Source organism: Peromyscus maniculatus, chromosome 20 (genome assembly GCF_049852395.1).
Source record: "Peromyscus maniculatus bairdii isolate BWxNUB_F1_BW_parent chromosome 20, HU_Pman_BW_mat_3.1, whole genome shotgun sequence".
Lineage (NCBI taxonomy): Eukaryota > Metazoa > Chordata > Mammalia > Rodentia > Cricetidae > Peromyscus > Peromyscus maniculatus.
The window spans coordinates 498,428-642,606 of record NC_134871.1 but is presented as its reverse complement, the minus strand read 5'-3'; the positions used below and the strand labels follow the sequence as shown (position 1 = coordinate 642,606).

Below are 144,179 nucleotides of genomic sequence, written 5' to 3'. Positions count from 1 at the left end.
TGAATAAATAGTGAAGTTAATTCTGAAGCATCAGGGATAAATTCTGCAGTCTCAATATGTAACACCACTCTTTCAGCATACTGAGAGTCAGTTACTATGTTGAGAGGTTCTGAAAAATCCATTAATACCAACAGAATAGCATACAATTCTGATTTTTGCACTGAATTATAAGGACTTTGTACCACTTTACTTAAATTTTCTGATTTGTAACCTGCCTTTCCTTGTTTGTTGGCATCTGTATAAAATGTACGAACTCCAGATATGGGTTTTTGCCGTACAATTCAAGGCAAGATCCAATCAGCTCTCTTTATAAAATCAATTCTGTTGCTTTTGGGATATTTGCTATTAATTTCTCCCAAAAAATTACTGCAAGCTCTTTGCCAAGGTTCACTTTCTGTCCATAATTTTTCAATGTCCTCCTTAGTTAAAGGTACGACAATTTCTGCTGGGTCTATTCCTGCTAATTGACGAAGTCTCAATTTTCCTTTCCAAATCAAGTCAGAGATTTTTTCCCCATAAGTTTTTAATTTTTTATTTGGTTTATTTGGTAAAAATATCCATTCCAATATAATATCTTCCCTCTGCATTAATATTCCAGTAGGGGAATGCCTAGAAGGTAAAATAACCAAAATGCAATCCAGCTTTGGATCAATACGATCCACGTGCCCTTCATGTACTTTCTTTTCTACCAAGGCCAATTCTTTCTCAGCTTCAGGTGATAATTCTCTTGGACTATTTAAGTCCTTGTCACCTTCTAAGGTTTTGAACAAATTAGTCAGTTCATCATTTTTTACCCCAACAATAGTTCGTAGATGAGAAATATCTCCAAATAATCTTTGAAAGTCATTAAGAGTCTGTAGTCTATCTCTCCTAATTTGCACCTTTTGGGGTCTAATTTTTTGTAGCTCTATTTTATATCCTAAATAATTAATAGAATCTCCTCTTTGTATTTTTTCAGGAGCAATTTGTAATCCCCAGCAAGGCAAAATTTTCTTTACTTCTTCAAACATTCTTTCTAAAGTATCTGCATTTGAGTCAGCTAGTAAAATATCATCCATATAATGATAAATTATAGATTTAGGAAATTTTTTACGTATCACTTCCAATGGCTGTTGTACAAAATATTGGCACAGAGTTGGGCTATTTAACATTCCCTGTGGGAGGACCCTCCATTGAAATCTTTTAACCGGTTGAGAATTATTGTAAGTAGGCACTGTGAAAGCAAATCTTTCTCTGTCTTTTTCTTGTAAGGGTATTGAAAAGAAACAGTCTTTTAAATCAATAACTATGAGAGGCCATCCTTTTGGTAACAGAGTAGGCAAAGGAATTCCAGATTGTAGAGAGCCCATCGGCTGAATTACTTTGTTAATTGCTCTAAGGTCTGTTACCATTCTCCATTTACCAGATTTCTTTTTAATAACAAATACAGGAGAATTCCAAGGGCTGGTTGACTGTTCAATATGCCGAGCATTTAACTGTTCTTCTACCAGCTCTTCTAAAGCCTGGAGTTTCTCTGTTGTTAAAGGCCATTGCTGAACCCATACAGGCTTGTCTGTTAACCATTTTAAAGGTAGAGCTGTTGGTATTTTTGGAAGATTATCAGTTGTTGTGCCCTGTTCCTGTATAATATGGATGGCTGGTGACCACTCAAAATAATGCCTTCTAATATTTCTCTCAGAAACATGTGCTAGTTTATGATTTGTTTCTGAGATTGGAGGGATTTTAATCTGAGTATTCCATTGTTGCAACAAGTCTCGACCCCACAGGTTCATAGCTATGTTAGCGACATATGGTTTTAATTTTCCTCTCTGTCCTTCTGGACCTATACATTCCAGCCATCTTGCACTCTGTTTCACTCCAGATAATGTCCCAATTCCTAACAGTTGAACGTTTACCTCCTGAAGAGGCCAAGCTGGATGCCAAAATTCTGGTGCAATTATGGTAATGTCCGCACCTGTGTCTACCAGACCAGACAACAAAACACCATTTATTTTTATCGTTAATTTTGGTCTCTGTTCATTAATAGAAGTTTGCCAAAAAATTTTCTTTATGTTTTCTCCTGAATTTTCTATTCTCTCTTTTTCATCATCCTGACCAGCATGATTTATTCCAATAGTCATTTGGTTATTTAATCGCTCAGAGCAGGGATTTCCTCTACAGCTGCAGGAAAGGTTTGAACTGGTTTTGCTATGGGGGCCTGCATGAGGCCCCTCCGGGAGTTTCCCGAAAACTGAGGCAAAGGATTACCCTGTCTGTCCTTTGTTGATCTACATTCGTTGGTCCAGTGTTTTCCCTTACCACACCTTCTGCATACTCCAGAAGGAAGGGGCATTCTGTTGCCATTGTTCCTTGAAGAAACATTGCTTCTAGGAATGACCTGTTTACAGTCCCTTTTAAAATGTCCTTGCTTTCCACACCCAAAACATCTAACACTCCTCAAACCTTTTGAAATTACTTCTCCTACCCACGTATCATGCTCATCAACCTCAACATTAATTGTTTCTCTAATCCAATCTTCCAAAGGTGCAGATCTTGCCCTTAATGGCCTGATTATTCTTTTGCATGCTGCATTCGCATTCTCAAATGCCAAAGCTTCAATTATTGCCTTACTAGCTTCTGATCCTAAGACCATTCTGTTTACTGCTGAAGCCAGTCTTTCTAAAAAATCTGTGAAAGATTCTTTAGGGCCTTGCATAACCTTTGTGAATGACTCATGTTTTTTTCCTGGTTCATCAACTCTGTCCCATGCATTCAAGGCTGCCATTCGACATAAAATTACAGTTTGAACATCATATAAACATTGTGTTTGTATTGAAGCATATTGGCCTTCTCCAATAAGCTGATCCTGACAAACTTGTATTCCTTTATCCCTCCATTGTGTTTCTACGTTTCTAGCTTCCTCCTTAAACCAAGTCAGAAATTGAATTCTCTGGCTGGGTTCCAGAACAGCTTGTGCAAGGTCCCGCCAGTCCTGTGGTATAATCCTATTATATGTTGACCAAGAGTTTAACATTTGCTTTACATATGGGGAATGCATGCCATAAGATACTATTGCCTCCTTAAACCTTTTAAAATCCATCAGTTCAATTGGAGCCCAGATATTTTGTGTAGCCATTTGATCAGGCATCTGCTGTACGGTTACAGGATAAATTAAGGATGATTGTGTGAAAACAGGCTTTCTTTCTGTAACCTTATGATCCAAACTTGAACCAACTTCACTGTTAAAATTAACAGGTTTTTCTAAAGCTGTTATCCTGGCACTTAAATCGACTATCTTTTTAAATAGTAAAATGAGAATAAGCATGGTGATTAACTGCATAATTCCCATAATACTAATCTTTTCATATAGTTGTTCCATTGTCAGACTGCCTAAAATTTCAAACAAAACCCAATTTTCTTCCAATGTACACAGGAAACCCATTTTTTTAAATGTGGAAAAAATTTGTCTTTTAAATAGTTTCCTTTATGACTTACCAAATCTGCGTAGAACAGTAGAAATCCGAGCGAATTTCAAAACAGCCACCTAGAGTCCTAGGTGTAAATCCAGAGAGAGAGAGAGAGAGAGAGAGAGAGAGAAACAGAGAGACAGAGAGAAAGCGAAAGCGAAAGCGAAAGTGAAAGTGAAAGTGAAAGCGAAGGGGTAGCCGGCTAAAGCTTAAAGCCAGCCACTTGTTCCCTTTTGCGCCGAGTCAAGGCTTGGCTTTACAGGCAGGGGCCCTGTTTAGCAGGGCAGGCCTGAGCTGTTTGTAGCACTGGCTTTAAGCAAGCAGCTCACAGTCCAGCCTGAGCCCAGACCTGGGCCGGGGCTAGGGAGCTGGCTGCTCCGGCTAGGGAGTCGGCCCCAAGCAGTTTTTAATGGATTCTTGTCACGTTGGGCGCCAGATGTAGATGTAACCAATCGTATTATTAAAATAAGAAACACAGAGCCAAGGTAAAAGAGAAAAGCCGAGAGGTCAGAGCTCAGAGATAAAATCTTACCTCCTGCAGTGCTCCTAGCTTCCCCGAGAGAGGGAGGTACTTCCTGTGTCCCTGTTTAAATATTCTTTCTGTTCTGCCTTCTCATTGGTTGTAAACCCAACCACATGACTGCCTCATCACTGCCTGTAAGTACCGCCCTCCAGGTCTTAAAGGCGTATGTCTCCAATACTGGCTGTATCCCTGAACACACAGAAATCTACCTAGCTCTTCTAACCACCACGCTCTTACTATGGCTCTAATAGCTCTGACCCCAGGGCAACTTTATTTATTAACATAAAATTAAAATAACATTTCAGTACAAATAAAATATCACCACAGACTATTTATCACTTAACATCTCAAAGCAATAGAATATTGATACACACAAGAGTTTACATAAAAATACTGTTCTAAGTAAAAGAATATAGTCAAAAAACCACCGTTTGCATGATCTTATCTATAGGACATGCACCAAAAAGGCAAATGCAGATAGAAGAAGGCAAGTGGTAGAAGGGGTGGAGGAAAGTAGAGATCGGAATGAAAAATGGTTACTTATGAGTATACAGCTTCCTCAAGGGTGATGAAAATATTCTAAAGCTATGGATGAATGGGATGAATAGTTGTACTACTCAGTAATTACACTAGAAAAGTGCTTATTTAAGTACACATGCATATAATATATAAATACATACACACATAGTTGGTAAGTTTATACTTATATGTCACTAGGCTAATAAAGTTGTTATAAAAATAACTCATGGTATAGTCATCATCATTGTTCCCATCAGGCTAAATGATACATGTGCATGAAGGGTTCAATAGTACAACAGTTTGTATTTTCACTGTGCATATGTGAGGGACCATAGCCTTTTCACAAAATCTGAAGCAAAATTCCCAGAACTATTGTGGAATGCTTGAGGGAAGACCTAAGGGCAAGAAACTTAGGTTCTGATTATGATGTCACTCATTCAAAACTATATAATTAACTTACAGATAATAGATTAACTTCCAAAAATTCCAAATGTGTAAGGGTAATGCTTCCTTGCATGAGAAGTTTGTGTGTGTGTGTGTGTGTGTGTGTATACATGCATCCACATGCACACACATATTCATGCACACATATTCATGTGTATGTGTATTATGAGAACAATGTGTGTGCATGTTCACGTGTGTCTGTGTCCCTGCATTGCAGCCTCATAGAGCCTAGACTAATCTGTGACCCAGCTGTTGGCAAATCTCTCAGCATTAGTGCATAGACACAGACAGATAAAGAAAGGGATTGGGGAATCCATGTTGAAGATGTAAATGAGCCATAGAGGCTTTGTGTATTTGAAGATAATTCAGAAAGGTAATATGATAGAGAATAAGTGTCAGATCTAATTTAAAGAGAGAGAGAAATATTAAGTATGGCTTCAGAGACTGATTCTTTCCTGAGAACACATGCAAAGACATATTTGGCAAGCAGGCCTTGGTGTTCCTTTTCCCTAGAGCTAGTTTCTTCCCTCTGCTTCCTGTCAGCAGAACTATCAGTACTAACCTAAGACTTGTCATTAGTTTTGCACAGTCCACCGCGGGTCCCAAGCTAGAGCTATCAATATGGAAAGGCAGTCAAGCATTCTCATACAGTGGAAGCAAGGTCTCGAGAAAATCTGACTGCAGAGGAGCCTTTGGAAATGCAGACAATCTTCCGCATCCAAAGAGATTAGCTTCTAGAACTCAGGCCATAAAAAATAAATAATTTCACAATGAGTAACAACATCACTTTATAGGGTACATTAATACACACAGCCAGCCTTATAGCCATTAACTAAATGCTCAATTTGAGGCAAACTGACTGCTGTCTCTAATGGTTTAATTTCATGGAATGACCACCATTTATTGATTGTCAAGAGTTTTGCCAGTTTCTTTACACAGCTTATTTGATTTAACTCTCACAAACTAAAAGATGTTAGAAACTTTTGTAGATAACGAGGAAATCACAGCTCTATAAGACTATGGAGACTGCATCAAGGCGCATAGTGGCAGAAAAGCCATCATTCAGCTCATGTCTATAATTCAAAACCCTACCCTTCCTTGAGACTCGGTTCTTAATGTCATTAGGAACCAAAACAAGTTTCATAATTCTACAAAATATTAGACGAAAACAGCTTCTATGTTCACCCTGCAACATAAAGGAGCATATCCTTAATAGTACTAGCTATAATGTTATGAATAAATGATAAATGATTGATAGATAGATGACAGATTAGATAGATGGTAGATAGATAGATAGATAGATGATAGATAGATAGATAGATAGATAGATAGATGAATTTTTTAATATTTTTATTTTATAATTAACTTAATTTAACATATCAGCCACGAATTCCCCCATCCACCATCCTCCCTCCTCCCACCCCCAGCCCTCCCCCCAAATCAACCCCCCATTCCCACTTCCTCCAAGGCAAGGTCTCCCCTGAGGAGTCAGCCCAGCCTTGTATATTCAGTCAAGGCAGGTCCAGTCCTCTCCTCCCTACACAAAAGCTGAGCAAAGTATCCCAGCATAGGCTCCAGGATCCGTAAAGCCAGCCCATGCACCAATCACAGATGCATATTACATTCTCTAGAGCAGTGGTTGTCAACCTTCTTAATACTGCAACTCTTTAATATAGTTCCTCATATTGTGGTGACCCCGGCCATAAAATTATTTCATTGTTACTTCAATAACTGTAATTTTGCTTCTCTTATGAATTGTAATGTAAATATTTGATATGCCAACTATCTGATGTGCAACCCCAAAGGGGTCATGACCTACAGGTTGAAAACTTCTGCTCTAAAGAAAGAATGGGGAACAACTACTACTTTGAAAGAGAAGAAGAAAAACAAACAGCTATCACCATATTATTAAGTACATCTTTCTCTGCCAAGGACATTTATCTTCACTTCTTCCTATAGAATCCATGGAGGAAATAGTATTGATAGACACCATGGATATTTTTAACACATCTCACCAAACCATGTTCTGTAAACTTTCCAACCACATGACCCTCATTGTTCCTAATCTAAGCATTTTGGTCACTGGGGAAAGTTAATATTGGATCTGATTTTCAGTTATTATTTCTTATTATTTAAGTATGTATACATTTTCCTTCTTGTATGTTTATTTCTCCTATTGGCTTGTAGGCATTCTCTACATTTGCAAATTTTATATTCCTGGTATATCCCTTTGCTATTTACTATCTTTTACAATGTAACATAAAATGCAGAAGCATTCTTTTCATCACTTACATTAGGATTCTTTTCTTTTACATTTACAATCAAATAGTAGAGAAATTGTTCTGTTATTACATATTTGCTTTATAGTACTGAGGCTCACATGCTGAGTGTTGTGAATTCTAGGCAAGCATTCTATAAATAAACTACACCCCCAGCTCTACCATGGTGTTAAGAATGCTTACCTTTAGAATTTGTTACTTTCACCATCTTCCTTATTTTGTCTTAAATATTTTATACTTCCTAGCATTAAGAAACATTTTTTGTCTCAGATATTTTTGTAAAATAAGGGGCATAATAAATAAATTATATTTAATATTTATACTTGTTATGATTTCTCCTATAAATAAAAGAAAAACTCCAGCAAAATTTGCCTTGGTTGCTGTTTCAGGAACTTCTTTTCTCTGTCAGTATGATATATATATATATATAAAATACATGAGTCTTCTTGGGAAACATAAATTTCAGGAAAATAATAAAATGTAAAAGAGCATTTTATGGTAAAGATGGCAATTGAAATATGAACCAAGACAAAAATAAGTACAGCTGCTCATGTAGAGAACAGTAATTTCTAGAGAATAAGAAGAATCAGGCAAGGTGGAGAAGGGGAGACAAGTGACTTTAGACAGATTATATGGTCAATGGCAGGACCCAACAGTAGTTGCAGAGAAACCAAACTGTAGCATATTTTTTTTTACCCAGTGTGGAAAATGAAATGAATTGAAGGTTATGTTATTCATAGATAGATAGATAGATAGATAGATAGATAGATATATAGATAGATAGATATAGAGATAGAGATAGAGATAAATATAGATAGATATAGATATATATATGTGTGTATGTATATATGTGTGTATATATGTATATATATAATCTTAATCAAGTTGTGGTAGAATTTAACTCTAAATTGGTCTACATTGTTATAAACTAAGGAATATGAAGAATAAACTTTGAACTTGGTATAACAACCTATATAATTCACAGCTGATTTTATTGCACATATATTCATAAATCCTTTCAGTTTTTTAATCAATAAACATTGCTTATTATTTTCATCAACTCTATTGTGAGTCTCCACCAGATGTTTCTAGCATTTTGCAAAGGTATGTTAAGATGAACAAGCCTGATCCCTGTCCTGGAGACTTGGTATCCCTGGAAAAACGAACAGTGGTGATGCTGAAAGGGCTGAGGAACAGACCCAGTTTCATGTAAGTGTAAGGCAAAAGGGTCCATGCCAGCTGGAACTCCCCACAAGAGCTGCATGAAATCAGTGGCATGGGCATTAAGCTGAGATCTGAAGCAGGAAGAGCACAGTATCAGTTTGAGAATAAGAGTGAACAATGTGCTGAATGTAAAGATAAGATGTTCCTGTAGAATCAGTGCCACCTCAAAGATTTGCATTTTGTGTTGATCACCAGGAAAGCCACGGTTTTAAAGCTATGTTCCTTTTGATCAGGATTTCCCGATATAGACACTACATCCACATCTATCCCTCTTTAATCAACATATGACTGGTGTTCCTAGTCAGATATGAGAATATTATCAGCTGCATATAGCCTAGGAGTATGTGTAGTAAGAAATAGTAACAACAGTTGACATTTACTGGACATTCAGTGTGTACTAGGCACTGTCCTGACAATTTTGACTTGTTTTATCAATAAAATTTTCCTTACAACACCTCTGTGTTTTCCAGCTGAGTAATTCGAGGTTCCGAGCTGGCAAGGAAGATATTCTAATGAGATAAAAAGATATTCTAATGGTTCAGAGCTACCCAGGAAGATATTATAATGAGGAAAGAAAATATTATATAATGATTCAAATAAATATCCAGACACAGGGTCTGTAACATCAAACACTTCATCCCTCAAGTCAGTGGGATTAGAAAGAGATCCATGATTCCAGACAAGAGTAATTTAACACAGACAGCTATTCTCCTAAAACATACTGATTAATACGGTAGATAAAAGAAAAGTGAAAATGACCTAAGTATGGTCCAGTGTTTGATTTTGTAATTTTTAAGACACATACAATATAGGAGATCAAATGAAATTGCTTTATTTTCATTTATTGGTTATATAGGCTATGCCTTTATAGTAGGTTGTGTTACTGGAGATGAATGTGAGAAGGATATTTGGTTTGTTACCACTTAACTAAGATGCAGAATAAAATTATTTGGTATTTAGAAAGGCTATAACAATTATTACTTAAGTAAAGTTGTAACTGTCTGATGAACTTCAAAGGTCATTTAAGGTGTCAGTCTCCTCATTGTGTGACCCTAACATCAAATAATATCTTGCATATACAGCAATTGAGAGAGATCAACCCTGGAGTTTTTATATCACAGATAAATAATACAGTCACTAAAGAATGAATATGGAGCAACTACTATTTTTTGCTGCTCCAAGGCACCAATAAGTCAATGAAGTATATCATCAATTTGTGGAATACAGGAACCAATACTCAGAAAATAGACTTGGTATAGAATCAGAAGCAGATTTATCCTGGACAGTCCTACTTTAGGATGGCCTACAATTGATCTCCCATGTGATATCAGTTCTTTAATCTCTACATTATTGGATGTCATAATTTACAGCTAAATTAATAAACTAATGATTAGTGAGGATAATCAACCCCCAGATGTATTTTATTTGGCTCTCAATATCTAAAATAAAAGATGGTAGTTTTTAACAGAGTACCAAAATATAAATATTTAGAGATTTCTACAAAATCTACTTTTCAAGAAACTCACATTATATAAGGATTCTACTAATGCCCAATGTTCTAGCTGCTACAGCTTGAGAATTGAGCTATTTATAAATTCATAGAACCCTCAGGATGAGAATCTCTCCATCTTACCCTCCATGGGACCCAAGAGACATTTCACCACACTAGCAACTGCATCTCATAATCCCTCATAGCAGCAATTCACTGTATCTGACTCAACATTAGGCAGAACAGATTTTTTTTAGCATAAACACAATCTATTTTGCTCAAGTTATCTGTCTAACCAATTAGGATTTATTTATTGCACAATTATTTAGTGCATTAAGAAGAATGACACCTTATCTTAACATATTTACATACTCTGTAAGACCTTCCTAATGGATATATACTAAATTATCACTAGGTCAAAACTAATGGTTAACTATTGATAATTCATGTAGCAAATGTTGAGCAACTAGTGTTTGTGTTTATTTTCTACTCATGATTCTGTTTAGTCTTTTAGTAATACCTAATATAAATCAATGCCTTCAGAAGAGTTTCTGTGTCATCAATATGATTAATGCAAGGAATTGTACATGAACTACCTGATTCCCTGGGGTGAGATTCAAGTACTCTTGCAATGAATGAAGAACGTTTGTGTTTCTTATTATTAATATTCAAGGAATAAGTCATTAGCTAGATGAATAACAAAGAGAGTAGTAGCTCTTTAAAAAAATCCTTTGTATATGTGCAAATGAGCAAAACTGAATTCAATAACTATAAGATGTAGATTGAGGGAATAACCAATGTAATTAAATATTATCCTGAGATATGAAAAAATAAAAAGTATAGCTTGTTAAATTGAGTTTGTATGGGTATCATTACATATTAAGCCAATGTCTTCTGTTAAATATAATGCATTTCCCAGGCAAAATTAGCATGACAATTGTTTCACATGTTTAGCCACCTGGCAAAAGCTTATCTTCATCTGTCAAAATCCACATCAAGGAGTTTCCCTGAAGCCTTTAAACAAAGCTCCAACTCTCTTTTGCAGCTCCCAGTAATGGACCCAGTCTTTGGCTCTTGTTTTCACTTCACTAAATTTGATTAGAAATCACCTGCCAATCTTTTCATTAAGATTATATGTGGTGTGATAGCACTCCATCTTCAGAGGGAGGATAGTTTCACACACCAGTGTAATGTCTGTCCTATGAGGTCAAGATGTTTCAAGGCACCACTGAAGGAACAGATAGATGAATAAAGAAGTGGATGAGTGCTAAATAATTAGATATCAAACAGGCTTCGGGAGCAAACACTACATCTGAAAAATAGCATTGGAGGACATTTTAAAAGGGCTGAATAGAGATTCAGTACATGTCTACTCCTCCAGAAGGAAATAAAAGTAAATAGATAGCTAAAATTTGAGAATAGTGACCATGAAAAGATGCTAGAACTTAGCAGGAAAGAGGCTGGAACCCAAATATTCAGATACAACGGGAGAGTAAATATAAAGAAGAAGAAGTTTCCTGGGAAACTGCTACCCAGCTCTCCAGCTGAGGAGAAAACTCCACCTTCGTAGGGAAAGGATGAACAGGAGAATCTCAGAAAATTCTACCAAAAATCTTAGCTACTGGAAAAATGCAAAGTTGCCAGTCCAGTTAGAAGAACAACCAGGAGTGCCTATAGCAGCTTTGTCTTAAGGAAGGTACTCATATCTTCGAGGAAGTCCACAAATCATCAGACCTTGGGCTCCTGTAACTGTTGTTATCATAAGAAGGGAGTTATTTCTGAAGTCATACCACTCTCTATGTCAGTTACCTCTGCATATCACAATCCTTAGGATCACACAGACATTCCTCCACATTGTGAAAGGAGATTGAATCTTCTTCGAACCTCCAAGATCATCTGAGAGTACAGTTTATGATCCTTGAACTTAAGGTTATGCAGTGCCCTGCACGAAAAGGAAATGAACCATTTAGCCCAAAAGATGACAAATGTATGACTCTGAAGAGATGAGAAATAAAAGGGCTTGTTCAGTGGCACATAGGATCCCTGAGAGACCAGGACAGGACAGGGGCTGGGGTCCTGCCCTTGTATTCCTGCTGGGCATCTGGTGTAAGGCATACCCTACCACTAGGAGTGGGATAGAGACCGGACAGGTGCTTTTTCACTGTCACTTTGTGCTGTAGTCACCCACAGACCTGAATTACCACTAAAAAAAATTACAGCAAGTGCTTTGGTTTCCACCATCCAATTCCTTTGACCTAACCACTTGTGAGCCAGGATCCAACCAGGACTAAAGGCACATACTGTATGTCCTTTATTGTTTATGGCACTGCCAATGTCAGAGATCCTTGTAAACAGCACAGTTAATTCAGAAATGGCTAAATAAATAACTGTTATGTCCCTGGTGCAACCATCTAATAGTCAGAGTAACCATAGAGAAGAACCCCCACCTCCAATGAGGTTTGCACCACTTCAGTATTGGCAATTGGAGTATTGCCACATCTGTGGGGCTCTGGAGATGATGTGCAGAAGGCCATTGATTGTAGTTGAAGAAGCCATAGGTATTCAGCAAGAATCAGAGCAAATCCAACCTGATACACCCACACCCAAAGATATTTTTATGAGAAAAATGCAGACCACAAAAGCTGTCTTATAAAATTTATAGCAAGAAACACTCATCAGTTGAATAAATCTCAAAATATAGTAAAAAAAATGTTTAAAAAAAACCAAGGCAACACAATACTTCCCCAAAGACATGGTAACTGATTGTCAGTAGCCCAGAGAAAATGATACCAAGGTAATAAATGGTAAAGAATTTAAAGGGATGATTGTAAGGAAGCACAAATAGATCTAAGATATTTGAAGGAAATTGAGAAAACAATAACTACCATAAATGCTCTATACATCATAGACTTATGAAAAAGATCCAAAGAAAAATCTTGAAAATGAAGAATACAATAAGTCAAATTAAAAAAAAAAAAAAACACAGTGGAAAGCTTTAACAACAGACTAGAAAAAAAAAACCAGAAGGGTACGAGACATTGTAGAGAAGACTTTTGAAATCCCACAAAATTTCAAAAAAGAAGAAAAATGAAAAAGAATGGATATTGATAGCCCAAAGAATCTCTAATTTGTGAATAAGTAAACAAATGCTCTCACATAGTTGGTACATGAAGAGGAGGAATAGATGAGAGGCACTGAAAATTGCTCATTGAGGTAATAGCTGGAGACAACTCCAATATTGAGAAATAATTGAACATACAGGCTCTAAATGACCACAGGACTCTAAACAGAAATTAACAAAAACTGTCCAAACCAAAGTATATCTTAGTCAATGTCTCAAATCTATAAAACAAAGAGAATTCTGAAAACTTTAAGAAAAATATCACCAAGTCACATATAAATCAACACACATTAGAATAGCAACAGATTTTAATCTGGACACTTATAAGTCAGAAGACCTTAAAATAACCATAATATTCCAAATTATGAATGAATGTAAGTGTTGACCCTGATTATTATGCCCAGGAATATTATCCCTCAGAACTGAAAGATAAATAAATTTTAAAACAAACAACAAAAAGAATAAATATATCACCAACACAATGTCTTTGTAACTAATGTGTAATGTAGTTCAACATCTAGAAACCAAAGAAAGGTAATTACCATCACAATAGCATAAAATGCATTAGAAGAGCAGACACTCAAAGCAGGACTATAAAAGAATCAAATATTATTAACCCAACAAAGCACAAAAGCATACACATAAATAAAGCATGAAAAATAAGCCAAGAATGTTAATACAAAAGGAATTATTTTAAATGACAAAATCAAATCCAAATTTATCAATAATAATGGAATATAAACAGATTATATCTCCCAATTAAAAGATGTAGCATGACTGAATGGATAAAAGTACAAAACTCAATGGTATACTGCCTACAAGAAACTCTCATCATAAGTGATGACATCTGCAGTCAAAAATAAAAGGGATATTAAAAGATATGTCACACAAATAAAAGTCAAGAGAAAGCAGGAGTCATTTATATCATCCATAACAGACTTAAATACAAAAACTAAACAGACAAAGAAGATTACAATATAATGAGCAAAGAATCAATTCAACAAGAAAACATAGTGTGTGTGTGAGTGTGTGTGTGTGTGTGTGTGTGTGTGTGTGTGTGTGTGTGTGTGTCAAAGCACTCAATCTGATTAAAAAAAAAACATTATTAGTGCCAAATGCAGAGACAGGACCAAATATGATGGTGATGATGATGATGATGATGATGATCATGAAGAGGAGGAGGATGTTGAGGATGATGATGATAATCAAGTAGCTTGAATTCAACACTTCACACTCATCAATGGAGAGATTACCCAAACAAAATAACATAAGAAAGGAATCAAGATATAGCTATACTATGGAAAAAATGAAAAAAAGGACAGAATATTTCAGGAAACATCTTCATATTACAAGTTAATTTCATTAACACATAGAACACTGTCCAAAATAGATCATATATTGGAACACAAGTCATACCCAATTAGATTCAAAGCAACCAAACCCATATCATGTACCTTTTCTGTCCACTAAAAGTAAATAATGAAAAAAATCATGGCTGGGGAATTCATGGACCCTACTGGGGAACTTATATCTGCTCTTTAGCTGAACTGTCATGAGGTCAGATTGCCTTCTAATAATCTACATTTACATCCAGAGACAAATGCTTCTCTCAACTCTAATTAGAGAAGTTTCACTTTGCAATGAATGGGAGTGAATACAAAGATCATTGACTGCTGAAGCTGATAAGAACAAAGAATTGTTTAGTGTTTAGCCCTAAATAGGATATTTATATATCCTCTCTAGGCTTAGAAAATACCATGCAATATCCTGAAACAAAGGATAGAAAAAAATCTCAGAGCCAGAAGTTAGGGAGAAGTACTGTGAAATCCTCTCTTCTGGGCATGCTACAGCCATTGCAATCATGAGTTCACAGCAGAGAGTGGTCATCTCCAATGGACACAAGGCTGGGTCTGTCAACAGCCAATCATAGATGGGGGAAGGGCTCGTGTGTTCTTACCTCTCTCTGTTGAATTACTGACTACTGATGGATTCTGGGGGTAGTCATTACCTTCATATTGCACCCACTGGTAAGTCCACCAGGCTTCACTGAATAGTCTATACCCATGGTCAGGAAAAAGGCCCTGGTTAAAATCAGTGGGTCTTAAAACAAAAGAAAAAGATTAGTACATGAGAAAGAAACTTGTGAGGATGAAGGAGAATTGACAAGGTAGGAGGGAGATGAGAGTAGTGATGACAATCAGAATGTATTATATGAATGTGTGAACTTGCCAAAGAACAAATTAATAAAAACAATAATTTAAAATATAAATATAAATAATATAAAATATAATATGAAAATAAAAATATAAAATAAAAATTTTAAATTATAGAGATTTGAGCACATCAATAGGGATGCTTTAAAACAGAAAAGCATGTCAAAGCTTCTGAGCTAGAACAAAGGCAGTGGTAGTGAGAGGAAAGTTTATTAAAAAGTAAGCAGAAAACATTTCCATGAAAAATGTAGAAATATTTCAAATAATAGTAATACTTTAAATAAATAATGTAATGATGTATCTTAAGGGACTAGGAAAGAAAAGGCATACCAAATCATATAGAGTATGAAGTTGTAAGTGACTAATATCATAGCAGAAAAAAAATGAATAGTATAAATAAATGATATACATACAAGCTTTTAGTTAGAAGAAAAGAGGAAGAGGGGCCATAAAAGTAAAGAAAGAATCAATCATTACAACAAGTGCTAAAAAAACAGAACATCATTAAAGACTATTATTATAAACAATGTACACAAAAAAAATTGGAAATCTTGATGATATAAGTAAATTTCTGGATACTTATTTCTTTATACAACTGACTCACATAAATCACAAAAATAAACCAATAAGAAAGTAAATCAGTAATAAAAATTTCCCCAATAAAGAAAGCCCAGGACTGGATAACTAAATAGTTGAATTATACCCAATTATTTTTATAAGTATCAGCGCAGAAGTGTACTGAGACTAATGTCAATGCATGGATAAATGACTACTTTCAAGGCTGGTATGATGCTTGTTTACATGCACACACATTTCCTACAACACTTAACATATCTCAATCAAACTTCGAACACAGGCCACAGACATGGTCTAGTCAGTAAGGTAATTGAAACAACTGAAGGAAGTCTTCAGTTACAAGGGACAGACAGTAAGCGCTAAGCAGTGCATCCTCTTCATAAGTGATATATCATTTTTACTTTGTGGTGATTTTGCTTTAGCCTGGGTTAAGTCTCAGCACAGACTTGGGAGAAAGGCTTAATTGACACAGGGGGGAAAGTCTGATGAAATTATTTAAATAACTTTTCTCCTTGCATATAATTCATTCCCCTGAAAAATTTAATGAGTATCCAAAGTATGTTGTAGGTATACTTCGGTAATAGAACATGTTGTTTTTAGCATACACAATTTTTTGGCTTGATAACCATCACCAAAGAAGAGAAAGAAAGAAACAAACAAAACTTGATTACAGTAATAAATTGGATAAAATGTGGCAAGAGGGGAGATATAATGATGGGTCTTTGAGGTTAAGAAATAGAGTTATCGGTGCTTTGGATATAAATCTGCATGTGTATCTAGAAAATCACTTTCTGTAATTTAGAAGAAAGTGAATGGAATATTACATTTTTTCTACCCTATATTTTGGTTTACCTATGGACTATGCTACCTTTTTGCACTTAAAATTTTCACCATACCATCCTGGAACAAAATTAGAAAAATGTGATACCAACTTTTCTCAATCTAGTAACAAAAAATAAAAGGGAAGAAAGTCTTCCAAATTTGTTCTATGAGGTCCAAAACTAGATAATGACACAATACTGAAGCCAGTGACAAAATTAAAAAGAAAACTATAGAGGAATTTATCTAATGAGCACACATACAAATTCATGAATAAAATAATAGCAAATTGAATACAATGGCATATTTAATAGGCAGCACAGTTATTTGTCCTGTAGAGGCAAGTATAATTCAACCTATGCAAATCAAAAATGATAACACATCACATCAATAAAATGAAGGCAGGAATCATGAGAAACTCAAAAGATTCAGGAAAATACATTTGAATAACTCAAAGTCCTTTCATAAAAATGAGCAAATAAGTTCTAGAAGGAATATATTTCAGCACAATAAAGATTATTATGTAACAAATCTACAGTCAACTCTTACAACATGGAAAATAATGAAATAGTTTTCTCTGAAATATAGAACAAGATAAAGATTGCTCTCTCATCACTTTTATTCAGCCCAGTACAGGAAGTATTAGTTAGCATGAGTAGGTCACTGGGGAAAAATGAGCATACAAATAAGAAAGAAGAACATCAAATTATCCATTTTCTGATGATATGATTCTATATATAGGAAAATCTTAAAATTCCATTAAAAGACAACCAGAACTACAAGATCCATAATACATAAAAATAACTAGCACTCTAAACGTCAATAATGAAATTTCTAAAAAGGAAATCATGAAAAATCCTACTTGCAATTATTTGGAAAATAAAATACTTAAGAGTAAATTTGAACTAGGAAGAGGAAGACATCTACAGTAAAAATTATAAAATGCAGATGAAAACAATTATTAAAGAGGACACAAAACAATGCATATAATTTGCATTTCCTAAATTGGAAAATGATTTTAAAATCATCCAAACTACCCAAAGTCATCTCTACATTAATATCAATGATATTTTAATTAGCTATTTTTAAAATGTAACATTTTATTTATCATCTGTGAATTGTATACATGTGTATTATGTATATGAATTTTATACATGTGTAGTAATCATATCTATTCCAATTCACCCTCACTACTCCTCAGCCCTTCCCACTCCATTCCCAATTTCATTTTATATATATAATAACATTGAGTCCAGTTAGTGTTGCCCACATGGGTATAAAGCCATCCACAGAAGCATAGACATCCTTCCAGAAGCCACACCCATGAAGAAAACTGCTTTTATTGTGCCTGCCCCTTCAGCAACTATCATCTGCCAATCACTCCTCAGGTAGAGACTGGGCTAGGAAAAAAGTTCCTAAAACTGACACAGAAGCAAAAAAAAAAAAAAGAGAAGAAGAAGAAGAAGAAGAAGAAGAAGAAGAAGAAGAAGAAGAAGAAGAAGAAGAAGAAGAAGAAGAAGAAGAAGAACAAACCTGAATAACTAAAGCAATCGTAAGGAATAACATATCTGACTGCATCACACTACCTGACTTCAGATTATCTTACAATGCTAGTAACCAAATAGCATGGAGTGGTCCAAAAATCAACACAAAAACTGATGGAAACCATGGAAGATCCAGAAATAGAACCATGAATCTATAATCAACTTATTCTCGACAGGGATACCCAACGTATATTAGCTACTTCAATAACTCCACTAAGAAAACTGTACATACACACATGCAGAAAAATGAAGCTTGAGCCTTATATTTCAACCTATAAAATAGACTTATTTTATACTTAAGTCTATATTTAAATCTTTGATATTTTTATATTAAAATTTAATTATAAATTATAAAATCAAAGATTTAAATATAAATGTATGAACTACTAGAAGAAAACAGAGTACAAATACTTTAAGACATTAGAATAGTTGATCACATTCTGGATAAGACCCCAAAAGACTGGAAACAAAACCAAATAGGTTTAAAATCAAACAGAAATATAATTATAAAATGCAACTAAAAAAATGGCAGGAAATATGAACAGACACTTTTCAATGCAGTCTCCAAAAATAAAGTAAGGATCATGTGTTCTTTCTTTTCCTGTTGTTGTGATAAGATAACTTTTAAAAAGCAACTTAAAGAGAAAAGGTTTATTCTGGCTTAAGGTTTGAGGTTATGGGGCACTATAGACAGAAAGAAAACCAAGCTAGCAAGAGTTTGAAGCAGCTAATTACATCACATATATATCAACAAGCAGGGAAGGATAAATGCATGCTGCTAGTGAGTTCATGTATTCCATTTAGATAGTCTATGAATCCAAACAGAGAATAGTGCTGCCCATAGTAGAGAGCTCATCCTATCTCAGTTAATGTAATCTCCAACACATTTGTCCAGAGGCCCATCTCCCAAGTTGACAATTAACACTAACCACGACAGACCAGAATGTGGAAACATTATTTGCCATGATTTGATCATGGCTTACTTTATAAATATTGAAATAATATACTGAACTTCATACTGAGTGTAGTAACATACTATCTGTTAATCAGAACGCTTTTGAAAACCATTGAAGAAAATAAAGATGGATGGAAGTGTGAAGGTGATTTGAAATATGAACTGTAGATCTGAAAGCAATGACTTTGAGACTGAGTTTAGAATTTGCACAAAGATGTGTATGCTTTCTAATCTATTGTGTTTGCAAAAACACATTTGCAAAAGTAACTTGAAGTTGTGCTCACAGAGTATTTAAGAGAAGAGTATCACTGTTTTCAGGAGTGTCAACAGTCCCTTCTGCTTTTCAACTGTTCTTTTGATTAAAACTTACAGATATGGCAAATACCTTTTTCATATTTTAAATTTGCATTTTCAGTCTTTCTGGAGTGATGCATGCTGTTGTGTCAATGCTATTTCTATGGTTTCCATTGTGAAAATAATGGTGTCACAAGTTCCCAGTCAGTTCCCCTGACAGCAGATTAATCATAGGACATGAGAGTGGAAACAAAACATATCCAAGATTATATGGAGAAACTGATTGATTCTAATGAGTAATTCAAAACAAATACAAGCAAAAGGTTTGCTGTTTATAATGAGAAAGATGGAAGTGTTGATGTTTTGGTGAGAATAATTGTGATAAAATCCTTGTATGCCCACAAGTGACCTGGAGCCTCCACATTCCCATGTGTAAATTGGGAATGATGATAAATAAGCTTTCAGGTGTAGAGGATTAAATGAAATAACCTATCTCCAACATCTGGTAGAGCATCTGGCACATTCTTTTTCAAGGAGAACACTCACTGTCCCCGTGTAAGCTGCAAACAGAGTGCTAAAGTGGCAGCCCTTGCCTAGCCCACAGGAAGATTTAATGTTGCTTCTCACATGAGACCCAGCCCAAGCAGTCTTCCAGTGAAGTTATTGCATCTGGCCTCAAAAGCAGGGCTGACATTTTTGACAGAGCCTTAAGTGCAATGCTCTCTGGGGTGCTGTAACTGAGACAAGACAGGGCAGGTGGCAGTAATTGGCATCACAAGCACTCAGGGATTGGGTATAACATGGATTACAATGGAATTCCTTTTAGCAAAGATACTTCTATGAATGTTGGCTGCTTCAAAATCCTTTGATAATTATTTCTATCATCAATTACACAGCTGAAGGTTGAAAGGAAAAACTATATGTTCTTGGGAAGAAGCAGATTTTGCCCCTTTGTTTCCATGTAGAGGAGTATGGTATTAATAACTTACCAGCATCATTATATTGCTCAGGCTTGCAAAACAGTGTTCATGTTCCCCAAAGTTCTGTCTACCTCCATTCCCAACACACTTTACCTCTGCAGCACTAGCTTTCTTGTACATGGTACCTACTCACATTTCATAATTTTGTACCTGAAGGCACTTTCATTTTAAAAGAAGAAATAAGAATCATATCCTCCTGTTTTCTATAAAATTATTAATATTTAGTAGGCAGAAACATTTATAACAATGATTGAGGTGTTTGATAAACAGACCACTGTGAATAGAATCCCAGAATGGGCACTGACACAAGCCTAAAACCCACAGCATTTTTTCACAATAGCTGATTCTCAGGTTGTTTATGTGTATAATAGGAGTGGTATCTATTATTTGAAATTAACAATGGGAGTTAAGAAAATATATGGGAATAGCAGCAGATTGTGGCTAATGTAAACAGAATTTGGTGAAAGATATATAGATGATAGATAGGTAGATGGATGGATGGATGGATGGATAGATGGGTGGATAGATATATGACAGAGATATTCACACATGAAAGCATGCATAGATATTCCAAAATTAGTGCTTGAAAGTGTGGTGTGCTGATAGTCTATGAGGAGATAGACATGGCTACATTGTTTAGTATCATTCACCTTCAATATGTCTTGATATTCTGCCCAGAAAAAGAGAGAGTGATACAAGATCTATAAAGGGAATAATATAAAGGATAACCATCCGTTTTGAAGGTTTAGAGCAACATTTATGAAGAACAACGCAGTAGGCTGAAACCTACCTACACATCTATTTATTGGGGTGAAGTCAACAGAATTTCTGAGTTGGGGGGATGTGAAAATCAGCTTGTTACCCCCTTTTCTTTCTCTCATGTCATTGTAAGAATGATTGCTGCAGCAAATCTTTATTAAGCAACTGCTCCGTGTTATAGATAATGAAAGCAGAGAAGATGGGAAAGAAGGAGACCTGTTTTGGGTAGTTTAGATTTTAAGATAGCAAAATATTACTCATACCCATTCAGGTGACTAGGGTATCATAACCATGAAAGAAACAAATTTCTGAAAATAATAAGAAAGCCTAGGTGAGATTGGGGAGGGAGCCTAGGACATGCCTTTGTTTCTCAGGTACAAAGATTTGATTTAAAGAAACAAGCATTAATTCTTTCCCTCTTACTTCCTGTCTCTCCACTCCCTCTCCCCTTTTACCTCTCCTTTACTCTTTAATTAAGAGAAACTTTTTATTTGAAAGGAATCCTAGATGACAATATCTCCCACACTAATTCCCATTGACAAAGGCCGGAAATAATTAAATACCAATTGCAGTAAAATTGAACTTGGCTCAAACATCCTTAACGTAGAAAATGAGTGTTCAGCTCTGGAAGCTATGGGGATTGAGATGTTGTCAGGAAGACAGAGAAGCAGAACAATACATATTTAATATAGTTCCTGGGTGTGTTGGGTTCTCTAGAGGAACAGAAATGATAGGATGAACACAGATTACAAAAGAGGCTTTAAAGCCGGTGGGATGATTCAGCAGCTGAAAGCTCTCTCTCCTACAAGGCTTGACCATCTGAATTCTGCCCCTAGAGTCCACGGTGAAGGAGAAAACTAAGTACAATGGGTTATCCTCTGACCTCTACACATAATCCTTGGCACTTACATGAAGACATTTATGCACTCCCTCCCCTCTCTCTTTCTTACACACACACACACACACACACACACACACACACACACACACACACACACAAATAATAAATATGCTTAAAAGGGTAGCTGATCAGACTCTGCTTTATTCATGTCCATAGTCAAAGGATTTTGGCCAGAGGGATAAAACTTTGGGTATAGGTTTCGATAGCAACTACTGTTAAATGAGAGGAGGCATAGAGATGATATCATGGCTCATGTCATCGTAAGAAAGTATAAAAAAGGAGAAGCTGGGGAAAAAAATCAAGATGCAAAATTCAGGAAAGATGAGAGAGAGTGATGTCAATTTCAGCACAGATACCCATTCACACTGTTCATCTCTCATTTAACAAAGAAGGTTTTGACATCAACCATATGTTAACAACTGTATATCAGTAACTAGAATACTCAGCTTCAGTGCTGTGAAATGACTGTTAGTATAGACAAGGATTCTGAAATGGAGAAAGCAAGTAAGTTATCTTCATGGGCTCAGATTGGAAAACAGAATCCCATGCATCAGGCATCTAACAGTCCTCCCTTTTCTGGAAAAAAAAATGAACTCTTAAAAGGAAGATTGACTTTCTCAAAATTCTATAATAGCCTAGGGCAATTATGCACTCAGGTCAAGTTGTAGGTGACTCCTGGGCTACTGGGACGAGCTTCTGTAGGGCAAAGGTGTTGGCAGTTGAGCCAGGTGCTGCTTCAAAATTCAAAGCTGAGCTCAGTCTCCACTGTTGTGAGCTCAAGAAAGAAATCCAGAAAATTCCATAGTGATATCACAAACCACCCGCAAGAGAATGTTTCTGATCCCATCTCCACACCAGAGTGGGACAAAAGTGAAAGACACCCACTTCACAAAAGAGAAGATAACTTTTCCCACAGTCTCAAAACTATCATTACTAAATGGCTTGCAAGCTTCTTCCCACAGCTTTTCTCTCTTACACACAGATTTCACATGAAGAAGCACCAGCCTACAAATGTCAACAAAGACTAAAAGCCATGTTGAGTTATTGTATCTCTATGATGCATGAGGTTAATGAAGGGTCTACTTCCTATCAATTTTAGGGCATTTTATAAGCCCAAGGGGATCAAATTGAGATGTCTTGGAATAACAACAACAACAAAAAAAAACTAACTAACTAACTGACGGACTGACTGACTAACTAACAAGATATCAGCTCACAGAGTACAGAAAACACTGCGAGGCATCTTGGTGGCTCGCAGTTTTATTCTGGTCTGTACATATCAAAAGAATTTGTCCCACTGGGCTTTGGTGTCTCCACCTATAAGAGTTCAAATACCTCTTGATTCTCTGTTTCCCCACAATTTTCAAATTAAGAATTTCACAAAATAGATAGGGTTATATTAAGGCTTAAAAACAACTGTGATTCCAGGACTTGAAACCCAGGGCTCACAGGAGGCTACACAGTTAAGGAATTGCAGAGGTCTTCATCTTCCAGCCAACTGCAACAGGCACATTGGCGAGAAGTTCCAACCACATTCCCAAGCCGTTTCCCTGTGGATCTTCATCCAAGTTAAGCATATAACATGGCAAATCCCAAATCAAACATTTTCTGCCAAAAGAGAACACATTTGTACCTCCATAAATATTTTCAGGGAGGTAGCTTAAAGCACATAGTGTGTCAATTAAAAGCCCATAGTACAACATGTATCATTTTAAAGAGAAAATATGAATGACCTAATGAAGAAATCATGAAGGAGAAACAGAATATGTTATTTGGCAACAAGAAGGTTGTTCCTACTGGAATTAATGTTAATGATGTTGTGTGTTAAAGTAATAAAGTGACTCTATGTAATCAAAAAGTTTAAAAGGACCCCCTTTAACAAGCTGCATTTCATTCACAAGCACATGTTAATTTTAGCTTTCAATTTATCATAGAGTAAAATTAACTTTTGTGCAAATATAGTTTTATGCATTTGAAAGTATTGCATAGATTCATAGAATCACTGCCACAATCAGCATCAAAAAGTGTTTCATCACTTCAAAAACTACTTTGGCTTTGCCTGCAGAAGCAGCCTTTGCTCAGCTCCTAATCCCTAGCAACCTGTTATTATGTTTTCTGTAACTAAAAGGTTTTTTTTAGAATACTTTGCACATCCAGTGTATATAACTTGTTGAAGCTGACTTCTTTTGCTCTACTGTAGAATCTGTTCACTATTTTTATTTGCTCTCTGGAAATTTTTCATTTTTTAAAAATTTCTGAATAGTTTTCCAGTCCATAGATATACCACCTTCATCTGTTCATCCCTGGAAGATGATTTGGCTGCTTATAATGGTTTGGGTAGATTAAGAACACAGCTGTTCCAAACATTCACATGTAGAGTTTGGTGGGAACATAAGTGTTTTTGTTTCTCAGCAAACACTAGGGTATAGGTCATGGTATAAACACGTTTAATTTTATAATAAGCATTGAGACATTTTTTGAGGAGTTATTCTATCCATGGGCATCTTTAAATGAATTTATGCATGGAACTGACATGTCTTTCACACCTGGTTCCCTCCTGGCTCTTTCCAACAGCTCCACCCTCTATCGTAATTTTCCCCAAGTGTTACCCAGCCAACTTAGGGAATTCCATATTCTGCCATGTTCTCTCTCACCTTTGGGTCCCTATTTATTGTGCCTGAATGGCCATCTTTCTTGGAAAAGTCAGTATATTAAAAACGGATTTCAGTCTAAACCTCAAGTCTTCTTAAACTTTCCATTCAAGCAAAAATAATTTGTTCCATAATGTTTCCTAATCATGAACTTCTTTGCAAATCCTGACTGTCAATAATGCAGGGGCAGAGAACTTTTGATGCTAGGTGCTGAACCTGGAGCTTACCCATGCTGGGCAAACTCTCTATCACTGAGCTATAGCCCCAGCTCTTAAAAGAATTATTTGACATTCTCTTTTTTCTGCATCCATTTATTCATTCATTCACTCATTCAATAAATTCATATTAGGTATCTACTATTTTCCAGGAATTATCCACTTTCTGAGGATGAAACCTATCCCAATATCTGTCACAAGATAATCAATCAGACTATGCAAAACCAAAAGGACAATGAGAGAATTGCTTATATTTTGAAATAAAACTTGTTTCCATCAGTCACTTCCTAAGCTATCTCTTAATTAATCCAAATCTTTGTCTAATCAGTTGTACGGGCAACTGCATTATTTCAAAACTCTCCTTAGAGAAAAGGGACTGCTTAACTCATGTGTGTGTGTGTGTGTGTGTGTGTGTGTGTGTGTGTGTGTGTGTGTGTGTAGTTGTGTGTGTTCTATATGAGTATATGGAAATATATGTAGGTACTCATGGTAACCAGAGGAAGATGTCATGGATCTTATCACTTTCCACATTTTTCCATTAAAACAGGGCCTTCACTGAACCTGAAACTAGACTAGTGTCCGGCAAGCTCCAGAATCCTTCTAGCCTCTGCCTCACACAGCAATGGAGTTATAGGTACATGTGGTGGCCATGCCCAGCTTTTTTATGTCTTTGTTGTGGATATAAACTTAGATCTCCATGCCTGTGCAGCAAATCTTACCCACTGGTCTCTGTCCCCAGCCCATGTTTCATAAATGTCTGTACAACATAAACTAGCTAATTCATGGAGGCTCAGTAAATCTTTCTGGCATATATGATTTAGTTAGTGAAAACTGCATTTTGTATGGTAGACTTTCCATTTGACACAAAACCAAGCTATTAAAAAAAGCATTTGATTAGACAATAAACTTTTTGTTTTATAGTAAAAGATTTAGTCCAAGAAAATTATGTCTCTTCAACTTGGTCAGAGGTTTCTTTTTTTTAATACAACCTTTTCATTTCATATTTCATACAATAAGCATATTTTCTCCTTAGCAGCTCACTTTCTTTGGCATCTGAAATTTCCTTAAACAATTGATTATAGTTTCTAACAGTCATTTTAATACCTTTGGTGGTGCATAGATCATAAAGCATTGTGGCAATTCAGGCATGGTGCTTATGAGCTGGTCATTTTAATAAATAACTATTAAGTCTGTTGATTTACTAATGTTCCACTTATTCATTAGACATTTACAAAGCACCCACAACAGTAGGTACCATGACTGCAGAGATGAATCACACTCTGTCCTGTACGTTCTGAGTAAGTACAGCACACTGTGGAATCTGCTCCAGAACAGAAAGGGATAAATTATTGCTAAAGACTACATCCCACAGAGTTGTGAAGATTTCCTCTTACCACTGTATCACTAGATGCTTATTCTTTTATTTCAAGGTCAACAAATGCAAATCTCTGAGGATTTCATGCAGAGTTATAATGAAAGTTCATGAATTTTGCCCAAATCTCCACAATTCTCAGATGCTATCTGAATCCAGAGTGAGACACACTCTTCAGAAGCAGCCCTAAAATCAAGGTGACATAACTGAGCATGCTTTAAAGCATTTCAATCTTTTATACTACAAGTGCTTTAGCCAGAAACTCAGAATATTATACATTCTCCCTGTCTTTTTGTTACAGCTAAGTAATTATATATGGTGTGTATAACAAACACCACCACCGCACACTGTAAAATTGCAATCTTGTTCCATGGGGACCTCATACACTAAAGTGGGAAATATCAAGGATATGATGAAAACACACTAAAAAAATGGAGGCATTCAGTTCATTTGGAGGAAGGAGGAAGGGGTAACTTCTTGAGGGCAAAAAACACTTAAAGGAGTCTTAGAGGCTATGAAATGTTTACCAGATACAAGGAAAGAACGTGTTTACAGGGAAAATCAAAGACGTAAAATAGTACAATGTTTTAAGGACACGACAGTATTCAATGATGATGGAATGTGCTGGTAGAATCTAAGAATATTTTTCTGCTGATAAATTTCACAGATACTTGATCAAAAGTAAGTGTTCAATGAGAGCAAGCGGGATTGACAAGAAGCAGGCAGACAATGACAACAAATGAATGGCCCCGGATACTAGAGGGGAAGAGTTTTTAAGAAAGATTTGTGTCAGGGGTCACCAGGACTTGACATCTGGGTTCAGGAAGATTTGGGATACATCCATTACACACAGCTTCAAATCTAGTGCCTAGTCTAATGCCTTACATGTGCTAAGAAATCATTAATAATTTGATGAATGCAAAACTAGAAGGTTTCCTCCCCCAATGTGATGGGCATTTCAGCTCAACTCAGTCTGAGGGGAAGGACAAAAGTAGAACAAAGAAACCTGTATTCAAGAAGAGAGAGTGTATGTGTGTAGCCTTGGCAACACTCTCTCCAGGATACATATCTAAACACTAGAAGGACCTGTGGGTCTGTTAGCCAGAACTATACTAACAAGTTATTAAATCTAGCCATCCTTGAAGTCAACCATATGACAGCATACAGTGGCAGAGTACTTGCCTAGAGCTCCTGAGCACCTGGATTTAATTATCACCATGAGAGAGAGAGAGAGAGAGAGAGAGAGAGAGAGAGAGAGAGAGAGAGAGAGAGAGAGAGAGAGAGAGAACAAAATGTGGCAATGCTTGGCTGCAATCCCAAAGCTCATGAGGACAAGGCAGAAGGATTGTGACTTCAAGGCCAATATATCATCAATAAATTAAATAAAGCAGGATGGCTTTTGTTTTATATTTAGATTTCTTGGTAGCTTACATTCTGTCAGTGAATGCAAACTGACTGGCAGTTGCATTTTGAAGACATACACCATTTTTCCATTGAGTATCCTTGGGAATGTGTGCAGCGAAGTGATGGCAAACATATATAGGAATGATCCGTGCATTTTATTTCTTCCCTCTACTGACAAGTTGAACCACCAAACACCAAATGGTAAAGACTGTTCTTCTCAAATCCCCCAGGGGTTGTGATAGGTTCCTCAAGTTTGCATGATTACATTTTAACACATAGAGAGTGATGTTACTGAGAAGGAGGTTTTCTAGAATCAATTGACCCATGCCTATAAACATTACAAAAAATGTTGCTATGCCAACCAGAATTTTTTTTCTTTTTCAATGGGCAGCATTTCCATGATGCATTGTAACCCTGCACAATGTTCGGCTCTGGAGGCCCCTGAAGCTGCTTGTGTATATATCTTCTAGTATTTAGAACACCGATCTGTATAAGTTGACTTTTTTTTTTTAGCAATTATAAGAAGCTGCTTTCCTGAAGCAAGAGCTTCTGAAATGCATGAATGTTCCCATGTCTGTCTTCTATCTTGAGCAGCAACTAACCCTTCTGGATCTTACACCCGCTACCCCTTGTTCATGTTCACCCACATGTCCTCAGACTGTCACAGCTATCTCACCCTGTAATCTTAAATTCATCTCCAAATAAAGAGAGAAAAGGGCAGCTATCTACCAAGTATGATTTTTCTAAGAAAATAAACAAGCCATAGACAGATTTATCACATGCTCTTATATTTGGCTGTGCATTGGGGTTACAGCCATAGATTTTCCAATATGAAGCCAATCAGTCTTAGATTTGGTTTAGACATAATTAGAATCTACCACAAGTAACCTGTGAGGTCTTGAACAAGATAACCAGGCTTCCCCATTCTTCCCATTCTTAGTGTCCTTTTCTAGAAAATGGAGTAGTGAACATCAATGTAAGTTTTCTAGTACCTCCTAAAGAAAGTGCTATATGCCAGTGCCTGGTATAAGACCTGTAACATGAATCTTAAAGGGTCTTATTAATGAAAAAAAAAAAACCTAGTGCCAGCTATTGGGTAAATTCTGAAAGTTCAGAGAAACAGAACAAGCCACAGCTAATCTCACCTCATCAATTCCTCCGCTGATCTGTTTCCTCAAACTGGAAACCTCTATGTCCTCACCTGAATGGTTCTCAGCTGAACTGCTGCTAAAAGCCTAAAAGTTCAAAAGCCTTTAGTTCCTAGTTCTCATGCCTTATATACTTTTCTGCTTCCTGCCATCACTTCCTGGGATTAAAGGCATGTGTCTTTCCCAAGTGAGACATGAGATCTAAAGTGCTGGGATTAAAGGCGCGTGTCACTATGCCTGGCTGTTTCCAGTGTGGCCTTGAACTCACAGAGATCCGAATTGATCTCTGCCTCTGGAATGCTAGGATTAAAGGCTTGTGCTACCACTGCCTAACCTATATGTCTAATATAGTGGCTGTTCTGTTCTCTGACCCCCAGATAAGTTTATTGGGGTGCACAATATATCAACCACATTTTCCCTTTTTTGGTTTAAAAAAATATAACTAATATAAGAAAAAGTATATACAATATATACAGTCAAGAATTATATTAACAATTTCTAGTCCATGAACATTTGACAGATTCAGACCAAAAAAAACTCCATTATCTATACTAACAATGCCCAGTCCATTAACATTTGAAAAATTCACACAAAAAATTTCATTACTTATCATATTTAAAACAAGTAGTTTCTTTTTAAAAGTAGATTCAATAATCTACCTTTTTATCTTATCATATCCATATTCCCTCTTTTGTTCTTTTCTGAGTAGAATCAAAAATCTTCTTTTTATCTTATCATTTCTATATCTTCCCTTTTTTTCTTTTTAGAGTAGATTCAATAATTCACTCTTCTATATCCTCTTTTTTATTTTTCTTTCTTTTTTTTAAACAAGAAACTTGTATCTAAACTCCTTTGTTTAGCTTTTTTTTTTTTTTAACCATCGGTGACAAGGAGAATTCTGGGTAGAGGAAGGCTGTGTCGCCAGCCAGACACAGAGAAAGCAAGATGAGAAGGCAGAACTGAGAAAAGGTACCAAGCCACGTGGCTAAACACAGATAAGAATTATGGGTTAATTTAAGTGTAAGATCTAATCAGTAATAAGCCTGAACAAATAGCCAAGCAGTTATAATTAATATAAGCCTCTGTGTTTTTACTTGGGGGACGAGAGTAGGAGAGGTTTGTCCCCACCAACCTTTTGTCAGGACACAGGGAAACTTCCACCTACAGTTGGCGTATCAATGCTGGACTCTCCAATTTCCATAAGGCCTAAAAAAGTTTATAAAAGGCTTCTAAACACACAATAATGGAGCCAAAAGCAGCTTTCTACTTCACGTCTCATGAGGGTCAAGTTATAGGGACACCATGGCATTCAGACTTGAGCTACAATTTGAAAGGTTCATGGCGTATGGGCTTGAGTGCACCATTGCTGATTTCTGCCACTGTACATAGTGATATCTGCAAAGCCGTGCAGCATGGTACATGGTGGATAGCTTTTGCTAATATAGACAAAAAAAAAAGGTAAGAAAAAAAAGGGTTGTGGGCTACATGCCATTGGATGGAAGCATAGACCCACTGTTTCCCAGAGTCAGAGATGAGCATGGCTCCCCTAGAGCTGATGGTAAACACAGTTCTGCCATGGAAAGCTGAGGTGGGTGGAGCCAGCAGCCAAAGCTGCCATTTCAATCCTAGTAATGCTGCAGTTTAAAGCAATAGATTCACAATAAGACAGATTCAGATGGGATAAACCCTAAACAGTTTACGGTGTGTATAAAAATGTACATCGGTTTGGAAGAGAGAAAAAAAGAATACAGACAGTTATATAAAGAAATAGTTTTAAAAATAAAGTCTTTAAAGAGAAAGTAAAAGTAATATAAAAAATAAGCCTTATAAAGATGGAAATCATACAGAGAGTCTCGATTATATTGTCTTTGGGATTTTTAACTGCAGAAAGACATTTATAAAGTCTGTTCAGTTAAACCAATGTGTATATTTTAAAGTTATCTTTAAATGGCCAAGCAGTTATAATTAATATAAGCTTCTGGGTGATTATTTTCTAAGAAGGTCACAGGGCTGTGGGGGCTTGGCGGGACCCAAGAAACATTTGTCTACATAAGACAGGAACTTAAATACTGCTTTTAAATATTCTTTATTGTTTTTATGCCATCAAACTATCTTTAGACAAATATGTATAACATATGGTATGCTCTGTTATTATGGAATACAATATCATAATCATTTGTTTGTGTGTATTTACATGTGCACATATTTGTGTGGAAGCTAGAACTCCACCTAGGATGTCATTCCTCAAGTGCCAGTCACTTTTTTTAAGCATCCTCTCTCTCTCTCTCTCTCTCTCTCTCTCTCTCTCTCTCTCTCTCTCTCTCCTGGAACTTACCAAGTAGGCTAGATGACTGGCCAGTGAGCCTCAAGGATGCATCTATCTCTTCCTTCAACACTTGGATTCCTAATTAAGGAGACCACATCTGGCTTTTTTGACGTGGGTTCTGAGGATCAAACTCATGTCTTCATACTTGCCATGTAAATTCTTTATTAACTAGCCATCTCTCTAACCCATCTTAGTCATTTATAAAGTAGTTACCACATTGTCTATGTGGCAAGGAAGGCCAACAATATCCTTATATAAACACTAATGAAAACAAATATTCCATTAGGTTAACATTGCCTGCCAAGCTCTAGGAGCTGTAATGAAGTCTGGCCTATATTAACTCATTCAATGCACAAATTATCCTGTGAGGTAGCGACCATATCATTGTTTCAGGAAAGAGTGTAAAAGCCAGAGAATAGGAGCAAGGCCACAGAATGCTGTCTTCCATGTCTTCACATGGTCACTGCAGTCATGAAGACAGCAGTGGTGACTATCTGCATAAAATCTGAATTTTGATGAAATCTCACAGGGACCCACCCCTCGATGAAGTGCCACAAGCAATTAACAAGTTCTGGGAGAAAGAGAATTATTACCCCCACTGATGATCCCCAGATTGGTTGTGCAACACCAAGTGGTCACCTCTAGAAACACACAGAGGCAGAAAATTCCAGGATTCAATGGGTTGTATTTATGTTTACTCATTTATATATGTGTGTAATAATAATAGTTAAGATGTGGTCATGAACTTGGGAGAAAGTAGGATCAGACATGGGGGGAATAGAAAGAAGGAGAGGGAGGGGGAAATTATATAATATCTTAATTAAAAATCAGAAAAGAAATGTTTAGGAAGGTAGTATAAATAAACTAGCAAATAAACTAAAATTGAAATTATCTTATTGGTTTAAGACTTGAAGAAATGTTTTTTGGGAAGAAGAAAGCTTAGTGGGAGGGGATGAGAGAGAGAGAGCAATGGGGAGCAAATATGATCACCATGCATTTCTGCCTGTATGAAACTGGCAAAAAATAAAAGCATTTTTAAAAGTACCTGGGTCAAAGTTTAACCTATCTAAGTTTACCCATTCAGTATGGGCAGAGATGAGATTTAAACCAGGGAAGTAAGGAGACCAACCGAAGAGTCTGTTCCCTAAACCACTGAACTATGTCGTCCCATACATTGAAAAGATCACTTATGTGTATTGTCTCCCTGGCGTCATAGCAACCTTGACAAACACATCACTCCAGCAGTGCTGTGCCAGTCTCTCTTGGGATTCCAGTTTGTTTGGCTTTTCCTGAGCCCCAGCCTTAGCCATGCCTCTGGCTCAAGGCATTTAAAATTTCTGCCTTGAAGCTGCAGACTAAACTTTCTGGCTGATTCACTCTCAGGAACTGAGTAATTCAAGGCCATCCCAAAACCAGTAGCCCCTGCCGGCATGACAACCTGGGCTTTTAATTGAGGTTCCTCTGGCTGCAAGGATAATAAAGTTTGAATAATTTAGGCAGAAAAGGAAAGTGGGCATACATCAAAGAATACAATGAAATTCCCTGGCATGCAAAATAAATACAGGTAGACGAGATTCAAACAGGCAAACAAAAAAAAAGTAAATAATAAAACAAAATCCCTTTGAACGCCATTGCTTTTCAGTCTATCTCATCATGCTCTACCCTATAGGTGAGTTTGTTTAAGTCGCTGCTTACTCTTTTTTAATATACAAATTAGTTTGCTCTTCTTTTCTTTCGTGTGACAGATGGTACATCCCATCTATTCTGTTCATAGAAAGTTGTCAAATGCTTATCTGTAACCAAAAAAAGCATACTATCTTTCAATCTTGATTCTGAAGTCTGAATATATAAAATATGGCTGACTGTTTGGGGGATCATGCAGGAGAATCTAGGTTCTATAAGCTACATGGGGAGGGAGCGCTGAGGTAATGGAACCACATAGTAAATTATAACTGCCAGCACCCATACCTTCAGGAAGGTGGCATTGATCAGAATATGGAATAGACACCAGGAAACAGTTCCAGATGTAAGGGTCAACCTGACCAAATCTTGCATTCCTGACTTGGCACCCTTCAATGCCTTCCTTCTTTTTGCCTGTAAGTTCCCAAAGTCCATATTGTCCCCTGGAATTCTTGCAAATAGCTTTTTATCTTAGTAATGAAGAATCTTCTCCAACATAAAAATATCTGTCCAAGTACAGCACAGCATGATCAGAGCTGAATAAGGGCAGGGTAACCCAATGTACATTGTACAGATGGAGAACATTCACAGAACTGAGAGCTGTGTTATTGTGATGTCAGGATGAAACCATTTAAAATGCTCTCCATCTTAAATTTTAATAGGTTTTCAAATGTACATTAACTTATCACATGGAATCTTTGTCACTTTGAGAAAGAAAATTACTCTGAAGATTATGGCTTCAGGTCAGAACACATTTTGCTCAGCAAACTTCCTCTGCTTATAGAAATATTGCTGAACACAGCAGATGATTGATTCTGCTGCTCAAAGCTGGTGATTTTTTTCCACATAAAATTTTAAAATAAAAGATACATTTAAGATGTACATATTCAAACACAATTAACTTTTTTTCTCTTAAGACATTATTAGTACTTGAAATACTAATTCAAAATGCAAGGCTTGAAGAATGCAAGGCTTCAAGAATAGTCCAATGCTGAACATAAAGCTGTGGTTTCTCCAGTGATAGGATTGTGGACCTAACAAGTTGAGCTATCATTTACACCAGTTTCTTTCTTCCTCACTCTGTGACATCTGGTAAGTGGTTTAATATCACTGGCCCTCACTATCCTCATTTTAAGCAATGATAACTACATAAACCTCTTAGGGTTGTTATAGAAGGCTCTTGCAATCCTTGCAATGGGACCATAAATATTTGTTCTCTTTGTTACTCCTGCCATTTATCTTTCTGAAATAGACCCTACTCTGGTTTGTACCATAAAGGTGGTTAATGTAGCACCAATATGAGATTGGCACCATTTTACTAATTGGTTTTGTAATACAGGCATCTACCATGTACCAGTTAGTACTGGAAAGAGAATGGAACATTGAACTCGCCATATCTTATTTGACTTACTTATCTTTCTATCAGAGACTCACCTATGTGAACAAATGGAAAACAATATGTTATAACTTTAAAGTAATAAATATGAGAGAAATACTAAAGATGTTGAAAGCTACAGACCAACGGATTTATTGAGTAGAAAAAAGTAAACAAATTTGAATCACTAAGCAAAATTCACCCCCAAATGAAGACCAGAAGCAAAGAATCTGCCTCAAAGTGTTCATTTGGATTTAATGATGAGCAAGAATCTGAGTCGTCAAAATTCTGTATCTGAAGCCATTTAAATACTGCTCTTCCTAATACACTGCCCCTGGCCTTTCAAATGAACAATAGGACCAGATGTGGATCAGCCTCCATTTACAAGGGCTAGAACAAGTCATAAAAGCTTAATGAGAGCAGAAATAGAATCCAGAAGAAAAGCCTCATGGATCAAGCTGCCTGCCTAAGGCATTTAAAATTTCTGTTGTGTAGAAAACAGATGAGCTTTGATTTTATATTCCTCTTGTTATCCAGTGAGCCCAATGTAATGTTGTGACAATACACCCATATCCATGAAGCCCTGCCAGAAGCCACTGATGATAGGGATGAACACCTCATATGTTTGGAGTACCTGTTTTTGTGATAGGGATATGGTACATTTGTGATAGGAATATTATTCTTAGTTCACATATAAGAAACGGCTGGCCAGAAAGAATAATTATTCTATCCAGCGTTAGATAGCTTATCAGTTTTAGAGGCAAATTCAATCCCATTCTTTCTTACCACCAAATACAAACTTTATTATAGCAATATACAATTTGTTGTGGTCAAAGCACCAAGTCAATATAAATCATGTTTTGTCATATGTTCCGCTATTGGTCTAGTGATGAGTGTCATCTCTCCAAAAATCATGACTGAATTTATTTGGGAAACCTGAGCATATTTGCAACTAAGACATTCATCTCTCTGACTGCTGTGGGAAGTCCCAAGGCTAGCTAAAATAAGCTAAGCTTTTTGAGCTGAGCTAAAAATAAGAGTTGAGCTCCTGGATAGACTCACTCTCCCACTGTTATTTCATTAGAGGAAAATGCTGTGCTGCCCTTTCCCTGACCTCCCATGCAGAGGAAGAAAAGGCTTCTCTATGCCAAGACTCCCAAGTGTAAAAGACAACTAATGAAGTTATGTGGTTCAAACCCCTGCATCAAGGAAATATGGTACCTCCTCTTCAGGAAAGATGATTTAATCATTTTCAATGAAATGCCATTTCACTTTCAGACACTTGGACATAATCCAAGAGAAAAGAGAGAGGAATCAGATGGTCTGAAGCTGGAACAAGACAAGATTTGTTCTAGATGCATCAATGTGAGATAACATACATGATTAAATTGAGTGTTTGTATTTGTAAGTAGAAATTTGTAGTGTTATAGCTCAGTGGAATGTGAGGATCACAATGTCCTATTAGTAGAAAAACAAAGCAAAAGCATACATTTAAAACCTAAATATCATTTACTTTATATGACTCCAGATGAATAGCATAATAGTAAAATTGATCAAAGTAAATATTTCTCGTGCCTACCATGTCTAGTGAACAACTCAATACTTACAAGTTTGACAACATTTATGCATTCTATAAAAACAAAAAAAAATCTTATCTTCCTTGCATTATACTAGTCAATATTCCTTGAGTACATATGGGTATAAAGACTCTTCTTAATGTGTTTCTTGAGTAATCAAATACTTGGGAAATAGAAACTATCATTAAAATGAACCGACCAACAATATAGTCCCTGTTCAATTCCTAAGAAGCAACAGAGCCAGGATATATGCTCAGTTAAAAGCAGTGAAACCTCAAAGTTGTTTTGATTTGCATTTCCCTGATAATTAGGGGTGTTGAGCAATTCCTTAAAAGTCTTTCAGCCATTAGAGTTTCCTCTGTTGAGAATTCTCTGTTTAGTTCTATAGCCCATTTCTTAATTGGACTGTTGGGCATTTGATGTCTAATTTCTTGAGTTCCTTATATATTCTGGATATCGGTCCTCTGTCAGATGTGGGGTTGGTGAAGACCTTTTCCCATTCTGTAGGCTGTCACTTTGCCTTGTTGACCGTATCCTTTGCTCTACAAAAGCTTCTCAGTTTCAAGAGGTCCCATTGATTGATTGTTTCTCTCAGTGTCTGTGCTACTGGTGTTATATTTAGGAAGTGATTTCCTATGCCAATGCGTTCAAGAAGACCCCAGGTGGAGCTCCGGGAGTCCAATTAGCGAGAAAGAGAAGAGTTTATATGAGCGAGAATTGTTAAGACCAAGGTTGGATAAAGCACAGGGACAAATAGCCAAACGAATGGAAACACATGAACTATGAACCAATGGTTGAGGGGCTTCCAACTGGATCAGGCCCTCTGAATGGGTGAGAGAGACAGTTGATTGGCTTGATTTGTTTGGGAGGCATCCAGGCAGTGGGACTGGGTCCTGTGTTCATTGCATGAGTTGGCTGTTTGAAACCTGGGGCTTATGCAGGGTTGCTTGGCTCTGCTTGGGAGGAGGGGACTGGACCTGCCTGGACTGAATCTACCAGGTTGATCTCAGTCCTCAGGGAAGGCTTTGCCCTGGAGGAGGTAGGAATGGGGGATGGGCTGGGGGGAGAGGAGGGGACAGGAGGGGGGAGAACAAGGGAATCCGTGGCTGAAATGTAGAACTGAATTGTATTGTAAAATAAAATAAAAAGCAGTGAAACCCATAGTTCCTTGGGTTTTTTCTCAAAGCCTTTAATTGAAGCTTAAAAGTGTAATTTTTAAAGTTCACAAGTTACAAACATAAAACACAGTAAATTCCCTAGAGGAACACATTTACACAGTTATGTATTGTCCATTTGGATCAAACACTAGAATACGAAAAAACATCCCATAAGTTTTTTTCTCACTCACTCATAATTGCTTTCCCTCTTTCTCTCCAAAGTTCACAATTACTCTAATGTCATATATTAATTTTGACTATTTTGAACTTGATATAGATTTATTTAGACAGTTTATAACTTTATGTATTAGGATTTGGTCTTCAACATTTTTGTGAAATCTTTCTTATTATATCCCTAGTGGGATGGGTAGAATCAATGACTGTGAATTTCAGTTTTGTGTATATATCAAAATGTATTCATGTACCCAACTGATGAGTGAATGTTATAGTAATCCCATCTTGGATATCACATGTAGTTCAACTACAAACTTATTTCTCTCTTTCTTTGGTACATAAAATAATATACTTAATAGGGTATAATACTAGAAGTATCTAGGTCGTGTGTGTGTGTGTGTGTGTGTGTGTGTGTGTGTGTGTGTGTGTGTGCTGTGTGTTCAACTTACTGGATAACACCAAAGGGGCATTTCAAAGTTTTCATTCCTACATATGTTTGCATAATATATAGAAAACTCTTGAAGATCAAAATCAGCCTTATAAGAGACAAAATACTTAAAAAGATACTTCTCTTTGATAATTCACAAAAAGACAGTACATATGTAGAAAGATGCTGGTGGTCACTAATCAATATATAAATGCAAATCAAAGCCACAAGTAAATGTGTTTGCATATCCGCCTGAATGACTGCTATCAAAAGCTCAACAATAATGAATTTTGGCAATGAAATTAAGAAGTTGATAGGCCGGGTGGTGGTGGCACACGCCTTTAATCCCAGCACTCGGGAGGCAGAGGCAGGCAGATCTCTGTGAGTTCGAGGCCAGCCTGGTCTATCAAGTGAGTTCCAGGAAAGGCACAAAGCTACACAGAGAAACCCTGTCTTGAAAAATCAAAAAAAAAAAAAAAAAAGAAATTGAAATTCTTATATATTATAAGTAAAGATTAGAAATGGCATGTGAGTTTGTAAGATTTTTAGAAATATAAACTTAAATGCATTTTATTATGTTTAAATGGTGAATTTTGTGATATATGCATCACAGCTCAATAAAACTATCATAAAATTACCATATCACACACGAGACTTAGCCCTGAGTATCTATGTACACAAACAGAATAAAAACCTGTGTTACACCAATACTTGTGTGTGGTGATCAGCCCCAAACTGTAAATATTATAAACATTCATCAGTTGGTAAAAAATGCAACATCATATGGCTTAACAGTACAATGGACTATTATTCAACAATGAAAAGGGTTTACAAGTGTATTATATAGTGTGACTGTATATCAACTAAAGGAAGCTAACTATACAAAAATTGTATATGTAGGATTCCACTCCTATACAGGCAAGAAAGAACTTACAAATGAATTTCTGAAATGTAGACATGAGACTCAGAAATAAAGCTTCCATTAAATATTCTTCTGTACTAGAGGAAATAAAACCATGCTTCTCAAGCTGGAAGAAGCTGTCTTTATTTCAAAAAAAAATTAGAGGACTTTAGTATAATGAGGAAGTATCCTAGTGTTGCATTTTGCTAATACCTGTCATATAGCATATCTGCTTGGTGATTGCTCACATGATAAGAGAAAGGTGTGGCTGCACTGGCTTCAATCTCATCTACCTTGTGGAAGTTATAATTGCCAATATCCCCTACTCCACATCACAAACACAGTATCAAATCCTGAATTTACAAACACACACACACACACACACACACACACACACACACACACACACACACACACAAAGCAAATCATGGATGCTTAGATACAACTCCTATTCACAATAACATTTCCACATACAGATGACACCCACAACACTTGCTTCATTATTCACACAAACCCACAAATGGACAATATACCTTGCACAACTCAGAGGAATGTCACTCACTTCATGGACAATGTCAGTGGTATTTTCTGCTCTGAACAGGGCACAATCTGTGCAGTCCAACTTAGCACCAGCTCCAAACCTTAGACGTCTATTCTTTTGTTTCTATTTAATGCAGTCTTTCACATAGAATAACAGAATAAGATGGAAAAAATAAAGCAAGATGAGTTTTGTAAAATTTAGTGTAGTTCAAACAAGTGAAATTAGGGAAGGATACCAACATGATGAATTGCTCACAGCTTGATGACCAAGTTCATCATTACATAGAAGCTGATGGGAGTATTTTAGACTTTTCTAAAGCACAGCCAAGCAAACAGTAACTGTGATTATGTTTTTCCTCATAAAAATACAAAATAAGACAATGGAAATGAAGACATATGGAACATATATGTTCAAATCAAAACTATAGTTGATATATTTCTGATTTTTTTCTACCATTGTGAAAATGCAAATGTTCTGGTTTTTCACCCCTGAATGAAATGAACTGTTATACTGAACAATTACAGGTCAAATTTTAGGCTGTTTTACTTAGCATGTATGTATAGGTCATAAAAGTCACAAATGCTATTTTTGTTGGTGTCTTGACATCTATAACTAGTCATGTAAGGGGTACAGTAGAGCTCCCCAAAGCCAGATGGAAGATATGTGAATCTCATCTATTTATTTACTGCCATGATAGATAAGCAACTCTATGTATTTCACTTTTGTTTCCTTTCCTAACATGTAACAGCTACATAGCTCACAGAGTTAGATAAGGACCAAATGAGTCCAAATGAGTTAATTTATATAAAATACTTGGAAATTTTCTGCCAGATGGTAAATGTAAAGAAATGTTCTGTACATTTATATAATATCCATATTACTAGAATATTTAATGGAAGCTTTATTTCTGAGTCTCATGTATTATCTGCATGAATGCTTCCTAGCTAGCACTTAAAATACAAGCATCATAGCCACACACACCCATGGACTTTAAAGCCCAGCTAGGCCACTTGGTTGTCTTGAACCAGTAAACAGCCTTGAGGGTATACTTTTCCCCCTGCAAAGGTATCTTTTAGTTGAGGATCATGGCAGCAAAAATCAAGGCTAAAGCCTAAAGTAGATGTTTAAATGTTAGACTCCACATATCTAAGCCATATTACAATATAATAGTTTCTGAAACCTGACTTTACTGAGGTCCTCCGTGCTAGCTGCCCCATGCACATCTCACCAAGAGCACTGCATGAAGTCATTGCACCAAACATCATTTGCTTGACAACAATGTTTTCTTTGACTCCTTGTCCCACAAATACATTCTCCTTAAGCCACTTATGTGTTCCTCCTAAGTACAAAAGGACAAGCTGTCTTCTCGCTGCAGAAATGATCTATATTCTCTATAACATCTGCAAATGTACTTCAATAGATAATAATATCAAGATCATCTCAGCAACTTTTGGTGACTAACACCAGTAATTTAGTGGAATAACATAATATCCCTGTGAAACAGGCAGCGATGTCTCCTCCATTTCACAGAAAATTGAATTAAGTCTCTGAGTGTTTGACTTCCTGTGCTGATGCATCTGATAGGAACCAGAACTTGACTTTGAACCCTATGCATCCTAAATCTGAGCCAGTACTTGTCTCTGTAGTGTTCACTGTTAGATAGTTTCTCTTGCTTCCTCATAAACATTTACTTCAATTCATTATTTTACATTTGTACACACACGGTTGTATTATTTATTGACTCCTCCTATCCTATAAGCCTCTTATGGAAGAAATAAGACTGCATAATTTACCGATGCAGACCTAATTTTAGCACCCAGTAGGCAGTTGCTAATGTGTTGAATGAAGGAAAGAATTCGTGAATGGACAAAACAGGCCCCAAATTGTAGGTGGCTTTAAATATGACTCGTGTTACATTTTGAGAACAAATGAATAACAGTCTTTTGTAGGAAGTATAAGTTGATAGTCTTCTACTAATATTCCATTCCATTCAAGTCCTGAAAAAGTAGCTCTAATAGTCACTGCCCAAATTAATGTCATTATAATCCCAAACTCCAAGTGCTTATATCACTGCTATTGCAGACATTTCTAAAAGATTCACTCTACCAGGTATGTTTGAATTTGAGAATTTGGCCATTGAACAGTGAAGGTGACAAGAAAAGGTCTTTTGTTGGGTGGTGGTGGCGCATGCCTTTAATCCCAGCACTCGGGAGGCAGATCCACTCAGGTGGACTTCTGTGAGTTTGAGGCCAGCCTGGGCTACAGAGTGAGTTCCAGGACAGGCTCCAAAGCTATAAAGAGAAACCGTGTCTCGAAAAACCAAAAAAAAAAAAAAAAAAAAAAAAAAGAAAGAAAGAAAGAAAAGGTCTTTCTCTAGACTGTTCAAGATCCTCGGAAGAGGCCAGTCAGACACACATTCAGACATACATACAAACTATTTAAACACTGGAGCAGAGAGCACAGAGCCACAAATGATCTTGGAGACTCTGTGGTGGTTTGAATGAGATGCCCATAGCCATGGGCATTTGAATACTTGGTCTCCCTTTGATGATGCTGTTTGGGAGGGTTAGCAGAAGTGGCCCTGTTAGGAAAAGTAAGTCACTGGGGGCTGGCTTTGTGATTTCAAAGCCTCATGCCCTTCCCTGTGTGCTTCCTTTGCTTCCTGCTTGGGGTTCAAAGATGTGAGTTCTCCACGTCTGCTCTCAGCATCCAGTTCCTGCCACTTGTTGCCTCTACTCTGCCATCAAGGACTCTAACCCTCTGGAACTGTAAGCCTAATAAACCCTTTATTCTATGAGTCATGGTATTTTATTGCAGTCATAGAAAAATGACTGATAACTCCTAACCCCAATATTTGCAATTAGGGAAGGCTGATCATTGAAGGACAGCAGGAGTTACTTTGGCACACAACAGTGGTGGTATAGCAAGTAAGCATAAGTAAAGAGGAAGAGACCAGGAAAACACCATCAAGAGCTTTGCAGGTGGAGCCCTAGCATGCATCTGTGTCTTCCCTTTTCCATGTCTCCTCTTTCTAACATAGACCTTCTACCTCTAGAGGGTATTGGAAAGATTTTTGTTTCCTCTTCTTCTGATTTTTCTTTTCTCCCCATGTTTCACGGTGAGTCATAGCCCACATTTTCAGAGATGGTAAGATATTCAGCATAACATTTGATACTAGGGAAGGTAGGACAGTGAGTCCAGAACCATTTGACTAACTGGTACTGTAGCAATCCAAGAACCAGCCTGGCCATGTTACAACAATGCCATTGGCTTGTCATGGCTGACCCTTGTGGTAGGAACATAGTCCACTGCCTGTATAGTCTGTGCCAAGTCCTTTTTATGAAAGCTGCTCATCTTCAGACATTCAGCCATAACTCCAGCACTCAACAATATCGAAATGAAGAAAAAGTAGAGGCATACCCAGCCACTCAGTGTGTCCTCAGTGCAGTGGCACTTTCATTGAGCCCCTCCTAAGTGATTGTCACCAAATCACTACTGTGACAATGAATAGGTATAATAATGAGTAAAACTACTCAATTTCACATTACACCAAGACACCATCATGTTTCCATTCTAAATCCCTGAAGTATTTCCACATGTTTTTAATTTTTACAACTATCACAGACAGTAGTTGACAGAGTGTGGTATAGAAATCAAGGTTGAGAAAAATCAGAACAATTACCAAATATTACATGGCCAATTAGGAACTCAGGCTTGTGTTCCTCAAAGATGTTATTGGTGATGTAGTTTATTAATGACTCTCTATATCATTCTTAGACCATTATCTATTCCCCAACCTATCTGAAAAGTCAGTCAGAAAAAAATTCTGATTTATGTTCATACACCAGATAACAAGAAAGGTTCTGAAGGTACAATGATAGTGTTTGTCATACGTAGGACTTGCCCCAGTAGGGGTATGGAGAGCTCTGTGTTGCAGAGCATACAGGATGAGCTTCTGGGTCTTCCTCAAGACATGAAAAGATTCTGCATAGCATGATTTAAGATGATCTCACTGGATGTACATTAGCTTCTGGTGTTTTCTATAACAAATTGCCATAAACTGTGTATCTTAAAATATATCTTTCTTCTTGCACAGTTCTGAAGGCCAGAAATTTAAAGCCAAGTTATCTGTTGGGCTGCATATTTTCTGGGAACTTTAAGGAAGAATCTGTTTCCTTGACTTCTTTATTTTCCAGAGATTGCTTGCATTCTTTGGATTATGACTCCTTCTTCTACAATAAATGTTGAAATATGAAATGCACAAATCAATATTACCTGGTTTCAAAGGAAATACCTATGTTTCTCAGCCTTAGTCCTTTTGCTCTGATGAAAACCATTGGATCCCCTCTATTGCTCAGTTCTATGCTAAATACCACAGAACGATGACATAATTTTTAGATATTATTCCCACATCCCTAAAGAAGAAACCTAGCCCCACTGTCTTCTGTAAGTAGTCAATTTAATCTGAGTATACAATTAAGAGATTTAATTGGTAACATCAATATAATAAAGATGGCTTCCAGAATTACCTTCTTATTATAGTCATTATAAGAGTCAGTAATGAAGCATTTCAGACAGCACCTCTCCAGTCCAGGAACTATAACCTATTGAGAAAAATGGAGCATCAGGAGAGAAGTCCTCCATTTCATTATTTCATACTTTATAGAAAATATAATTAAGATGTAAATAAAGTCTTTCCTAAAGAGTTGAAAATCCTAATGGTCTAGTTGATGTCTTAATGTCTAAAAGATGAAGTCTATAGAACCAAAATCTTTACTAACATTCCATGCTAGCTATGATTTTCTTGGCATTCAACTATTTTAACAATTTTTGTAAGAACTCCATATTAGCCAGTTTTCTGTTGTTGCACCAACACTGATGGTCCACAGGTACATTTAAAGGAAATGACACCTGAAGAGTCAAGACAATGTCTCCCGTATCTACTAGGCTCTGGTGAAGACCCCTGTCTACATCAAAATACCAGAATATGGAAGGCGGCAACACAGAGACAGGGAGAAAATAAGTGAGGCTGATGGTGAGGCTGAAAATCAATGCTCAGAGGACTGGGAATAAATACTCTTTTAATGACAAGCTACTCCTGTGGAAGCTAACTGTGGTCCTGGAGAACTACATTAATTCCTCATAATGACCTAACTGGTTCCACTATGTATCCCCTCCTAAAAGTTCTAACACCTCAGTATCTCCCCATTATGGCCAAGTAGACAACCTTTTGGTGATGTACTAACGTCAACTCCATACCATAACTTCAAAAGGTCTATAAAATTGTGTGTGTGTGTGTGTGTGTGTGTGTGTGTGTGTGTGTTGAATAACAGATGATCCTCCTTAATGACATGCTTACTGTGTTCCAACTGTATATCAATGCCAATTCCAACCAATACAAGCCAGTAAGATTTAATGTGGATAAGCAGAAGAATGAATCTCTTCTGGTCAAACACTCTAAAACCATTGCATTATATATATATATATATATATATATATATATATATATATATATATATATATATATATATATGTATGTATGTAATGTTTAAGTCACCTCCAATGAAGACTCCTAGTTTCAAATATGAATTAACCAGATAATTAACTTTCTTTAAGGATGGAATGAAAGGAATGACTCTGTCACTTATCCTCACTATTTATTACTCTAAATGGTGCTTCTCCTCTGGGGGTCCAGGGTCCTTATCTGTTCATGTATGTTAGCAAAATAAAGGCTGCATGTTTAGTGTCTTGATCATGGTGGTGGTGTCCTGAGATGTGAACATCATCAAAATCTACATAGACTTCTGAGGAGGAAGAAAAAAAACCAACACAAGTTCTAGAAAGGCTGTTAGCATTCTCAAACCAGCAACAAAAAAAAGATAAAATTACGTTCATAAGACACCCAGTTAAGTTGGATTTCGGCTAATCAACAATTTTAACTTATTGTTCATATTTCTCTTACAATGTTTAGCTCTTTTGTATGCTAAAATTACATTTTAATTGTTTATCTGAAGCTTGCCTATATTTTAATTAGCCAGCCTTTATCACAAGGGGCAGCCTGGTCTGGAACTGGACTACTTCATCATTTTGAAATTCATTTGCAGTGTGGAACTAGAAAGATTTTTTTTAACTCCCTATATTTTTGTTTTTTAAAATATATGTAGAGGAAATACTGACAACATCTACTTCAAGTGACATGTATAGAATATGAAAACATTTATTTTGTGGCCAAGACATAGCTGAGTCATGATAGGTGCAGTAAATTATGTGTCTAGTCACTGTTTCTACAATAACTGGATAACACAGATTGGTTACTGAAAAGGTTTACACTTTGTTGCTCTCAGTTATGTCTCTGAACACAATTGCTTTGGAGTGTCAAGGACAAAACTATATGTAATATTCAATGGTGACAAATAATTGGGCAGAAATAGTTTAATATGTGACTAGTCAATTGTCCTTTTCATTTAAGAACACTTTCTTTTTTTCCCCCCACTGTATGACCCACTTCAGTGCCAGCAGCCCACAGGCACGGAGGCCGGGCAATGGTTAGGAGCCACAGTTTTCTCTAGCATTTAAGAACACTTTCAAATAAAGATTGAGCATAAGAAATAACAGTTTCACATGGGAGAAAAAAAGCTCATTAATGACATAGTAAGTGAATTTAAGGTAATTCATGAAAATATTAGCCAAATGGCATATTGGGATCTACCAGGAAGCTCAACATCAGCAAAAGCTAGCCCAGTGTTGCTGAGGGGAGTAATTAGGACAGGCTCACTCCTGGAGGATTAATTTAACTCCCAACAGATTGTGGCAGCCACCTTTCATTTCCACAGAAAGACTCCATCAGCACGCAGATTTCAATTAGCGAAGTGTGGCTCTATTGACTTACTAGAGACACAGCAGACAGATAACACATTGGATTACATCAGCATTAATCTTATGGCCATGACATCAGAAAGATTTTAAAATGCATTATCTCTCTCCCTCAGGAATAGAACAAAAGAAAAATTTTTGCCTTCTATTACAATGAGTTTAATCTTCATACAAGGTAATGGATTGATACATAAATTGAGAGTGATGTTAAGACCCCCTTGTTTCTTAAGAGGTATGAAGTTCCAGGGGAGACTTTTACTAGATCCCTGTGTATTAGATACCACACATTCAGATGTTGGTCCTGAATGAATCTTCATATAAAAACAAAGCTCAGGTAAATCATTGAGATGGTCATCCAGCAAACATCAATAAAGAAGAATGACTGACTACTATGTTGTGTGGACTAGGTGAAAAGAAGTCATGCTAATAGTCTATGGCATTGATAGGAGGATAAAGGTAGGGGACCCTCATCTCTCATCTAAGTAATTTTGCTTCTAATTTTCTCATTCCTATTTTCATATTCTGATGACCACATACATTAATCACATTACATGATGAAGTCAAGCTAGTTTTGGACCTGGAAGCTTCCTCCCTAGTGGTTAGTTTTTATGGTTCTAGAAGGTGATAGGTTATAATGGTGTGATCAGTAGATGCATTAACAGGAATGAGAAAAGTGGGCTACATACATACAAGTGACATTATACAAACAGTAGCCTATGTTTAGGAATACATATGCACATACACATGCATATGTGCATGTAATAACAATTAATGAAGAAAACAGGACATGAATTTGAAAGAGGGCAAGAAGGGATGTATGGGAAGGTTTGGAGGGAGGCTAAAGGAAGGACACGATGTAATTATATTATACTCTCAAACATAAAAGAAATTTGGAAAAGGTTACAGATCAGGAACTATGATAGACATAAAGAAAAGTATATAAATGATGAATACAAGCAATTGAAAGGGTTTTCTCATTATTTTAAAGTATAATTGTTTGAAGAAAGAATACCTACAAAGTTTGAGGTGAGTTCAGCTTATGCTTATGTGAAATGAGTGGGATCAAAGTCAAACAAATAGAGGAAATGATTAAGAATACTCTATTTACATGATACTTACACTCTCTGAAAAGTAGTATTTGAAAGTAGGCTTAAATGGCTATAAGTATATTTTTCAGAATTTGGAGATTATCTTCAAATTTCAAAATGAAATAGAATATATATAAAACAATATTAAACATTTTATTAAGGCTAGTAGTCTATGGAAACTACAATGTAATCATCCAAATGACTTCAGATGTGAAAGGAAAAAAAAGTTATTCAACTATAAAAATACATATCCAACTCTTATATACAAATTACTAAGTGACTGAACTCCTTAAAGAACTCTGTGCTGTATAATTTAATTATATAACATTTTCAGAAAAGCAAACTATAAATGCCAGCCAAAAAGGCAGTCATTGCCAGAGGCATGCTGAGTAGGTAAAGCACAAGGGACTTCTATAGGAACTGTGACTCTACTCTGTATGCCCTCATAGTGGTGGATACATAGACCCTATGGATTTGTCAAAATCCATAGAACCTTATAGAACTTTACAGCACAAAATGAGCATCTACATATGCAAATTTTAATAATAACTTAGGGATTTAGGACAGACTTTAGTGAATGCAGTACAACAAAAGCTTCTTCCTTCATTGGATACATTCCAAATCATTTTGATAAAATTGAAAAAAATTAATTGCAAACAGGTAATTCACACCTCACTGCCATACTCTAGTTGGCAAAATTGTTTCCTACAGGGATGTGGGTTGGCAATTCTGCTTTTACTAGACTTTTATGCTGAAATGAACCAATTAAAGAAAATGATCTCAGAGGGAGGAGTCTGTTTTCTTATTATTGGGCTAGAAAGTTTCAGAAAAACAAGAGAAAGAGATGAGAATCAACCATAACGACACAAGGTGAAGAACTGTTTCATTTAAAAAATCATAAAGCTAAAACTGTAATTATAAAATATTTTATATAGCATGTCATATTCCTATTTCTTAATATGCAATATATCAAGTGTTATTAGTAAATACATGTAAAGTAAGTTTTTAGGCATACATTAGAAGACAATAAAACACATATATGGCATCTTGTCACTGATGAAGGGGATAATAGAAGAAAAGGAAATATTTTCTAATAGGAATTTAATTTTGTTTGTGTTTCTAGAACTGGCTGAGCAACAGTACTTACCGAACTACAGAAGGTGGGCATAAAGGAGAGTTGAAGGGTGGGTCCCCAATATCTGGTTCAAGCCACTGTGTGGTAGTTCATCTATTGAGAGAGGAGGTAAAGTGAATCTAGAGTAAGAGGAGCAATAACACAAGGTTCATTTCAAATGCTCAGTAAATGTTTTCTTGGCTGGTTTGAAAAGATAGGTTCAGGGTGTTGGCACAAGGACATGCTATTTCTAAAACCACACTTTCCTACATAGAGGCATTTGGAGCACATCAGGTTCTACCTCAGTGAACAGGCAAGCAAGGAAAGGGAACACATTCTCAAGATGCCTCATTACAGTTATTAGAAGACAAAGGATTCCAAATGAAACCTATCCTGAACTTTAACAACACACTGGAGAAAAAAAAGCTGTTACAACGCAAGTGGTAGAATATGGTTCCCCTTTAACAGGAATCAATAGACTCTCCAGAGAAAAGCAGTAAATGACTTCCGTTCCGAAATTTCATGACTTGCTTTGCTTCTGCACAGCACAGTCTATGAAATCATACCAGAAGATGAGAGGGTTTCAAAACAAAACAAAAAACCCACAGCATCAATCTAGACCAACAGCCTAAACATTGGCCGTTTATTGTTAGATGTCCTTTCAAAGCCAGCCCAGTTCTATAAATTCCTGATGACTTCTAGACCTGTCCTTGGCTTTACCTTATCTATCACACAGAAGTTATCACCATTACCATGATAACTTGCAATTAACTGTTTTTGTTTCATTTTTGGTGACTCATGACACCATTTTAAAGCAAAAAGCAAAGGTGGATTCAGAAGTGAACAAATCAAGAAGCCTCTTGGAATCAGTAAACTAAAAAGAAGAGAAAATTAAATAGACCTAGGCAAATATCTCAGATGCTGAAGTATTTGCTGCACAGCCATCAGGAACAGATTTGATGCCCAGGACCTACATGACAAATCAAACAAGCTGGGCATGGTGAGGTGCACATGTGATCTCAGCACCAGGAAGGCACAGTAAGGTAGATCCTTGGACAAGTCAAAGCTACAAGCCCCAGGCCACTGAAAGAAACTGTCTTAAAATCAAAGTGTACATGCCCTGAGGAATAATGCCCAAAGTGCATCTGGCCTCCATATGCATGCACACATTTATGAACACACATCCGTGCATCTACACACACACACACACACACACACACACACATTCATACACACATATGCATGGATACAGGCCTCTCTCTCTCTCTCTTTCCCTGACCCTAACCTTCCCTTCTTCACTCCCTATGACATTCTTACTGAATGAAGATAGAAACCACAGCACTTCAGCATGCATCTCTGGCCTCACCAATGATGAGTAACCAGCCAGCTGAGCTCAATTTGGTCTCATTCAAATCAACTACAGTTTTGAAACCAAATAGCTCATAATAAAGACTTGTTTGCAAATATTTGTGTTTTTGTCAGAGTGTCTAATAATTGTAATCATTCTTCAATATGGCCCCAATGGTTAATTATCTTAGAAAAAATATAATTTCAAAAGTTTCAAGTAAATGCAAATATTGCAAATATTTTCTATCTATAAGTTGTAATGAATCACTTATTTCAAACATAAGACATTTTACCTTTAGAAAGTTTTACCCAAATTATTCTATCCACTAAATAAATATTTTTAAAGAATATTTTGGAAGTGGCTACAAGTTGTCAATTTGGCTGTATGTGAGACCATATATATATATATATATATATATATATATATATATATATATATATATATATTCATAATTTGTATGGTGACATTCACTGGCCCAAGTCAGTGAATTTAATTAATTCAGTCATTAAATAACCAACACTTGTTATCTACTCACCATAACTACTTGAAAATGTACTAGCTTCTATGATAACCTATTTAGTTATAGAATACTATGATTATCAGGAAAGAAATTTTTACCTTAAATGTTAGCTAAGGTGGAATCCCACAAAATTTTCTCCCTTCAGTGTTAACATGTCTATTGATATTGCCATTGTTCCAGTATTAATCAGGCAGCCATTTATAGAAGAGACTGTTTCACAGCAGACTTCCTGGTATTCCTGACCCCTCTTTAACTCTATTTCCTGAGCCATAGATTCAGGAATTATGATGTAGACACATCTGTTGGGGCTCAGTTCCCCATGATCCATTGAGCTCTTCATTGTGTCCAGTTGTGGTTTTCTGTGATGGTCTACATTTGCAATAAAGAGAGGCATCTTTGATGAAGGATTGTGGCTGTAACTATACTTACCTGTATGTATAAGGATAAGATTAATAATGGAATAAGGAATTATGCTGGTGTAGCAAGGCATCAGTAGTAGATTCTTTTCTAAGGACAATGGCCTTACTAGCCCCAGAAAGCTGACTAGATTACCAGTACCAGGCATGATTTCCTTCCTGTTGAGTAGGTCTTTAATCCAGTTGGACATCTGTTGGTTGCCATCAACATGTGAGTGCCTCTTACTGTGCCATTATGCATATCTTGCCATGCTGGCAAGAGTTATCATTTGTAGGTGTTGCAGCTTGGTAAGGCTATTAAGTGCTTCCTGCCCTTGACAGCTTAGATAGTATTTTCTGGAACCATGAAAGTTAGACTTCAGGAAAGAGGCTTTCATGTCAGGCCCAGTTCCAATGATCCAAGTCCTGTGTCTTAAGTGTGAGGTGTCCTCAGGAACAGAAGACTGCTGGGAGAAGAATTAACTTCTGCTGGGAATGAGCTTCCTTAACTGGCCTTCCAATGGAGAGCAATCGGACCTGAAAATGTATATACACAAACAACAAAAACAAACTCAGCTGGTTGTGCTTATACATATTTGTGCGTACACCTACACATATGTATACACATATGTGTGTATGTAAATAATAATCAAAGAAAAATAACCTAATGATTTCAGAGTGGTGGTGCATGGAAGGGGTTAGAAGGAAGATGGCTGACAGGGGTTGAAGGGAGAAAATGGAGGGGCAAAGAGACGTAATTCTATTTCAAGTAAAAACATATTTCCAAAAATATCTACTGGTTCTTAGACCTGCCAAACTCTGGACACATTCCTGACTCACACTGAATACATTTTATTGATAGACATCTGCATAGACAACAAATTGGACTTCAATCAGGAGCCCTAACTCACAGGTGACATAGAGACCCTTTCTGGCCACATTCAAATCATGAATTATGCAGATTTAATTGACTTTCTTATTGCTTTGACCTTTGCATAAACACTTCAGTGGCAAAGCAGAGAATAATCAGTAGATGTTTTCTAAACATTCAGTTTGAAAAGGACTATGACTTCCTTTAAAAAATGGTGAAAGGTAGGCTGGGGACACAGATCAGCAGCTAATCATGGTTGCTGTGCAGGCATCAGAACCAGAATGGGAATCCTCAGAACAGCCTGAAAAGTTAGGTATGGGCTCATGGAACCCCATCTTTTGCAGGGGAACCAAAAAGCAAAGGAGGACTGAAATGAAGGAAGTCATTTCCTCAGTGACATAGCCACTGTGAGTCACTTATGCTCCATGGGTCTTCACCCCGTGCTCATGCAAGTGACTGCCAATTACCAGGACCAATCACATCAGAGATTCTAGAAAAGTTACCTAGACCGGCATTTGATTATAGTAGACATCTTCCATATAAGCACTTCACTCTGCTGGGTACATTAATCATCTTTGCAGAGAAATGTGATGGTTTTATTGCAGGTGCTTTCTTTATCTACACGTCCACACGTGTAGGCCTTCATTTATTCGACAACTTTGTATTGATTACTTTAAACCGTGTCACTCCAATAGTGGTCCCTCATTACTTCTTCCACTGAACTGGTTACCTCCCTTTGATAAATATGGATCAACCTGGTCCCTTGTACCCTCTGGTGAAACAGTCACACTAATGGATGAAAATGATAAACACATCAAACATCAGAGCTGGCAGATGCCTTTGGAGATTATCTCCTCCAGTCTCCATCTCCGCCAGATGACAAGGCAGAGAGCCAAAGAAGGAGAGGGCCATGCCTGAGTTCACATTACAAAATGTTTTCTGTAGCTTTTCCTGCAGGGACCTGAATTATCTGTCTTCCATGCTTGCATTGATCTGAAAGCAGGTAGTTGCCAAATCCCCACTTAACTCAGGCACGGAACCAAATAATTAAAATATACCCCAAAGCCCTATATAATGGTGAGATGCTTCCTAAAGCTTTCCACTGGCAGCATGTCGTCATGCTGATCCTACTAGATATTTGGAATAACTAGGAGGACTACCTTATGCACATATTCACAACACAAATGCATCAAGCTTTGTATAAGAACAGCTGTGGATAATTAATAAGATAATGATTTGTAGTACCACCTTAATAGAGAACCTGGTTCCTAATGAAACCTTAACTGACATTACTTTTTCCTTTACAAGGCAGCCACAAATTCGTGACAGTAACTTGTAAATACTTGTTTGCTACTTAATTTACTTCTTTATTTGAAGCTCAGGCTGAACTTAAACTCACAGCAATCCTCTTGCTTCAACTGTACCCAGCTTCTTATTAGTACTGGTGATGTAGTTTTAGAAGCTGAATCATCAAACATAGTTTTACCTCTGCTGTGGATATCGATCACTTTGTATGCTGTGAATGTGTTGCTCTGATTTGGTTGATAAATAAAATCCCGATTGGCCAGTAGCCAGATAGGAGGTATAGTATAGGTGGGACAAGCAGAGAGGAGAATTCTGGGAAGTGGAAGGCTGAGTCAGGAGATACTGCCAGCCACTGCTGCCATGAGAAGCAACATGTAAAGATACTGGTAAGCCACAAGACACATGGCAACTTATATATTTATAGAAATGGGTTGATTTAAGATATAAGAACTAGATAGCAAGAAGCCTGACATGGCCATACAGTTTATAAGTAATATAAGTGTCTGTTTATCTGGGTCCAAGCGGCTGCAGGACTGGTGGGTGAGAGATATTTGTCCTGACCATGGGCCAGGTAGGACACAGAAAAACTCCAGCTACATACCCCTAAAATGTAAACAGTCTAAATGGACACTGTTATCTGTAACGGTACAGTCTAAACATTTAGAAAAAAAATAGCATTGATGTTGCATTATGTAGTTGTTTCACTAATCCCCATTACCAGTTTGGTACTTTTCTGCACCATGTCTGAGCAGCAATAACACTAGCTCTATCTATAGTTGGAGTCACTATTGAAACAATGGGATTATTTACAGGTAAGTTCTACCATTTCACTTGACATCCTCATTGTATCTTCATTATATGTAAACTGTTTGTATCTCTGCCAGAGGGCAGTAGACAAGGAAAAGATGCAAAGGGAAGAGGGGTTAGAGACTCAGTGTCCCCCTGTCCCAAATATTTTTTGTCTAAGAACAAAGCCTGGCCCACCTTCTCCTAACAAAAGAAAACTTGAAAGAAAGCACTATAGCTTTATGTGTTATAAACACATATGGTCACTCTTTCCTTCCACCATCCCTATTTCTCTTTTTCTTTCCCTCCTTCCTTCTTCCTCCTTTTTTCTCTCTCCTTCACCTTTCTTCCCTCCTTCCTCCTCCTCTTCTTACCTCCCCTCCTCCCCTGAAGAAGCTGCTGAGAAAGCCTCTGTATTTTATATGGTAGACTGATTTCAAGCAAGAGTTCATAGACAATCTTGGCCATGGGTGAAATGTTATGAGTTTCCATGGACTTGAATTGCTTGTGATAATGCCAAGTTTTATTCCCAGTGATTATCTGTACTTCAGATATACTTTCCTCATTTCCCTGGGGGACTGTCAGTCCTGTTTCCTCCTTTTCAGTTAGAGTACTCACACCAGCAATTTGAGCAACTTCTCTTCACTGATTAAAAAAAAAGGCACAAAGAGCCCACGGTAGCTTCTCCAACACCAGCAGAGGATGAGGGCACAGAAACATAAAGCAAACACTTTTCTATTGGGTCACCAAGAGGAGCAGGGTCAACTCCATTCTCTATATCCAACCTTGTTTTTTGAGCCATTGTGTCCTGGCTGTGGGATGAATAGCACCTTTGTTGAAAGTTTATTGGAATGTTTAATCTTCATCTTGGGTGGATTTGGACTCACTACTTTTGATATGTTAGAGCAGATGGTCTACCTGAGAAGGGAAGATCCAGCCTGAATGCAGATATAACCATGTTACAGGCTGGGCCCCTGTAATGAATGAAAAGAAGATCACGCCATGATCCTCAGGAAAGATTCCTGGCCTTTCAAGATGCATGAACACCCAGCTGTCTGCTCCCACTGCCATGAATTCTGTCAACCCTTCTGTCATGTCTTTGTTGGGATGGACTCCACCCTCTTAAACCATGACCTAAAATAGATTATCGTTCCCATGAGTTGTTTTCTGACAGTCATTTTGTCACATCAATGAGAAGAGTAACTAGTATGGAAACTCAGCACCAAGAAGTGGAACAATTGCTTTGACTATCTGATATCATGTGCTTTGCAGGCCTTTGGGGCTGGTTTGTGGAGAGAATCTTGAGTTGTTTGGGCCTGTAGAACATATCACCCTTGAATGCTAGAAGCAGAGTTTAATTGGCCATTTAGGTGAAAGTTGGTAAAAAACCGAATGCTGAGAAAAATTCAGACAGTGGAAGCCTGGCCTGTAAGATTTCACAGAAAAATAAAGACTATCAGGACTTCAGTTATAAGACACTCATGTTATATTATTCCTGAGTCCTGGAAAACTGAGTTTAAAAGTAGGGGACCAAGTTATTTGGCAGAGGGATTTTGAAGACCACATAATGCTTAGCCTATAGTGTGGCTATTGCTCAATGCCTGTACTGAGACTTAGAAGGCAAATCCAGTTAAGGAGAAAACTTGCATTTTGCACTGCAACCTTAGGAAATGTGCCTGTGGACAAGATCTCACCAAGCAAAGGCTCTGGTTGGTGACAGTGAAAATGCATTTGAAAGGAGAGAGTCTGAATCCAGTACACCAGTGAAGTGGTTCTCTGCTCAAAAACAGCTACCATGGGATACATCTGCAAAACAATTCCTGTACCTAAAGTTTGAGGAACATTATGGAACAGAAAGCAGAAACATTGTAAGAGCCAGAAGATCAGAGAGTATGCTATGAGATTGTGTCTCCTAGTAATATCAGAAGCTATGCTCACAAAGTCTCACCAACAGGGTTGATGGAGCTATACCTGCACAAGCACAAGAAAAACAGACATATTAAAGTAGGTGGGGGAAGACATGAAGGCCTCAACCCTACACAAAGAACATCAGGCAAGTATGGAAGGCTGAGATGTGGAGAAAACTGTCTTCTCCAGGGAAGAGTACAAAAACTGGTTATCCAAAATCATATGGTCAGTCCTGAAAACTTACACACAAGTAACAATACACAGACTGAGCAAGTTGTGTTCATGTATTTAGGTATACACATACACACACACACACACACACACCAAAAATTAATTGTTTTTAAAAGGCCATGATTTTGAAAGAGCAAGAGTGAGTTTGTAGAGAGGAAAGGGAATGGAGAAATGTTATAATTTCAAAACAAAATAAATAAATAACTTTTTTTAAACTGCTTAAGGAAATTTTTCATAGGTTTGGCCAATGAGATGCAAAAATCCTCGAAGCTATGGTAGAAGGGGCTGGAGCTCACAGCAGTAACACCCACACAATGTTTGTTTCAAGGCATAAAACTCCAAGAGTTGAAGCTTGCATCAAAGTTTCAAAAAGATGCTGAGGCCGCCCAATATGTGGCAGGGTTAGATTTCTTGAAAGAGACCTCTTAGAGGGCATTATATGAAGTTGTGAAGTCTAAGCTGCAATGGAGACCTCAGGATAACTTGTGATCCCAAGACTGTGAGACATTCTCTGAAAAAATTTGGAGTCACTGAAGAAAGCTAATCTAAGAAAAGCTATGTGTTCTAAAATCAGAAAAACCAAAGGAGTGGTGTGATCCAGGCTATTAAAGCCCAGCTGATGTCATTTCAAATCTTATGTACTCATCATGGACATGCAAGTTTAGTGTTTGCAGTGCTTGGTTCCAGTCTCGCTTTGACCCCCATCATTCCTCACTCTTGCTCTTCTTCTTCTCTTTTGGAACGGGAATGAACTTCCTCAATTTTGGAATGGGGATGTCTACTCTGTATATTGGAAATATGTAGTTTTATTAGTGGAATATGGCTAAGAGTTTGTCTTGAGTCTTAGGAGACTTTGGGCTTTTGAATTGTACTGACAGCTTTTTGACTCTTACAAACTGATGGCACACAGTCTGTATTAACATCACAATAAGGCTTTGAGGACCACCAGTAGGGTGTTGTGATTTTAAAGTGATATCTTAGGATGTCAAGTTGACAAAAGTGGACCTGTGGTGACTAATCTTCCTTGGCACCTTGTATGCATTTGGAATCACTGGGGATACACATCTTTATATGCCCGGGGAATCGTTCCAGAAAGATGTAACTGAGGAAGGAAGGTCCATTCTGTTGTGAGTGGTATTCTTCAATGGTCCTCAGTCACAGACTAAATGAAAACAGAAAAAGGAATGCCAACCCTGATGTCAGCTTTCTGATCTTCTGAGATGGAAGGAGTCCCAGTTGCAAGCTTCTGCTGCCATGAGATACATCTTGCTTTCCTTGCCATGATGGATTATACCATCCTAAACCATGAGCCCAAATGTATACTACTTCCCTTAAGTTGCTCTTTATCAGGTATTTTGAAACAGCAAAGAAAAAAAAAGCATCTAATACTTTGATCTGAGAATTTGCAATCTTCTGGAAAATCCTCCCTTAGAACTGCAAAATATTACTTCATAACTGGTGCCATTATGAAGTGATTCAGTACTCTATCAAGCTAGCTACTTGAGAATATCAAGGAACACAGTAAAGCTGATGGACACTGTCAGCAAGAGCCCTTTGCCACAGTTATTTAACAGTGAAATGGGTTTCTTGATCAGAGTTGATGCGGTATAAAATATATGCTGTGGACAGATAAGACATTCCACAATTCCACTGACAATAATTTGGACAAAAATGCTGTGCATAAGGAAAAAAAGTCTATATCCATAGTGCACATCTATTTCAGTAAGAAGAAAATACTTCCTATTCCATGGTAAAGCAGTCCAAGGTGATGAACCTGTCATAAGTCAGTTAGTTGATCACCACAGGGAATGCTGCTTTATCAGGGACTGAGCAGTCTCTGATGCTAAGAGACTAGGCATTCAGCAGTGGCCATGACAAGGTCATCCTTGGGAAATAAAAGCCCATGCTACTTTCTGAGAGCTCCTAATCATCACCTGCCAATAATGTTATTTCCTAACTCCCTGACCATCCAGCTAAACCATTGGCTTAATAAATAATTACATGTCTGGCTGCAAATCTTTTTAACCAGGATGAACTATCATGTGTAGTTCCATGAAGTTCTGACCACTGAGATGATTTACCCTCATCATATTTTTCAGGGATGGCCCAGAGTAGGGCACTTGCAAGTGGCACTGGCTTATCTTAGAGAACTACTTGTAAGCCTTATTCTTCTCTTCTCTATCAACTGATCCTAAAGAACTCCCAAAATACCAGTGTTTCAAGCAGGAAAAGAAAAGGCAGCATAATCTGCATAGAAATCATGGGCACCAGAGCTGGTTCTTCCTATAACTTACTTGTGTTTTTGAGACTTGATTATGTCCTGTCATGTCTATTGTATTTCTTTCTCTTGCTGTATGTACCAAGTTTTACAGTTTGGTGGGGCAGATATCACTCAATATGTGGTGGATAGCTCCAAATGTAAAGTATCTTGATGGCATATGGTCATGTATTCAGATTTTACTAAGAACTGCTTACCAAATGTTCATTTAGTATGGAGGATTGTAAGACTTCACTCTAAAATCTGAAAGACCTAGAAGTGTCCTCTAGGAACACAAGAAAGACTCTGAAATAGCATCCCCCACCCTGGCATTGAGCATTCAAAGACTGTTGAAAGTGGATCATGCAGCCCAAGTTGAAAGCCATTTTATTTTATTTTATTTTATTTTATTTTTTTTTTGGTTTTTCGAGACAGGGTTTCTCTGTGTAGCTTTGCGCCTTTCCTGGAGCTCACTTGGTAGCCCAGGCTGGCCTCGAACTCACAGAGATCCACCTGCCTCTGCCTCCCGGGTGCTGGGATTAAAGGCGTGCGCCACCACTGCCCAGCTTGAAAGCCATTTTAAACAGCCCTCAAGGCTTTCTCTTTTGTTGGGCTCCATTCACCATATAAGAAGATTAAAACAGTTGTAATCAAAATAGCTAAAAGCTACAAAAATTCAGTGTCCAATATTTAGTAGCATTGATAAATTACAGAATAATCACATCATGGAACACTATATAACAACAAATGGGGGTGTCTGCTATAAGCAGCATCACCTTGAATCTCACAGAGAAAACAACAAATGAATGAAGGAAAAAAGTTAACCACAAAAGACTACACAATGTATAATTTAATTATGTGAAATCCAAGAACTAAAACAAACTGTGGTGATGGCAAAGTCAAAGTTTCTGTTCCTTGATTTAGAGGAGTAGACAGTAGAAGTGTGGAATTAGGAAGAGACAGAAGGGATCCCTCTGGGATACAGAAAATATTCTATATATAATACATAATATGGAATGTAAATATCTAAAACCCATTGATTGCACAGTTAGGATTTGTTACTATCTACACCTCGGTGTGCATTTTGTTTTAATGACAATCGTCTTTTTCCTCCCAACAGCTGGAAATTGCTGAAATTATATACAGTGGTGTTTCTAGTCTGCTGCTCTTTCCCTTAACAGCCACCCACTATGGGTTATCCATATTTTTTTTCATAAGGGAGTTCCTATTAGAAAAGCGTGTATCCTGACCACAACAGAAAATTCCAAAATAAAAATTTAAATACAATTTAACAAAAACATTTAACAAAGAATCATTTTCATTACACATGCAAATTCAGGGCAGATGTGTTCAGCAGAATAATCCAAGCCTACCCACCACTAGGATAAAAGTAAGACTTAGTAGGCAGTTCTGAAATATTGTAATGACTTCCCCTGGGTTCCTCTCCAAGGCTGCAATGGGAACAGAGAAATGCTAAAAAGACATTCCTCTTTCAGTACTTGTGACTGGAACTCTCAGTGCTACATGGCTGGGAAATTCTGCTGAGCCTTGAGCACTCAGCTTTGAAGTCTTTGAACAACCCTTAAAAAGAAAAGGTAATGTTCATTTAGAAATGAGTATATATAGGTGTAGGGGGGATGGGTAGGTATAAAACTATACACAAGGTTCGTAGAATTTTAAAGTAAAACTCACAGTCACTATGCAACCCTCTCTAAAATCTCAAAAATATTTAGTTGGTAATCCCAGTCAAAGCCTTTATCATCTAGCTACCAGCCTTGGCCATGGGCCCTATCTGTTTGATCCGGCTGGATCTACTGAATTTTATTTGTAGACTGAAATATCTGTAAAGGCATCACAGCATGCTTAGATAAATCATAGTAAGTTTTTACACCAATAAAAAGCATAATTTCCTTTTTGTTGTTGTTGTTGTTTTATCTGAATGAGAAAAAATGTTTTAATGTACTCTAACACTGAGATACTGCAACTGATGATTTCTGACCACTACTGTCTTCATTTGTAGGTCCTCCAGAGAATGTTGGTGATGGAGAGCTCAGTAGGATCCCTGACTACAACCCCACTTGCTGTCTTTGACTACCTGTTCAAGGTGCAACCAGATAAATGTGGTAATTCATCTCCATTCATCCAATGGCCTTTTCTTTGATTTATATGCTGGGGATGAAACCTAGAGTGTATGACTTCTAAGGTATGCATCCTGCTGCTGATCTATATCCCCAGCTCCTTGTTCCCACATCTTCATTGCTGTCTGCTCCTGACCTTGGAGCTAGTACTCCTTTGTGCCCCCAGACTCTGTCAGCCAGCTACTCTAAACACCTTTTCACACAGAACCTCTCCAAGTGTCCTACAAGTAACAAATTAAGAGAAAACATGCTGTTATTAAAAGTCTAACATAGAAGCAATTCCTGGATTAACTAAAAATTGCTAATTTTATTAGCTTTCTAGTATTTTCCTGGTACATTGTGCTAGGCTACTAACCCAGGTTGTTTGATAGGGCTCCTCTGTCTCACAATTCTGTTTGTTATTGGGACTGCATTTTCAGGGCACCAGCTGGAGAAGAGCCTCATTAGTTCTTGCCTTTGCACATGGCAACTCATGATGGACACTCAAAACCTACTTGCTTCCTTCTCTTTCTAAGTGAGTACCATACACTATTCTGAAGTCTGATCACAGTTATCCGTTTACAGGACAGATTAAACATGGTGATGTGAATGCATCACAATGATATTCACAAACCTTTTAAGAAACTTAAATAGCATAAGCAGAAGTTGGGGGCTTGGGATATTAGCCTAGGGAAGAAAAAGATGGACCACATATAACAGAAACATCTGTTCTCTCAGAAATATTGGGGGAAAGGCTCTTTTTCATCATACGAAAAAGTGTATTTGATGAGTAGAGTGGAGAATAAGTGAGTCTCAGTTTGATGACTAACCTGAGACATGTTTCATGCTCTTTTCTCAGGTCCTTTTTCACAAAAAATATCTGTCATGGATGGTGAAGTTAATTCAAGAGAAGGCCCATTTGGTTTGGGGCTAAGTCACATGTCCCAGGTACTCTCACAAGCAATTAAGTTCAATATTTTTGAAAGATTTCTCTATCTGCATACCACACAAATATTTCAAGTATCCAACAAGTTTCCTCACACCAACAGAAGATGTGTTACTGGGTTATTCATCTCATTGTAGCAGATTGTATTATCCTGAGGGTCAACATATTGCATATATCAGATGATGAGTGCTTAGATAGTTTCCTGTGTTTCATTACTGCAGACTGTACTGTTAGAAATGTGCTGATGTTTCTGTATGTGGATATGTGAAATTTTCCTAGGGCATTTATCTTAAAGAGGAATTACTGCATCATAGGCAAATTCATTTTAATTATTGCTAAATATTTCCAAAGTTGATTTTTTTCATCCTTTTTATAGCATTTACCAAGATCAAAAACAAGAGGAGGTGATCAATAATTCTTCCTTGCTCTACCTGAGATAATCGGTCATCCTTTCCTTCCGGTTCCATAAAAGCTTAATCATTTTCTAAAGCTCAGCTAAGTTCCTCTCTCCCTCTGAAAACTTCCCTAAGGCGTCCATCCATAAGCAGTGGTCACCCCTCATTTGCACTTTCACGGATGACTGTCTTGTGTGAGACTTAGAAATTGCTGAATCTTAAAAAAGTCAGCTTTGCTTGCGTATCTCCAAAAGTTCTGTGAACCTGTAAACTGAAGAAGTAAAACTGAAGAACCTATTTTAAAAAGTTAAGGACCCAGCTACATGAGGGGAGGAGCTACTGAAAGCTGATGGCTTTGTGGGGTAAGGAGACTCTCTTTTGTTATGGCTGTGGCCACTTGTAAATTGTCTATTCTTCAGTCAATGACCATGACATACAGGCAGAATTATTTAGATCCAGTCAGTTAGATTAATTAATTAATTAATTAATTGGTAAATAAATAGATAGATAAACAAACAGCAGGACATAAACATGGGAGGCAGATGTACTGGAGAGTCTTGTAGGGAACTCTCTAAACTCCCTTTTCTGTGACCTGCAGGCTTCTTCTACAAAGCTTCATTGGGGAGAATGGATATTCAGTTAGGGGTCCTGACAAAGGGAGCTTCTACTAGAGAGCCAAAGGATCCATATACTATATGTTTCATGAAACTTCCAGAAATGAGTGGAGTGTTGGTCAGGGCCATAGTAGGTGAAAATGTAGACCTGCCCATGGAGTCATGATTAGAGAGATCCATCCAGGGAAGCTTCAAAGCTTCAAGGAAACATCCATCAGAAAAAGAGTTAGCTGACTCCATTAACCAAGTTCAAGAAAGAAGCCAACATTAAACCAAACACCAGTGATCTCACTTCTGAATTTGATCATAAAAGCTTACGACCATAGGTCAGCAAATAAAATAGTACAGATGAAAGAAAGAGAGGGATGGGGGTGTAGGTTAATTGGACTGCAATCTCCTAAGCACAATCTAGGCATCTAAATTACCCAACCTAATGAGAGGCATAGGAATAGAGGACTTACCACTGAACGAAGACTAAAACATTAATATTCAGACATGTCGAATCGTATACTGACTGGATATTCCTGAGTTATCAATTTCTGAAACATAAAATGATCAGATGTTTGCTTATAGCCAATCATGTCAAAAATACAGTTCAACCTGCCAACATTTTCCACCAGTGGCCTGGGCAACTGATCTCAGAAATCAAATAGTAACATCAGATCTGATGACCAAAATGAATCTATGTTTTATTGCATTTCATGAGTCATCTTCCTTTGCTACATCAATTTCAAATGTTACCACTATATGTACTTTAAATGATTGTCAGTATCTAATCAAGATCCTAAAAAATTGAATATGTACTGTGCTCATTGTTAGGGATGGTACACAGAAGTTTAAGTTACTAACCTAACTAGAACTCTCTTTTCCAAATTAAAAAAAATAAGCATCTGAATGCCCCCAAACACTATTTGCATACTTTTATAATCTGGTATCATATAATAAATGAATAACAGGATAAAATCAAGTAAGTAGCATAAAGTTTTATTGGTGTACTCTGAACATTAAGTCTCATTTTAACATCAAGTTCAGAAGAGAACACATGTCATCTCGAAGAAATTCTTGAGAAGGAATGTAGGTCAAATTTGTCAGAGAAAAAATACATTCACAACACAGCAAAATTTCTTAAAATTATTTCAAAGAATTTGTTTCTTCATTTTATTTACTTATTTAAATTATTATTTAGTTTTGTATATGAGTGTTCTGTTTGTATTCAATGTATGTATAAGTATCACATGCATGCTTGGTGCCCATAGAGGTCAACAAGAGTCATACCCACAGAATTCTCCACACAGAGAGTTGTGAGCCAGCATGTGAGTGCTGGGGATTGAACCTGGGTCCTCTGCAAGAGCAGCTAGTGCTCTAAACTCCTGAGCCATCTCTCCAGCACCTTAAAACTTTTTTCTCCATTTTTCTTCTTACCTCAGTGTCTAGTTGCATCTAAGGCTCTCTTTGCAAATTCTTAAATGCAGAGAAACTCAGAGTATGTGCTGATTTTCCCCTTCTGAGTTCCCTAGTTTATCAGATCTAGGACTTTCCCCTAAGGCCTTTACTCCTCATGATGACAGTAAAGCAAACATTTTCCACATCTTGGCTCTGTTTATCCTTGCCTCCATCCTCATGATCAAAGTGCTGAGAAGGGTACATGAGGACAGTAGAGAATGAAAGACCTTGAGCATTATATGTTAATATTTCTATTATTTAAGGATACGTACAAGTTCATAGAATGGGTGTCTCCATGTGCACTTGAGTCACAGAAAGCATTCAAACAGCAACAGCACCATCAAGCCCTGAAAGAGTAAATGAGTTTGGATGTACATATGCACATGTCACTATCCTATCTACTTTCCCATTCTGAATGCTAAGAAATTGGAATCTGCATGTTCTCAATCACATTTTCTTCCACCTTGGAAAGGTAGTTCCTGAAGAAAGGAGCCTGAAGTGTGAGTCCTAAGAAACCTATAATCAGTTGCTCTCCCTAATTGAGCACTTCTCTGCTTGATTTTAGAAGAAGCATGAAAATGATTTACTGATTTAGGAACTGGGTGGAGTGGACCACAGAAAGACAAATCAAAAACATCTGGAATGAACTTTTTGAGAGAGAAAAGGGGAGAAAAAAAAGTAGTGCTTTCAAATGAAACGAAGTACAGATGATTTGGCCAAATGTAAGCCAAGCCAAACACTCACATTAAACATTGCACTTGGGTCTGGTTCAATGGCAGGAGCCGGCGAGGGGGAGCCTCAGCCAACACTGCATCAGAGGCACATTGTGGAGGGAGGAAATGAGTTTAGTCAAGCCAGCTGTGACTTCAAAGGGGCGGCTCTCCCAGAGAACAGTGGGGAAGGGTTCCCCCTTCAGTGAAGACTGCAAAGTTCATCCAAAGACAGTCCGAAGGGAGCAGACTCCGAGAAGAGGCAATTTGCATTCCGTACACAAGAAAGACTATTTTCCTTCCATGGAGCAGCAGTAACCATCTAAAGAGAAAGGAAAATTATGAAGAAGAGGGGACAAGAAGACCATCCTGATGGTCTCACAAAACTGTCATGTCTGTGGTCGCTTTTCAGAAAGATAGACATATCTTTGTATGAATCATGCTTCCAGCCGTGTGAAAGGTGACAACACGGGATTCCTCTTCTGAGAGATTCCCATGGTCTCTGTTCCCCTTTGAACTTCTAGAAAACCTCTATTTCTTTCAATGCGTTTCCTCCATAAAACTTTCTCAAGGAACACACGGTGGCTTAGATCAGAGTAATACAAAGATAAGCAAGGAGAAGCTAGACACATAAACAAAGGCTTATGATGTTGAACCAGAAGCCTGTGTTAAAGCAGTGGTTCCCAGGGAATAGTCACCTAAGCAGCAGCAGCAGTGAGGAATGCAAACTGGAAGCCTCAATGCACTGAATGAGAAAGTCCAGTTGGCTTATGGAGCACCCCCATTTATTCAGAAAAGTGATAAACTTGGGGAACCACCTTGAAAATGTAAAGACCTAGCCTTCTGCAATAGAGTCCCAGTGTATCTGAGCCAAAATAGAGACCTCTGCCATGTACAAATCATTTGGTCATCTCCAGGTTAGAATTCTACAGGCAGATCTCTGTTAATTCACAACCATGGGCCTTGGCTTTCTAAATAAACCACAAGAGCTTCAAGGGCTAGTAATGGTTCTTTTGTGCCACCACTCACCTTCCTTCTTCTAGCTTCAGGCCCAGTTCTTGGAAGATACAGGCTCTAGAACTTACCTTAAGTCATTAATTGAGAAAGCTTTACATTCAGTAGGAAGTTTCAGCAAACATGTATTTTTGAAACTTTCTGACTCTTGAATATTCAAGAAGAATAGCTGTTATCTCCTTCAAGCACTCATTGGATGCTTGGGTCTCCATTGTAGCATCCTTATCAGGGGTTTTCTCTTCTTATGCTTGGGTACCTCCACTGATGAAGATCATACTATCTCAGGCTGCAGTTTGCTTCCGTTAGACAGCTTCTTTTAGAAGGCACTTCCTTCTTCTGGGCTGAGCACTGCCATCATTTACATTCCATTTGTTAGTTATAATCCTATCCCTCGGGAACTCATAGCAAAGATACTTACATATTAATGTGACATTTTTCAAGTATTTGAAGTTAATAATTATGTAGCATATGACATCAGTTAAACTCGCAGACTCTGGAAGCAGACGCCCTACATTCAAATTCTTGTTATGCCATTTAGTAGCTGTGTGACCTCGAGAGAGTTATTTACTTGCTCTTTACTCCTTGGTCTATATTAAAAGATATAATAGTACCATTACATCAAAGGGCTTTTATAAGGATTGCAGGAATTAATATATGCATATAAGCCTGGAATACTCTAAGTGCTCTAAATGTTTTAGCTATTATTAATCATCATCATTACCATAAAGATCTTGTCAATTCTCTGACCTCAGCCACATTTCTAATTCTGTATTCATTCACTCTGTAGCTTGAATCATTACATATGTTTTGGGGAGATCTCTTTATTTTCCTTCAACCCCTATTCCTAAATGTGGGTGGCCAGTTAGGACCACATGAATTGCACTGGCCATTGTAATTTAGGAGGAGATAATGCTTATCCCCTTTAGCCCTGACATTAAAATCCTCTACTCTCTTTATTTCAGTCTATCAGCTACCTGAAGACAAAGAAAGGAATAAAGGATGACAAGAAGTTACCAAGAAGTAGTAGAGACATTGGCTAGAAGAATCAAAATTCCTGAATCAATACACGAAGGGTGTGAGCAAAACAAAAAAAAAAATGCATTTATTCTGTGAAACTACTGAAATTACACAACCTAGGTTGACTAATATGATGACTTCCCAATTTATGTCTCTTGTTCATATTATGCTTCTGAACTCTAAAACTATATGTTTTCTGTTTTATTCCTTCTTTATAAATAAGTCCTCAGGTATGGGGGAAAAAGGCAAACTAGGAGCTTCTGGAATCAGAACATCTCTATTGCCATTTTAGTCCTTCTAGGGACAAGCTATGTGTCTATGGGAAGATTACATGAGCTATCCTAAACTCTAACGCTTACTAGTAAATTAAATATGTAGATGTCTGTAAAACAGAAAAGTCACTAGTAGATAGTAAATACCCAATAAATGTCAGGTAGTTATGACTACCATACCCCAAATCTGTTCCTTCCCAAACTGATGTATGATTCTATCATCCAATACTTGTTAAAAATTCAAACCCCCAAACTAATCTTCAATCATGTTTTTGTCATTTTCCCACACAGAACAAGCCATTGATGAGTGATTAATTGTATTCACTGAACTTTTCTCAGATCCACCCACTTGTCTCCAACTTCTTTTGTTGCACCTTGTTATCCTAGTCAGGACCACCAGCACATCTGGCTCCACTACAGTTACCTTTTCAAGTCTGTGCACGTGCTTATGAGATTCACAGAACTATATGGGATTTTTTTAAAGTTCAGTCTCGTCTTGATAATTCAAAGCTTTAGTGCATTAATGCTTCCCATTGCTCTTTGACATGACCATATGCCCGACCCATCCCTTCAGCATTCCCTCAAACTCAGCCCTATGACTTCATCTCTAGCCACACTGGGCTTCTATTCATCTCATGAAGATGCAATCAAGTATTCCATCTTCGAGTTTGAGTAAATTTTCCATTTGAGCTTTTTCCCCATCCTAGATTACCTAATTAATGCCTGGCCATCTTTTGTATTTCAATTAAATTATATAATATTCATAAACACATTAGCAATCTGTGCCTAACTGGTGAGAGATAAGCACATAGCACTCTACTTACTTCTCACTGCATTCAATCCACTTGTCACTATTTCTATAATCGTGTTTGCCAGAAGCCCCACATGCATATGACCCTCTGCTGTCTTCATTGACTTGTGTCAGGGAGGAACTTACCAAGTATGTAAGAGAATGGGCTTGGGTGGCTCTGTGTGTTATGTATCCCATGAGAGTGCTATGTGGCTGGATTTGGAATAGAAGAATGGGGGAGAGAAGGAGGAAGAGGAGGAACCTTCAGTAAGTCCACATATCTTTATTAAATTTACTTACAAATTTATGAAATTCAGCACCAAGCCCATAGAGTTATAATTCTAACTGACCAAACAAATATACAAAGTAAAGCCTTATGATTACATAATGCATGTTTCCATAATAGAATTAAAATAAACCTCCACTGCTATATTTGTGGTGGGTTAGAAATCAACATGCTTCCGGAAACTATGTTATGATAGTTCCTATACATTCTGAACATCAAAACATTCCTCCCTCCCATGGGAACATATATGAGGTAGCATACCAAAAAAGGTATAAGGAGATTTTTATGATAAGTCAATTGGAGTTCTGCTGTGGATATCACTTTTGTATGCTGTGAATATGTTGCTCTAATTGGTTAAAAAAATAAAATGCTGATTGGCCAGTAGCCAGGGTAGGACAAGCAGAGAAGAGAATTCTGGGAACAGGAAGGTGGAGTCAGGAGTCACCAGCAAGACACAGAGGAAACAAGATGTAAAGGCAGAACTGAATAAAGGTACCAAGCCATGTGGTTAAACATAAATAAGAATTATGGGTTAATTTAAGTGTAAGAGCTAGTCAATAGTTAGCCTGAGCTAATGGCCAAGAAGTTTTAATTAATATAAGTTTCTTAGTGATTATTTTATAAGTGGCTGTGGGGTCCTTGGTGCTGGGCAAACACAGGAAAACCTTCAGCTACAAAGTTGAGTAATAAGGCAAGAAACTTTCAAAACTTAATGAAGTCCATAACTGGAAAGTGAGGAATGGAAGAAGATACTAAATGTGTTGTGTTCTGAAGAAGGCATTCTTAGAGAAGGAAGCACTGTGGAGCACACCAAGCCTGTCAAGTTGCCTCTAGATGAGGCTAGCCCCACCAAGCCCTCAATGTGTACAGTGTAAAATGTCTCTCAATAACATTTTTTTCATATCTGTGAAATGAACAGGACAAGCCACAACTCCTTTGACTGCTCCTTACAATATAATCACTACCCCAAGACTCACACTGAGTCCTGAGTCTTGAAGAAGCTATGAACTTCCCTTGAGGCTACATCCATTCCCCCAAATTGAAAACAGCTAGGATTATGACTCTCAGTGTATAACTTTTTCATTCATTCATAAGACACTATCTTAACCCTTTAAAAAGAACAAAGCACATGGATAATGCCAGGAAGAAAATAAGTTAAAGAAATACTGCATTCTACAAAGTTAGAATGTTGTTTGTTGGGTTTAAAGAAACAAGTGCTCTGTACTTGGAGAAATGTTAACTCATTTGCCTGAAATGTTGGGGGAGGGAGTGGATAATATTCAGTTGTTCCTTCCCCTCTCAGAGAATAAAAATGTAAAAATAAGTAAATTAATAACTCAATGTGGTCTGTTTCCCACAGCAACTGTATATCCATCCCCAAAGAATATGGGTTTTCTTTAACTTGTTTGGAGTTATAACCAATAGTTTTGTTGCTTTCTCTGGTTCTAATAAAATTCTGTGATGGGTTTTGGGTTACATTCATTCCAGAAGAACCCCTTGTCAATCCCGGAGTGCTCTTTGTTGTCCAAAACTGCTTACAGTAAATTGGGGGTTAAAGGTCTCTGGTTACATCCACCGGTGAAGTCAGATTCAGCTACACAAGGAACATATTATTGGGTAAAATTCAGCATTTGTTTCCATAGACAGAAGGCAACAAATAACCTTGCATTTATTCTCCCAGTCTACCATTGATGATTCTATATCCCATTGCCTCTTATACCAGAGACAGAAGGATTTCTTAGCAGCACTGACCAGAACACATAACAAAGCAGCATGCAGCAGAGCAGTCAAATGTAGTCCTGGAAGTGTTTTTCTCAAAGAGAAGAGATCAGGTGCACAAGTTTAAAAATAAAGACTCATAAATCCCTCCAAGAAGTTTTCCCTTTCTAATGGTCCCTGACAGTGCCCTAGTATTACTCACTCCATCTTTGAATAATGCAGATTTTAGATCACTGTATTTATCAAGGGAAGGAACTAGAGTCTGTCTCAAAAAGCACGTTGATAGTTGGTAGCTCTCTCCTGTGCTTTTGCCTACTCAAGTGCGCTCTTGCTCACTCTTCCTCCATCCCTCCTTCCACCTCTCCCTGCCATACTTCACCAAGCTTTCCTAATTGCTAAACACACTTCTCTGACTTAAAGCTTAAGAATTTGAAGAACTGTAGCTTTGGAATGCACCAATGTAATTAGATCACATTGCATTCCTTCATTATCCAAGTCAAGCATTTTGGTCCTAGATTATCATAGTGCCAAGGTTTTATATCTCTGTAGTACATGTCAGAGTATTGTCAATAGTGTTGAGCATATATTTCTATCTCATCTCAAGTATATGTATATATAACATATACAAATATAGGAAGATGCATCATAGAAGTGACTAGACCTAGATTTTATTCCTCAAATGGTTTCCTCTATAAATACAGTGAGTGGAGGAAAGTTCGAGCCTTAGTTTCCCTTCCTGCATGAAGAGATTTTTTTTCTTATTAGTCAGATTACTCTAAAATTCAAATAAAAAATAATCTGAGTCTTCAGAGAGAATAGTACATTTGTAGAAGAAATACTGCCTTGGAATCATGAAAATTTAGAATATTCGTGCACTGAAAAGAAACAGCATTTGTCATCTCCTCAATCTTATAGCAGTGCTCTTTGGAGGACTGGGAGCCCTGTCCTGAGCAGGCTGCAGACACCTCCCATTTCCTGTCTAGCATCATTCTGAAAAGTACAGTCGAGTGGGACAATCAGCCCATGGTTTGAAAGAAGCCGGAGTTATTTTGAAAATCTAATTTTCAGGCCTTTTCCCCTGGGTGAATAGTCATATTCATTTCATCCAATGGTTTATGAAAACACAAGAAGTTGGAGCTCTGCTTTCTTGCTCTAGTTGGCCTGCAAGGTCCTGTGCACCACAATGGCTCTGAGTGTAAATGTGAATTGCTTGAAACGACCCAAATGCCCAATCACCACAGAAGAGCATCATTGAATGGGCCATTGTATACCTGTAAATGGTCATGAAAATCCTTTCTGGGTATGAAAAAGCACCAGTGTTATAATCTTAACTACTAACACAGGATTCAAAATTGTGTACTACGTATTGACTGTGTAAAAGCATGTTTCATTGGTCACAAGGAACTCAAGACTGAAAAAAGGGGGGGAGCTGCTTCTTTCATTTGTCCATTGTTCTATATATGCAAGGGATTCTGTGAGGTGGGCTGCTAACTCTCCCAGGTCATCGTACATATTACAAATGCAGTTACTCTGGATGTGATAAGATTATGTTTTAGTCAAAAACTCCAAAAACTGAAAATCAGTAGAAAAATACATTAATATAGCTAAGTTGGGAGCATCCTTGTTAAGGCAAGCCAACTTTGTTGTTCTCAGAATACTCATACTACCCTCCAGCTGGGAAAAAATTATCCCCCACTAAGTTTGTTTTAGGGAAGCGTGTTTAGCATTTAGTTTAATTTACTGAACATCTGTATCTAAAACACCTCTGGCAACACAGTGCACTATAGAGATCCAGGTGTTTTCCTACATGATCACATGACTACTGGGAGTTGTGGCTTACTGTAGCTAATCAGAGAGTATCACACTACATAAGGATAGCCCAGGAAAAAGACCAAAAACTCCAAAACCAAAATCTAAAATATCTATTGACTGCACATCACTTTCACAGTATAAGGCAGAATTTTTTCTATTTGAATCAAAGTAATTTGGAGAGAGAGAGAGAGAGAGAGAGAGAGAGAGAGAGAGAGAGAGAGAGAGAGAAGAGAGAGAAAGAGAGAGAGAGAGAGAGAGAGAGAGAGAGAGAGAGAGAGAGAGAGAGAGAGAGAGAGAATGTTCTTGTCACCTTCAGGCCTTATCACAGTACCATTTCAATAATTTAAATATCCAGTCCAAAATTTAATACTTTTTCAGGCTAATAATTAAGTTGGCATATGACACTGTCTACTAATGAAATTTAAATTTTTCCTTCCAAGCCAACTTGGGCTCCAACTTCACTTCACACATGGGATCCTGCCATGAAGAAGAGAGCAAGACTGGTACATGTTTTCTGTTCTTCTTGCACCTCTTCACCTTTCTCTTCCTTGTATCTGCCTTCGGGCCCATCAGCATTGAGGAAAGTCAAAGGAGAGAGAGAGAGAGAAAACATTGTTAGAGTCAGATAACATCTGGTCTTGGTGTTCTCTGGAGTGAGAAAATCCTAGTGCAGATAAGGTCTCAAGAAGTATCTATTTGGTGGAGTATTATTCAGCTGTTAAAAACAAGGGCACTAGAAAATTTGCAGGCAAATGGACAAAGCTAGAAAAAAATAATCCTGAATAAGGTAACCCAGACCAAGAAAGACAAATATAGTATGTACAGGCTTATAAGTAGCTTATTAGCTATAAAATAAAGGATAACCGTACTGCCATCCACAGACCCAGACAGACTAGATAACAAGAAGGATTCATTGAGGGATGGCTGGATCTCCCTGGGAAGGGGAAATAAAAGAGATTTTGTGAGTGGACTGAGTGCAGGTGGGGATGAGAATATGAGTGATCAGGTTGCATGATACAGGGGAGGTCAAGGGAACTGAAAGAGACTACTGGAAACTGGGAGTATTTGGGGTAAAAACCTGTCACGAGGGAATCTCCCAGGAATCTATATGAATGACCCCAGCTTAGACTCCTAGCAATAGCGAATAAGTAGCCTGAACTGGCCATCTCCTATGTCCTGATTCGTACCTAGCCCAATTGTCATCAGAGAGGCTTCATCCCGCAACTGATGGAAATAGATGCAGACCCACAGCCAAACATTAGGCAGAGCTTAGGGAATCCTGCAGAAAAGTGGGAGAAAGGATTGTAGGAGCAAGAGGGGTCAAGAACACCACAGGAAGGCTCACACAGTCAACTAACCTGGGCTCACTGGGGCTCACAGAGACTGAACTAACAACTAGGGAGCCTGCATGGGACTGACCTAGGCACTTGGCATATATGTTACAGTTGTGTAGCTTAGTCCTCTTGTGAAACTCCTAACAGTAAGAATATGGGCTGCCGCTGAATCTTTTGCTGGCTTTTGGGACCCTACTTCTCATGCTGGCTCAGCTCACCTTGCCCAGCCTTAATACTTGGAGAGGTGCTTACTCTTACTGAAACTTGATACACCATGTCTTGTTGATACTTAGAAAAGACCTGTCCTTTCCTAAACAAAAACCAAGGAGGAGTAGATTGGGGGAGGGGCGGGCTTTAAAAGGGGTGGTGGTGGAGGGACTATGAAGAAGGAGGTGTACAAAATAAATAATTAATTAATTAAAAAAAAAAAGAAGTGTCCAATAGTGCCTCAGGAATTCCTCATGGGGCCTCTTCCAGAGTCTCAGCTACTGACCCATCTCTTACCTCCATCTTGCTCTCCCAACTCCATTTCTTGAACTTCTGACAGCCTACCACTCTACTGAGTCTCTTGGTACCTGTGTGTAATTCTCTTGGCCAGGGAAACTTTCAAAATGGTACAAACCTAACTCTCCATACCTTCAAAATCCTTTGCACTCCCCAAATACAATTCTACCTAATGCTCCTTGCAAGCCGAGAGCTACAGCTCATTTAAGGTCCTCTGGTAGACATATGCCAGACCTCAGGGTTTCTTATGTCCTGAATTTGTGGTCCTTCTCAGCAAACTTGTCCGACTCAGCATGTAAAGGGAACAAATGATATCCTCCACATGCCAGGCCTACAGTAAAGGGTGATGGTACTTGTCCACAATGCTACATTTTAGTATCTGCCTGATTCAACTGATTCAGCTTCTGACTGATTCAGTATCAACCAATTTGTAGGTTTAGAAAGACTCTCTGTTATTGTTTTTCCCTTATATTTACCTAGATTCATTTTATGTTAGCAAAATGTTTGAAAAATACATAGTTAATATAAAAATGCAATATAAGTTCTGGTTTGGGAATAATTGGTCTAATTTTCTAATTTTTTTCTTTTTTCCACAAATATGTCACAATGAACACATTTTCTATGTTCAAAAATGTTTTCTATTTTTTTCCTACTTTTCATAAGTTAAGAATCCTACCTCTGAATAGATCCTGACACCATGTAATGACTCAACTAAACACCTGAATTATACTTATATTTTTTCTTTAAAAATCCACATAATCAGTCCTCCTCAGTACTCCATTTTTCCTAAAAGTATCTCAGAAGTGAAATGTTAAGAGTCTTCACAATCCTGCATTTAGATCAGATCCAAAGTAAGTTAAAGATCTACCAGATTAACCTCCAGTTGTATCACTCTGGCATCCTTAGGAAAGATGGAACTCTTCATTTCCCATGATGTCACCCAAAATGTTGCTTGTCCAATGCCTCTTTTTTCATCTGACAGATTGGCTAGTGCCCCATTAAGATCAATGAAAGCCACCAGCTTTCACCACAGAAGAGTCAAAGCAGGACTGTTAAAAAGGAGAACTACCCAACATGGCTCTCTCCATGTGTAGCCTAAACAAGAAAATAAATTCATTTTCTCTGTAATAAAGAGCACACTGTCTGCTGAAACAACTATAAAGGCATTGTCTAGACTGAGGTGGTACAACCTTGGCACTACACAAAATGAGTTCAAGGTCTGTAAAGTCCAGGTCCAAACAAATGGCTATCTGCCAGTGTAGCTCATGAGAGCTGATGTTGTCAGTGTGCTAGAAGGGAAAACCTGTGTTCACCTCAGCTGCCAACTTTTCAGCTTCCATCCTAGCCATCAAATGGAAAAAAAACACTCAAATTTTGAGCACTATAAGAGCCCAGCTCATCTATAAGCCTAATCAGGATTGTGACAATAAATAGTAAACCTTCATTGATCATTGATGATGAGCCTGCAATGCTAGGAGCAGTCTGAGTGTGGGATGCCACTTAATCTTCAATGGGGCAAGAAGCCAGTACTGCCATGATGAGTACTAGGTATCAAAAACTGATCTCTAAGAGGTTACATAACTTCCCGATGATCATTCAGGATACAAGTGTTAGGCCTTTAGACCTGACCTTTGCACTAAGGACTTTTTAAGCCTCGAACCTAAATCCCTGTTACCACTCACCCTGTCCCATCTCCAAAGCCCAATCTTTCAGGGGGAACTCTGGTGTAGCTATAAATTTTCTCTGGTCCCAACCAGCTCCCACAGACTGTGGTCCCACAGCTGCACAGACCCAAGTAAACCAGAGGCTTATATTACTTATAAACTGCATGGCCATTAGCTCAGGCTTATCACTGACTAGCTCTTACACTTAAATTAACCCATTTCTATTCATCTATAAGTTACCATGTGGACATGGCTTACCAGTCTACTGGCATGTTGTTCCTTCAGTGGTGGCTGGTGGCTGCTTTGCCTCTTTCTCCTTTCTCTTCCTATATGATTGGATTTTTTACCTGCCTCTAAACTATGTTGCCATAGGCCTAATGGCTTTATTTTTCAACCAATAAGAGCAGCATATTTTCACAGCATACAGAAAGACATTGCCCTATCGCTCTTGTTCCCTTAAGATGTGGTCCAGAGTCTCTCTGTAGTATGGTGGGAGAAAGGAGGGGGATGACACACCTCTGCTTCCCATCATTCCTGTGCTTCTTTTCTCTAATCCTACCAGTTCTGGAACCCTTTTAAGTATGGACAATTACAGCTTTGCTTATCTCTCAAGGGAAGGGAAATGTAGCATTTCACAGTGGCATAGCCAGTTCACTCACGCCACTGATCTCATCCTACACTGTGATGATTCTTTGCTTTTGTTTTAAAGGTTCTTTCCCTTCTCTGCCAAACAAACAATCTTCCAGTCTCCTGTGTAAATATCACTTCCTTCATGCATCCTTCCCTGGCCTCTTTGTCCCTGCACTTGGCCTCCTTAATTCTGCTCCCCTTTGTGCACATTCAAGACATAAGATACAATGAACAGAAGGCCAAATATGGCTTTCTGCGTGGTCCTGAAAGATAATGTCCTGAGGGGGAAAATTCAAAGGAAAAAACATGTAATCAGATATGAAGCACAAATTACAGTGGATATGAATAAAGTTTTATTGGTAAACAGCCATCATTTGTTGAGACATTGACTATGGTTACTTGTACTATAATGGCAGAATTTAGTTGTTTCAATGAAGATAAGTGTCCCAATGTCTAAGGTATTTTTTATTTTGCTTTCTATACAAAAAGTTTTTGTTGCTGATCCATGCATTAGATTACTATCACTCAATGTCTCAGAGGATTGAGCACCTATATCACTAATTTTGATAATTCCCACACTCATGTCAGGGCTTTCTTCTTAGTAGACACTTAAGTAAGCACATGAGTGAAATTACAGCAAATTTTTAGGAAAGATGGTACACTTACAATCAAGAATCTTGGCATGTAAAATCATGTCTGCCAATGCCGTCAAATATCAAAATACAGTATTTTGGTAAACACTGTTCATGAAAGAGTAGTGTAGTAATCAAGTCCTCTTGTCAGTAAAACTCACTACCACCTGTATGCAGCAGGCATAGATGCAGTATTAAGAGTCCTTAAAGAGGGAATCGTAAAAAGAGTCAGCCACTTTGAGAGTGTGTGTGGTCGGCTGTTGAGATGTGTAGCTAGCTGATAGGGACCACTACGGGGTGGGGGTGGCGGATACCCAAGCCTCACTCATTTTCTCCCTCTTTCTTCCCTCTGCTGGGTCACTCTAGTGATGAAACTCAGGTCCTGGAGCCCTGTCAGTTCCATGCATGGAACTTCACTTCTGGGAAACAGAATGAGGTGGGAAATGATAGACAAATGAAAGGAGGTAAAGATCCTCAGGTGACCTCAGTGACAGGCTAGATGCATTCTTTGGCATTCAATGGCCTCACTTAGAAAATTGACAAACTTGATTATATGATCCCTACAAAGAGCAAGTCGGCAGTGATAATAGGAGCTTTGTTAAGATTCTGTTATGTCCTACACCCCCTGCTGTCATATCACCTTCTGAATAGATATCATCTGCCTTGACAAGATAAGAAAAACTGAGGTTCAGAAGGATGGTGCAAAACATGCATTGGTAGTCAAATCAATGGTGATGCTACATTTCCCTCCTGCATTTTCACTCACCCTAATCCCAACCTGTTTTACACTGACAGTTACAACAGTTGCCTGGGCATGTTGTTATGATTCAAATTAAAGTTAGCACTGTCACTAGGTTTTATGATACTGCTCAGCTCTCCCAGATTTACTGAACCCACACAGCTCTCCCTGATCTTACATTTAGTTGCCCATGGTCAATAACTCACTGTCTCCACATGCATAGATTGAGGCATCTAGGGAAACAAAGTAATTTGTGCCTGACTTCCTCCTTATTGTTATGGTAATGCAATACTTGGGTAGCGATCTTAGTAAAAAGGCTCTGGTGATGCATATACCCATGTTTTCTGAGAAATATATGAAAAATAGAATATTAGAGGTCTGACCCTCATATGTTTATTTATTCTGAGCAGTTTACTGAACACTGGAACCCTTGTGCATCATAGCATAGATGTGATTTCTCACTTATTCATGCCATTAATAATTGACACCATTAATAACACTGTAATGCCATTAATAATTGAACACACAAAATGGAATTCTCTGGAATTAATTTATTATCATTAATTTTCTGTGCCAGCTTACCAGAACTCATTAGAATGGTGGGCAAGGTCTGTGCATCAAATTATTTAACTAGTAATCTTCAGGCTTAAAAGGCCAAGGAATTATGGAATTTACTTCAACCACTTCCTGTTCTTGCCAATAATAGCCCCTCTTTCAACTTTTCTCTATCCAGAGGAGAGAAAACTTTTGTGAATAAATCCAGAGAATATATATATATATATATATATATATATATATATATATATTCATATATATATTCGTGTGTGTGTGTGTGTGTGTGTGTGTGTGTGTGTGTGTGTTGTTCATTTGTTCATTCCTGGCTCCTAAAATGTGCAGTAAAATATAGAGGAGAGAAGACAGCTGCCTAGAGAACCACAGAGTCTTTCAGTAACCATGTCCTTGACTTTAGTCCTCCCAGGTCCAAAGCTCAGGCTTTCTCTTGCCATGGACTCCCATGATCTCGAAAGACTCCCTTTTCTCAGACCTCTTTGCTCCTCAGTATTCTTGTTCCTTAAACTTGATAAAGAAAAGCATTACCCTACTCCTTTGATATTGTGCCTGTAATAAAACTATTGATACTTCTAAGATTTTCACAGGGTGCGTGGCTGCAGAGACTGCTCAGTGGTTAAGAACCCATACTGCTCTTCCAGAGGACCCTAGTTTGGTTCCAATGTTGAGAGTTTCACATGAGCCTGTAAGTATAGCTCCAGGGAGATTCAACTTCCTCTTATGGCTTCCTTGGACAGCTACACTCACAAGCACATACCCTCACAAAGACATACACACATACACATAATTAAAAAAATACATCTTAAGGAAAACTAATTTTACAGCCATGGACTGTATAGAAACTGGAAAGCGACAGCAAGACTTCTCTGTTCTCTAGAACAAAAAAAAAATAGCTCCTTGATAATCTGCTCAGGTGCACACAAGTGCCTCTCCATGGTCACAACTCTCCTGATGAGATTGACCACTCATTTAGTTTGCCTGTGACTTCCCTGACACCAAGTTCTCATCCCTGAATGGGTCTTCACACTGAATCTTGATGCCATGAGTGCATCCATCAGTGCAGGCACATTTATTCTCACATATGTCAAGGTCTGTCTTCATGACATTCTGCCTCCATTGTTTGAACACTAGCTGATGGTGAGTCCACTCTTCTCCCACTAAACCTCTGCACCAGCTGAGTATAACTTGTCCATAAAGCCCTGAGATTTTTCTGACAAGAAAATTAATGGGATGCATTCCTCCTATGAATTCCTGAAACACTCCATAACTTTCTAATGGTGCTTCTGTCATTCCATCTTTTGTTAGAGTTACTGGTGAATTTGTCTTCCTCTCTCTCTTAGGCTGTGGGCCTCAGACCTCATTCCAGTAACTAGTATGTCTATGTGTGGCCACTGAGTGAACAACAGCTCATGGCAACCTGACTTTTTGCTCTTGTGTACCCATTAAGGCTTAAGAGACCCCAGGGCTTAAACATATGTGTACTTTTGTGACAATATCTAGGAGCTATACTGATGCCTGAAATCTTAAGGTAGATTTTCAGCTCTTAGTTTTGGTAACCATAATTAATATGTTGAATAATAAATGCAAACTCTTTTAGAAATTATTCATGCAAGGATTAAAATCTACAACTCTTTCTAATTTTCACATAAACACAGTCAGATCTTCACTTTGAAATGGGCCAAAATGTGTTGATATTTACATCCTTAAGTTTATTAAGAGTATCTAGGGCCTCATTCACTCCTAGATGAGGAGCAATAGGCAATTAATTACTGTTGAGAGACAAACAGTCTACCCCAGGGATGAGCCTCCTAATCAGTTATCCAATACCAAATGGTCAGCTCTTCAATCCTAAAACCATACATCTGTGCAACACTAAATGAAGGCAACAATTAGTATTTGTGTGTGTGTGTGTGTGTGTGTGTGTGTGTGTGTGTGTGAATAATAACTAAAGAACAGACAAAGCAGTAGAGATAGCATATGGAAGTAGAAAGAGGGCTTGGAGATAGAGAAAGGAGAACTGTGGGTGAGAGAGCAGAACATGTATTAGGGGACTATAAATGATCAAAGCATATGATTTACATACATAAAATGACATAATAAAACACACTGTTTTGTACAATTAATAAATTATAATGAAATAAATTTATTAAGCAATTAATATTATCTAATTATTGCCAATGATTATTGCCATTTTTTAATGTATTAAGTAGACCAGACTATTTTTAGTTTGGGGGTCTTTAGAATTGTTTTTCCTTATTCCTCCAGAAGTATGGGTAAATAGGTTATCATGCACTCTAGAATGGAAATGTGATAGCTTTTCCATCTCTCTGACCTCACTTAACCTCGTCGTCGTGGATTTTGTCTTCTTGATTAACCAGAGGGGAAAACCTCTGTCATGGTATCACATGGACACTCTGATGAAGGATGCTAAACTCCAGCGGCAGAAATCATCTTATCCCTGATGAAACTTATCACCTATTAATTACTTCTCTCACCGGGCCAGGAATCCATCAGCATCAGATGGTAGTAAGTGGTCTAACAGGAGAAAACATCTGATATACACATGCGCTTGAATTTGAAGCTCTTCCCCTGTTTTCCATCGAGGTTTAAATTGAGTATTGCTTTAAAGTGTGCTTAAAACACAGCTTTTAAAAAATAATCACAGGTTCAACTGAAAATGCTATGGCTGCTCAGCACAACCTATAATCAGGTATGTTAAATACTGATTCACTTACTTGTCTATCACCTCTCTGTCTGTCTCTCTCTCTCTCTGTGTCTGTGTGTGTGTGTGTGTTTATACATACATACATATATACATACATACATGCATACATATGGTTAGGGATTTTCCTAAATGATAACTTAATAGCTATTGTTTACTTTTTGAATGAATGAATAAATAATTTCTAGTTTTTTAAGCTCCTAAAAATCTCAAGAACAATACACTTTCAAACCATCTGTTTGCCTCAAGTCTGTACTCCTGTGCTCTGTCTTTATTTTGAACACCAAACTCTCCTGGAAGATCTCATTTTCTGCCCAAAGGCACCAAGCTGTTAACACGCCCTCACCATCCTCTAAATGTCCATGGGATGTTTAAATATGTGTTCTGATATCAGTAAATGTATGTGCTCTTCAATTCCAAAAGCCTTGACAGAGGATTATCAATTTTATTGATCTTTTATAATCCAAGAAACAGCGTTTGGTATCATTGTCATTCTCTGTTATATTTTCCTCAATTTCATTGACTTTTGCTCCAACTTTTACTATTCCTTTCTGTCTCTTTACTTAGATTTAATGAATTCATCTTCTCTAGATCCCCAGGATGGTTATAGAGCTTTCTTCTTTTTCAATACACATGTATTGGCAGCTGCATTTTATAGTGCTGATTTTGTTGTGTGCTTTCCTTTTCATCTGCTTCAACTTCTGTTTGTTTGTTTTTATTGATATTTTTCCTTTGAACAATGTATATTTGGAAGTGTTTTGTTTAATCTCCAGGTTTGGGAGGATTTTTTTTTCATGTTACCTGTCTGTTGATTTTCAGTTAAATTCAAATGTCTGAAAGCAGGCATTGTATGGTTTGTATTATTTTAAAATTTTAAGGTGTGTTTTATGGCCCAGAATTTGGTCTATCCTGGTGAATATTCCATGCAAGCTGTTATTGTTGGATGAAGTGACCTACCTATGCCAATTTTATCCAGTGATTGATGGAGTTATAGAGTTCAACAATGGCCTCACTGATTTTCTGTCTACTAAAGCTGTCCATCTTTGATAGAAGACTGCTGAAATCTCCAACTATAATAGTGGATTAACGAATGTCTCTCTTTTACTCCCATCTTTCTTTATTTTCTCCATATATCTTTCTGTCTCCGACTTCCTCTGCCTTCTATCCTCAGAGTCCAAGGACAACACCCAAAGCTCTAACTCATTAAATGTGTTTTCTTCCTATTCCTTCCAGGCCACTAATGCAATGCTAACCCAACAAAGGCCCCGTTAATCTGCTGAGGAGTTCTGGAAAGAAGAAATGTTGCCTGTTCTAGAGACTCACATGCACTAAAAATAAGTGAGTCTTTTTGCCCCTAGTTCATTTAGTCACAAATTGTAGGCCACCCAAGGACAGGCATGACCTCAGAGTAGATGGCACTTCTACACCTACATCAGACACTGAATGCAGCTGATGGTTGCAGTCATCAGCAATTCTTCCACAAGGGCTAGGCAGTAAAATACTTTGTCTACCACACCCTTCTCCTGATAACATACCTAGAACTGAGTGTACAATTCTTTCATTACAAATAGAAACCTTAGCAATCATGGCTTCTTACGTTTATATAACAAGATGTCTCCAGGTAGGGTGTCTCTCACATCGGTTTAGTATATCAAAAACACCAATAGTGGCTAGCAAGAAGACTTGCTGGGTCAAGGAAGCTGCTGTCAAGCCTGAAGACTTCAGTTTGATTTTGAAATCCTCAAAGGTGGAAAGAGAAAACCAACCCCAACAATTTTTCTCTGACCTTTGTGCATGTGTTATGGCATGAGAACCATGTGCACACATCATACACACACACACACACACACACACACACACACACACACACACACACACACAAATAATGAATGAAATAAAGCTTTAAAATGTCAATAACTTTCTTGCCATTGTCATCTTTTCTGAAAAGTGGCAACTATCCTGGTTATATTCAAAGCAGACATAAGAGCTATCACCACAAAACATTCCTTTCCATTGGAAAATCAAGACCTTTTTAAAAATCCCACAAAGAAGCTTTTCCTTTTCTAAGACCTCTCTGGCCCAAACTGAAGTGTATCAAGGCTTTCCAGAATGCTCAAAGACTGAGAATGGGATTTTCAAATTGATTAACACCAATAAGTATTCACTGCTGTTTCCCTCAGGGCTAAATGGGATGTCTCCATCAAAGTCCCCCCTGGGTCTCAGGGATTTATGTGAAAGAAGGGGTGGAAAGATTTGAAGAGCCAGCGATGATGGATGACTTCATGGAAGCAGTGTCTTCCAGACACAACGGGAGTGATGCATATATGAACTCACAGTGGCTAGGGCAACTTTAACAGGACCTGCACTAGTCCAAGCCAGACAGAGTCCCAGAGCTGAAATGAGGAAGTGGATATGAGCTCCTACCCCTGAAGAGCTATCTGCAATTGATTAAGCTTTCAAAAGAAAGTTAGAAAAAAAATTCGCTAACAGAGAGTCTCCCTGGGTGTTTTAACCACACTTCACGGTAGGATCCATGCCCAGGAGTAGTTGGCTTACATAAACCAAACTCAGTGGTACATTTGTAGACTTCGTGTCTTACATTGCTTTGTTTGTACATTTTTCTTTGTCCTATTAGTCTTTTGCTTGTATATTTTGATTTCTGTTTTAGTGTTTTGTGAAAAAGTATGTCATGTGTATTTCTTGTTTTTTGTCTGATTGATTGATTTTTTTTTTATAACATCATTCTTCATTGATTCTTTGGGATTTATACATCGTGTACCCCAATCCTGCTCATCTCCCAGTCCCTTCATATCCACCCCTCATGCTTCAGCATTTCCCCCCAAAAGAATCCTCCCAAATTAATTAAAACCAAACTAAAATAAACCAAAACAACCTTGCTCTTCTGCCTTTCCCACCTCACCAAGACATCTTCATTCATCCTAGTAGTATCTAGAGCTGTGGTGTGCAACTCTGTGTCCAATTAGCCCCACCCACAAATGTTCATTGCTCTGGTTCAAGGACTCTGGCCTCTGGTACATTATCATCACTGGACTCTTACCAAAATACCTCTCAGATATCCTGCTGTTGCCCTAAATCGTGGAGATCTTGTGGCTTTAGATCTGTAAGAACAGTTCCATCAAGTGCTCTAGTAGGTAATAGATGAAGTAGATATTAGGATGAGCCAACACAAGGCCCAGGATGTGGACCTAGGTGGTAGCTGAGCTGGTCAGTCCAGACTGCTGGGACTGCCCCCCACAGGGGAGGGGCAGAGCCAGTTCTTCTAAGCCCATGCTGAAAGGGCCAGCTCTTTACACTCAGTAGTAAGGGATGGAGCCATCTCTGCCTAGTGTGGAGGGCAAGCTCTTCCATGAGGGATAGACCCAGCTCTCTTGCTGTAGTGTCCAGTGAGGGGAAGGGCCAGCTATCTCAGGGCCAATGAAGGGTAGGGCCTACTCAGCATGGCCCTCAGATTTCAACACACCTGGTTCTTAGGCCCTTCTGTCATAACAGCATCCATGGACATTGACATAGACCCCAGCCATAGCAGCTGGGATCCAGACATGGCCCTTGGCAGCAGCTCAGCCCAAACATAGCCATGGCCCTGGTGGCAGTGAAGGTCACCTAGCTGAATATAGCCCCAGAAGCAGCTTGGCTTCTGGACACCAAGATGATTTCAAGTGGCTGACCAGACCTGGGGCACTCACATAACCTTCAGTGGTAACATGAACCAGGGACATCAACTCAGACCTTGGCTGCTTCAGGCCTATGTACATGGCCCTAGGCAGCAACTGAGGCCTGGTCCTCATCATGATTCCAGGTGGCAACACAGGCTGCCTAGATCAGTATGGCCCTGGTGGCAGCATGACCCTTGTACACCAACATGGTCTCAAGGTGGCTGGCCAGACCCCAGGTATCCACACAGCCCTGGATGGCAACAGGAGCCACAGAGATCAACTCAGACCCTGGATGCTGTAGGATCATAGACCAAGACATCTATTAGAGTTCCTGGCAGCAGCCCTGTCTAGATGACACCATGGCCACTCAGGTTGGCATGGCCCTGGCAGTGGCATGGCCCTTGGCTGCCAACATGGCCACAGGTTGTGGCCTAGACCCTGAACATCTGTGTGGCCTTTGCTGGCAACATGGGCCATAGACCTCAACACAGACCCTGGCTGCAGTAGGACCACGAACCCAGACATGGCCTCCTTAGCAACCACGTGGCAGCATAAACCACTCAGATCAGTATGGCCCCAGTGGCAGTGTGGCTCTAGGACACCAACATGGTCCCAGGTGACCATTAGACCCTTGGCATCAGCACAGCCTTTGATGGTAACAGGAGCCACGGATAACACAGACCCTTGGTGCGGTAGGGCTATGGACCTAGACATGGCCCTGCACTGCAGCTTGGCCCTTTTTTTATAAGATAGAAAGAAAGAGAGGGTGTGGGGTTGGATGAGCGTGGAAGATCTAGGAGGAGTTGGTGGAGGGGAAAAGTGATCAGAATACATTATCAAAATTTTTTTTCAACTAAAATAAAAGAGAGAATTCATTGTCTACTTCAAAACAAAAAGACTCCTACTAATTGGAAAATGGAGGGTACTTGCACATTTAGGGCAATGATAACAATATCTGTCACATTAAATAAACATTTATTGACTGGAGAATGGTGTTTTGATATATAGATAATGCTTCAAATAGAAATAATTCTGAATAAATCTTTTCTGAGGTCATTTCATTCCTCGTCTTTGAACTATAGAAAACATAAAAGACCATCCATAATTAATATAAAGAAATCTTTTAACTATGGGCAGCCATCAAGAGAACTAGCAAAACCAGTCCTCAGCATCCTCTCCAGACTCATTTGATCCCCAAAGGAATCTTCAGGCAGCCATTGGATTTCAAAACCAAGTAGTCAAGGCAGCCAAAGCAGAAGAATAGCCACTTTGTCCTTCTTCTGGAAATAATGATCAGCTGTAGGGCCCATGAAAAGCCTCCCTCTTACTACCTTTAACAGCTCGCCTCCGCCTTCCTCCCCAACCCTGACGGATTCCCCTGCTCAAAATCTGACGTAAATTGTTTCCTTACCATGGCAAGCTGCCTGAGATTTCTGGGAAGTCTGTTTAAACAGGAGCCATGCCAGAGCTGGGATCAGCAGCGCTTCTGTGTAGCCTGTAACATAAGCTATAATTAGGGACATAAAGGTCCCTAAAGTTGCAGGCCAAGTGAGTTGTCTGTGGGAGGAATGTGTATACATACACACATATATTATGGTACATAAGCAAATAGATGTGATTTTTTTCGTGTGTGTATATGATTTTTTTCTGTGTTTGTTAGCTTATGGAAAAACAAAACTAAAAAGAAATGTATTGGACTGATGGAATAAATGCAATAACACTCCTAAGTCTGTCTTCTCCTTCCTCAATTCATTCATTCAGTCTCCTTCCTCAACTTGTCTGTAGCAGGAATCTTAAAAGTTCTTATTAATAAAATCAAACCCGAGGCGAGTTATTGGGGTCCATGCTGGTAGATCAGAGAGACAGAATAAGCCACAGCTATCTCACCTCACTGGATCCTCATCTGGTCTTGTCTCCTCAGACTGGAGGCCTCTGTGTCCTCATCCCAATGAATCTCAGCTGAACTGCTGCTTAAAAGCCTGGAAGCTTAACCAGCCACATGCTTACCCAGCTAAATGCCTAACCAGCCAAATGCCTAACCAGCCAAATGCCTCTAGTTTCTGGTCCTCCCGCCTTATATATCTTTCTGTTTTCTACCACCACTCCCTGGGATTAAAGGCTGGCTTTCTGGGATTAAAGGCGTGTCACCATGCTTGGCTGTTTCCAATGTGGCCTTGAACTCACAGAGATCCAGAGGGATTTCTGTCTCTGGAATGCTAGGATTAAAGGCGTGTGCTATCACTGCCTAACTAGTGGCTTGTCTGTTCTCTGACCCCAGGTAAGTTTATTAAGGTACACAATATTTTGGGGAACACAATACCCCCACATCTCCTCTCTTTTTGTCTAAAATTAAAAAAGCTTATAACTAATACAAGAAAAACTATCCAATAAGCATATATAATATATATAGCCAAAAATTACATTAATGATGTCTAGTCCATTAACATTTGACAGATTCAGATAAAAAACTCCATTATATATATTAACAATGTCCAGTCCAGTAACATCTGATAAACTCAGACCAAAAAATTTTCATTACTTATCTTATTTAAAACAAGTAGTTCCTTTTTAAAAGTAGATTCCATAATCTCCCTTTTTATCTTATCATATCCATATTTTCTCTTTTTTCTTTTCATAATAGATTCAGTAGTCTACCTTTTGTCATTTTTATATCTTCCCCTTTTTCTTCAGTGTAGATTCAATGATCCACCTATTTATCCTATTATTTCTGTATCTTTTTTCTCAGAGTAGATTCAATGATCTATCTCATATCTATATTCTCTTTTTCTTTTTGCTTTCTAGGGGTGAAGATATCTTTAGGGAATCTTGAAAAGAAAATTTTTGGGTTAATCATCAAGTCCTATATCATTTGTCCAGTCTCTGCATAATAGGAAAGTTCAGGGCTTGTTTCAAGTCCTTGTTTGAGTAGTCTGTCAGGCTGGATCATCTCAACTAGTCCTCTCGAAATTGTTCTGACCAGTTTGTAGTCCAAAGTCGATTTTTCTGTGGTGTTAATCAGCTTAATGGCTTTATCATAGTCCATGTGGGATCATCGTTGTAGGATCCTGTCATCTTTTTGAAGATTTCAAAGTCACTGCAAAGTCACTGTTAGGCATGGTCATGGTTTCCTGCAGACTTTTTTTTTTTTTTTTTTTTTTGCCTCCTCTGTGGTTTGGAGCAATCACAGTCTGATGTCTGTCTGTCTCTCGGAACCATGAACATTCTTCCCTAGAACAGAAAATCTTCACAGCAATTTTTCCCCACCATTTGTCTTGCCAAACTTTTCCAAACTGACCTTTGCCGATGCTTTCTTGTAACACGATGGTCCTGGCAATTCTTCTTTGAAACAGCAGCGGTAAACCCTTCGTCCCAGGTAGCAGCATCACCGCAGTCACCAACACGATGAGAAGGAGCTGGCAACGTGGAGCAGTAGCCACTGCTTCCATGGTCCCACCACTGTTTGTGGCTCAGTCTGGGCCAAAGCTTCTCCCAAACCTCCTAGGCCGGCTCAAATTCGGGATCCTTCAGCAAATTCTACCAGCGTGCGCCACCACAACCGCCTGAGTGTAGCTTGGGCCTGAGCTGGGGCTCACAAGGCCACAGGCAAACAGCTTTATCATGAATTCGTAACACGAACGTTGGGCGCCAGATGTAGCAGGAATCTTAAAAGTTCTTATTAATAAAATCAAACCCGAGGCGAGTTATTGGGGTCCATGCTGGTAGATCAGAGAGACAGAATAAGCCACAGCTATCTCACCTCACTGGATCCTCATCTGGTCTTGTCTCCTCAGACTGGAGGCCTCTGTGTCCTCATCCCAATGAATCTCAGCTGAACTGCTGCTTAAAAGCCTGGAAGCTTAACCAGCCACATGCTTACCCAGCTAAATGCCTAACCAGCCAAATGCCTAACCAGCCAAATGCCTCTAGTTTCTGGTCCTCCCGCCTTATATATCTTTCTGTTTTCTACCACCACTCCCTGGGATTAAAGGCTGGCTTTCTGGGATTAAAGGCGTGTCACCATGCTTGGCTGTTTCCAATGTGGCCTTGAACTCACAGAGATCCAGAGGGATTTCTGTCTCTGGAATGCTAGGATTAAAGGCGTGTGCTATCACTGCCTAACTAGTGGCTTGTCTGTTCTCTGACCCCAGGTAAGTTTATTAAGGTACACAATATTTTGGGGAACACAATACCCCCACTCATTTATTCACTTTGTCATTCTTGGAGGTAAAGAACCATTAGTGGTTGAAGAATAACTAGCATACAGATGACGTCCTCACAGAGTTTGCGGTGAAAGAGAGATTTTTAAATCAATATTTAAAACTGTTTCTTGATGACATCTGTGTGTTTACCTTTGCCTGCTTTTCCTATTCATCACTGTGTCAGAGTTGAAAAGTATTTCCTGCTGGGATAATAGAATTGAAAGATTGCAAACTATAACATTAAAAAAAAAAAAACAACAACAACAACAAAAATTTTGATTAGAATTCCAGGCAAGCCCTTACAAACTCTCTTTAGCAACTTTCTGAGCCCATGTCAGGGTTCTCATTTGAGCAAGTGGCCAGGAGTCTAAGCTCACGCTGGTGGATATTCTTTGTACATGTTTCATGTCCCAATTCTCCCTTCCCCTTCTCAAGCAAGTGTTTTCAAAGATGTTCATATTTTTATGAAGTCATAGCTTTTCTTGCCACATTGAGACATTCATAATGTCCAATTTTTGCTTGTTTGCAGGTTTGTGTTTTCTGGCATTTTTCTCATTTTGGTTTGGGTTGGCACAATGTTATGTAGCCCAGGGTGGTTTTATGCTCACACATCCTCCAAGTGTGAATAGCATTTTATCAAGGAAAAAACATACATATAGAAAGGTGTAGAAATCATGTATTAAAATAAATATAAATATAAAATAAATATTTATTTTAATAGAATTTCACAAACTGAACAAATATGTGTAACCAGTATTTGTACCATGAAATTGAACATTATTGACATCTCAGATCTTCTGTAGCCTCTTTTGATCCTTCACACTAAAGTAACATGCCCTTCATTTCTAACACTAAGATCATTTTTAATGATTCCTACATTCTATTTTTAATAGGATTTTACCATAAGGGCCCTTGAGAAAGTTTCACTTTTCTAAATTCCATGTTGGTATGATAACTTCATTGTTTAGTATAATTTCATGCTTCAGTCTCATTGGTGGATAAAACTACATTACTTGAGCATAAGTTTGTAATGCAGTTACTTGTCCTCGAAGAAAGATAGGGTCAAGCCTCATGCTGGGTAGAAAAGCTGGGTAGGTGGAAACGACATACAAGTCACAGCCTGGATACATTCTGCCACACAAAGCTTTTAGCCACAAACCCAGTGCAAGAAAGGAATTTCATAAGACTGATGTAATGCTCCAGAAGCAAATCCAAGTACTTCAGAAGTATCTTCAAAACACAATGGTCTTTATCTCTCATTTCCTCTAAACTCTTTACTTTCCAACTCTTTCTAATAGGGCAAAGGTGACTTCCCCAAGGAAGCTGTATCACTTCTAACCTACCAGGACTTGTAAACTAGATGGCTTTTGCATTGATTTCATTCCTCAAAGAAGCAGCAATTTTTCACTTTCTAAGAAAGTAGTGATCTCATAGGGAATGTAAGATCGATGGAGAAATGAAAAGACAGATACTGAAATTTGGAGATCACCATACCCTGCCTACAGCTAAGAAAACTGAGGCATAGAGAAAAAAAACATTTTTCACTCAGCATGATAAGAAGTTAAGGCAAAAGATTAGAGTTTTGTTTTGTTGTTTTGTTTTGTTTCAGACTCTAAGTTCTGGAGGTCAGAGACTGTGTGTTTTAATCATCGGTACAGTATGTGATGTTCTTACTTCAGTGCTTTTAAAATAGTGTCTCTACCACTTTCCAAACTCAGAAAGCTCATCCCACCCAAAAAGAGAACTGGAGAAATAAGCAGATCCTCAGAATTTGTTAAATGTGCAGTAACATGAACAAGTGGTTGATTGTTTAGGAAATGTACAAAGCTGGGAAAATTCAAATAAGTGATTACTTCTGGAACCCTTCCTGTGGTCCACAGAGAATCTTTCCAAAACCACCCACTTCTTAAGACACACTTAATCTCTGTTCTCATAGCAGTATGTTCTTAATTCTATTATAGATGTACATGACCTCATGTTGTAGACAACTGTTTTATGCTGAAATCCACTAGCTTGTATTTGACATAAACCTTGGTATCTAGTAGGTGACCTGTAAGTCATTGTCCCAGAAATGAACTAATCAACAAATACATGGCTTGAATATAGTCATGGTTGATTTCTAGTAGGATTTTCTTACATCTCCACCTGTATTCTCAGTATTTTCAACCATAAATGAATTTTGTATTTTCACCTTCACAACTCAGTGGTGATTGTCGCTTCTGGCATTAACTAGGTAGAGATCAAAGACATTTCTAAATACCCTACATTACACAGAACAGTCCCCATACAAAAGATATGTACTGACTAAAATGTCAATAGTGCCAGTGATGAGAAACCCCTGCTATGCATACATAAATACAAAAGATAAACTCTTGTTCATTGACTTGTATCATCCAGAAGAAAGAGTATAATGAATTCAAGGCTATATGGATACAGTTACATGATCCTTCCTATTTATAAGCCACACAGAAGCACTTCCGTGATTCTTCCCATTTGGAGGCCATACAGATGCAATTACATGGACTCTGTTGTCTAGTCATCATGGTGAAGGACTCAACCAGCTATGTTATTTGAGCATCAACTATTGTTATTCAAACCTAATTGAACAGTTTCATGATTTGAATTATTTAATTCATTCAGCAGTTACTTACTGTGTACCTCATAGCTGCCTAGCATTATTTTAAGCTTAAAGACCATGAGAAATAATTATTGTGGAAATGCAGCTTTCCACTTTTCAAAGCATTGCTGATATGTGACTTCATTGTTTCCCCTTAAGATAGGAAGATGTGGAATATACACCCAATCTGACACATGAATAAAGTGAGGCACATAGACATTTATAGGTAGAGCCTCTGTCTCAGTTACATAAATATGCAAAATCATTGCAAAAGGCAAAACAAAGAAATCCATTAGAAGGTCCTGGATCCTTGTACTTACTAATCTGGAGTTAAGAAAGCAGCAGAGGAAAGTGGGACTAACTCACTCTCCCTTCAGGAACTCTTCAGTAAGACCACCCATTTCAGGAAAGACCAAGGAACTCAGCTAAGTAACTAGTCTCTGAGTGACACCTGGGAAGAGTCAAATGACCCAGAACATTGGCACATCTGTGTAACCTGCCTTTGATACTTTCTAAAATAAATACAAAATACATAAAAATAATAATGCACATTTTGTTGAACTTTTTATCTCCTCATTCTGAGTTTTTAGGGGGGAAAAAGAACTGGGATACATTTCCATGAATATACTGATAAAGAAATCAAGGCTCACTGTGACTAGATGATTTACCCAAAGCTGCTTCATTGCATAACACTGGTGACTTCATGACTTGGCCCTTTTCCACAGATGTTTTTCTTCCAGAACACTCTCCTCCTTTTAAATTCTCATCACTCTTCTGCTCTCCACCTTAATTCTCTCTGGAAAGAGCAGAGTACTGGAGGGAAGCACAAAACTGAGAAATGTATGATGCCTCCAGGGATTTCCATGACTCACTAAAATAACTGGATGCATCCTCTGGGAAACAGTCAGCAACTGATGTGGGAAGACATTCTCCTTCCTCTGAACTGACTGGATGTAACATTCTCTGATTGACATCCTCAGATTCCCACGAGAAGATTAAAGCTCTGATTAAAGTGCCCATTCAGTAGGGAGCTCTGAGCAGAAAGACAGCTTTATCTTCTCCTAGGAAATGGGAGCTCTTATCACCAAAGAAATGTGTTTACTAAAAGGCACAACCGAGACAGGGAAGGGACCCATCGCCAATGACACCAACACCTATAGAATCCAGGCCTACCTCTGGACCAGACACACTAACCACAGACTACTGCATCTGCTAGGGTAAATGGCCATTGATTTAATGCTAAACTGTTTTTATCAGCCTTAACTAAAAATTGATACAAAACATACCATTTTCTAATATATTTGCTTTTGCATTGAGTCAGTTATAACAATACACATTCTCCAGATGAGTTTGGGGACTGGAGAACAATGCCAAGTATAACCATGTTTATTGTTCCAAGATTTGCATATGGTACAGGAGCATAAACTCTTGTTGGGGAACAGAGATACCAATAACACAATTATGTTTATGTAGCAAGGATAATTTATTAGTTTATATGATAATATCACTAACACCAAGACTATACTACTTATTGGCAAAAGAGACACATCAGACAGTTTCATTCTTTTTATTTGTTTGTGTTTTGTTTTTGAGACAGGGTTTCTTTCTGTAACAGCCCAAGATGTCCTGGAACTAGCTCTATAACCCAGGCTGGCCTCGAACTCATAGAAATCTGCCTGCCTCTGCCTCTTGAGTGCTGGGATTAAAGGCATGGGGTTCCACTGCCCAGACAATTTCATTATTAAAAGATAAATGACTTATGCAGAGGGTCTAGTCCAGTCCCATGAAGGCTTCACAGCTGTTTTGAAGTCTTCATGGGACTAGACTATGCCCTCTGCATAAGCAAGATATCTGCTTACAGGGCCCCTGGCAGTAGGATCAGGATCCATCTTGGTACATGAACTGGCTTTTTGGAGACCGCTACCTATGGTGTGACACCTCACCTGACTCAACTGAATGTACCAGGCTCTGCTGACTCGCCATGGGAGGCCTTACCTTATTGGATGAGGGAACAGGGTATGGATTGTGAGGGAAGACTGGAGGGGCTGGAGGAGGGAAGAGAGGGTGATCTGTGGTTGGTATGTAAAGTGAATAAAGACTTCCTTAATAAAAAAAGATAACTAACTTTGATTCTCATAACAATATCAGTATAACTATTTAATTATGCAAGATTCCACAGACAACCCGTAGAACTTTTGAAAGCAATCTCAATGCATAAATAAAGATAGGAGTATCTTTAGAGAACTATATACAATGATGATAGAAAAAAATGAGAGAGGGGTCAATTATTAGGAAGAAAATAACTACAAAAAAAGTCCAATAAATGTCTGGAGCTAGTAGGATATTGAGTAAGAGCAATAGGTGCCTGTGTAGTAAGATGGTCTGCAAAACCCTCTCCTGGCCAGTGGTTGATTCAAAGACCACAGACACACACACTTACTTAGCCACTGGGCCAGCTGGGAATAAGATTGGTTTCACTGCATGAGTTTCTTTTAGGGTTGTTGCATTCAGTTCTGCCCTTGTGTTTCATAAACTGAGGTTAGGAATCTAGCACAGAATGTGACTAGCCAACGATTACATTTTACAGGATTTCACAATACAGAGAGATAATTAAATGTGTGTTCAAGGCCAGACACTGGGGAGGTTGACGTCTGACTAGCCTCAATGGAGACAATGAACAAAACTATTACTACTCCCACTGCACATTCAAACAAAAGTATTCTGGCATTTTGCCTGTAGCCCTAGATAGATACAATTTCAATCAAATGATCAAGAAGCACAGAAAAATTCTTGTGTACTACACCTTTGATCCCTGGCCTCCCAGGGCCAGTTAAGCTTGCCTAATATTCCATAAACCATCAACAAAAATCAGTGTCACATTTTACTCACAAAAGATATGATGAACTACATATTGAGTAATGGATAATGAATGAGCCACAATCCCTGTCTTCAAGTATTATACAGTCTGACAACAACAGCATAAACAAATACCCAACATGTCACCTAACAGTGTGATGCCTGGGGATGGGAAAATGCCTCAGGTAAACGTTCTTGCTGCCTAGCTAATGACATGATTTCAAGCCCTGGAATTGAAATGGTGGGAGGGGAAAAGCAACGTCCACAAGTTGAGGGACATAAGAGGGGGAAACAAGGGACAGAATATGATCAAGTTCATTGTATGCATGCATGGAATTCTCAAGAATAAAGAAAATTTGATATACAAACATTTGAAATTAAGAATAAAACAATGAAACTGGAAGGTCGTTTTGTAATCCAGAAAAGAAATAACAGAGAATTAAAATTAAGAAAAATTCAATGTATTACAGAAAAAAAGTATTTTAAAAATTCTCTGCAAACATGGAAAGGAAAATTGGTGCTTGCTTGAATGTTAGAACTGGATACAGAAAGAAATAAAAGACACCATGAAAGTCTACCACTTAAAAAATGGATGATAATTGGTCCTCCTTATTTGGAACAGCAATACTTTAACATGCTTTTCAAACACCAAACCATGTTGTTACTCAATTCATCCAATAGCCACTCAGAGAAATTAAATAATTATCTTACAAAAGTAATCTTGTCAAATACTAATTTTTCTTTCTATTACTAATTACTTAGATTGACTACATCAATACTCAAAACAGTATACCATGATCTGAAATTATGCCAGATATATTTTGTGATGTTTTGCAAAGATTAATAAAAGAAACACAATAGAAATTCTTAGTATTTAGATGAAAAGCTATTATTAATTGACATATATACCACTAGCAAATCGTTCCTTACACATGTATATGGAACCACATAAAATATGGGGAAATGCATTAAGTAGAAGATCCTCTTGTCTGTGTTTTCAAGGTCCTGTACAACAAGCCACTGGCCAGGCCATGTCATGAAGCTTTTCCTCTGTGTTTTCTCCTAGTAGCCTTACAATCACAAGCCTTACACTTATGTCATCCAACCATTTTTTTATTTGAATTTTGCACATAGTATGAGACAAGAGTCAACTTACATGCTTCTGCTGATAACCGGCTTTCCTAACACTTTCCTAATATAGAAAAGCTGATCCATCCCCATGTGTTCTTGGTACTTCCATGGCACATCAATCAACTATTAATGTGTGCGTTGATCTCTGAGCTCTCCATTCTGCTGCATCGGTTTAGTTGTGTTTTGCTATAAGTGCTATGACATTTTTGTTGTAATAGTTTCATAATATTTTTAAGTTTTCATATTTTCATTACTCAAATAATAGCCAATATGAGGTGTTAACAAACAGTATTACTGGCCCCAGGGAGATGGTTTGGTATGTAAGAACAAATATTCCACAAGCATAAGGACTTGAGTATGGGTTCCCATTATTCACACACAAATCAGGACATTGCCACCTGGGCCTGGAACCCTTCTGCTAAGAGGGCTGAAGACACAGGAGAATTTCTGAGGCTTGCTGACCAGCCGGCTTAGGTAAAATACAGCAAGCTCCAGTTTCAGACTTTGTCTCAAGGGGATAAGATAGAATGTGAAAAAATGGGACACCAGACATCCTTCTGTAATCTCTACACATGCACACATGAGCATGTACACACACACACACACACACACACACACACACACACACACACACACACACCAAGTATATATCTTATTCAAATGTTTTTATTGGTAACCCTAGAGTTTGGCTGTAGTCTCAATCAAAGATAATTCAGAAAGCACACATGATTAAATGGGCATATTATATTCATAGCCAGGAACAAGAAATGAAAGTACAAAAAATGGAAATAAGGAACAGAAGCAGCTTGGCTGCTTATAGGTAGCAACCGTCTTTTGGAGTATGATTTGAACAATTTGTTATTAGCTGAAACTCAGCCATTTGCCACCATAGTAGGTTACACACTCAGATTTATATATAAGTAAGCCAGGCTATAGTTTACTGCATTTACACAAATATTTAAGATTTATTTACTTGTGTGTGTGGGTGTGTATGTATGTGTGTGTGTGTGTGTATGTGTGTGTGTGTGTGTGTGCACATGCACACATGTGTGCAGGTACCTATGGAGGCTAAAAGAGGGCATTAGAACTCACTTTACAGGAAGTTGTAAGCTCAGCTGGGAATGGAACTTGGGTCCTTTAGAAGAACAGCAAATACTTTTGACCACTAAGCTTTTTCCCCAGCCACAACATTAAGAAAATTTTAAGGCAAACTGTAATATTGAGGCACCTTTAGAATGCACATTTCAATTCAGCAGGAACTGCTTAGAAAACAAGTTCTACAACTTAGTTATCTCTCCCACCTCACTGGAGTTCACATACTATATGACTCCACTTCAATGAAATACCCATAATATATAAATATAAAAAAATCAGAAAGCAATGAGTAGGTGTTTTCTAGAGTCTTGAGAGGGAGGCAATGGGGAGCAACTCTCTAGGGATATTTGGAGTTTAATTTTGGAACAACAAGAAATTTATGGCTAAATTTCTTAGTTCTGGAAAAATTCTATACATGATATTGGGGAGAAAAGCAATCAATCAATACTCTTGGCCAGCTGTAAACACATGGGGCTATAATAATAACTAACTTGGGAAGATATTCTAACTGGTGAATTAGTGGCACTAGCATTATAGGAGCAACCAGTCACTCACTGATTGGACTCAAGGCCAGATCTACAAGATGGAACTTGTGTTTTGTTATCATCAACTGGAACAAAAATCCCATAGCTTGCCGGGCGGTGGTGGCACACACCTTTAATGCCAGCACTCGGGAGGCAGAGGCAGGTGGATCTCTGTGAGTTCGAAGCCAGCCTGGTCTACCAAGTGAGTTCCAGGAAAGGCGCAAAGCTACACAAGAGAAACTCTGTCTCAAAAAAAAAAAATCCCATAGCTGGATAGATCACGGTGCAAGGTAGGAACCTAATAATATTATTTTGTTAAGTGATCTTGGTAATAAACTGCCACCAAGTTTATAGCAATAGACTAATGCATCTCTCAACCCTCATCAGAGAAGATTCTTTTTCCAGAATATAGTAATTAAGACAGATATTAACAGTAGTCAATATACAGAAAATAATAGGCTGTAGAGTCTCAACTCTAAATGAGGCAGCTATATTATAGTCCCTTCCCCACAAGGCATGAAGATCATCATGGAAGAGGGGAGAGGAAGACTGTAAGAGCCAGAACTAGTAGACATCTGCAATGGAACAATATTTTCTAGACATGATGATGACACAGACATATGACCTAACAACAGCTGTAATTGCATACAGAAGCCCTATAAAAACGTCAAGCCATCTAAAGCGGGGAGATGACCCCTAGCTGAGGAACTATTGGCAAGTGATAGCTTCTGTTTGGTTGGAAAATTGGTTTTCTTCAGGGTTGTAGTCCACTAGAGGCTACTTATGCTACAGTAAACTCATGCTAAACTCATGCACACACAGACAACACTAAGTGGACTTAGTGAGTTAAAAAAAAATAGAGCATATGACGTTGGGAGGGAAGAAACATGGTAGAGTAGGAAAGAGTAATTTGAGGGGACAAGATAGGGGATAGGTTTCATCAAAGCATACATATATGCATGTATGAAATTGTCAAATGATAAAAATGTAACTACACTGGTCAACCTTGAACTAAGTGACTATCATTTTGATATATCTTTTAAAGAAAAGGAGTAAAAATATATGCAAAATAAAAATGCTTACTTTACCTTGGTGTAAGTTTTCCTTCAGACCTAAAAGATTTGCAGGACATCATCTCTTTCACACAGAACTGCTACATTTAGAGACACCATTGTATTTTAGGAAAACTACAAGACAGCATGTCCTTCTAACTTCAAGTGCTCATGGTCTGGGGTCTTTCACATATTACTGACATAAGGGACAGCAATAAATATCTTCATGTTCTCATCTAGCTGAAAGTTTTCTTTTCTCTCTCTGACTTCAGTTTTCCTCTGGCTTGCATATCTGCTAGCCAAAACTAAGGCAGTTGTCAATGGGCCCACTTTTTGGTCTCCAATCCCATGACAAGACATTGTGACAGCTCTCCAAGGACTATATGTATTTATAGGGTATCCATTTCAAAGACTGGCTAATTGCTCCATGGGCTGCACAAAGTGCACTCTCAAATCATAAATGGGAAACACTCTGGCTGTTCCCAGACCACAAAGCATGACCAAGTTGATTAGGACTCATAATTCACACTCAGGATACCTGAGCTTGATTCTCCGAGAAACAGCTGCCCTATAAAAGCAGAACAGAGAATGTATATCACATGGTTCAGGCAGCCATGGTCACAGCTCTGCAGCCACAATAAAATGACCTCTGACATGCCTGGCCAGGGCTATGAAACAATAAGAGTATGAAATAGCTTTTATTTGTTGCAAACACGTACACCCGACATCAAATGAAACCCCAGTTCACAATGTCTGAAGAGCTAAAGAGGGAAAATACCTCAGTCCACAAGTGAGGTGATCTCTTCTCACAGGCTAACCCTGGACATCCCCATGAAGTTCATATCTACATTTCAAGTGATGAAGCAGCCAGCATTCTACAGTGACACATACCATGAGAATGAAGAGCCTCACCAATGTCAATCAGAGGTGTGGTGGTTTAAGAAAGGTAATATCGCTTGTAGGCAGAATAAAAGAGGAAGAAGCATTAAGGTAAAAGTTAAAGAAGCCTTTTTCAGTCATGTGTGCCACGGGGAGAGATGCTGTGGAAAAGAATTTGTGTTGTGACTTAGAGGAGACTCTCGCTCTGCAGGAACCAGGCATCCACAGATGAATTCTCAGAGAAAATATATCCCATCTTGGATTCTATATCTTGTAAGGCCTTCTTTGAGTCTCACTAGAAGATTCAAGATCACACTTCACATTGCATAGCATAAGGTTAGCAACACTCGCTTCTGGGTTGCCCGAAGTGGCTCTGAATCCTAACTCAGCTCCTTCACCCTTCGGTTGCCATCTAACAGGTATTTCTATGTGGTCACAATGTGCCTACAGGTACAGGAGCTAGTGGAGGAGACAGATCCTCCTGGGCTCATCTCTGAGGGTTTAGAGAAAAGAAAGTTAATATTCCTCCACAGATGAGTTGTGCTTTGCTAAGAGGTGGCACACAATAGGGTTACCAAAGGGAAGGATTCCTAGAGTTGAGGAGATCTAAGGTCAGGCCTAAAAAAGCAAAAGGTGTATGTATGTGTAGGGAGCTGAAATTGAGAGTAGAAACACTTTTTTTTTTAAAGAGCAAGAATATAGAGTGTTGAGAGTTCTGACGAAACTGAAAAAAAAAAACCTTGAAAGGAAGAATTCTGGAACAGAGCTCTTATAGGTAATAAAAGTGATTTAATTTTGTTAAGAAAATGCCATATAATTTTTTAAAATATTTTACTAGTGAGATGATGTTGAATCAATTTAAAATATTTAAAATTCCATTTTTAACATGGACAAAACTATCTACAAAAATATGAAATGAAGTGAAAACTACTGGTCTTCTTATACAAACAAAACAATTATATATATATATTTATATATAATTATATATATAAAATTATACAGACATGCATATTCACATATATGTATATATGTATATGATTATATGCACATATCTATTTATGTACATATATATTATTATACACATTCATTAACTAACTTTCCAATAACTTGAGCTTCCCCTTCCTGTATGAGTTCAGATCCTTCCTGTTATGAAATGTTTGAAGTTGCTAAACATCACCTATGAAATCAGATAACCCTGATTAACTCAAGATTTGGGGTCTTAAAGAGCTGGAAACATTCATTTGTTTGACTAGTAATGTATACAGCTTCATTGAGAATATTTTTAATGCCATTATCTGAGCTGGCCGTTGGAATAAGAAGATGAAAATCATGGCAGGGTGGTGATTTATTTAGAAAAGAAATGGCAGTTTAAATTTAGTATTCAACAACTCACTGTGGCTCAGTGTGGTTGGGGATTTGTGGCATCCACTACCAGGAACCACTGAATATTGAAATCCCTTGCCATATAAAATTAATACTAGCATTGGGTAACCATAATATTCTGTTTCACGGTCAAGGAATTGTTCATCACAAATGGACTTAGTTGGAGAAAAGTTGTCACCATGTTCCCCTTGTCCCATAGTTATAACAAAAGCAGTTTAGGGAAGGTAGGAAGTGTTTATTTCACTCCACTGCTCCATAGAATAAGTTCCATCATGACAGGGAAGGCAGGGAGTCAAGAGACTGGAGCAGCTGTTCACATCATGTCCAGTAAGGAAGTAGAGCTATGATGCTGATGCTCAGCTTGCTCATTCCCACACTGCCCTTTTATTCCAGTTCCAGACCTCAGCCCAGGGGAAACATGCTGCCCACTTGTAGATGTAGGTCTCCCCACCTCAATTAACCTAATCTAGAAATTCCTTCACAGATATACCTGGAAGTTTGTCTCCTAGGTGATTTAGATCCTGCCAAGTTGATGTTATTAACCTTCTCACCTGACTGTAAAGATTACATGAAAAACTGTTTTACAGCTGGAGATACAATATTCTGAGTTCTATTCAATGAAGAATAAATGCAGATTTTAAAAAAAAATCCTGTCAACAACTCTTTTTTAAAAAGCTATAAAAGTGATCTCCTCTAATTCCTTTCTCCACCCCTAAAACCTGGAAATATGTAAGACAATATGAAGCTTACAAGGCCAGGAAAATCAAGTGATATTTTTAAATGAGGAATAACCTAGAAGAACAATAGAAATAAAGAGGATCCAGGCAATAGGGGCCATTCTACCATCTTCTCAGAGCACCACATCTAGAATGAAAGGCTCTAATCATTCATCTTTGCTGTTGGGCATTTGATTTGACTTGAAATGCAAGTGCCAAGGAGAAAGTGTCTGACTGAGTGTGGATCAAAAATGTTTTGGCCTTTTCTTTCACATAATATATTTCTATCATATCCTCTCCCTTCCTCCAACTCCTCCCAGATCTTCCCTACCTCCCTACCCACCAAGCCTCATGTATTTTGTCTTGTTCACTCTATCTATCTATCTATCTATCTATCTATCTATCTATCTATCTATCTATCTATCTATCTATCTATCATCTATCTATCTACTGTCTATCTATCTATCTATCATCTATCTATCTATCTATCATCTATCATCTATCTATGTATCATCTATCTACCATCTATCATCTACTATCTATCGATCATCTATCTATCTATCATCTATCATCTACCTATCTATCTATCCATCATCTATCAATCTATCTATCATCTATCTATCTATCTATCTCTATATCTTTTCACAAAAACGAAACTCAATGAAAACAAAAAGTCAAGAAGACAAAAATGCCAAAACAAACAAACAACATCCACCACCAAAAATGGATTCTGTTTTGTATTGACCAACTCCTGGGCATGGGGAATGCCCTGGATTGTGGTTGACATTCCATTGTAGCACGAATCTTAAAAGTTCTTATTAATAAAAACAAACCCGGAGCCAGGTTTTGGGTGAATGCTAGAAGATCACAGGAGCAGAACAATCCACAGCCACCCCACCTTGCCAATTCCTCAGATGATCCTGTTTCCTTAGACTGGAAGCCTCTGAGTCCTCATCCAAATGGATCTCAGCTGAAATGCTGCTCAAAAGCCTAAAAGCTTAACAGGCCTCTAGTTCCTAGTCCTCACAACTTATATACCTTTCTGCTTCCTGCTATCACTTCTTAGGATTAAAGGTGTGTGTCACCATGCCTGGCTGTTTCCAGTGTGGCTTTGAACTCACAAAGATCCAGACAGATTTCTGCCTCTGGAATGCTAGGATTAAAGGTGTGTGCTACGACTGCCTAACCTCTATGTTTAATATTATGGCTGTTCTGTTCTCTGATCCCCAGATAAGTTTATTGGGGTAGAAAAAATATCAACCACAAGAAAACTGACTTTTCCTTTTCCAGAAGGTAGTGATTATAAACATCTTATTGGTTATAGGTAGGCCTTGGTGTCCACTTCCCCTTCTCAGTGCTAGGATTGTGTCTGGCTTAAATCTGTTCATGTCTTGTCATAATTGCTGTGAGTTTATGTGTATCAGTCTTGTTGAGTATGGAGGACACTTTTTCCTTGGAGTTATCTACAAGCTCTGGCTTTTAAAATCCTTCTATTTCATCTTTCACATAGATCTCTGAGCCTTAAGGAAAGAAGTTCAATAAAGACATCCCATTCAGGACAGAGTGCTCCAAAGCCTCTCATTCTCTGTCTACACACGGTCCAGTGTGGGTCTCTGTAAAGTGCCATCCACTGAAAGAAGAGGCTTCTTCAATGAGGGTTGAACTAGGAAATGATCTCTGAGCTTTGCCATATGCCATTAGGATATTATTGCTATGTTCCCTTAGCAGAATAACAATACTATGGTTTTCCCTAGGGCTCATGACCTGCATAGTCTCAGTTTCTTGGCAACGTCAGCAGGTATGGGTCCCATCTCATGGAGCAGACTGTAAATCTGACCAAAATTATTTGGTTCCTCTGATAATATTTGTGCTACTGTTGCACCTCTATATCTTTCAGGCAGGTCACAATTGTGGGTCACTGGGTTAGTAGTTGGGTGACACTAATAATGACTTTTCTCTTCCAGTAATGTGCAAAGTACCTCTAAGCACCATGAACGCTGGTTAGTAGAAGTGAAGCTTCTAGTTGGGCACCGGCTTGATTCCTCTGTTAAAGGGTATAAATAAGTGTACCTTCAGCAATAGGGCCTTACCATCAGGTTGTAGAGAGTAACCAAAAGGTTTGGCAATACCGGTGATGTTTGTGGAATCCTATGGGACACCTTTGGCTAACAATCCACAAGACACTGAAGGTTTTACTTGGTGGTGCGGGATGTCTATTTGGAGCATTGTCTTCCCCATTTATATGGTGAATCTACATAAATTCCTTTCATATATGTATATATTTTAGGAAGCTTCCATAGTAGTAGGTTTCTATATGGTTTTTCAAATGGCATTTAGTATTAATTGTCCCTCTCTATATTTCTTCCTCTACCTTGCTCTCCCATCTGCCTTCCCACTTAAGCCTCTTATTCCAGTTTCTCCTTTATCTTATTATAACACTGTATTCTATTTTGCCTTTCTTAATAGATCCTGTCTTCCCACCTGGCCCCTTACTATATACACAACCGCTGTGTCTATTTGGATTGAAAAACACATATTAAAAAGCTTAAAAGCTAGCATTCACACATAAGACAAATTGTGCAACATTTGTCTTTTGAGGTCTAGGTTACCACACTCAGGATGATTGTTTTTAGCTCCATCCACTTAATGGCAAGTTTCATAATTTCATTTTCCTTAACAACAGAATAATTTTCCATTATACAAATGTAGCCCACCTCCATCCTTTAGGAAGGCAGCCTCTTGTTATGATGCAGGGTCCCACTAGTCTTTTCCGGCCACTCCTTTTCATTCTTTCTTCATCTCCATGCCTTTGTGGCCCACAGAACCACTCCGCAGCTGCCAGAGTTGTGTAGGACCCAGAGTGGGAAACAGCAACCAAAGAATGGAACATCCACCAAACAAAAGAAGATCCGATATTAGACCAAGGAACACTTCAAATGTCACCACACAGCCAGGATCAGAAAAGACATCCCTTAGCTTCTCTAAGGCAGTGAGAGAAAAGAGTTTACAGGGACAGGAATGTGCTGCCTTAGGGACCTCTAGCTCCCCATGAGAAACACAATGGGCATTGATTTGTAGTGTTTCCAAGAATGTACAAAGCAGGGGCTACTCAGGTCCCTCAAATTAATGGACACTGGACAGTCATAAATCAGCAAATGTCTGCTATTTTCTCCTCACAGGCTTGGTACTAGTGAATAAGTTGGAGGGAAAAAAACCTTTGAAAATTGAAATCCACCACACAAATACTCATTGCTATAATGCTCATTTTATTACAATTATCATTATCAGAATTTATGAATAAACTTTCAAATCATGATTATTCCAAATTTGAGGGAAAGTTGATTTCTATACAGCATAATAAGAGCAATAGACAGAGAAACACAGAGAGACAGAGAGAACAGAGTGAAAGAGAGAAAATTTCCACTCATTTGGTAACATAGTTAATAACTTTTGTCAGACATAAAGAGATACATGACCCTAAAATACAGCATACACCATTGTTTTTAAATACAAAGGAGTTTCATGACCTATGACACAAAAACTCATCTGGATTCAAATTACTAACATAAACCTTAGTTTCTAGACAGCATCAATCAATTTAGGAAATCAAAAAATACTCTGTTTTTTAAGAACTTAGATTCTAATACAAGGCAAGAATAGGAACCTCAATTAAAACACTTTGGTCTATGAGCTGTAGAGATGGTGCAGTGCATAATGTGCTCCCTGGACAAGTATGGGGACTTAAGGTCAGATACCCAGAATCCGTGTAAAACCTGAAACGATGGTACACATGAATAACCACAGTGTTGGGGTGTGGAGGCCAAACGAAGTGACACATGGGTCCCCAGAATTGGCTGAACAGCCAGTTTAGCTGAATCAGTGAGTTTCAGTCTTGGTGAGAGATTCTGTCTCAACAAATTTAGACAGGAGGAAAGAAAGGAAGACATCCTATCAACCTCTGGCCACCACATAGAAGCACACACATGCACACACACACACACACACACACACACACACACACACACACACGCACACGCACATGCACATACACAAACACATGAACACACACATACAAATACATGCACACACATGCACATACACACACACACACACACACACACACACACACACACACTGTTTTGCATATAACAGCCCAAATAACTAAAAGCAAATCCAGTTTAGCCTACACCATAGGAAAATATTTCATAAAGTCCGTAGGGAATGTAGATGTCAGAATTGTTAGTTGTGTGATGGCCTTAGCTACAATCTCTCAGGTTTTCTAGGCTCAGCCTTTCATATTTTTGTGATTGCAAAATGGCTGAGGATGTCCCAGGTAAGTATACAAAAATAATATTCCCCGGGTATAAGTGTCATAACTCGCTCATTTTTATTTTACTCCCTTCCGAGTAGCCAGCATAATTGAGTATCCAACTTGGATATTGAAATGACTAGATGAACAAATGATATGGTTAGACAATGGTCTGTGAAAAGCATAATTAAAGAGGTATTTTAGATCCTTTGAGATCAGAGACATGAATTATACATGAAGTGGTCTCAATAAGCTTCTAAATGCAAGCATGCTTTGGTTAGACAGGGGAGATGAACAACATTCCAGTCACACAGTTGGCACATTGTTTAAAACAAATGGAGTCATAAACGAAAAAGACACACAATTTCAGAGGAACTTTCCATCCATTCCAAGTGCTTTCATACTTTGAGGTAGAAGACTATGCAGTTATTAGGACAACCCGAAGTTTCCATGGAATGTTGTACCCTGGGCAATCTCAAATGATTTCATGCAGTAACAACCAGAGCTGCAGAATGTAGGCAAATCGATGTGTCTGATTTAAAATCTTTCCTGCAGTAAAAACATACTTTTTAATTTCTGCTGCCCATTGAGAATTTTCCACAGGCCAGGACCTTGTGCTAAGCATTTTAAAGTGACCCTTTAAAAATCTTTCAAAATGAGGTATCATTATTTTGATTTTTACAATTTATCCATGTCACCTCTGATGTCTGGGTAGGGAAAGTGGCTAAAATAGTCAGCTATTGAGTGTCAGAGATGGAATTATACAATTGTTTCAAGCACATTAATTTTAGCTATAACACCAGCTATATAATCTGTAAAAAGAATCAACTACTTTAAATAAATGAAGAGTAACATATTAAAGAGGTGTAAATGATAGTTATTAAAAATCATCTCTCGCTAGCTTCACAAGCTGACCCATTGGTTGCTTTCAAAGTCCTTTCTTCCGATCAGATTGCAGATGATATACTAACACTGAAGGAATAAAATTATTTTATGGGGGACTACTGGACCTTCGAATTCTCCCTCTAACAGACACATGGTGGCTTGGCTACAATGCGAGGAAGAACAACTCAAATTCGGGCTTCCATCTTGAGAAACCTATAGCCTTTATTTGAGCCACAGTTGTGATATCTTCCAAACAGAGGTTTTAATAAATACTTTAGAGGGTTGTTATGATTTTGAAAAAGTAGATGGACTTAAAACACTTTCATAGTCATCCAGTGCCTGAGAAATAATACCACTTCTGACTCTTTTATAATGTGACGATTTCCTAAATATTTGAAGTGATAAAGAAGGCAAGGAAGAAAAAAAAGATTTAAAGAGTGTTTTGTGAAAAGGCTTTCTGTCTGATAGAGGAGTGTTATTTTAACCTTACTGAATGCTAAGGTTATGATTTTGTTATTATTCTTCAAGATGGCATTCTGGAAATTAGGGAAATGATAGTACTGCAGGGTAGTTGACTTTCTCAAATTTTTAACTGTGGTTTAATTGCTTAGTATATGTTTTCTATGGTAATGGTCAAGACTCCTTTTGTTCTGAAAGACAAAAAACCCAATTCAAATTGCCAAGATAAAGAGGAAATTTAATTTTCTTCAAATAATTTAAAAGTCCAGACGGGAGATAGTCTTACAGTTTTTTCTATACTCAGAGATGACTAGCTACATATATATTCTGTAATGGTTTACACAGCCAAATTATTCAATGTGTCAATCACTGTCCATGGTGACCACTATGGTGTGTGTGTGTGTGTGTGTGTGTGTGTGTGTGTGTGTGTGTGTGTATGAATGTATATGAATGTATGTATGTATGTATGTATGCATGTATGTGTCTGTGTCTCTGTGTATAGATAGAATAAGGATATACAAGGTTTAGTCCCACTTAGTTTCAAGTAAACAGTACAGAATTTTAACTATCACCTGTATATTAGATACACAAAACTCATTGATCCTATAACTGGAAATCTTGACTCCTTTGACCAACATCTTTCCACTTCTCTTAGTCTTCTTCCATGGTAGCCATCATTATCTCTTCTTATTAATTAGAAATATTTAGATTCCATATGTAGGAGAGAGGAGATAGTGCTGGTTTTTTCCAGGTTATTTCATTCAGCTCAGTGTCCTCCAGGACCATCCATGTTATTACACATGGTAGGATTTCCTTCCTTTTGTAAAGCTGAATAATATTCTTGTATATATTTCTTATCCCATTCTTCTGCTGTTTTCCTTTGGACACTGTGATTTTGGCATATCTGTGCTTTTATAAATAATGCTGCAATGAATGTGGGGGTGAAAGAATCTTATAGATATTATCTCCTCTGAGTACCTGCCACAAAAATGAGATCACTATTTCTAAGGTTCTTTTTTAACTGTCATATTCTTCTCTACTGTGGTTGTACAACTGTTCATTACCATCAGTGATGCACAGGTGTTCCCTTTTTTCTACACCCTTTTTGTGTAGTTGGTTTGACTGAGAGGCCTATGTGCATGCATGTGTGATTCCATGTGTTCACTGCTCCCATTCTTTTCTCCAGTGAGCTGAGCTTCATCAAAAAGTGAGTCAACTCCATGTGAAATGCCTATAAGAATTTCAAAGTTCACATTAAACACCACATCTCCCAGTAGAGGGGAAGGGACTACAAGAGAGGAAAGGCAAGAAGATTGTTTCCCAGGGGCCCTTAACAAACCCTCTTCTTAGTCTGATTGGTTTAAGCTGAGTCATTCATACCCAGTTGGGACTCAGGTTCTATGCATCACAGTCCCAAAAGCTGGTTTATTTAGGCTATCTTACCTGAATTATTGTTAATTCAGGTATTATTTGTCAAAGATTGATCCAGACCAATCAGAATCCTATCATTCAAGCATAATCTCTATATTCATGTAAATACTATACATGCATTTTCAGAAATATATCTTAGGGTATATAATGCACATAGCTATTTTTAAAAAGTGAAATCATGCATCAAATTTTTCTCTTTGTTCTTTTGCTTTTCTACTTGTTAATAAACACATTTTTACATTCCTGGAGTTAGTAGTCTCTGTCATGTATTCATATGATTACATTTAAACATAAATTATAATAGATATATATTAGCACATACTGTAGATATATAATAACTTGCTTAAGCATTTATCATTATTATTATTATTTAGTAGTAGTAGTAATTTTATCTCTTTTAAATACTTTTTCAAAGAACTTGAACTTCATCATCTAAATTCTCATCCAGAGTTTTAGCCAGACAAATGTGGGCTAATCTGTGACTTCACCACTGACCACTGTGCAACCAACCAAGTTGTTTATCTTCTTCAACCTCAATTCTCTTGGGACAGTAACCATTCTTCCAACAGAGAGTCTGGCACATCAGAGAAACTCACCACCGATATCACCACTAACCACCACAGCAGTAAGTCCCTATGTGACAAGAAGAAAAAAATCTTGCCCAAAGCCAATCTTGTTCTGGGAAGAGTGTGAGAATTACTGATTTAACCAGCTTCCTCATACCAGATATGGCCTTCACGGAAATAAAAATACAGATAACCTACAAAGTAGAATTGACAGGCTTACCCCATAAAAATTACCTACCATTTCAAACATTGTAAAGATACTTAACAAAGATCATGATGATACTATTTAATACTTAACAGTAATATTTCCAAAACTAGAAATTACCCACCTTCAAGAACTAAAAATTAGCCGGGCGGTGGTGGCGCACGCCTTTAATCCCAGCACCCGGGAGGCAGAGCCAGGCGGATCTCTGTGAGTTCGAGGCCAGCCTGGGCTACCAAGTGAGTCCCAGGAAAGGCGCAAAGCTACACAGAGAAACCCTGTCTCGAAAAACCAAAAAAAAAAAAAAAAAGAACTAAAAATTAACACTGAGGCTAACTCTGTGCCCAACTTTTATAGAGAGAGTGACTATCTATGTATAGTGGTACAACAAAGTGGGTCTAAGTCCTGAGGGTTATTTTCTTAGTGGTCCCTGCCAAGATCATGAAGATGAAGTAGTGAAGGAGTCAATGGGCAAAAGATTCCCAAAAGGGAAGGCAAGTGGATTTTTACCAGAGTAATTTATGAAAGGAAAATCACAAACCTAGACCAGAGTTCCTCATTGTTGACATTACTGACTTTTGGGATAGGATCATTCTCTGGGAATCTGCCCTATAGCTTATGGAACATTTAATAGAATCCAGGCCTATACCTGCCATATGGAACCCTTGTTTCTTTATGACAATCGAATTACTACAGACCTATGCGATGTCCCAGAGGATCTAAAAATCAACCCCAATTGAAAGCCACTGATCTAGTCTGAAATGAACACACAATGGTGATTCTGGCTTTTTTTTTTTTTTCATATAAGCAGGTGATACAGAACAAGCAGTAAGATTATTGCAATAGAGGCTATCTACCCTTCTGCCCCTGGATAAACAAAACTGGCCAGTGTAAATCAAGACAGAGCAGGAGAGCTGACCCCCCAACTCGTATACCTCCTACAACAATCAGGAGAGAGGGCCCTGCAGCTCACCTGGGCAAAACAGAAGGAATGGCCCTGGTGGTGTTAGGGTAGGTGACTGGGATCTGAGGTCTGAGAGCAGAACTGGCCCCACCCCTTGTTACAGGCTGCATTGAGCAAGCTAGCTGCAGCAATGCTGGACAGCTTGCCTGGGTAGTGACAATGAGGGAAAGCTGGTAGGCTGTCCAAACTACGGCCCAGAACTAGGGCCATGAGTTGGCTCACCCCAACATCCACCCCATCTAAGAACTGTTGGAGCATGTGAAGGGAAGGAACCTACAGATCCAAAACAGAAGAAGATACATGACTTGGGACAAAGACAGGACAAAGAGAACCTCCAGTGGAGCCCAGTATTGGAGGCATAGCAGAAGCCAAAGGCCTTGAACCAGGCCAGTGACCCAGTGACTCATGGCAATGAACACTTGCAAGTACAGATTGATTGGACTAAAGGTTAAACTGCCTAACTCAATGGGCCACACTACAACCTCTCTCCTCTCTCTCTCTCTCTCTCTCTCTCTCTCTCTCTCTCTCTCTCTCTCTCTCTCTCTCTCTCCCTCCTCCCATGTTTTGTTTTTCTGTTTTCTTTTGTTTCTTTGTTTGGGTTTTCTTGGTTTTGTTGGCGGGGGCAGGGCTTCAAGGGCAGAAGGCAGATGGGAGGGGACAGGGATATAATGAGATCAGAATGCATGATGTGAAATCCACAAAGAATCAATAAAGTTTTTTTTTTTAAAGAGAGATGAAAACACTTCTATTATATTAATTAGTTGGAAGTTTTCTGATAAAATGTCAATGCTGCCAATATGATGTCCTCTAATCCACCTCAAATAACTTCATTTTATGTCTTCAATTATGGGCTCCACTAGGATCCATTCCTGACTAACTGTCCTCCTAAAATAAACTCCAGTAGGTTAACATTTTGACTCCAAAGCCAAAGAAATTAAAGCAAGAGAGAAGAAAATGGACCCACAACCATTTTGGAAATAAGGAGAGATGACAGAGAATCCAGAGAATAAAATCCCATCCTGACAGAAAGACCTGAATTGAAACTTTCAAAATTCTTATTTTAAAGCTTTAAGTTCCAGTACTTCAAAACATGTTCCTATTTGATAGCAGAGAAGTCACACATACAATTTATAAAATGAGATCAGGAAATCTGAATGTAGATATGCACTCTGAGGTGGGGGCGGGGAATCATGTGAAGAGTGATGACCAGCTAAAGAAATATAAGAAACTCAGTCAGGTGAGCAACAGCAAATCCTTATTCACACCTCCTGAGGAAGCACACCCCTGTCAATGCCTCTCATGGACTTCAAGCTTCCCAAAGGACTAGACATTGAAGTTCTATTCAACCAGTGGCACTTGGACAGTAACATCTTGTCGTGAAGAGAACAAAGACAGTATTACCAAGTGAACATCTATAAGTGAAGTTGAATAGAGGGTCTGCTCCATTTGACATAAATGCAAATGAAAATGTCCAAGTCCAAACTAATAAATATCCATTTCTATGTTTTTCTAGAATTGGTATCTAGTAGTGTGAATTTTATTTGCTCATGAGCATTGATTACCTTCTGTTCAACCAGTATGGTTTTTTTTTTTTAATTGCTCTGACTAGGATGGAATGCTGTTTCTGAATATTGTGGATTCCAGATTTCTATGTCTCCTTTTCCAGAGACCAAAAGTTTAAATTGGGCTCAATGGTAAAGAGCACTGGTTGCTCATCTGGAGAACCTAGGTTTGATTTCCAGTACCCCACACAGTAGCTTTACAAATATCTGTGACTCCAGTATCAGGGGATCGGGTGTCATCTTCCTGCCTCTGTGAGAACTACATGAACGTGATACTCAGACTCATGCACATAAAACAATAAAATAATTAAGTTAAAATTAAGTTCCAAATTGGTTACCTCCAGGGGAGAATCTAGGTAGATTTGCCATTACGATGAGTGAAGAGTTAGGGCAGGACATACAAGTAACACTATAAGGACTACTCAGGGGTTTTTGTTGTTGTTTTTTGGTTTTTGGTTTTGTGTGTGTGTGTGTGTGTGTGTGTGTGTGTGTGTGTGTGTATGTATATACATGGGCAGAGTTGGAAGGAGGAAAAGGAAGAGCGAAATGATGTAATTGTATTTTAATTTCAAAAAATAAAAATAAAACATTTTTTAAAAAGAGATGCAGAGCAGAGATATTATTCCCCCTAATTGTCTAGGTCTGACCAACTTTCATGATGTAGACTGAAAGATGACTCTATATGCAAAGACATTAATCAACCCAGCTAAGCATAAAGAAGGCCTGTTACCATTTCATATGTGGGCAGACTGAGGCTTAGAGAAATCATGTGATTTTCTCTAGACAAGTGAAACATCCATTTGAAAAGGCTTCACTAGAATATTTACATCATTAGAAAATACCCCAACACATTTAGATACAAGGTTCTCCCTTTTAATTCTCCTTAAGATGAAAAATGCTGTATTTACTGTTGTATATTCTGGGGATATCAGCCAGGTTTGGGGTTTGGTCCAGACTGAAAAAAATCTTAATTCCCACCATGCCCTTTGGGCTTCTTGAGATTCCTATTAACTGACCAGACTTGAGTCATAATTCTGGATGATCTTGCATGGGATCTTTGAGTCAAGAGATTCTCATAAAAGTTGTTCTGGGAAATTGGGCGCTAAAGCCAGGGTTTTACATAATTGAACATCTTACGGAGTCCAAATAAATACTACCAAATTGTTACTTCCTGCGACCTCCTGCCTGAGGGTCTCAGCATAAAAAGATGTTTTGTAATTGAGGTGTGGTCATTTTCATATCTCTGTCTTTGCCAAACAGGCTCAGGAAACCTGCCCATAATGTAGGATTATAGCCTGTTTTCTTAGGCTCATAAAATTTTAATTCTGGAAATGATGGCAGCAGTTCCCTGCTGTGGTATTGTTTCTCTAAGAACACTGAGATATGTAGGTGAGACTTAGTCTCCTAGTGCCAAATAAGAGCTAACAGTAAGACTAGTACTGCAACCAACATCTCTTAATCCCTAATTCAGCTCCCTTCCTAATATGCTGTTCTGCACCTATTGATCCAAATGTTTCTAACACATTATAATTGATTGCCAGCTCCATTTTCATGCACCAAAGCAATAACTATTGGTAGCTGTGATTTACCTAGTTGGTTAGAATTATAAACAGATCCAAGGTCTCACTCTGTTGTATATAGTGGTGCCTATTTCTTTAACAATAATTATTAAATTTATTGGTTCATTCCACAAGTATTTTCGAATGAAGAAAGGCTGTGCCTCTGAGTCACGCCTATCCCAAACAGAGCTAACATAATATGGTGCCAAAGGCAGTGTCTCTATCTTCTTGGCATGAAACAATGGGGACCATAAGGATAAACAGAGATTGTCAAGATTATCTCACTGAGTACATATGGTCAGACACACCTTCCACTACCAAAGTGGGATCAGGAAGTATATGGCAGATCATGGTCTGGGGACAGATTATTACAGTTTTTCCAAGATCTAGTAGATTTTCTCAAATAAGTATTTCTCCAGTAGCATACCCTTAAGAAAATGTGCAAACATTGTACATTCCTGACCTTCAATGGTTAAAAGGTTGAATTACAGGTCAATTATCTATGACTCTTTACACACAAATGTTCATTGTTGGTTTGAAAATTAGCTGAGATGTACATTTTTGGCTGCTTGGCATAAGATCTGCTTTGTATTTGGGACTTGAAATTAATCTTATCAACTCCTTATCCTTAATGTTTTTCACACTTATCGCGATTTAATATACATAAAATTATTTTAAGTGAGATTCATTTTATACAAAGATCATAAATCTGAAACATAGGTAAGCCTTGACAAACATCACCAAAAGCAAGATGCTTAGAGTTTCCATCACTTCAGGGAGGTTACCATATATCCTCCGGTAAATCTAATTTAATCATAGTAAGCACCCACACTTCTGATTCCTATCATTACTGAGCCATTTTTCTTGTTGTTAGACTTACTGTAAGTGAAATTATACAAGATTCATGAATATTTTTCTAAGTTTGCTTGATAAATATGCCTTCAGAATTCACTCATATCATTGTGTAAGTAGCTCACTCCTCTTTTATTATTGAGAAGTGTCATACCACATGGAGACAGCATGGTTCATTTATTCACTTCTTGATTGACATTGAAGTTATTTCTAGTATTTGTTTATTACAAATACAACTGCTGAAATATTCATGTGCTAGTCTTTCGGGGGACAAAAATTTCCCTTTATCTTGTGGAAATATCTGAAAATGAAATTTGACCTTTTAATTTTAGTTATTCTAATGTATGTGCGATAGTATTCATCATGGTTTTAATTCACATTTCTCTGAAAACTAATAGTGTTGAGCTCTTTCGTAAATATTAATAGGTATTTTTGTGCATTCAGTTCTTTCCTCATTTTATCTGTTTATCTATCACTATAAGGTACACAAAATGTTTAGAGAGGTAACTTTTTTATGAATAATTAACTTATCATTATGAAATGATCATTCTGTTCTTACTTATATGTTATACTGAAATATTGGAGTGTGTGTATGTGTGTGTGTGTGTGCTATTCTAAATACAAATTTAGCCACCTAACACTTTTTCTGACTGACGTTAACACTCTATGTATATGTATGAAAATACATTTGTGTGTGAATGTGTTAATTTAAACATCTAATACTTTTTTGAATGATATTAATACTGTGTGTATATGTATGCCTTTACTTTTAAAGCTATTTTCCCCTTCATATTTAAACTGTCTTTTTCCTTTGGGAGAATATTGTTAGATTTTTCTTTTTTTATCCAATTTGACAATCTCTACCTTTTAAAAGCAGTCTCTATTCCAATCACCATTTTTATGAACACTAGCAGAGTTAAGTTTACATCTGTTGGCCTACTTCTTTTCTAATTGCATTGTGTGGTCCTTGTTTCTCCTTTATCTCTTCTTATACCTACTTCTAAAATGGTCAGGGGATTCCAAGGAACTTCCCTGCAGAAAAAATATAGGCTATTTCTATTGCCTTGGTTGCTTCCCAAACTTGAGGTATAACCCTAATGCTGAAGACAACCACATTTTGGACACAAAAGAATTCAACTCGGATTGACCTGGAAGCCTTCTCCCTGGGGAATAATTTTCATAGTATCTGGAGTTTTTATACAAGCTGCCAAAAAGGAAAAGAAATCAGTTGCCTTACCTATCAGTGAAGCCTATGAACCACAACAATTATCTGAATAGCAAGATATCCCCAAACATGCAATAGTACCACTTATATTTGGGGAATAATTAACAGGATTTGGGACCTGCTCAATGTGAAGGAATCCATGCCTGCTAATATAAACATTGCCAACTACCAATGGCTGGTGAAGTCATGTGATCTGGAGGAGAACCTACTAATGCCACTGTGGTGATTTGAAAGAAAATGACCCCCATAGGCTCATAGGGAGTGGCATTATTGGGAAGTGTGGACTTTTGGGAATAAGTGTGGCTTTGTTGGAAGAAGAGTGTCACTGTGGGTGGGCTTTGGGGTTTCAGAAGCCCAAGCCAAGTCCAGTGTCACTCTCTCATCCTGCTTCCTACTGATCTGGGTATAAAACTCTCAACTACCGCTCTAGCACCATGTCTGCCTGTGTGCCACCAAGCTTCTTACCATGATGACAATGGAATAAACCTCTAAACTGTAAGATAGCTCCAGTTAAATGTTTTCCTTTATAAGAGTTGCTGTGGTCATGGCATCTCTTCACAGCAACAGAACCCCTAACTAGGACAGGCACTTTCCTAAATCAAACAATTTCTAACAGCATTCTCAACACTTACCATGATACTCACAGATTAGTCGATCTCTCTCACCAATCAAACAAGCTTTATTTTGCAACAAAGAACATTACAGAAAACCACAAGTACTTAAAAATGCAGAAAACTACTGACAGTCGGGTGTCCAACCCCAATGTCTACATCTACAACACAAACAGCTAAGGCTCAGGGAACATTATAGAAGAGGGACCCAGGAGATTGTAAGAGCCAGAGGACCAGGATGCTTGCTACTAAATAGTGTCTACCATATATGACAAGGATGCTACACCTTTAAAATCTCAACAATATGGTTGCCTAAACAAGAACAGTGACATCACATTTGATGTGTCAATGTGAATGGGAGACACCTAACAAGGTCCCACCCCTAGAGCAAGAGCTACAGAGGAAGAAAAATAAGTATTCTCCAAAAATGAACCCCCAGGAGGTTTCCAAATCCTGATTGGTCAGACTTAAACACATACACATACAAGCAATACTAAATACACTCTGCAGGTTGTGTGTGTGTGTGGTGTGTGTGCGTGTGTGTGTGTGTGTGTGTGTGTGTGTGTGTGTGTGTGTGTGTATAAAACAATAATGATTAAGAAAAGGCCATGAATTTGAGAGACAGTAGGGAGGAACAGAAGGAGTTATGAGGGGAAGCATAGTGTGAAAATAATGCAAATATAGCACTTGCATATATAATTCTCAAATAAAAATTCAAGGTTTAAAATTTCATTATGTCTTTTGTGGGCATCTTAGCTTTATCTCTTTCCAATGTGCTCTGCACAAACTTCATTCTTCCTGTGAATGCTTTCAAAGTGTTTCCCTTTAACACTGTTTAGGAAATTTGGTTAAGATGCTCCCTCTAGTAGTTTTCTTGTGTTATGTATTTGGATATCATTGACCTCCCTGGAGCTGTAGGTTTATAGATTTGTCAACTTTAGAGTACATTCGGTAGTAATCTCCAAAATAAATAGTTCTCTGTTTTCCTACTTTTCATCTCTCTCCTTTTATCAACTCTGATGATTCATAAATTAAGTTGCTTCAAATTGTCCTACCACTGTTTTTATTTTTTGTTAATTTTCTTCTCTTTTACATTTGTTTCATACCAAATTATTCACGTTTTGTGTCTTGGAATTTACTGGGGGGCAGGGTTTAAACCCTTCAACATTAATTGCATACACAGTATATTTTGTGTTTCATACAATGTTTTGGTTTCAAGAAAATTAATTTGGACCTTGTAAATGTTTTTCATCTTTCCCCTTCATTTTCGGATACAAGGATTTCACTGAGAACAGTTTTTATGTCTTCACTCAATAACCTTGCATCTGTGTCATCTCTGGGCTAGCTCCAATCAATTAGATTTCCTCCATATCACATATAATCTCTTTTGAATGTCCATGTCTTGTGATTTTTTTTAATATTTGATATCAGTCATTGTGAATCTCCCTTTTGCCAATGAGAGATAGATTTGTGTTCAGTAAATATTCTTCCACTTTCTTTTGGAACACAGTTCAGTTTTACCCTCCAGGCTCTTCCTTTTTGGTTTTCTTGGGTGAAACCAAAGCATTTCTCATGGGTTGCAGTATTCTTAATACTGAGGCCAGACCATTCACATGCCTTTATTCTGGCACTCTGCAAATCATGATGCTTTCTAGTCTCACTAGTGGGAACTGCACCCATCCCAGCCTCCTGTGTGGGCGAGATGCTCTTATCTCATAGCCCTTTGACTGGGCTTTCCCAGGCCCCACACATATGAGCAGATCAGTCCTCAGTTGAATACTTAAGAGCAAAATCTCTGTAGATTTTCTAAGTTCTATCTTTATGTATATCTTTGCTGTCCAGTCCCATGTCCTGCAAACTTTAGTGACCTCAGTTTCCCAACCACTATGATACATTTCTTTAACCCAAGAATTTTGCTGGCCTTTCTGAATTTCTTTTTTTCTTTTACTGGAATTAAATATAATTATATCACATTTTCCTTTCATCTCTCCAACTGTTTCCATGTATCCCCCAATCTCTCTATCTCTCTTGTTCAGGTCTTTGTTTAGGCATCCATGTTGTTGAAGCTTCCTTGACATTTCTAAGAGACATAATCTCACAGAAGACATTCTGTTCCTTTGTAGTTTACAAACTTTACACTCCCTTTCCCACCACATTTCCTGAGCCTTGTGTGTGGGAGTTGTGTTAAAGATGGTTTAGTTAGGGCTGAGCACCACATAATTATTTGTTCTCTGAATTTTGCTCCATAGTGGTTTTCTGTAATAGTCTCTGTCTATTGAAAGATACTTCTTTGTTGTTAGATGAGAGATACACTCATCTGTGGGCATTTGTTCCTCCTTTGGTACAACCTGTACTGCCACTCAAAGAAGCATGAAGAGACAATCACTAGGCTTAACCTAAATATGCCCTCCCTTTAAAGGATCTCTTTCTCTTTTAACTGATGTGCAGTGTCTTATAAACCTTGTTCTTAGGAATTCTACCCTTTCCCTTTTCTTCCCTCTTTTTATTTTTATAGGCAAGAATAAACAAAGCTATTAAACCTCATCTGAGAAAGTAGTGTAAGCCTCACTTTTATTATTGATTTGCTGAAACTATTTGTTTTGGATGTAATTTGTTTGCCAGAACTTTTATAAATATAGCCTTCTGATTATGGACTACCATTTTATTTCCCTGTTAGTACCTGTAGTTAAATAGAAATCTGAAACAACACTGAGTCTATCTTGGCACTTTTTAATTTTTATTCTGAGTTGGCAAATCATGATTGCAAATATTTATAAGGTATGGTATCCTAACGTATGTTTGTATTATGAAATGAATAAGGCACAGTAGTTAACAAAGCCTTACATGCTTGCATTTTTGTAGTGAGCATATTGAAATCTCTTCCTTTTGAAACTCACATTACTCTATCACAATTTTGAAATATGAAATACATCATTGTTTATTGTAGTCTCCAATATGTATGGGAGGTGGAACCACTTACTGATGTGCCTTGCTTCTGCCTAAGAGAAGCTTCAACCATTTTGATCAGAATTCTCCTTCTGCCTGATGACCTCCCGCCTTAGTTCCTGGTAAATATCAATCTGTAATCCTAAATTTTCAGATTCTACATATAAACCAATTAGACAGTGGCCGTCCTTGTTTATTAGTCTTAATTCACTTAGCATATTATCCTCCAGGTTGCTCTGTATTCAGCCACATTATTCTAGATGGCTAGACTTTACCCATTTTAAGGCTAAATAATTTATCCTGTACATACACCACATTTTCATCGTCATTGATATGATAATAGACACTTAGTTCAATCCCAAATCTTAGCATTCATGAAAAGTGTTGCAGTAAGCATGAGCAATGTCTCTTTAGCATGTCAATTTAAGTTTCTTTTTAATGTATCCCCAGTAGAAAACTTTCTAGATCATATAATAACTCTATTTTCACTTTTCTGTGGAACAGCCACATTGTTCCACAGAACATTGTGCGTGGTGAGTGTACTAATTTATATTCCCACAAACAGTGCACACAAACCCATTTTTCTTCACCTCCTCACTAACTCATTTTGTGTCTGTCTTCTTGATATGAGTCATCCTCACAGGAGTGATGTGCTATCGTGTACATTTAATATGCATTTTCTTTCCTTGTGACTGGTGATGTGAATTTGTTTTACATCTATTGACTGTTTGTCTGCTTTTAAAAAGTTCCTCCTGAGGTCCTTCACTCGTTTTTTGATTGTTGAATTCCTTTACTCTTGAGTTATGAGCCCTTATCACTAGTATGTTTTGTAGATAGTCTTTTTTTAGTCTGTAAGTCATCTCTCCATTCCATTCTCTCTCTTTTGCTTGTAGAAGCTTAGTTTCTGTTTATCCCACATATCATATCTATTTTTCCATTTGTTATTTTTTGTTTGGGGCATCACACCCAGAAACATTTGCTTAGATAAGTGTTGTAGGGGAATCTTACTGTGTTTTTTTCCAGTATCTTTAACGTTTCAAGGCTCATATTTAAGTTTTACATCCATTTGAATTATTTTTGTGTATGGGGTGGAATAATAGTCTTATTTCATTCTTCTCTTGTAGATATTTAATTTTCGTAAATGAACCTGTTAATGTGATAGTCCTTTCTCCATTGTATATGTTAGGAACTGTCAAAAAATTAACTACCAATAGGTATATAAGATTTACTTTTGCCTCTCAATCCTGTTTGATTTTCCCCATCACTATGCCTTTTTTAATGCAATACCACTTTGTTTTAATTTGTGAAACTTTGTAACAGATTATAAGTCAGGTAGTATGAGTACTCCTATGCTATTCATTTTGTTAGCAACTATTTGGTTGATTTAAATCTTTTGATTTCATAGAAAGTTTGTGATTGGTATTATTTTATTTGTCTTGCTTAAGACAAGGAGCCATGAGACAATGCAGCCCAAGACTGCCTCCTTCACATAATGATTTTCTATGTCCACTAAAAAAGGCCTTGTAATTTTGATAGCATCACTTCTGATGTCAAAAGCTTACAGTCGAGTTTCTGCAAGAGAGAGGAACAACAGGAAGTTGTCTGCTTTTATCTGTGACCGGATAGTTCTATTTGAAGATGAATTCAAAAGGTCTCTGGATATAGTAACGAAGCTAACAATTGGACCTCCATATACTAGTTCCTGGTCTTGTGAACTGACTCCAAAGTCAAATGTAAAATAGATGAGTTAATTAATCACTTCTTCAGTTAGAATCCATCTTGCAGAACCAATAAAGCAATCTGTACTACAATTCTTTTTATTAAAGCTAGCTTTGTTCCAATTTGGATTTAGATTACATAGGCTAATAGGATTGATGTAATACTGAATTCTTGCATTTAATATTTTACTAACACATATTCATAAGGCTGTTTCTTGAAAGAGAAAGAGTACATTGAGGGACTAACTAACATTAATTGAGTCATAAGTTTCACATTTAATGCATATTGTAGGTCTTTTGAGATATTATTTTCATTAAACAGACAAGTAAAACATAATTTGAGAGCCTAAGTAACCATGACTTAAATTTACAGTTAAGAATACTAGAAAAAGACACATGAGCTTCTTATGTAAAGTACTTATAACCTTCAAAGAGTTTTGCATTGCATATAATGCTCAGAATAATGTAGAGAAGTAGCTTATATATTATAGGTTTGTAGATGACAGAGTTGAAGCACACAGATTTTAAGCAACTTGTTTGTAGTCATCAACCCACTATCAAAAGACATAAGAGGAACAAGTCTTATGACACCAGCTTCCCAGTGACACAATTACTACAGTATCATGCCACTTGTTCACAGCAAAAAGCAAAATTTTAAGGTTTTACATAAAATTCCTGAGTACCTACCTTGTTTCAGACAGCAACAGAAACCTGCAAAGAATAGAGATGGATATTCCTTTCATAGTTTAGAGGAAAAGATGGCCATAATATTGATCAGCCTCAATCAAAATAATGAATGCATTAAGATTGTATAAGCAGAAATCGGTAACAATTCATCTGATTGTTTTGGTGATTGTGACCAGTAGAAAATCCTCTGTTTGCATACACATTTCATTTCAATCATTATAAAGAAGTGAGATATTTTAATTTTAATTCACCATGTGGTTCTTTTCTCACCATTTGTTCTATGTAAATAGAGTAAAAGTAAATATGGCTCTAATTATAAGCCAAGGATATCAGCACCAGATAAAACAATAAAAAGATTGATCTTGACTGGTTTTCTTGTCAGCTAATCCTTACTCATCTGTGTTAAACACTTCAAGCAATATTATTCCACATGAAATCTGATGACAGTGTAAAGGAAGACAAACTCAGTAGCATTAGAGTGAAATGTCATATGTCACAATCCCTAATACACACCAGGTTCCTAAAGAATTCCTATGAAATAAATAAATACTCATATTGAATGGACATTCATAGAGTTGAAATGTGGAACATTATGGGAGGTGGTATGAGAAAGATAAATTCCACATTTCTTTCTTATCACAGATAGGAAATTCAGGAATGTGGAATGATTATAGGAAAAAGATAATGAGTTTACTTTTAAAATTAATCTATTTGAAAGGTTTATGGGGCTTCCATGTGCAGATGTAGTAGATCACTAGAAGATGGATGGGTTTGGAGCACATGAAAGCTCTCTGGACTGGATATTTATGCAACAATATCATCTGTTTACATGCAAGAGATAAAAACTAAAGAGGTGAATAAGAGTCATTCATCATTTATAAAATGTGTAGCAAGCAAGGTACTGGGTTGCTTGCTGGGGTACAAAAAAAGAAGTCAGAAGTCTTGGAGACAATTGGTATTTAAATGGATAGCCCTAAAGAAAATTAAATTTTGTGTGTTAAAAAACTTAGTTTAAGTCAGAATTTCTTTTTATTCTTTCAATATTTGAATATATTCATGGATTGGTTTTATCTCTTTCATGTCTTCATGCTTCTTTCTCACAATTCAGAGAGCACCTTATTCCTTACTACCTTACATGGATATCCTGTTATCCATTTACCAAAATATATGTCCAGATTTAATTTGCCTTAAGACATGGCTGGTTGCCTGTCTGACATCTGTTTATATTCTCTCCTACAAGAAGCCATTTTTATTGAGATTTTCAACATTCCTCTCTCAGCCTCCACTACCAAGAGTAGTGATTGTAACAACGACTAGAGATGATTTGATTATTAAAACCAGGATAAGAGATGCAACTGGCATCTTGTGGAAAAAGACCAGGAACACTTCCAAATGTGGACTATAATGTGCAAATAGTCTACAATAACCAGGAATTATTCAGGCCAAAATGTCAGCATATAAATATTCCATGCCTTCCTGTTAAGAAACATAAACGTATGATTTCAATTAAATTAAAAAGGATGTGTTGATACAAAAGTTCCACTGTGGAATGCAGTGTACTGGAAGCGCACTTTTCAAGCTTTCAGGCAGATATCAGTTTCCTCACTTCCTAGCATAAGATTTTTCTTTTGTGCAAGGCATGCTTTCTAAAACCCCCAGTAGATGCATAAAACTATAAGTACCAAACCATAGTGTGTGAGTATATATTTGTATACATATAATTATTTCTGTGCATGCATACCTGTGCTAAATATCATTTAAGTAAGGTAAAAATAGCAACAATAAATAATTGTATAATTACTGTAAATATTTATAAGAAAGTATGCAAATTTCTCTTTGCATCAAAGTGTCATATGGTACTGTACTCAGCTTTCTACTTTTTGTTGAGATTTTACTGAAAGAAAACTATGTCTATGGGTTGGAGAGATGGCTCAGTAGACAAGAATGTTTGTCATGCAATCATGAAGAAGCAAATTTTGATCAACAGCACCAGCATGAAAAAGCATGGCATGTAACCCAAGTATGGGTTCTCAAGATAGGCAGATCCTAGGAATGAGCTAAACAGCCAGCCTAATCCAGGTGGCAAGCTTCAGATTCAGTGAGAGAGTCTGTCATTGTTTTTATATTTTCATTGTATTAAATTCATAAAATATATTCTGACTATATTCTTTCTTGTACTCCAACTCCTCCTAGACTCTTACCTCCCCTATATACCCAACTTCATGTTCTTTCACTCTCTTAAAAAATCAAGACAAAAAAGTGCCCCCCCCTAAAAAAACAATAAATGTGGAGTCCAATTTGTGTTGTGCAAGTTCTACTGATCTTGAGGCTTGCCCTGGAGTGTATTCAATATACCCATTGTTCCTCTATTGAAGAAAAGTTTTTCACTCTCCCAGGAGCTATCAATTGCAAATAGGTTCTTGGCTAATGATGAGACTTTGTGCCTGTTTCCCTCTCTCCATGGTGAGACTCTGTCTGGATTAAGCTTGTACATGTCTTATGCATCCTGTCACAGTCTCTGTGAGATCACATGTGTATCAACCCTGTTGTATCTAGAAAACATTGCTTCCTTGACAACATCTATCATCTCTGCCTTTTTACAGTCTTTCTGTTCCCTCTTCTGTGTAGATTCCAGAGATTTGAGGGGAGGAGTATAATAACTCTCATTTAGGCTGAGTGCTCCATGGCCTCTCATTCTATGCACATTGTCCAACTGTGGGTCTCTATGCTAATTACCATCAATTACAGGAAGCTTCTCTCATTAGTGTTCAGCCAGGACCAGGAATGGGTTACAATTCAGTTATTGGCCAAAGGAGTCTTATAGATCCCCACAATGCTGCATGATATTGACAATGCTATTGGTTAATCTTCAAATCCTGACAGTTAAAACCCTACTGCTGCTGAAAACATCAAATAATTTATGTCATCAATGTGAGAAAATCAAGCTGGTGAGAGCCTATCTTAAGGGAATAAAGCACAAAATGATAGAGCAGGACATCCAAAATTCTTCTCTGCCCTCCTTGGAAGCATATATCTGCACACACATATGCATAGACATATACTTCACACACACACACACACACACACACACACACACACACACACACACACACTCACTCACTCACATACACAACTATGTCCATGGAATGGAATGAAGTGAGGTGAATGATATAAGCCTTGCAATGAGTCATCAGGCTGCTATGTTCCTGGAGATACCAAGCCAAGATGTTGTAAGATTTTTGTCACACTACCCAGGACAGAATGCAATTTCATATTTATGAGTTGTCTCTTCTGGAATCCTCTCGTTAATATTTTTAGTCTACAGATAGAGGAGTTCACTATCTTCATGTACTTACATAATACCTTCTCCTTGAGTGAGGACTGTGACTAATAATTCACTTCCAGAGAGTAGAATATGATAAAATAATTACCTTTGGGGGGAATTTGGAGATAAAGTTATATAAAAACTGTGACCTTTATGTTCCAAGTCCCTCTTGCCTGTTCAGATCACTTGTCTGGGAGAAAGACAGCTACCCCAAGGTGATACAGCTCTGTGGAATGAGCTGCTAAGAAGGAATGGGCCAGGGAACAATTGTTATATTAAGCTTAGAAGCAACTGTCTCCTGCATCCACTCTCAGATGAGACCACAGCTTTGGTTTACAACAACAACGTATCTTCATGAGAGATGCCCAACTAAGTCACACCAAGATATCTGATCAGCAGATCTATGATAAAACTGTTTATTCTTTGGTGACACCCCAAATTGGACTGATTTGTTCTAGAACTGTAGATAACTTGCACAGTCAGTGCCCTCCTTAAATGTTAGCACTTGCCTACAAAATGAATGATTACATTCAACTTATTGTCATAATTTTTACTATTTCTGTTGCCAAGATTACATATTTACAAAATATTTACCATGCACAGACATATATATATTCCAGGCTTTATTAGATCTATCTATGATCCTGAGCTGGCTCCATGCAATACAAATATTATTTTATACATGAATTAATCAGAATGAAATTATAGTAGAAAGTACACATTGAATTCAAACAGATTTCAATTCGAAGTCCAATCTGCCTACATGTTCATGGAACCTTGGTCAAGTCAAATAGCCCATATGAACTTTGATGTCATCATTTATAAAGTGAAGAGCAGGACTGGAAAGAGAAAGACGGCCTCTGGCCTGGCAGGAAAACCTCACAAACAGCAATTTTACACTGACGTTGTTTAAGTGAGGTTTTAAAAGATGAATCATGTTTTCAAAGCAAAAGTGGGACAAAGAGAGATCTCAACACCACAGGTAGCCTATGCAAAGGTCTGGCATCTTTGGCAGGTGGAAAGAGCATGAGGTTGAAGAAGAAAAGTACAAGAGCGGAGTTTCTAGAGATTTGTCTGGATTTGAAGTACGTCTTGCATTATAGGAAATGCTTCGACTTTTTTGCAAGATTGGCAATTATTGAGTTTTCAGAAAAGAGAGTGGAATATATAGGTTTATATTTTGCAAATATTCTCCATCCTATAAAAAGCAGAGGTCAACAAACTTTTTGTAAAGGACTAGATGGTAAAATATCTTGCATCTTGATGTCTGTATAGTTTCCACCAGGATGCGGTTATGCCTTTAGGGAAATAGCCAAGGATACAGCCAAATGTCAGTTTACAGAAACAGACAGCAGGTGGCATTGAGCCTATGGGCCTCAGTTTCCCAATTCCTGATGCAAAGTTTACAGGATGGAGACAAATGTCATGTCCAGAAAATATTTAGGAAAACATTTATGGACCTTGACAGATGGCTTGGCAGTTAAGAGCACTTGCTGCTCTTGTAGAGGCTCTGGAGATGATTTGTACCACCCACATGGTGGGGCACAACCATCTGTAACTCCAGTTTCAGGGCTTCCAGCACCCTCTTCTGGCCTCCTCAGGCACCAGGCACATGTATGGCACACCTACATACATGCAAGCAAAATCCTCAGACACATAAAATAGAAATTTTAAATTAGTCAATTACTTTATGCAGTCTTATATTTTCACATCTACAGGAAATGTTATTCATGTGAGAGAGACACTGTAAATGATACTTGGGATTCAGTGGTGGCAAATAGACACCATCCTTTCTTTATTAGAAGTTATAATAAAGTGAATCAGAATAACTGAGGAAAGCCTTAAGAATGAGTGTTATGAACCAGAATTCCTGAAATATACAGACATCGTCATTATTGTGATGAGTTGATTTGATATTTAAAATGGTTGTATTTAAAAGTATTTTTAAGGAACAAAATACCTAGTAAACATTTAGTGATTTATGTACAGAAACTACAATTTCCCGGTGATAAATCTAATATAAAGTCTACGCGGCATGCCAATGACTATGCTGGGAGTCTCCTATGTGTGCTCTGATCTGATGCTTCAATACCTTAAAGTGACTAGTACTGTCTTGCGAAAACCTGACTTTCCTTGCTTTCATATTTCTGCTGGGGGATATCTCAGGCAAAAGCAGGGAGCAGTGGAGCCTGATGTTTTATAGTGGGAAACGAAGCAAAGAGTCGGCCATAAACCCTTGAGAGTCCCACAGAGAACTAGGGGTGGGCCTGGGAACTGGAATCAGGAATCCCAATGGCTGCTTCCTGCTTCCAATCTCCTCCCAGGAGATCTGCTCCAGCTGTGTCTAAGAGGAAGGAAGGCTTGAGAAAGTCCTTGAAAACCCAAGCTCTTTTCATAAATTTAGTCTTTGCGGGTGGGGAGCAGAAAAGGGACAAAGGAACCGTGGGCTGAAGAAAGTAATGCTTCCGTTTCATCAGATCAAGGGCTGTGGCCAGAGGAAGAGAAAGTAAGAGCAGCCACACGGCCTGCCGGCCACAGAAGACTAAGCCCCAGTTTGCCCTGAACGCTCACCCATCCGCTTAGAAGGAATTCTGTCATGCTCAGAATAGCGTGGCTGTACAACAAGGCCTTCTGTTTCTCCCTAATGAGTTGATTATATCCTGTCAGAAGAGTCATAAGGCCATCAAATGTCAAGTCCATTTTCTCAAACATATTATTTTCATAGCAGCTGGGTCTGACTAACTCTCCAAACAGAGCATCCCATTGTTCCTTTCGACAGAGAATGCTAGAGTGAAACTCAATTAAAAGAGAAAGGAAGGGGGCTTAGAAGACACATGATCCTGATTCATGCAAGTTTACAATTTGCTGTTTAGAAGCCAATTTTATTAGGATGATTTGGTCACTTAGTTCACAATTAGCTCATAATGCCAGAGGAAATAGACGTGGAATGTGTTGCTCACCCCCAGGACTCTGTTTCTCATAAGGAAGGCAGGGCATGGCTTTAGTCATTGCCTGATGCTGGAGAGAGAAGCCCGGAAGTGAGAGATGTGAGTGGGAAATCTAAGCATCCCAACACAAGTGCCTGAGTAAATCTGGCTTATCACATTCCCCCCAAAACACAGGTATGATACTGAGACAAAACAGACTAAGAATCAGACAAGCCCAGCACTGAGTATGTATATCCCAAATGATCTTGAGTTCAGTGACGAATTAGACACACTAATAACTAGTTGAGACTCGTTACAGGAATGAAGTGGCTTAAGATACCCAAGATATGCTACAAAAATGTGCTCAGTAAATGATAATGATTTTTTACCATGGTAACATGAAAATGGAGAGCAGTGATGAAAATGGTAAACCATGCATCAAGGTCAGTGGACAAGAGGATAGAGGCTGTGATCAAGAGGCAAGAAATCTGAAGCAGAAACCAAAGAGTAGTTTCACATTTATATTGATTGATTTAGCATATAGCAAGTTTGACACTCAGACTGTGTGGACATCTGACATTAAAAGGAAGCACATGTCCTACCACCCAGTTGTCATCACCAAAATTGGTAGTTGACATGATCTTTTGGTTTTGCTTGTTTTCATTTTTTATAAGGTGCAGTAGAATCTAAAATGACCCCATTATTCCTGGCCTCTGGTGCACATTTTTTATCTCTGATTCAGTCAAAGACAAGTACCACTGATAAGGAATTTTTGTGGATAATGTGAAAACTATCCATGGAAACAATTATACCTTGTGTAAGCACAGAGTTTTCTTTAGCTGACAGCTGAGAAGCAAGTCAGAGGTGAAAACATGAATGATTTGACACAATGTTGCTTGTATAGAAATGAGTAGACACATAACAAAGAGTGAAAGAAGTTGAGAATTGTAGACCTGCATGGAAAAAGGACCCAGTTAGCAGTCCTATAATGACTAGATCCTTCAACAAAACTAAACTTTTCCAACAGAATGGGTTTGGGGTAGGATCTTTTGTTCACATACCCTGGAGGTGAGAATGCATCTCAATGTCAAAATCGTAGTGTTCTGTGCAAACCAAAATAAGCCACACTGGAATTCTGACCCCAAACTTGTGAATTAATTATTAGGTATTATTTTAATTCACAAGCTTCATCATATATTAATAGAAAACTGCTATCGATGTCCCCAGAGCTGCAAATGCCGAGAGTTTTATTAAGTCCTTTTGCCTCTGAACAAGCCTGGCCTAGCTAAGTAAGCCTAAAGAATTGGCCGCATCCTATGTTAAACATTGGTGCTCACACACACACACACACACACACACACACACACACACACACACACACTCACCAAGCTTCAGCTCAAAATAGCTTGATAATTGAGGGGAAAATATGTATCATGTTATCTGAAGTAATTCTGTTCACCCCACCACCGTCAATGCCCTTCTTATAGGGACATTATTTCTTCAGTAAGTATTCCTTGAACAACTATCATGTTCCAGGCTACAAAGATACAACTTAATTTACCAATACACAACCCTTCAGTGAACTAGTAGGCTAGGGTGAATACGCAATAATGAAGGAAGTGTAGAGGAAAAGGATTTAACCCCCAGCTTAGAAGGGTTTTCAATTCAAGGAAGGTTTCTCAGAATTTTTAGTCTATAGAATGAAACCTTAAGAATCAACCAGTCACAATAGGTGTAAAGGGAAGATTATTTCCAGACAGAAACTTAATATGTAAACTAGTACAAGTAGTTGAGGTCAGAATCTCCTAGGAGAGCTGTTCGGCGTCTACCTTGATTTGACAAGGAGGAAGCAGAGAAGAGACAGTGAAGAGGTAAGAAAAGATAACATCTTCTCTAGAGTAGAATCTTCCTAAGAAGTCAAGAATTTTTCCTAAGTCATGGGAAACCTATGGAGATCAATAATAAACCCACTGGCAGTATGAAGCCTGTTTCAACAAACCATTATCTGGAACTTAGAGAATCATTTGGAGGTCATTCTTATGAAAATGATGTTCATGAAGACTGAGTTAGTCCCATGGGATGATAAGAATAGAGGTGTGCAGACTGTCAAGTCTGGGCTTTCATCACTTGGTTAGATGTAGAAAATAAATGACCACAAAGCAGGCAGCACCTCCCAGGTTTCTGACTTGGAAATGAGATAGGAAGGAATGTCAATCAATGAGAAGGGAACTCAAGAAAAGAATACATCTTATGGGGGGTTGGGGTAAAAGTGTGTCTTCATGGAAAAATGTAACATAGATACAGAGGATTAGGACCATGCCTGCAGAGTAAGCTTATACAGCCAGAAGTGATGGTTGTGCCTTAGTTTTATAGATTGGAAATACCAAGAGTGGGTTCCCATAGCAGCATCACTGATTTCTTAACAGTTTTCCTTGTTCTTCCTTGGTTGGTTGTTCAGCTTCTTGGAAAGCACAATTGTTCAAAGCTCTTGTCATTCTAATTATCATTGCCCTACTAACAAGCTCTCTCTTATCCCTGCAGATGGACAAAGGAGCAACGCAATGGGTTGACATTTGCAGAGAGGCGGATACAGAAGCACCGAGAGATCTTGAAGACCCAATGAGAGTTGAAGAAGGTATTAAAAAGTTTCATAGTTGATTCTGCTTTTAGACCCATTTTTTGAGATTAAATAGTTAATTGGAAAATCTGTTAGATATATTTGGAAATTAAAGTGGGAAGATACAAGATAAGTGGAAACATCAAGCTGACCTCAGAAGCCAGATGAGTTCCCTACAGCAACATGTGGGGGTCCCACGGCTTTAGTGAAACAGAGTGAAATAATTGAAGGAACACCTTTCCATCTTTTGTTAGCAGGTCTTGACCTAGGATTTGTTTCTGTCTGTCCATTTATTGGGTAAATATCAATACATGATGCAACCAGTGAAGAATCACAAGTAGAAACAGGGATAGATAGATAGATAGATAGATAGATAGATAGATAGATAGATGATAGATAGATAGATAGATAGATGATAGATAGATAGATAGATAGATAGATGATAGATAGATAGATAGATAGATAGATAGATAGATAGATAGATAGATAGATAGATAGATGATAGATAGATAGATAGATAGATAGATATATGTGTGTATGTATATGTATATATATATATATATGTATATGTATGTATGTATGTATGTATGTATGTATATATAGTTTGAGACAAACCACTAGAGTCTACAGTGGCAAGTTCTAGATTTACATTCTTGTTACAATGTTTTCTTGAACTAGATTTTTGAGCTCTGCAAAACTTACATGTTGTCTCTAAATGTTAGATTTCCCACTTCTTTAATAGAAATTCATAGAATTCAACTGATATGGTTGTTAACATTTAGTGAAATAAGCAAAGAAGCAAATTCGAATGATGGTAACACATTCATGTAAAAAAAACAATTATTTTATTATCGTTTTTATCACTGCTACTTATACTAGCTCCCGACACATGCTTTCAACATCTGTCCTTATCCTCTAGGATTTAATATTTTATAATTCTATAGTATCAGCTTCATATTCATCAAGATTAAACATTTGTAGCAGAAAGCAAGAATGTTAGCCAGCACTTTTTCACTTAGTAATTATACACCAATTATATATTCTGAATGTTTTGACATCTATCCATGAAATAAACATAAGCATAAAAACAGTTTTTAACAGAACCATTCTCCCTTCTTCATATCATGTTGAGCTGTTGCAAGTTTTGAAGATCTAAATGGAATATTACATAAACTCATTTCATTTGGGCCTCCAATTCCTGCCTCAGAGACTGTTTTCTATCCTGTCTACTATGTGTCCTAAGTCTATAAACAAGTGTGTTGATTTGAACCACAAGGACCCTATGTATTAAATAATACTCAGACATTGTTATTCTAAAATACATTTTTAATGTTTTATATTTCTTTGTTAGGGTGCCATGGTTCATATGTAAAGGTAAGAGGATAACTTGAGGAAGTCAGTTCTCTCTTTCCATCATATTTGTTCCAGGGATCAAATCAAGAGCATCAGGTTTGTTAACAAGTGCCCTTACCCTGTGAGCCATCTTGCCAGCTCCAATGTTCTATAAAATATATATAAAGTAGTTACATAAAAATGGTTCCCAAGATTCAGCCAAGGATATTTTACTACAGCTAGTCTTCATTGAGGGTTTTCACCATGGGTAAAATACATTGACAAATATTTCATCTCTAATCATCTAAACCTCTTTCTGGGCTGAAAATTATTATTATTGTTGCCTTTGTTATATGATAATAAAACTGAGTTTTAAGAGCCTTACATTCAAATCACATTCATAGTAAGAAAAAAATTGAGGTAGGAATCAACAGTGACTTTTATTGACTCCCAGGACCCTGCTCTTAGAATCACTCTGCTTTTTTGCATTTTTCTCTCCCACCCTTAAATTTGCATAGTTTTTTTTGTAAATCACTCAGCACTAGCTTATTCTCTTGAATATTATGTTCTATTCTATTGAGAAAACTATTGGGTGGATCAAATGAATAAGAGCAAGAAAGAGAAGCATCAGTGAATGAAGCCAATGGGGTTACAGAAGGAGCTGGATGCCCTGAATGAAGCACTGGTAAGCTGTCACTCACTGCCCAGGACTCAGAACACCTTTCCTTGCCCACAGGACTTGGTGCTTCTGGATAGTCATGTGATTATTCATCTAATTAGTGATCTAATTCTAACTTCATCTTTTTCTCTGTTTTTCTTGTCACTGGGTGATCAAATTTTAGACTAAAAAGTGTCTGAAGATATCTTTGAGGCATGCAGAAAAGACTTCATTTTCTCAATTAAAAACAACAGAAAATTCTGGCCAACAGAAAATGAACTCAGCCGGGTGGTGGTAGCACATGCCTTTTTAATCCCAGCACTCAGGAGGGAAAAGCAGGTAGATCTCTGTGAGTTTGAGGCTAGCCTGTTCTACAGAGTGAGTTCCAGGACATCCAGGAGTGTTTCATAGAGAAACCCTCTCTCAAAATACCGAGAGAGAGAGAGAGAGAGAGAGAGAGAGAGAGAGAGAGAGAGAGAGAGAGAGAGAGAGAGAGAGAAGAAACTCAACTGTATCTTTGGAGGTTATTTGTCTCATAATGTTAAGCCAGAGCTCCTCCTTTTAATTTTATCTTATTATTTTTAATTTTTTTGCATTTTTCTTCTCTCTCTTTACCCTACAAGCCCTTTGCATATGTATTATGGCTTCTAGTTGGTGGGTTTTGTGGAATTCCTCTGTGTGTGAATGAATGGGTCTGTTTCTTGTGCTTTCACTTGTCCTCTTTCCATTTGTTTGTCTGTTTGTTATTGTCTGATTTCAATGTGTTTGTTGTTGTTTTATCTTTTTTATTTTCTTATTATCCCTTAGAAGCCTGTTTGTTTTCTAATGAGAGACAAAAATGGGGTAGATCCAGATGAAAGGGAGACTGGGTAAGAGTTGGGAGGAGTAGAGGGAGAGGGGATCCTTAATCAAGATGTGATAGAGAAAAAAATGCTATTTTCAATAAAGGAAATTTTTAAAAATTGAAAATATGGCTATCCCTTTCCACCATCTGAACATGAATATAGAGACCACGCTGCAGTGACTACCTAGGCTCATGTAAATCATACAGACATAGTTAAATGACTGAAAAAAATCACCACCTCCTTTCTTATGTGAGAAATATCCCATAATTCCTGTTTCTTGGACTCAAATGCATTTCTTCAATGTGGCATTATATAAGCCATACAGTAGCAGAATGATGGAATTACTCAGAGCATGAGACAACATGAGTAAACAAAATCAAAAGATCCATGCTAAGGTCTCAGTGTTATTTTTTCCTTCACTATTTAAATGGAATCTCTGGCATTGGTCATACATTACTTGAAAGATGAAAACTGGTTCTATAAATGACCCAATAGCTGATATATTCAGCTCCACACCTAGAAGATGAACCCATGCCATAATAAGCACATAGCTAAATACCCCAGAGTACTAAATGATGGCAAATTCAACTAAGAACTTTGTAGAAAATTGACTTTGACTCTTCACAGTCCAATCCCCACTCCCTCAGGGCCTCAGCGTATAACTAGCACAATAAAATTGCAATGGAATAAACCCATGGAAAAGTTTCCATTTCTACCAGGACTTTGTTTAATGTAAAACTGGATACCAACACATTTGCTGTCTGCAAGTGTCAAATTTGCAATTAAAGTTGACTATCAGCAGCATTCCCCACTTGTGCTGTCATCTGGATTATGTAACAGTGTGGACTTTATAAACAGCAACTGTTCATTTTTGTGGTTCAGTTTTCACTAGATGTGCCCAAAAAACATCTGACTAAATAAATGGATGACAATGAGACTGACCACGGAGAGCAGCAAAGTTCCTTGCCATAGACAAAGCCAATTCCTACAGGCACTTAGAAGAATACTCCTATGCTCTAGAGTTATGGCCAAACTACCACAAAATCTGTGTGCGTGGGGTGGGGATAGGCACAAGGATTGACTCTGCCTTCTCAGGACATTTTGCAAATAGTCTATCATACATTTTTTTTACCCAAGAATGCTATTGGACCACAACACTGCAACAGTTGCTAATGGTGTTCTTTAAGGGCATATCATTTTCAGTAGGTAGCTGTCTAGCTATAAGTGCTCAGCATATTGACAGTCACTGTTGTTTATATTGATATCCAAGAACAAAATATTTTATCTCTGACTGATGTGCATGCAAGTTATTATCTTATGGTATGATGGACTGTTTCTAGAGATGCTCTTCTAATCCCAGTGCTAGGAATCAAAGTAAATATAATTGTTCAAAACTACATCCCAGAGACAATTTATGGATGTTCAAAGTGGAAAATAATTCACCAAAGAGATGAAAAAGGATAAGCAATGTCTCCAAATATCATACATAGATTGTACCTTAGGGGAGAACTAGTGAAGATGAGAGTTATATATGTATGGGTGAAAGTTCTTATTCCTTACTAGAGATATCCTGATATGAATTCATGCTTCATACCCTCTTGTAACACAAAAGAAAAATACAGCATTGTAGCTGTTTACCATGGGGGTTTTTGTGGGACTCCTAACAGTGGAAGTGGAGGTATCTCTGACTCTTTCCCTGCTCTTGAGACCCTTTTCCTCCTACTGTGGTACCTTATCCAGCCTTGATATGAGGATGTTTTGCCTAGTTTTATTGTATCTTGTCATATCATGTTCAATTGATATCCTGGAAAGACCTGCTCTTTTTTTGAAGGGAAACAAAGGAACAATGGATGTTGGGGGGTGCATGCGTGGGAGGAGGCTGAGAGGAGTAGAAGGAGGGGAGCCTGCAGTTGGCATGTATTTTATGAGAGAAGGATAAATAATTTTTTAAACATGATAAAGAAAAGAAAAAGACTTGAAAATGTGTTCTTGTCGACCAACAAATACCCATTTGTTGAGCATTTAATGACTGTACTATAACCTATAAAAAGTATGGTAAAAAGGAGCCCTCATTTTTGATTTTGGCCTGTGTTCTAATTTAATTGAGAAATCCAGATGTATCACAACCAAGAGCTACTTAACAACATAGGAATAGCAACAAGCAAAAAATATTCAGAGCATGAGAGAAGAGGCAACAAGCTTGATAATATATTGCTATATGTACTGTCAATGATGTGAAACAAGTTTCATTTGATACATTTAAATAATACTTAAGCTTTGTTGGTTGCAGTAAAAACTAACTTATGATGACTCAGAGCTGACTCACAGTATGAATAGCTGTTTTGACCCAAGAGATTTTGGATGCCAGTGTTTTATATCTACTTCCTGCCTTGGATTCTCTGGCTCACAGTTTTAAGGTTTCAGCTTTTCCATAGCATTTGCTTATCCTTTTGTTCTTGTGATTCTAACTCTGTACTAATATGCTGGTTTGCACCACCAATGCATCTCAAAATTGATTCTATCTCAAGATATTTGTCCATCCAATATTGTGTAAATAGTTATTTATCTGTTCTGCTCTATGTTGTCTATTTAAATGCTAAGAGAAAACAAATGATTGGGCATGGCTTTGCTTTCAGGTCAAGAGACATCATGAGATGTTTGTGTATTATTGGCTGACACCTACTGGATAAGTACCCTGTTTTTTCCCACAGTTTGTGAGGTATCAATTATGAATGTGAGTACATAAAGGTATCCAAGTAGTACAGATTAGTACATGGGCTGGCAAGCTTTCTATAAATATCAGACAGTAAATATGTGGGGCTTACAAATCATGAGTCAATGGTTATAATGTGTATATCATGACTCAAATATAATATGTATGTATTATCTTACAAAACTTACATAATTATTTATCTTAGGGTTCTCACATAACAACCACTAAAAAAAGTAAAAATCATTCTCAGATCTTAGGTTCAGCAATGTAAACGAACATCAGACCAGAGAGAAGTCATTTTCCAAACTCCATTCGTGCAAGGATATAATGTTGGAAAATATTTTTAATTTTCAATATAAATTTGGAAATTTTTCTTATAGAAGTCAAAGGCATCCTCTTTTATTTTTTATTTTATTAACATTTTTTTCATTTATTTCACATGCTGACCACAGTTTCCCCTCCCTCCTCTCCTCCTGCCTCCCCTCCCCACCCTCCCCATTCACTCCTCCTCTGTCTCCATTCAGAAAGGGGCAGGCCTCCCATGGGCTTGTACAAAGCATGGCATGTCAAGTTGAGGTAGGGCTGAGCTCCTCTCTGCATTAAGGCTGGGCAAGGCAATCCAGCATGGGGAACAGGTTTGTGAAAGCCAGCTAAGCATCAGCGACAGGTCCTGATCTCACTCCTAGGAGCCTTACAAAGAGACCAAGTTACACGACTGTCACAAACATGCAGAGGGCCTAGGTCAGTCCCATGCAGGCTCCCTAACTCTTGGTCCAGAGTCCATGTGCTCCCCCAAGCTCAGGTCAGCTGTCTCTGAAGGTTCCTCCATTATGACCTTGATCCCCATGGCTCCTGCAATCCCTTCTCCCTTTCTTCAGGAGGACTCTGGGAGCTCAGGCAGTGCTTTGGTGTGGATCTCTCCATCTGCTTCCATCAGTCACTTGATGAAGGCTCTCTGATGACAATTAGGATAGTCACCAATCTGATTACAGTAGATGGCCAATTCAGGCAACCTCTCCACGATTGCTAGCAGTCTTAGCTGGGGTCATTCTTGTGGATTCCTGGAAGTTTTCCCAGCACCAGATGTCTCCCTAATCCGGAAATGTGCCCCCCATCAAGAAGTCTCTTTTGGTACTCTCTTTCTCCATCCCGCCCCCAACTTGCCTCCTGTGCCCAGCCTGCCCAACCTGTTCCCTCAAGTTCCCATCCTCTCATCCCCCCACAGTGACCCCAGTTTACCTAGGAGATCTCTGCTTCCTCTTCCCAGGGAAATTCATTTTTTATTTATTTTTATCTAATTAACATTTTTGACATTTATTTTACCAAAGACATCTTTATTAAGCTCTGCTTCTTACTGAATCCACATCTACCATCTGTGCTTGAGGTATGTTTCCTACCTAATAGAATTGTCTTTGGTTGGGTCCTCCCACAAGCTGACTACAAGATAAGGATTTGAGCAGAAGTTATTTGAGAGATGATAGCAGGCAACACATGTGGGATATAATTGAAAAACAAAGGCCTTTAGGAATATATGTTACTGTATCAGCTGTGGCTATGGAGACCTACAGTTTAGTCCATGTGAGAATTTCAGGAGCCAGTATAGAACTCAGAATTCAGAACCTCAGCATTTACCCACCATTTACTGTAAGACCTTGGTTAGAGAGCTCTCAAAATTATTGTCTCTGAATGTTCAAACAGGTCTCATATGTGACAGGGTAAAGATGCTTTAGCTATTCAGAACAAAATTCATCCAATAGTTGGAAAATGGAGCATCAGTAAACAAGAGACTCAGTCAAATAGATTTTGAATATCTATATAGATATGATACAAAACACATGGAACATAATGATTCATGTGAAAAGCTGGGCATGGTGTTAGACATCTGCCATCCCAGCACTCAGAAGTCTGAGACAGAACGATTGCCAGTTCAACATCAGTCTGAACTACTTGTTAAGACTTTACCTCAAAATAATAAATTTAAATAAATTTAAAATTTGCTTCACATGAGCTATGTTGGTCTTCAATAAAATCTATCATTTTCTTCTTATTGACTCTATCCTGTATCTCTTCTTCATGACCAAAAGCATAGCTCTGAGCACCCCCATTTTACACTGCATTCTTAGCAGGATGATGAGATTTGTTGCTTCCTGGATAATCTTGGAGATTTTTGTTTGTTTAATGTTTGTATTGAGTTTCTTCAGAGAAATAGAACCAATAAAAGATAGATGATGATGGCGGTGTTAATGATGATAGATGACAGATGGATATATAGATGGATGATAACTAGATGATAGAAAGAAAGATAGATGATAGATAGATAGATACATACATACATACATATATAGATGGACAGATGATAGACAGATAGATAGATTTACTATACAAAGAGGCTCATGATTATGGAGATAGCAAGGTTCCACCAGATACCTTCTGCAGTCTAGAGAACTTGGGAAGCCAGTGGTAGAATTAAATCTGGGTCTAAAAGCAGGGTGGCAGTGGAGCATGCCTTTAATCCCAGCATTCAGGAGTTAGAGCCAGTAGGATCTCTGTGAGTTCAAGGCCAGCCTGGTCTACAGAGAGAGATGCAAGACAGGCACCAAAACTACACAGAGAAACCCTGTCTGAAAAAAAAACGCAAAAACAAAATCTGAGTCTAAAGACCTGAGTATGAGAGGACTAAATGGCATAGACCTTATTCTGATACTGAGGGTCGAAGAATCTGGGTGGCTACTGTAATAAGTTCCCAGTTCCAAAGGCTCAAGAACCTGAAGTTCTGATATGGGCAGAAGAAAGCAGAAGCCTAACCCCAAAGGGCACCCAGCATGTCTTTTTTGCTTTGTTCCATCCAGATCTTTAGAATACGGAATAATGCCTATGTACATTGGGGAAAGCAGATCATCCTTTCTGTGTCCTAAATTCAATGACCAATCGCTTCTAGAAATATCACCATCAACAAATGCCTTTGCCTTTCCAGCTACTAGTTATTCATTATCCATCCAAGTTGATAAAGTAAAATTCGTAGTCACAAAATTTTTATTTCCTTGTTATTATTCTGCATTTAGAATAGCACCTAAGAAATGGATGTCTTCTTAAAAAATTTTAATATTTGAAAATAAAATAGAATTACATCATTTTATGCTTTCCATTTCTTCTCTCCAATCCCTCCGTGGAACTTCCCTCACTCTTTGTCTCTGTCTCTGTCTCTGTCTCTGCCTCTGTCTCTCTCTCTCTCTCTCTCTCAAGTTATGGTCTCTGGCCTCTTAGCACCATTTTTAATTGGATAGATAGGTGATAGAAAGATAGGTAGATATGTAGATAGATAGATGATAGATAGATAGATAGATAGATAGATAGATAGATAGATAGATAGATAGATGATAGATAAAAATATGCATAGATATATAAACTACATCTTAAATCCTATATATAAACTGCATGGCTTTTTAAGAATACAATGCAATACTAAAGAATACTCAGAAAATGCTACCCCATGTTGAGTACTTTCATGTCTTTACATCTGTATATGTGAACACACACACACAAATGTGTGTGTACATATGCACATATGTGGTGTGCATGTGGAAGCCAGAAGTTTGCATCAGGTGTCTTTGTCAATTGCTCTCCCTCTTGTATATTGAGACAAGATATCTCATATTAATTCAGAGCTCACTGATTTGTCCAATCTAGCTAAGCCAGCTTGCCCTCGGAGTCCTCTGTCTCTACCTCCTGACTACTGGAATCATAGATGGACCACTGTACCCACTCAGCATTTGTGTGGGTCAGGGGATCTATACTCAGTACCTTACATTTATGTGGGAACCACTTAACCCACCGAGGTATCTCCTTAGCCCTAGCACTTCTATTGTGTTCTTTTTTCCTATGCAATAAGAATCATTTGTGAACCAGAAACTAGAAATCTTGCATTGATTGGAACATGGCAGTCATTCAAAAATCTCCCCTGTCTGTTCTACAGTGTGAATGGAGAATCTCAGACATGAAACCAGCTGCTTCATGGGTCACTCTGGAAAATTCCAAATAGGAGCTTTTTTGAGAAGGAGACATTACCTCAGAACTTCCACATGTGTTCTGATGGAGTTTCTGTTTATGTGAATGGATATTTTTACCAGATATTGCAGAAATGCTAAAGCTGTATTCTAGTACAATAAAGGAAATTCAGCTGGCCATTGGCTCACAATATTATGAGAAACAGAGTTGAGTGAGACAAGTGCTCCATGAGGAATGATGAATAAATCAGTGATGGGATTTTTTGGGAAATGAAGATGAAGAAGAGGTAACTGCCATTATATTTTTCTTGCCATTGTTTTTGAAAAAGAATTAATGTCTTAAATGAATACCTTAAATTCCAAATGACCATTGGAGGATGAAGAATCTTACTCTCCTTGTTAATCCAATGGATAACCAGATAGATGGATGGATGAATGGATGGATGGACAGGTAAGTATTCGGGACCTTTTTTCTCTTTTCTATATAAAATAAATAGAATAAGTGAAAAGAGCTTCTGGTTTCTTGGAGAAGAGGTTTTGAAGAAAATAATAAAAGATGAGTAAATACGAGTGAAGTATAAAAGCACAATTTTGATAGAAATAAAACTACAGAAACAGCAACACAGAAAACTAAAGGAAACGCAATTTCTCTTTCATGAGGAAAATGGTAATGTACTTTCTCATGTTCACATTCAGTAAGAAATGAGGAGCCGGCAGACAAGATGGTGTCAACAGGTAAAGGCACTTGACACCAGAAATACAACCTGAATTTGACTCCCAGGACCCACAGGCAGAGAAACAAGTCTTACAAATTATCTTCTGACCTCTTCCCATGTGCCATAGCATGCTTGAAAACAGAGAGAGAGAGAGAGAGAGAGAGAGAGAGAGAGAGAGAGAGAGAGAGAGAGAGAGAGAGAGAGAGAGAGAGAAGAAGAAGAAGAAGAAGGAAGGAAGGAAGGAAGGAAGGAAGGAAGGAAGGAAGGAAGGAAGGAAGGAAGGAAGGGAGGGAGGGAGGGAGGGAGGGAGGGAGGGAGGGAGGGAGGGAGGGAGGGAATAAGGAAGAAGAAAAAAGAGGTGAGGTAGGAAGAGAGAGGGGGGGAGAAAGAGAGAGAGAGGCAAAAATTTCTCCCAAAAAATATTATAAAAGTCTTTAATATTAGTTGCTAACAAATAAAATTTTACTGTTTATTAATTTACTGCTCTATTTATTTGTAAAAACATGTTGAAATTATATTTAAAAACAATGAGCATGGACTTATTTTTATATTTTATAAAATTTTTATAGATATTTACCATGTTGTCTACATTAATATTTATATACTCATTTTCCTAGTGTACATACTATTTAATATTCCTTTAAACATTATTTCACAAATAAGTTTCACTGTGATACATAGAATTTTATGAAAATATCCATGACATTACACAGAAGGGAGAAACCAACATTATTTTAACCATTTAAATGTTTGGATGTTATTGCTATTATCTGTAATCCTACACAGAATATACTTATTAACATGTCTGGGTTTTTTTTTACTTCAAATGGTTTTTTCATTATATTTAATTCCTATAAGTGCATTATAAATCAAAGGATAGGATCTTCTATGATATATATTGCGAGTTGCAATCACACAACAATTACCAGCTGCATACCCATCAGCAATGTTTTAACACATTCATTTCAGCAAACCCTAGTGGCATTTGCTCCCATCATGGTTGGGGCTGGTTTTTGTTGTTGTTGTTTTTTCGGTTACTGAGCAGTTTAACAGGACCTCCCCCAAATAATCTGAGAAAATTTAAGTTTAATGAACTACTCGACCACTCTTCACTGAGATCACAGTGAGATTGCAGAAAGAAGTTATTTGATGGATGCTTCCCGAGTACACTCTCTCTTCAAGCAACAAAGGCCACCATCGCCATCACCATCATCATTATCCAGCCCTAGTGACCCACTTCCTCCTCATGGACCCACTCCCCAAAAGGTTCCACAACTTTTCCAAACAGCCCCACCAGCTGAAAACCTATTCACATTCAACCCATAACAGCAGAATAGCATGGCCAGACTTTGAAATGCAGCTTTTCATTTCCCAGTGTCAAAGAAAATGGAGACATCAAGTACACACACACACACACACACACACACACACATACACTGAACAGGATAGGAGCTCTACATAATTTATCTAATTGTACCCTATCAATCATTCTTCAAGCAGGTCTCATTCCTACAAACAAGGAAGACAAGGTTCCATATGGTTCTTTGAGAACATTTATTTGTTTTTCTTATAGATACAGTGTCTTAAAAGAGCACTTACAAAAATCAGAACTATTTTTATGCTGTCTTTCACATTTAAACTCCCAACACACCTTCACTTTTTATCCCATGAAGACTGAGACATACCATGCTTCTCAAAGCTAATCTGTCAGTTAATCAAGCCAGCACCCACTTCTCCTATCTCACTCGTATGTTTAGATCGTTCACAGGGTTTGGCTAGATTCTGGGATAAATCACCCCCGGCAAAGAGAATGTGTCTTGGAAAGTCATGTCTGTCATTCATCCTATGGTTTTGAACTTCTCATTTCCCGTGTGTCAGTTCCTCACACACGCAATACAAGGACAAAGAGATAAGCCAGAGGCTCCCTGGGGATCACTCCTGATATAATGAACTATCACAAAACTTTCCCAGTGGACTCTACAATCAGGGAGTGCCTTCTCCCAGAAAGATGATTCTACAGTCTCACTTTCCTGGAACAACTGACGGGTGTGGTAATAGAATCCACAGACAGAGACTTTATGTGGCTAATATCCCGAGGCTTTCTAAGTGCAGTAATAAACAGAGCACATCTTGATGACACAGAAATTACAAGGCAAAGACCATAATCATAACTCATGTCTGCTTCTGTTCATCACGGACAAGAGACGTTTCCATAGCTCAGACACAGAGAAGGAAAAGATATAAGTCCAGCAGTTGCTGTCACATATATTTTACTTCATGTTAACTTTTTTCTTTTTTTTGCCACCCACGAAAGTGAAACCCAGTCATCTGCAGAATCTGCCCTGTGTCTAGAAATAAAGCAGTCTTTAATTAACTGTGCTACTCGAAGCTGCACATCGTGGCTGCTTCACACCAGAAAGCACACTCCTCTCCACCAGATAGCTTTGGTTACAGTAATAAACATGCTGTAATTAGAAAGGAATTCTGAATATATCACATTTGTAAAATATTTCCCAGACTTTGGAAAACTGGGTAATCATGTTAGCTACCCTCATGGCCTCATCTCCCATCACATCCATTCCCACCCCTGAAGTGATTCCTGGGAAATTCTTATCTAACTTCTACTGACTATCATGAGATGTGAAACTTTACTACTTACTTATTTTATGAGTCATTCTGCAATAGTCCCAGTGATTAGAAGAAACTATGCCACGGCAGTCGTACAGGAGTGAGGCAGGAAGCAGTTGTCCATGATTATGTCACTGTTCTTCATGGATGCTCAGTGAGCCTCCCATAGTGCCTCCATCTTTTTGTACTAGCAAGAAGACTCCATGCACAATGTCTTCCTGACTTCTGGGTGGTCATTAATCTCAGACATAAATCTTACTATGTCCCTTCTCAGATATAAAACCATAACTGTGAGAAAGTTATTGATCCTCTGGTCTTTCGCCATAGGGAAATAGGACCCTGGGCACAGTTGGTATGTGATAAAAACTGACCATGGTGGGAGATGGTGAAGTAGGTAAAGAAACTTGCTGCACAAGCTTGACTTGTGTTCAGATACCTAGAACCCATCCAAAGATGGAAAGCAAAGCCCAACACTCAAAGTTGTTCTGTGACCTCCATGCTCATGTACCCTCACGTGCGAGCATATACATAAACACAGATTAATAAACACTTAACAAGGAGTGACAATATGACTACTTTTGCAGACATATTGCTTTGTCATCCAAACAAACAAATAAAAATAGTGAAATGTATTATAATGACAGGAGACTACTTTAGAAAGATTATGAAGAGAGTGATGACTTCTCAGACACATTTGTGATAATCCCACAAGGAGATGTGCTCTGCACACATTGATGTCATTTACAGCATGGTAGAAATATTATTAAGGAAAGCCTGGGCAGTCATTCTGAGGGCTGAAATAGAGAAAGAAACAGATTTTTTGTATGGAAGTACTTGGCTTTGCATGGTCTTTGAAAACCCACATAGTAATGCTGAGGAAAAGGCAGTGTACCAGGGCAATAAGCCAGAGGTCTAGGGCTGCCTCAACTATAAAACCAGCACACAACATGTAATTATGGCCATGTGTCTGAATCAGCCAGAGATGTAGTCTCTTCATCCATCCAGTGGATTAGAACGTTCATCCTTGACTTCCTCACTACAGCCAGAGATCACAAGCCAAGAGGCATTTTGAATGCAGGAAAGCCAGTTCTAGCTGTAATGTGATTAGTGTGGTGCTGAGTGTCCAGGAAATCTATGACCAGAATGTGTCCTTTGTGATTGCTCCATAATTTAGTTTCAGAAGCTATGTACAAAAATAAAGCCACTCTAAATTTTGCCCTCCATGGAAGTGCAAAGTTCATTTTCTTCCCTGTTTAATATCCTCAACTGGCCTCCTGAACACCTACAGTCCTCCTATAATATTCACTAAGTACTTAGCTAGTATCTTTTGTGATATGACCTGCGTCTCTGCAGATTCATCTCTCACATGTCCTGTTCTAAATTCTATGATTTATTTAGTATATATTAATGGTTGACATTATGAATTTTTCATACATTTATCAAATTGTGTTGTAATTTTACCTACAATTTACTGTCCTTCCCTGAATCTCCTGCTCTCACCTGGCCCATCCCATCCCAAGATAGTTCCCTTTTCTGTTCTTCTGCAACACGTATTCCATTAAAGACCCCCTCCTTAAGATCTCTTCCTCCTCCCTCCTGATGCCCTTTCTAGTTTCATGACCTAGACACAAGTGCGTGCACACACACACACACAGGCACACTTTTAGATCAAGGAAATGTGGTACACAAGCACAATAGAATTTTATTCAGCCTCAAAAAAATTTCTTTTTGGAACTTTAACCTGTAATATGAGATTGGGTAGTCCAAGAAATCTGTTTGAGTTTGACTAATCTGAAATCCATTCCTGTGCAACCTGATCCCTCACATTGTGGCTTTGATTGTATAAGCGGAGTGATGAATTTTCTTGTTCAATGTTGTTTCGACTCAGAAAGATGATTCAGTGTTGAAGAGCACTTGTTGCTCTTCCACAGGACTGGAGTTCAGTTCCTAGCACCCACGCTGGGAAGCTCACAACTGATTGACTGTAACCCCTGATCCAAAGGATCTAACACCCTTTTCTGGCTTCTGTGGACCTCTGCATACATGTAGCATACAGTACTTATGCATAAGTAAAAATAAAAATAAATATAAATGTGTTTTAAAAAAGAGAAAACCATGACCACAATAAGGATGGGTGCAGAAATTATTAAAGAAAATCATCTTGACTCATGTCTTCCTTCAACAATAACTCAAATATCACTTCCTCTAGGAAGGTCATCAAACTGGAACCTCAGGAAACAATGCATGTCTTCTACCTCGAAATTTATGTATATGCCTGACTTAGCAGTGGCTATATTGGTTTATTTGTTTACATGCCCCAATCCTTAGACCTGTGAGGAAGAATCCATTTATTGTGGTTTGCCATCACACAGAAGTATCTGAAAGATGGTGACAATATTAATGGATATTGAATAAATGTTAACCAATCCCTTCTTTTCCCATATGAAATCACAAAGTATCTATATAGGTGAAGAAATCTCACTGATCCAGAAAAAGAACCTAGCATACATTACCCTCATTGATTCAGTCATTCAGCAAATGTTTGAGGAATTTGTTCATTCTGGATGATGGGGTCTCTGTGGGACAAAGCTATTCTGTAATAACTATTAAGTAATTGGCTTGTTATTTGCCTACATTTCTGTTTCTATGTGT

At 37.9% G+C, this 144,179-nt stretch overlaps 1 long non-coding RNA gene and 1 other non-coding gene across 2 annotated transcripts; both read right to left on the bottom strand.

Moving 5' to 3' along the window:
• Positions 1-43,561: 43,561 nt before the first annotated feature.
• On the bottom strand, positions 43,562-108,684 carry LOC121824364 (uncharacterized). The gene is made up of 8 exons (XR_013046278.1): positions 108,612-108,684; positions 102,501-102,621; positions 65,041-65,317; positions 63,990-64,277; positions 63,518-63,592; positions 50,076-50,909; positions 48,143-48,223; positions 43,562-43,638 (listed from the first exon to the last, which is right to left on the bottom strand). It is a non-coding gene; the product is annotated as an uncharacterized LOC121824364 (long non-coding RNA).
• LOC121824538 (small nucleolar RNA SNORA42/SNORA80 family) lies at positions 45,525-45,616 on the bottom strand. The gene has a single exon (XR_006066478.1). It is a non-coding gene; the product is annotated as a small nucleolar RNA SNORA42/SNORA80 family (small nucleolar RNA).
• Positions 108,685-144,179: the final 35,495 nt, after the last annotated feature.